Source organism: Equus quagga, chromosome 12, assembly GCF_021613505.1.
Source record: "Equus quagga isolate Etosha38 chromosome 12, UCLA_HA_Equagga_1.0, whole genome shotgun sequence".
Classification (NCBI taxonomy): Eukaryota; Metazoa; Chordata; class Mammalia; order Perissodactyla; family Equidae; genus Equus; species Equus quagga.
The window spans coordinates 46,024,258-46,138,829 of NC_060278.1; the positions used below are offsets into that span (position 1 = coordinate 46,024,258).

At 42.0% G+C, this 114,572-nt stretch overlaps 1 protein-coding gene across 3 annotated transcripts; it reads right to left on the bottom strand.

Moving 5' to 3' along the window:
* Positions 1-26,127: 26,127 nt before the first annotated feature.
* TGFB2 (transforming growth factor beta 2) lies at positions 26,128-109,164 on the bottom strand. 3 transcript variants are annotated; one of them, XM_046679602.1, is made up of 8 exons: positions 107,502-109,160; positions 93,332-93,415; positions 56,959-57,122; positions 33,670-33,802; positions 33,437-33,547; positions 31,725-31,902; positions 30,370-30,523; positions 26,128-27,329 (listed from the first exon to the last, which is right to left on the bottom strand). In XM_046679602.1, the coding sequence occupies exons 1-8, from the start codon at positions 107,845-107,847 to the stop codon at positions 27,171-27,173; spliced, it is 1,329 nt and encodes a 442-aa protein (XP_046535558.1). In that variant the 5' UTR covers positions 107,848-109,160; the 3' UTR covers positions 26,128-27,170. The 3 variants fall into 3 exon arrangements, with proteins under 3 accessions (XP_046535558.1, XP_046535559.1, XP_046535560.1); XM_046679604.1 differs by having other exon boundaries at positions 27,169-27,329; positions 31,725-31,787; positions 107,502-109,164; XM_046679603.1 differs by lacking the exon at positions 93,332-93,415 and having other exon boundaries at positions 107,502-109,157.
* Positions 109,165-114,572: the final 5,408 nt, after the last annotated feature.

Here is a 114,572-nt window from a genome sequence, read left to right on the forward strand (position 1 = left end):
AGATGGCAGTATTGGCAGAAGCACAGCAGAAAGTTAAAGCAAATACGCGTCTGCAATAAACATCTATTCCAATGAGAATAAAGTGCTGATGCTATCCCTTACATGAGTGAATTGAACCAATGCAATCAATCAGCCACCAGGTGACTAGTTAAACCCCCTGAGAAGTGGTGCCATAATGGAGAGTCAGTGTCACTCTCTGCTGTTGGTATGACAGATCTTTAGCAGTGACTGAAACCAAATCAGCCTGAGTGAATAGAAGTCTATGTTGCTGAGCCCACGCATGCCCTCCACCCCTACTCTGTGTCCACTTTGTTCGTAGCCCATTGGGCAAGGACAGGGCTAGCTGGGGAGAGAAACTGACTGGTGTCCATAAGACAAGTCATCTTGTACATCTGATCACTAAGATCCATCTCTGTTTAGCTTGCTCTTTGATACACGTTCACAGAGGTCCATCCACATACTTCTTCCTAGACCTCTTTGAAGTAATTTCCAATTGGCTCTTTCCAAGTTTCTCCCCATCTAGGTAAAATAATAGCCACAGTCCATGAATCATATATCCACATCTCTTAACTTCTCTCCTTCTAAGCAAAATGGACAACCAAGTACACTGCTTGAAGTTCTGCACACTGGTAGGTTTTTCCTTTCCACTGTCTTTAGGGTCACCCCAGAGTGGGGCTATACAACTGTCTACTTTGACAACATGCTCGTACCAGGATATCATCAAGAACAATCTGTAAATGAGGCCTAAACGATTCCTTCCTCCATCAACTGATTGTAGGAAGCCCCCTTGGGGCCATATGTTTGTGTTGAGAGGGAAGAAGCAAAGTAGCAGGAGGATGTCCCATGAGCTTCTGTGCCTTTGCGCATGCAACTTATTTTTGCCATCAGGACCTGCTTTAACCTGATCTCATTTATACCTCTTCCATTTAATAATGGAGTGCTTCTAGGCACATGCAACTTTTATAGCCCAAATCTGTGTGTCTCCATAACCCATGCTCTTCACTATTGTGCTGCACTGCTGTTGGAGTTCCTAACAAACAAGAATCATTATATTTGGTATAGAAGGAAATATGAGGTAACCAACATTCTTTTCCACATCGCTGCAGACATTTATTGTGTTAACAGTGCTGATTTAAAATACAAAGCAGATTTAACGGAAGAGCTATAACCCAAGCAACTTCTGAGAAAATGATAATGGAAGATGCCTGATTTACACTCTTGGAGATAATGACCTGTGACCGGTAACTATACAGGAGAAAAGATACCCCAAATTACATATAATTTAAATCCTAAATATCTTTTTTAAGTAAATAGGTGCTTCCCCATCTTTTTCTGTTAATGATGCATTCCCCTTGCAAAAGAACAAAATATGCAACCTCTTCTTCACTCTCTAATTTTCTTCTCAGGCTTTCTAAAATAAAACATTGTACAAACGATGGTAATTGCTCAAAAATATAACATTATTTCGCCATCAGCCTTAAAACATTCTGCATCGTATTTTGACAAATGTTATAAAGTATAACTATCTGATATGCTTGGTTGCTCCTTAGAGAGGTTCTAATTTGAGTCAAGCAGATTTGATTTCTGAATCTACAAAGGAGAAAGTAAAAAGAAAGAGAAGCATTTTCTTTATAAAGCATGAGGGAAAAAAAGAATTTATGTCAGGAGGCAGAGTGCAAATATGACATTTTGACATTATAAAAGCACAGTTTGCATGTTAATATTGCTACTTCACCCATCATGGACCAAAGGAAGATTCTATATAAGCTGAAAGATCGTGCACCTGTGAATAAAGAGACCTTAGGCATGTCAACATTCTACAAATAATAACAAGATGAAGTGATTTTCTTCCAAAGAGCTCTCCAAGTATTGCATTTACAAAGATCACAATATTAAAAGCAGAGTGAGACACCCCTAGAATTTTGAGCAAGAATTTTCCTTCTAGTCTTTGGGTGACTTTTATTCTCTGGGCTTCACAATGGGCCTGCAAATCTTGGCACTACTATCTAAGCTTTTGGCATCCTGGGAATTTCTCTAGTTTTTTCTGTGGTGATTGTCCCACTCTGGCTACTATTTGACATAAATGAGAAATGAAGTTGAAAATGCAATCACTGTCCAGGCTTTAAAAAAGGGGGAGAAGTGGTGACAAGGATAATCCGAGAACTGCAGTTACTGTCAAATGCAAGGATAATCTAAGAATTGCAGTCAAGCCAAAGAGCGTTAATGCTTGGCTTTGAAATGGATCGTCAAATTTAGGAAGCCTTCTTGTTGAACTCTAACAAATACTAAAATGAGTCTATACCCTGGGGGTATCCACCAACTCATAGTTCTGGGAGGCCAGCCTGCAGTTAACATTTTTCTTCAGTTGAGGTACAAAGTGGACAATCCTCATAGATTAACAGAGAATTGATTTTATATGTTGAGTGGTGAGGGTGCCAGTGGGGTGAGGAAAGGGAAGATGAGATGGAGCAAGAAGGAGGCACACTCCACATGTATCCAGGCTCACATTGCCTCCAATCAGATCCGTAATACTATCCCCCATACCAGAGAAGATGCTTACAATAGTCGTGGGTCACCACATGAAATCCTTTATTCCCACGGCAAATAGCATTTGAAAATGATGCTCCGTGCAATTAAGGTTCATTGGGAATTTTTTTTCCTCTTCACATATGGCAATATTTATCTTCAAAGTTTTCCTCCTTGGCTCACGGGCTCCTTTGTAAAGCAGCTGGTCTTGTGTGGCCTAATTGTGAGACAATTTGTTGTGTGATTCAGTAGCTTTGTTTATTTGTACAGTGGTTCAATGGAATTTATAAACTGCATAATATTGTTCTAGACTGTTTTCTTTTTATTAAGGAGCCACATTTTCTCCAGCATTCATGAGTGGGATTATAATTAGGTGGAGCATTCGAGATATTTTCATCCCAACTTCCTCTGTTAATTAGTGACATTAAACAAGAAACTCTTGAATTTAAATGAAAAGATGGAAGCAGAACATGGAAAGAGAACTGGAGTGATGAATCAAGTTGAAGTCAATCTTTGTTTTGCATACAAGAGCTTGTTAACAAATACTCAGATGTAACTAATACAAGCTGTAAGTTATTTCTAATTAGTCCTAGCTGTTCTCAGGAAAATCGAGTCAAATCATGGAGTCTTTTAGAAAAGATCCCTTTTGCTATTCTTGGTCTGTCCCTGAGAAACCCTCAGTAAATGGTCCCAGTAACTTGTCACACGTTCTTTAATGATGAAATGTTTCCAGTGCTGCCAGGCCTATAAAAAGTTCTAAGAGCAATTTGACCTTCCCATTTAGTTTCCTTTATTAAAAAGAAGTGGCATGTAGGTTTTTTGTTTTATTTCCAATGAGAATATTTCTAAATAAAGTATGAATGGAATTTTCAAGGGACTTTGGGGGCAAAAACGTGATAATTCTTGGTTCTAGGATGGGACTTGAAATCTTAGAATGTTAAGATATGTCGAAGCTGGAAAGAAAGGTTTGAGACAAAATAGGGATGTCACAGGGGAAAAGCCAGTTAGCTATTGAACAAGCATTTTCCAACATGGCATTGCTTTGGTGAATGAGTCACAGACCAGAGCCTGGCCCTCTGCCTGTTCAGTCCTACAAGTGGACCTTATCAATAATCCCAGACATGGTTAGAATCTTGGGGAGAGACCCACCCACTAAGTTCAGAGGAGATTAATGTGTAAAACAAAAGGTCAATTTATTAATTTATTATGGGGCATATCTATGTCCAGTGTCTTGAATGCTTGCCCCTCCCATCTAAGACATCCCTTTTCATGTACTAAGTAGCTAGGAAGCTGGGCTATTAATCTGAATGTTACTTGGTTGGCGTGGAACTGAAACAAATGGGTGGAAAATGTCTTGAGGATCATGTCATCTAAGCAAAGATAAGGTTCAATGAAATTCCCATCATCTCACAGGGAACAACACTATACAGATATCTGTGTCTCCTAAATTCAGTCATTTCAATCCTCTGACTAAGACTCAACATAAATCATTAATTCTGCTATTCCTTTTTTTTTTTTTTTTGGTGCTGCATGGCTTTATTTAGAAGTGTTAAGATTACTGTTAACCAGTTATCAAATGGCTATGTCTGTGGACCCCAGATGATATGCTTTTGGCTCCCACTGTGTGTTTATTTAATGTATTTAAATCTCCAAGAACATCCTTTTTTACCCCATCTCTAAGTTTCTTGGGGAACCCTTGCTGTCACCCAATGAATCACCTTCAAACTTCAGGATTTAATCATTCACTGCAGATATGCACATTTATCTGGAATGCGTTCAGTAGGTACTAAGTGCAGAGCTGCGTTGGGTACAGTTAAAGATACAAAAGGAAGAGGAGATGAGCCCTGCTGTCAGAAAACCTCAATTCCAATTAGAGAGATGAGCTACACACACACAAATGCAAGAGAACAATGCAGGGCAGCACGTGACTCAGTGCCAACACATAGTGGCGTTCAGAGGAAGGAGAAAATACGACTGTTCAGAGAATATTTAATAGAAGAAGCAGAACTGACGAGAAAACTGTGTAAGTTCCAATTTAGGTCAACGCAGGGTTTCTCAGCCTAGGCACTAGCAACACTGTGGGTCAGATACTTCTTTGGGCGGTGGGGGGGAGCCTTCCCCATGCACTGTAGGATGTCTAGCAGCATCCCTGGCCTCTACCCAACACACCAGTAGCACTCCCCTCTCCCAATTTGTGACAACCAAACACCTTCAGACGTTGTCAAATACCCTCCAAGGGGCAAAGTCACCCCTGTTGAGAACCACTGGGTTAAGGTGGCTGAATTATTGAATTGAATTGAATTATTCCAGTGACCCTTAGAGATGGATGATGAGTGCCCAGGAGAGAGGTTAGAGCTGAAGATTCAGAGTGGAGAGCCAGCAACACAAGGATGTGAACAGATAATGTCAGCGAGGAAGGGATAGAAGAGAGAATCTAAGAGAAAAGGTGGTCTTGGGGCTGGATATAGCCTAATACATAACTATAGCTATGAAATTTATTCTTTGTATTTAAACTGAGGTTCTCACATTGAGCCTGAATTGGCGATTTTTTTTTTAATGTGTTGTCTCCTTTGAAAATACTACTAAATAAAGGGAGGGAGTGACTACATGCAACTAATTATCTCAGGAGACATCTGAATAGCCTACAGGATTATAGGCATCACACTAGAACAAGAGGTTTTGGGAGCAGAGAGTTCCCTCCTTACTGTATACAATTTTGCTTGAGAACTTGAAATCTAAACTAAGTGCCAATATATATTATTATTACAGGACGCATTTCAAAATAACAATCGCCATAAGCAATGTCAGCATAATCCATTCTGTAGTCCCTTTCCAGGGTGCATTTTTCCATTTGGGTTACACAAGAGCAAAGTCTCAATCACTATCAATAGACACTCGTCTTCCTGAAATGCCTATTGTAACAAGCCAGCTTGGAGGAAGAAATTTTTACATACACACAGTTTTTGACTTTGCTGGTGACCCTGGAGGGGGACCAAGGAAAAGCCCAGTGGCAAAGGGGCACCTGATACTATAATAGGCCTGTCCATATTCCATGAAGTCTTCAGCAGGCTCATTGTCTCCAGGATTCATTTTGTAATAATTCTAGCAGGAAGTGAGAAGGCTCAGGGAGTCATGCAAAAAAACATCCTTTAAAAAAAAAAAAAAAAAAAAAGACGTAGCTGACCTTTCCAACTCGTTCAGATGCACACCGTTTTAAAATTTTGCTTGTGTTTAACTCGCCAAAACACAGGTACTGCAAGGAAATATGGTCAGGGTGTTGGTCAGACGTGCTCTGTTAGCCTAGAAGGTGGCGTCCGGGAGTGTAGAGGGGCATAGAGGAGGGCAATCAATTCAGAGAGGAAACTGGGATTTATGTGAAACCTTTACCAGCCTTGTTGGGTTCGTTTCAACTCTTTTTATTTTACTCTTTGCCTGGATCTAGCGTGTCGGGAGCAGCAGAGCAGAAACAGCGCTGATTCAGAGTCTGGCTGCCAGACATTCTGTCGGAAACAGAAAGACGAAAAGGATTGTTTGTTGAGAGGGCAAGCTGGACGTAGCAAGGGCCTGCTACCTTTGCAAGCAGAGGAAATAATCAGAATCTCTTGAGTCATTAAAATCAGAATGGAAAGCAGCCTTAAAATTTTTTTCAGAAGTGTTCACTTTCCTCTGATTTCCAGAGTTTCCTGTCAGGATTCAACTGGAAGTGCCACGGGGGGAATGTGTTCTTAGACAAGTTCATTTTCCCCCAGTCTCAGATAAAACCATTTCTATGCAATGATTTTTTTTTAAGCTATAAAGAAATGTTAGGGATAATTTTTATTTTGTCCAAACTCTTCTTCATCCCTCCCTTTTATTCCTGTCTTTCCTCATCCATTACCATCTGCTTCCTTTAAAAAAAGAAGAAATCACTCACATTATGACATACACTAGAAAGGCTCCAAGACCTATTCTTAGATGGATATATAAGGAATTTACTCACCACTCCCTTCAGGATTAAGGAGCGTTAACCTTTGGATGGAACACAGTCTTTATATGCATGTCAGGGTATTTTTAAGAATGGGAAAACCCAGGATACGGATAAACAACAAGGATTCCAAATGGGGATTATTTTTAGACCTGAGATTCCAAAGTATATAAAGCTACAGATGCCAGAATGGTTCTCATCCTAATGGATGTGCCCTTCCTCTTACCTTCAAAGACTGCTCTCTCCTTGGTCTGGTGTATTTGTGCACATACACACGTTCACGCATCTCAGACCTCTGCATAAAATCTCACTGCCATAATGTCTAGTTTTGATCATAACCCAAACCCTGATGAGCGGTAGAAATACTGACCTGTTTCCCACAGATAAAAGACCATTCTTGCTAAGGTTTCCTCCCAAAATTTTTCTAAAAGTTGCTGGGGTGGTTGCAAGTTTTTCTGTAAGTATTTCAATGATCGTTATTTCTCCAAACCAGTCTTGAACTCTTGAGGATGCAATGGGAAAATGCTGGGATAAGAGAACATCCTTCCTGCAGCTACTACCAATAACCAGGCTCTGAAAAATGGACAGAGAGTCCATTGAAATGAATGAAAAAGCTCCCTTCCATGATACGGAATATAAAATCGACAATGGAAAAGAAGGTAACAACGCTTGAAAGTTGAGCTCATTTGTGCTGATCTAGAGCACTCTTTTGAGGTTCCGCAGGGAACAAGCACAATTGCATGCTTATTCCCAAACTGTGAATCTATCTAAAATATGGAGTACACTTAATGGATCTTTTATTTTCCACTAATCTAGGACATATGTTATCCCCTAGAGCAGATGGGATCTGAGGATCATATGAACTGTTTTGCCCTATTCTTTTGGAAAAAAACAGCAGCCGTATGGTTTGGGCACCTGGAGGGAATCAATTTCTCCAGTTGGTTTTACCCAAATTATGTGAATTTGTTTATGTTCCAGAGAAGGAGTATCGTAATGCTAATGATTTTTAAAATCTTACTCAACTGATACAATATCTGGGATTTGTTTCAAAACCATCCAATGGGAGGAAGAGGAAAGTGAGTAAAATGTAAATAAAACAGATATAGTGACATAAAAGGTACATGAGGATTTATTGTACTATTCTTCCTACTTTTGTGTATGTTTGAAATTTTCTGTAAGGAAAAGCTTTTTAAAATTTTATGTCACCATTCACTGATTTTCAGTATCGACTCTTTGAGTGGCTCTTTCAAAAAAGCACATTTTCCCAGTTTAACTCACATAGTTAAAGCATACACATAGCTAGCAAGGTAGTTTGGAGGCATTGTGAAGCAGTGTAAACAGTAAGACACCCAGGAGCCCAAATCCTGGTTTCACTGCTTACTAACAGAGAGATCTCAGGCAAAATTACTTAACCTCCCTGAAATCGGTAATTTCAGATTTAAATTGGAGATAATAATACCTACTTTATCATAGAATTGTTGTGAAGGTTAAGGAAGTTAATATATCAAAAAGGATCTTGACACAATAGGTGATTAATAAATGTTAGTTGTATTTTTCAACAAAATGCTGAGTTTACTTCAAACTCCAAAGAAACAGAACAGTGATCGTTTAGGCATGAATTAAACCTACATATATTAAGCATCTTTTGTGTGATTTGAACTGTGCTGGGCACAACACAGAACATATATAATCATTGCTTTAGAGGATTTCATAGCCTAGTGGTAGGCAGATATATGAATTTATAAAGCTAGTTGGGGAAAAGCCAAAATAGGAGTATGTATGCAGAATTCCCAGAGCCCTGGAGGGACACTGTGAGCTCAGTCCAGAAGGGGTCATTGAGTGGTTAATCAAGCACTCAATTAAGGCATCCTACTGACCACTAAGCCCTGCTCCACAGCCTCCTAGGGAATCCATCCAAGCTCCCAGCCAATCCATTGCCTCCCCTGGCCATATCCTAGGTAACCAACAGACAGCCACGGAAACGGAGCATACACAGTGGAAGGAAACCAGAACAAATAACCTCTGGCATTTCCACTCATTTCAGGACAGTACATCTGAATTGTTAATAAACACAGAACAGAATTGTTGGAAGGAACATAGCAGATTGGAGGGTCCAGCTGGAGGGGCTGGGGAGGATTTCGTAGGGGGAGATATAATGGGAGCTCTTGAAAACTTGAGACTCAGAGGAGGTCAGTTGCAGAGCTATTAGGGCATCAGAAGGCAGTTTCCTGCAGGCTCTGCCTTTGGTCAGGGCACAAAGAAGACTTGAAAATTGAAAAGGGAGAAATAGCTGGGATGTCGGTGGACAGAAAGAGGCAATGTCCTAAGAACTTGCCCCTCCTATTTTCTATTGCCACTATAAATATCATTCTAAAATGTTACCGTAACTTAATGAGTCTCTTTTAGGAAGCATTTGGTAGTGAGTCATCTCAAAACTATGTATGAAGCTGAACACCCTGCTCTGATTCTGTGAAGCTCCTCAACTGGCTTTTACTGGGTCTGGTTTGGAATCCCATTTCTGTGGCCAGGAAGGACCTGTGCAATGTGCAGGCAAGGCCACCTTTGCTGCCGTGGTCTCACAAACAGCATTTACTTCTGTCTTGACCAGGAGAGTTCCAGGAGAAGAGGGGGAAAGAGTCAGAAACCCGGATGACACTGATCCACTTTCAGGAAGAGAAGGCAGAGGCTAATTTCTGTTTTCAGAACAAGACCCTTTTCAGATGACAGGCAACAGACAAAAGTGAAATAGGCCAATGGCTCAATGCAAGGGACTTGGGCTGATTGAACCTTTTCCCCAAATATCCTAGATCCACTTTCCTCTGGTGTCATTGCTGCAGTACCAGCCAAGCCGCCATTTTGGCCATCTGCCTAAGTCAGCTCCACACACTTTCCTTTCAGGCCTCAACCCCTCTGCCTCACGGCTCTCCTGAAAGTCAGCAGCAAAAGTCAAGGGCCCATACTGGACAACAATCCTAGCAAGATTGCTACATTACCTTACAAACTGAAGGCCTTTCAGTTTATATTTAATCCATACCAAACTCTGTGAAATAGGCAGTGCTTACGAGCCTTAGGTTTTTGATGTTGTTTAATGATTTTTGGCTTTTGAATAAAAATTATTTGTTGGTATAATAGTAAAATGATATTCACTACATGAAGATTATAAGGCAAAAAAAGAAAAAAAACACAAAGAGACAAGAACTATTATCCCACTCTCGGACATCAGAACTATCAGCATTTTGGTATATTTCTTTGTGCATAGACTTGGAGAAAGTTACCTGACTCATATTAGCTCCTCCACTTGAGACCTGTGTGACTTTAGCCAACCTATTCAACTTCTCATTGTCACACGGTCCTCATCTGAAATGATGCAATCTCATAGGCTCATTGTAAAGACTAATCTCCAGAAAGGATGCATTGCAGCCAAAAGAGAGATAACAGTGGCTCATTTACAGAGGGCAGAGGAGCAGAAGGTGGGGAAAATTTTACCTGGCAACCTAAGCTAAGGAAACTCCTGTGATTGATTATAAAATTTAGCTCTGAGCTCACTGGCAGCCAGAATAAAAATAGATAATTGATGCATTGTATACTCTCATAATCTCATTAAGGAAAGCTTCCTATTACATCAGGAAAGACATATAACCTATTAGTAGTTGACTATAAGAGGAATTATTGTATAGTCTTATGTATGGGACCATAAAAAACAGAGTAGTGGTTATATTTTAAATATTTACCAAAAACACAGATGTTCCTCTGGCAGCCACCTCTCATCTTCTCTTGATGCTCTCCAAGTGTGTAATCATTTGCTTTTAAAATTGAATCATATTTGTAAAAACAAATTTAAATCACCCCACATGCAACAGATTGCCCTCAGTCTAATAGATTTGACTTGCTTTATCCTAAGTCTGTGTGGTTTAATGCAGTATTTTATGTTACTGTGATATATAATTCCCACTTACACTGTTTCTTGATAGAGATGTTAAGGAACAAAATTCAACTGAGCAAATTTTAAAGATCTCATTGGCTTTATTCAGTGACTCATGAATCCGGCAACATTCAATCTCGTAGCAAATAGAAAGGAGCTCCAAAGAGTTACACAATTTGAGATGGTTCTATAGACCGAAGTGAGCAGGAATGAGGAAGTTATACTGGGTAAGAGCTGACTGTTTATTACAAGGTTGCTTTCCTTATATGGAAAGTCTTGGAGCCCTGACAGGTAACTTGTGCTGGTCAGGCGGGCACTGATTGGTTGACCTGAGACTTCCTTTTCTGGGAGAATTGAGTATAGAAACTTAATTCTGTTTTGGTTTGCTAATATGGGACTTAGCATGAGGGAGTCGATCTTGGGCCCCAATCTGGTTACTTTAAGAGAGACAATGCATGAATTCATTCCCTTTGAGACAAGAACATGAATTAAAAAAATAGTGGCAACATGGTATGTTGATCATGGTATCAGAAGTCATTTTTTAGAAGGCTTGAAAAAAATGAATGAGAAAGACAAGATTGCACTGAGTTTATTAAACATACATGAGAACAATTTAAAGCTCTTCGTAAACTGTTTACATACCAAAAACTGACAACAATTAAAAATAGCTCTTCTGTGTCTTATTTGTATCATCCTAGTATTGTTCCCCAAAGCCTCTATTATCTTTCTTTATCCTAAAGTCACTGCACTTTGAATATTTGAAAACATTAATGTTGCATTTTGAAATGATATCTCACATTTAGATTTTCTATGAATTCAAGTGGTTCAATTAATACCTTCCTATAATTAAAGCTGTGTAGATACTGAAAGGCTAAAACGAGGTCAGTGATCAGAACCAGGCCCCTAGAACCATAGAAATTTCCAAAACCATCCACGGAACAGTCTTCCCTTTTGAACAGCTGGTTCATGTTTCAAAAGATCACAGAAACCTCAAGATAGCATTTTTTTGTATGTGGGACTTGTTGAGTAAGAGTTAACAGGATTCATAGTTAGGAAATGACGTCACAGCTTTTCCAAGTGTGTTTTTGGTTGTCTCTGTGATTTATGCAGGGCCAAGGTTTGTCTTGGTGATTGTCTGGTCATGGAGGTGGGAGCAAGGTGATACTTTTTATACCACCTGCAGTGCACTTCCGTGGCATGAGGGCAGCTTTCAGGCTGACTGTGACAGCATTGGAGCCGACTTAGTTTTAACCTGCTCCACCTTTCAGAAATGGTCACTGAGCTTGGCACATTCAGCCTCAAGTGGGCCATGTCCATGTATTGCCCACCACTGTCTGTCACATTGCACAGAACCCAATACACCCAGCCTTGGGGGGATGTAGACAGGAAAAATGGCGAGATGGTAGAAAAGCCCAGTGCACAAGTTGAGGAAGAAATTTCTGCCCTAGCGCTTGCCTGACTGCAATTGGTTCCCTTTATTGGTAAAGTTTTTCTTTGTGGGTTTTCTTTCTGGTCTATTGAGGACTTGACCAATAGCCCGTGGAATGTGTCAGCTCTAATTGCCTGTGTGGATTGGCACAAGTCATGCCTCAAAATTGGAATGTTGTCACATATAACATAGTCCTGCAGTGGGATAAATGTGGCCTGGAAAATGTTTTATCCAAACATTCCTTAAAAGCAATTGTGTTCTGCCATGGTAAGGGGCAGACAACCTTTACAGAACCAGCTGAGCAAATTCCCAGGATACCGGAGTTTCAGCACGTGGAGGGGCACTGCTGCCTCCCCCAGCCCCGAAAGAAGTAGAGTTTCTCTTCCCTCCAAGGACATCAGACAAGGGCCAATTGCACTCTAGGGGTACTCTGGCACAGTTGTAGCTGGGACAGCTTTCCAAAAGAAGTGGGTAATTGGAGAGCTGTGAAGACAGAGCAGGGATCCAAAGACCTGGCCTCGCTTTGGGATGAGCCTCCTAATTGATGAGCAACTTACACAAGTGTTGCTTGATGGGTAAGTAATAGCTGTCAAGCAAGCCTCTTTGGAACAGGTTTGAAGAAAACATGGAAGCTGTCTTCAGGGGGCGATTCACCACTAAGAAAGATGCCGTGAGGTAAGGATATAATGTGATTAGGGAGATGGAGAAAGGACAGCGAAATCTTGACACCTATCATGTGCCAGGCACTGTGAGTCGGCATTTTCATCAATTTTATCTCTGGACTCTAAAGGTCAAACATTCACATTCTCATGCATGGTCTGTTTTCTATAGAAATAAATTGTGGCAACCTGGTTCCTGTGAACCAATTAAGTAGTAAATACTGTGCCTCATAGACAACTCAGGTCTTTGCTTATTTCTTCCATTTCCCTCTGCACCTGGCAGACAGGTGCTGGGGGAGGAAAACAGACGCTTGAACCAAACACTAAACATAGTCAGGAAAACATTCATTTCATATGTCATAAGCCCAGCTAATCTTCCTCTTGCCTCAGAAACATTTCTCATCAGAGGAACTTATGCAGACACCAAAGCATTGTTGGGGAAAAAAAAAAAAGAAAGAAAATCTAGTTATTTTGGCTACCTAAGACTACTCAAGTAGTTGACTGATTTAATTTGTGGAAAAATTAGCGAAATTGAATTACTCTTGTTATCATGAGAGATTGAGTTGATTGGAGACTAATAGCAAAGCCAGAACTCTGTATGAGTTGGAGAGAGACAATCAAGAGTTGCCATCAGGGAAGGACTCTACCAGAGACACTCTCGAGAAAGTTCCCATAGAATAACTCAGCCCCACAGGAAATGTCTAGTTGAGATGATGGATCACAGACCATTCCACTTGCCAAACTTCCATTTCAGCCTCCTGGAGCCACCATCGTGGTGGCTCCTTTTTGTCCTGGGATACAACTTTTTTGGGAAATAAACTGTGGTCTTCTAAACATTTCATGCTTGATATTTGACATTTTCCCAAGAGACCCAATCTTACCTCACCATGCAATGGAATGGAGATAAAGATGTTTCTTTTTTTAGAGACGGGTAACATTTCTTTTGGAGAGTTAGAGATGCAAGCGTCTCCTAGCAGAGAATGGAGCCAAGACAACTGAGATCCCTAGAGAAGTGAATGTGAGTCTGTTTCCACATGATATTATTGATATTCATCTTCCTAATGATAGTCTTTCAAATATGCGTAGTGTCTGGAAACCATCTCTCATTGAAATGATCCCATTTTTATGAACATTTTCTCATAAATTTATATCCATTGGTTTAGACAGTAATTGACAAATGCTGGTGTTGGACTGCATCAGATTTACCTAGAAGAGATTTTCTTTTTTGCTATAAAATCTCCTCCCCATATCCAAAAATGATCTCATTCGGTAGGTCTGGGATGGACATAGTAATCTGTAACTTTAAAAGCTCTCCAGGTGACTCTGTTGTGTGCCCTGGTTTGGGATTGCTGAGGCCCATGGAGTGCCCATCCATCTGGGGATGTGAGAGTTTTTCTCCACCCTACAAATCTTTATTATTGGCAGAAATATCTAGCCATTAGCAGATTGGTAAAGCCTATTTTGAATACAGTTCATTATTCCCTGAACTTCCCTGCAATAATTATCCCTTCTCCTGTTATGGGTTGAATTGTGTTCCCCCCAAAAAGATGCGTTGGAGTCCTAACTCCCAGTACCTCAGAATGTGACCTCATTTTGAGACAGAGTCTTCACAGAAGTAATTAAGTTAAAATGAGGTCATTAGGGTGGAACCTAATCCAATATGACTCGTGTCCTTGTTAAAAGGGAAATTTGGACTCAGAGATAGACATGCACAGAGGGAAGATGATGTGAAGACACACAAGGAGGAGACAACCATCTCCAAACCAAGGAGAGAGGCCTGGAGCAGATCCTCCCCTCAAAGCTGTCAGAGGGAGCCAACCCTGCCAACACCTTAGTTTGAATTTCTCACCTCTAGAACTGTGAGACAATTTATGTTGTTCAGCCATCCAGCTTGTGGTACTTTGTTACAGTAGCTGTAGCAAACTAATACATAAACATTAGTCAATATTTGGTGGCCCAGCCTCCATCTACCCTCCTAATAAAGCTAACTTTTCTTCTGTGTAATTATGTTTGCCCAGTGTAAGCAATCTTGCCAAGGGAGCCAGACTCTTCCTCTATAATCCCGTGTTCTAGATGTAAGATGGACATGTAGGCTGGGATACATTGTGGCAGCCCTCTTTGAAAAATATAATCTGCCAGAGTCTATCCTCTGATTACCATAATTCACATCCCTTTGAAATGCCACAAACACTTAAATCCTCCTTCAAGACCTCCACGTCCCATGCCAGAAACTTGAAGTCCAGTATCTTGTAATCTAAATAAGATCCAGGTATGGACGAGGCTCAGGTGAAATTCCTCAGGTACATTGCCCTGAGTACTGTTTCTTTCAATCTGAAGACAAATGAACTAAGTTGTTGCCCCCCACATGCCCAATATAGGACAGGAAGAATGTTTTCTTTCCCCAAAGGATACAACAGTTTCACAAGTGAGTAGGAAAAAGGAGATCGGAGGCAACTTGATCAGGTTTAGAAGACAAGAAGGGGACCAAGGTCGCACAACCTTGGACAGGTTTGAGGAGCATCTATGTCCCCACTTTCCCAGATAGCAAGCCTCATTGGGCAGTCACTCATGGGACCGGAGCCAGGGAAAACAATGACTAAAGGAGATGTTTGAAAGGATGAATCCAAGGCAGCATCAGAGAGTTTTATGAACTCAGCCTGAATCAAGAAAAACAGACAAAAGTACCCAACGCTGTGAAAAAGGCACAGGGGTATGAGAGGGTCAGTCAACCAGAGGAGACGTGGGGATTGGGATGAGAAGAATGTAAAGCTCATCTTCCTGACAGTGAGGAGGCTACAGCGAGTCCTCTGACATTAACAGCCCGTGAAGCAATCACATAGGGTGTTGGGTCTGGGCCTGGTTGCCATGAGATCCATTCCTCGCTGTTCCTCTGCTCCATCCTCTAACATAGGGACGCTAACCCCCGCATGTTGCATTTCCTAGGCCCTCATCTCACCTGGCTTCCTACTGGGTTTAACCAGGGGAGACATAACATGACATGGGAGGGCAAGAGGAAGAAAGAAGCTGGGGAATTTCTCCTATCCTTCTTTGCCTCAGACAAGATTTCCAGCAAAGGTTGCCTGTGCTTCAAGATGCCAGCTCCCAACAGACAGGCCCATTCTGACACTGATCCCCAGGCTCTAAAAACACTGCTTCCTCTTTTGTCCCTCTGGCTTAGGGGTGGTGCTAGCTTCCTGTTGTTGCTAATCTGCAGGTTGCCTCAAAGTCCCCTATTTGGTTTCTCAGCTCTTCCATCACCTGGGTAATGAGTTACATACATCAACTTCCTCTTTCAAACGCTAGTGGATATTATTTTCCTGTTTGGATCCTTTCTGATACAGGAGGCAATAGCCAGGATCTGATGGGCTATGACATATCCCACAGGCCAGTGAAGAGAGAAGACCAAATATGTACTTCCTTGTAGGCCCCATAGGGTAAGGATGCCTCTCCTAGGACTCATATGCTACTCAGGGAACAGGAGAAGGGAAAGGAGTGGGCCGAGCAAATCCAAAATTGACTGAGTGGCTAGCCAAAAGAGACCGCTTTTCAAACTGAAGCGACATAGTTATCTTGGCTTGGCAGGATTAAACGTTCTGTTACCCAAACAAAATGAGAGGCTCATAAGTTAAGTGGATCTGGTCATAGAAACATAAAATGCCTTTTTTCATATCTGAATGCACAGTCTTAAAATGCATATCTACCATGCTAAGGGTTTTTAATTGGCGCTATAGGCAATGGGATTGCACTGACAGGTTTTAAGCAGGAACTGACATATTTGATTATTGCTTGAGAAAGATCCTCTTGCTGAACTGTGAAAAATGTATTGGAAGGGACAAGGTAAGAGGCTTTTCAGAACAGCATAAATTGAGGAATCCAGAAGTGGCCTTCCTTAAAGTTTTGAGCAGTATCCAGTATAGAGAAGGACAGCTTTATATATCATCCAATAAATTTTCCTATTAATAAAGATGGCCCTTGAAGCCTACTTTCCCCAGAGACCTAAGACTTCTGAACACATTGGGACTGACATTACATTCCGATGTATGCATTGTAATTGGAGCCTTATAATAGATACAAATTAATGCAGAACTTGCTTTAAGAGACCCTCAGTTTGAGCTAAATGCTTTTGGAAATATTCTCACTTTTGGTATTGTGCGACTAGAGAGTTATTTCAGAAACTCATCACAGTCACTCTATTTCTACAAATGTGTTCATAATTCTTTACTACATCATGAAATATTTGATAACCGCCAAATGTTGAAGAAGTTTTTGTATAGATCAGAGTTTCTCAATCTCAGCAATATTGATGTTTTGGGGCCAGATAATTCTTTATCGAGGGAGGCTATCCTGTGCGTGGCAGGATGTTTAGCAGTATCCCTGGCCTCTGTCCACTAGATGCCAATAGTGCTTGCTGAGTTGTGACAACCAAAAATATCTCCAGACCTTGCCAAATGTCCAGTGAGCAAGCGAGGATGGGTGGGCAAAATTGCTCCTGGTTCAGAATGACTGGTTTAGATGGAACAAGTTAGTCATGGGATATAAATCAAGATACACACACTTAGTAAGCTATAGTAACGATTTTGTGGATGATGATGTTGCTCGCAACAAAACTAATGATGATGATAATTTGTTTCATTGCTTCTTTTGCTCTAAGCTATGAGCTCCTGGGGTGCACAACTAGTTATTACTGATTGTCAAGAAGGATTATAGGTAGTGGAATGAGATCAGAGGCCCTATTTGCTGATCCTCCATCTGCAGAGACAACATTGTTCCAGTATTCCTTCATTATGAAGAGCAGTTTATCAAATCTTTTGTACGAACTGGCAGAGTTGGATTCTTTCTCACACAGTGGTTTATATTCCAGCCTCTTCTCTGATTGGCAAATGAAAGCCTTTGCCTTTGCATAGGCTCTATTGGAGAAGCATTTTGGGAAGTAGAGGATCTTCCTTCTCCAACACTTCTAAAATCATGCCAAAGAAGAGGCTGGGATTCTGCCTCCACTGGAGATGGTAAACCAAGTCTCAGTGCCTGCAACAAAGAAGGTACAGCATGAGAGCAGATTACAGCATCTTCTTTCATGTTTTCACTGGGGTGAAATCCTCGCTCGAACATAATCTACTGGAGGCAGAGACTTACTCAATACTTATTTGTTGAATGGATGAATTAATGAATAGATGCTTCCTGTTCGCTGGTACAACCATAGAAAAATACATGCAGACAACCTACAAATCAGAAAAACAATTACAAAGGACTTTATTGATCACCTAATGCAAAGCTTTTGTTTTACTGAAGAAGACACTGAGAACTTTAAGTGATGTTATTACCGAACCAAAGTGGGTCCGCTTCTTAGTGAGTTGAAACTAAAGCATTCACCAGAAGTAGTTGTGACATAAGTTAAAATTTATTTGCAGCAAATAAGGAGACCACGGGGAATCTCTTCCAAAGCCATGGGTCCCTGAGCAAGGAAAAGCAGAGGCCTTTCATTTCAGATGGGGAATAAATATTCAGAAGGGAGAGATGGGTATTCATTTGTGCAGGCTCAGTTGGATAACATGCTTCTACATACATGGAACATGTCACATGTTATGGTAATAAGGCCTAAGCTCCTCCTAGGAGGGAGATCCTAACATTAAAATGAAGTAATTGTCATCTCTTGGGCACTTCTCGACCCATCTGGCAGGCGCTGCTCTTGTGGTGGGGTTTGGACTGGTTCAGGGTGGTTGGTGATTGCATCTCTTCACATAGCTAAAAAAACAATTTGGAGACAGTTAAGTGCTTCTGAAACCTCCTTTGAGTTACTTGGGGCAGTTAGTCGGTGACACTTTCTCTGGGGTCCAGATAATATGTCAGTGGCAGACTTGGGGCTATAATCCCATCCCATGCCTCTCCTCAACTTAGCAAACATTGGTTAAGTTGCCATGAGATAAACTGTATATGAAGTGCTAGGAACACAAGATAAATAAGGACTAGTCCAGAATAGGAAACATAGGATCGTGATAGCTCACGTTCTGAGGGAGACCCCTGGGGGTGGGATGTGACCATTCCCAAAGCCCAGCACAGCAGGGCAGAGACAGAGAACAAAGAGCCACTTCTTCCAGTCGCATCATTTATGCAACCAGCACGTTGGCTTTTAAAGACTCCTATTGAAAGTCAATGGCACGGTGGGATTCCTCCTTTGAGTCTTTTACTCAAAGTTAAGCCCAGTTGACCAATTTGTTCTGTACTTCTCACTAAATTTGTTTAGTTGCTTTGCTGTTATATACAGATATCAAACTTGACTAAATGTGCTGGGCACATAAAGTCGGTGTTCAGTGTCCCCAACTTCTGTTCCTGCCCACTTCCCTGTGTCCCCTCCTCCCTTCCACTTCCATTGTGCCCTGAAGTGTTCACTGGTTTCACTATAGAGATCCCGGATCAAGAGCAAATAAATCAAAATCAATCTTAGCACCTTTGGTTGGAATTGTTTCCTGTGCTACACCACTGAGGATATTGAAATTAAATATATATCTGTATCTCCTTGGGGAAAATCCTACAGGAATAACTCCCCACAGCTGACTATAAGAGCCTATAACAAGTAGGCAGAGTGTTCAGGGGGTTTCCAGGCCCACCACACCTGCTTCTCTCCATATTTCACCTTTGTAGGAATCTGAATATTAGCCAGTGGTTTCTTGGAACACCAGGATATGAGCAACGGGAAGATGTACACAGGTGCTGATGTGAAATTTGCTATTTCAATAAATGAACAACCAGTACTTGATTTAAAGTTCTCCTTGGTTTTCTGTACTGTTTAATTTAATTTTGTTTCAAATGAAGAAATTAGTGTTACACCCATTTTTGAGGACAAGCCAAGCTGCATGACTTCACATCGCCTTTCGAACAGTATTCGATTACATAACTTCTTAGCTTGTTTGCTCCCAACATCCTGAGATTTGGAATTTTATATATGATTCAGAATGGAGATTTGGACCTGAGGAAAGGGTTTCCATCTCCAGGGCTGGCCAGACCTTTATGATGTCACCTGAGTAACACATCTGTGTTCTTTCACTTGGATTGGCATCTATAGGAGAGAAAATCCCACTTTGGGGGAAAAGCCCGAGAGATTCTATTGGGCCTCTTTCTTTACCACCAATTTTTTGCCTTGCTGTTTAATTATGTCTGTTCTCTTAGGCTGAGTGATTTTCCTAGTTTTGATCACACAGCACAGTCTCCCTCAGTACATTCTGTTCCTTTTACTCGGTCTCTGCCCAATTACAGGAACACACTCATCTCTTCTCCAAACAGCCATTACTTGCTGAAATAAAGAAACCAACTACAAAGTATTTCAGGGAAATAAAGACACAGTCAGGGAAAAACCTAGAGCAATTCTTTCATTTAAAACAGGTAATTGAAAATCATTCCTTTTGCAATTTCTGGTAAAGTTATTTATATCTAGTGATTCAATTACCTGGTATTGATATTAATGATTTCTCCAATCTAATAGGAGCTAGCTATGATATTTCAAAAAAGGTATAAAAATAACATTTCCTCTATTGCCTTTGACCTGGAATGTTAGTAAAACCAGTCTTTTTCTTTTTACTGTGATCAGCACTTAAGCTGTGGTTGCAGAGACAAGAGGAGGGCAGAGAAGACAGCAACCAATTGAGTAGATTAGCAATAAAGAATGGGATCTAGATTTTGCTAGAATTACAAGGTAACAGTGTTTGATAGAAACAAAGGCATGTGTTAGCTTAAAGGTCAAAGGCGGGTTTGTAGGGAAGCTCTTGAAGTTTATAATGTCCTGGCTTTTCACTTTGATGGGCCCTTTCTAAGGCTCTGAAACTAATTTTGTATTTGTAATTTCGATTCTTTAAAAAAGAAAAAACAAACACCCCTCCCTCCTTATATAAGCTTCCGGAACACAAAGCCTGGATCCACCCTTCTAAGGCTTGTTAGCAAAAAGTGCAGCATAGCTTATTTCCAGATAGAAAAAGCAATGTCGTCTCAAGACCAGTGACTCAATGAGTGTTTTGGGGTTTTTTTTCCCCCTTAAAGACAGCGAAAAAAGGTTGTCATTATGTCAAAGTACATTGATGAAGATTTCTATGGACTGGAAGCATTTGATACTGTAGTCCAACTACCTGGAAGTAGGTTGTACTGTCCCCCTTAGGAGCCCTTTGCTGGTATGTAAACATCAATTTTATCAAGAGCTTCACCAGTGGGGCTTGTATAATATTTGTGTTTTCATTACCACACTTGCCAATCTGTGCCAACTGTTAGGTTGAACCCTAAAAGATTGGCAACGTTCGTCAAATCATGACCTACAAAAACAGGTCCATAGGGTTTGACCTAATATTGTTCAATTCTATGTCAATTACAAAAACAAAAACTGGTAATATAGCTAATGGGAACAGGTTAGCCTTTGTTTCTAAACAGAGCTGCTCTAAGATTCTACACCAGAGATGTCTAATAGAAATAGAACTTCCGGTTTCTGGCTCCACATGTAACAAGCTTGGAAGTCGCCACTCCATTCTAACAACTAGTAAAGAGTTAAACAGACTGAAAAATCAACAACTCTTCTTGGATCCATAAGAGAGGGGAGGACACAGGGCAGACCACTGCCTCCAGGGTTGGAGAGACAGATGGGCAAATACAGGTTATCAGGAATTACCAGAGCAGAGACTCAAAAGCAGAAACCACCATGGGAACCAGTGCTGGGGTAGGAAAACCTGAATGATAATTGACAAATCGCTGGAGGCTCAATGTGGATAACTCTGAGAGTTAAAAGCTTTAAGGTGGACCCACTCATAAGGGGGCCCCCACAATATTATGAGATTTACCTCTAGGAGCTCAACCAGATTCCTATAGTAAATACTGCAGAAAAATCTCCTAGTGCTTCCTGCAGCTGGAGGGGAAAAGGAACCATTTTGAAATACGGTAGTTTCCCCTTATCTGCGGTTTCTGTGGTTTCAGTTACCCCCGGCCAACCGCAGTCCAAAAATATTAAACGGAAAATTCCAGAAATACAAAAGTCATAAGTTTTAAATTGCACACTGTTTTGAGTATCGTGATGAAATCTCACGTTGTCCCACTCTGTCCCGCCCAGGATGTGAATCATCCCTTTGTTGGATCCCCAACCATCAACATCCTCTGCTTCTGACACCCAACCGTCAACATCGTCATACTCAATGATCCTCTTTCTGAGGTGTCAGCAGGTCAATAGTAGACTAATGTTACATCACAATGCCTATGTCATTCATCTCATTTCATCTCACCATGTGGGCATTATCTCCTATCACCACAAGAAGAGTGAGTACGGTACAATAACATATTTTGAGGGAGACCACGTTCATGTAACTTTTATTAGAGTATATTATTATAATTGTTCTATTTTAGTATTAGTTATTGTTGTTAATCCCTTACTTGTGCATAATTTATAAACTTTAGCGTAAGTGTATATGTATAGGAAAAAATATACTATATATAAGGTTTGGTACTGTCCACGGTTTCAGGCATCCACTGGGGAGCTTGGAATATATCCCCCATGGATAAGGGGGGACTACTATACACCACTGCATTCTGTCTTTATTAGCAAGGTCTGCCCTGGGGGGAAAAAATTAGCCAGAGGCTAACCTACTAGGGTTATTATCAGAGCCTAACTGGCTCAGGGAAGGGAAATAGCCAACTCCAGCCCATTCTAACCATTCTGTGCCACGTAAGAGGGGAGAAAAATACTGAGAAACTCTTGTGAAATTCATGGTCCAGAGTCGTAGGCTGACTAAAAGACTGAGACCTAATCATAGACTATAGATCGCTTCCCCTTGGGAAGCAATTACTAAAGGCCTAATCACAGCAGTTCCTTTGACCCAGTACATCATGTCCGGCTATCAAGAAAAAATTACGAGGCATACCAAAAGGCAAAAAACACATTTGAAGAGACAGAGCAAGCATCAGAATCAGATATGGCAGGGATGCTGGAATTATCAGACCAGGAGTTTAAAACTACTATGATTCATATGCTAAAGGCTCTAATGGATGAAGTATACAGCATGTAAGAACAGATGGGCAATGTAAGCAGAGAGAAGGAAGTCCTGAGAAAGAACCAAAAAGAAATGGTAGAGAAATAGAATGCAAGGTATGAATGTGAGCCACATATGTAATCTTAAATTTTCTAGTAATTGTATTAAAAAAGTGAAAAAGAAACAGGTGATAGTAATTTTAATAATATACTTTATTTAACCACATATATCCAATATAGTATTATTTAGACACATAATCAATATAAAAAATTGATGAGCATTTTACATTCTTATTTTCTTTTTTGTACTGTCTTCAGAATCTGATATGTATTTTCCACTTATGGCATAGCTTAACTCAAATTAGCCATAGTTTGATTCCTTGAAAGTCACATATGGCTAGCAGCTAATGAATTGGATAATGAAATTCTAGACTGCCCTCTTATGAATTAGATGATCTTGGACAAGTAATTTAACTATTCTGAGTCTTCTCACCTCCCTCTAAAATGGAGTTCTATAACAAAACACCCACATCACAGGGTGAAACGTGAAGTTAAAAAGGTTAACAGAGACCAGTACCTGGCAGGTGCTCAGCCAACTGTGGTCCTCCTTACCATCATCTCAGCAAATGGATCAACTGGCCACTTTATCTCTTTTATTTTGAATTTTAGTTGGTGGACTTAGGCAAAGCTTAACATGAACATTTCTCCTCTATTTTAAACAATTTCTGGTCAGTCATGTAACCAAAAGGTTAACAAATAGAATTACAGAATATGCTCAGGAATAATTGATGGCTTGATCTATTTATGAGACTAGAGTCTGGAGCACTTATCCATTCAGGAGCAGGAGGAAGTATGGGCTTAGGTTACAGTCTGAATATAAAAAAGCTTATTACAATAGCATTGCCAAGAAGCCAAAAACTGAACAGGTTGGGAGATATTGTTAAGACTACCATTTACTGATCATCAGCTGTAGACCAAACACCAAGCAAAGTACTCTTCATATGTCCATTCACTTAACAACAGCAGGGGCAAAAAAACAAACATGCAAAACCCTGTAAAGCAGTGGTAGTCTCATCCTCCTTTTAAAGATAAAAAACAGAGGTTCAGTGTGGCTGACAAATTGCCAAAGTTGATACAGCTGTTGGGTGATTCTTCATTACCCTATGATACCCTCCTGTTCTCACTCATCACATCAAGGGGATGTGGGCTGGGGTGATAGGTCTGATGCTAGCCCTTTGCAGAAAAGCATGAACTAGTTGTTTTAACGTGAGACATTTCCTCTATCTATGAGTTGAGTATAAAAGATGAAACAGATTGTAAAAAGGGAACCATTTTCTATTCTACCTAAACACTTAAATTGATGGTTTATATGCGATATTTAGACAACACGATAGCACAAACTAGTTCTTTCATTAGATAAAGCAAGACAACCAGATTGAGCCACAACTACTTTTTTATTAGTTCTATTTATTAAGAGACTGGCAACTCACTTGCTAAGTCTGGTCTTGTAGGGAACAGCCAAGGAAATTTGCAGAAATAGGGGTTTTTTGGTGCAGCGGTACTGGTGAAACGGAGAGAGGAGTAGCTGCTCCCAAAGACAAACCCAAATGAGCACGTGGCTCTTGTTATATCTGGCTGGCTCAGCAACTATTCGAGTTATGGGGCTACAGGGGATACTGTCTAGACCAGTTCTTTTGGCCCTGGGGTTGGCAGAACATAGAACCAGAAAGCCAAAGCATGGTCCAAATATCTCTCTGCATTTTTTCTAGGAGACAGTCAAATTGAATGAAAACTAAATTTCCAACAATTACCAAATAGCAATAGACAAGAGAATAAAAAGACTGAACAGGGCTTTCTTCTCAATAGATATGTCCTGGCTCCTGAGATACAAAGCATGACATTTCTGGAGTGAATACCCTTGAGAAAAAAGTCCAACCTTAAAGATGGTGTGACTTTTCCAGCTTGATCACATTCTCATTGCATCAGAGGTGTTCTCTGGCCTCAGTGATGACACCATGATAGGAAAAAACACATCCACTTATAATTGAAATAATTTATTTACCACTAGAGCACCACAAAAACAGACATACATTGTGTTAAAATACAGCGTAATCAATCATCAAAATACAAAACAACTATTCTTATATTCCATTTTTTTTAAACCTTGCCAACCATGACATTGTACTGCTGCTTAACACATAAAAACTGCTGCCCCACCCCCCCCCGCATACTACCATCTCCCCCCCCCCCCCCCCCCCCCCCCCCCCCCCCCGGCAATATTTACTTATGGGAAAAAAAAACCCCATATAACCCCCCCAAACTAAAAAAAAAAAAGATTCAAGAGATCTTAAAATAGAGCATTTAAAATATTATCAGTGCATTCATGAGGAAAGACAAAATAATACAAACAAAATGTCATTCTATCTGAGAGGAAAAAATACCTGCAGAAATAAAAGTGATTTACATAGAATTAATAGAAAAGTGGAAGAGAAAAGAATCAACACACTCAAATCTGGGATTGGGTTACATCCAACACAAGGGTTGTTCGCTATGGTGGCATCCCATCGCTTGCTTTTCCAGTTTTCAAACTTGCAAACCCAATCCGCCATTTTAATTAAGGGTCCGGAAATTCCAAAAAAGAAGTGTCAATATCAAACAATTTCACTTTGGATCCACACCTCACTGTGCTGCTCTTTAGGTGAAACTGCAAATATTCCATTTTTACCTATTCATTTTTATGTTAAAATGAAATAAGAGACAACTGACAAACTGACATGTTCTACAAACCCTGACATAAGGTTACCTTCTCTGCAATGGTGTGGGAATAATTCATTAACACAAGGTAAATTGTGGCCTCAGATGCAGATTTTAACTCTCATTCAGAGGAATGGAAGAATGTTTTGATGATGGGAGAATTTGGCTTGTGCCTTTTCAACCTTCCAAGAACATCTATAAAAATCTTAACCTCAGTGAAATAAACTAATGACTTATGCTGACCTGGGGTTTTCGTCTCCCTTAAAAAAAAATCAACTGAAATGTGAATCTTTCCATCTCCCCTTGAACACTAAAAACTAGATTAAAGGAAAAAAATGATCCCTATGAATTGTCTGCTTTTTAATAACAAGAGAATTCTGGGAAAATACTCATTAACCAAGTTAGAGAAACTTTTCTTCACTCAGTCACCAAGATTCTGAGTTTCAGGCAGATCCTTAAGCCCTCGCTAAAACTAAAATATTTCACCGCAATTATCTATGTATCTATTCCCCCCAATTTTCCTAAAGTCGAAGATTTTTAATGTCTGATTTGATTAGTAATGATGCTTCGAAGATGAAGGAAGACTACTGAACTTAAATCTATCCTTTTTATAAAAGGAACAAAAGGACAAGTGAACTCAGGTAGCTTATGTCTTAATAATAAAGTAGGCACAAAGCACAGGTGGAGCAAATACTATAACACATGTCTCTGTAGTGCAAGTCAAAATGCGGGGTCTTTACTCAAAAGTACTGGCCAGCTACAGGAAACACACAATTCTGAGTGATCGTTAAAAAGAGCCCAATTTGAAGTCCAATCTAAATCAGAGTTGACATTATTACAGAACATTAAAAATACGGTAAAAATTTACACATTACACATAAAGTAGTTAATGTTTTGATTTAATAGTTTGCAAAAGAGATCTCCAGATGTGTTTCCAATTACACCGGCTTCTCTACCCAACTATGGTAATAACATAGGTATGGTTACATATACCAGAACGAAGGAGAACCCGATAGCAGAGAGATACAGCAATACTTTAAGGTCCGAAGTCTGACCAGTACATATCAAAACATTTCCACGTTTCACTGGTTTACTAAGCTGACAAAGAACCATTTACAATTAAAAAGAAAAAAAAAAATCTTACAGACTTATTCTGACTGAAAGTTTTCTTTATTAACAGGCTTTTCAGTTTTGAACCTTACAAGAAGCTTCCTTAGGCAGCTGGTACAAAGCATGTGTTTCTAGGGTCTTTATCTCAATGCAGACTTGCTTGGTCATATAATCACTCACTTGGGTTTGCATCCCGTGAATATGACCTTTTTTTTTCTGGCTCGTTTGAGTTCAAGTTCCTTAAGCCATCCATGAGTTTCTGGCAAAGCATTTGGTCTCCACTTTATACACCTGTTTTATTTTCCAAGGGCAATGAAATGTTCATTATATAGTAACACACAATAAATAACTCACTGTTAACTCTAGGAGTAAGACTGGAAAGGGCGCCTATTGCATAGCAATACAGAAAAATCAGGTGAGGCACGGGATAGAAACAGTATGTACAGCAACTCCACTTAATGGGATTTTCCTGTTTTTTTTTTTTTCTTTCACATAATTAACACTAACAAATTCTTCCAGTGTTTATTTTTTTTTCTTAAAAAAAAAAAAGGTTTTGCTTCTTGTCTCTCTCACTTACAGAGTAGGTGAAACGTAGAATAAAGCCTTCAACTTTTTTTGTTTCAGATGCCAGTTTTAACAAACGGAACACAAACTTCCAAAGTGTTTGAACTAGTACCGCTTTTTCAAATTTTTTTTTTTTTAACACTGATGAAGCAAGGCTCTCTTATGTTTTCTTGTTACAAACATTGTCATTGTCGTCGTCGTTATCATCATCAACACCGTGTGATTATCATCTGGCCACTTTTCCAAGAATCTTAGCTGCATTTGCAAGACTTGACGATCATATTAGAAAGCTGTTCGATCTTGGGTGTTTTGCCTATGTAGTAGAGAATGGTCAGCGGTTCTAAATCCTGCGACACACAGCAAGGAGAAGCAGATGCTTCTGGGTTTATGGTATTATATAAGCTGAGAACCTAAAAGGACACAGAAGAGGAAAGACAACATAGGAAAAGACTAAAAAAACAAGAAAAAGGGCAATTGTTTTTTAACGAACCATTCCAACTTGTCACCTTATCAGTCAGAGCACAGAGTAGGCAATTTAAATTAGTTTTGCTTTGCTATTTCCTTTTCTTAACTCCCACTTATGGTCAAATTGGTATGTGTCCCTAGCAATCGCCGCATCCCCCATTTTCCCATAGAATCCTTTTCCTGTACATGGTAAACAAATGATTCTGTGAAAGTCAGACTGGACAAAATTGCTCACTCAACAGATTTTCCAGATTTTCCAATATGTCTTTACTTTGATCGCTGCTTTGCTGCACGTACGAATGAGGCCCTCAAAAATTTGGGTCCTCTTAGTATTAGGTGTTTTTTCTACACTTCTTTGTAATTTAAGCTGTTTCGTAAGCGCGTATTTTCAATTCCCACCTAGATGAGTCCCCTTAAGACCAGGGATTCTGCAGACTTTGTTTTTACTTCACAGCCCTGGTAAGTGTCCTCTGGACAAAATAAGACTCACGTGCTAGGTGAAGAAACGAATACATGCATACATAGAAACACAAATTTTTTAATTAAAATTCCCAACAGAGCTTTAATCTACCCTTAGATAGAGAAAAAGACATTTGTCTGCAAGGTGAAATCGTTCTATGCTAAGTGTCTTTTCAGTCTAATTTAATGCCACCTAAATTTTCATTTAAAAGATAAAAGTCTCTTCACTTATCATTGCTTCATAAATACAATCATGCTAAGAATGACATCAAAGGCAATCTATATTCTTAACTATTCACTTTCTTACATTTTGCTTAAAACAATAATAAAAATAATAATAATAATCGTCACTCCATTTAGCTTTCCATGTGGTAAATGGTAGTGGCTAAGCTGGAGGAGGGGATAGCTGTCCCTAAAACAAAATGAAGAGAAAGTTCTACAGCTAGTCCCATTCCTTTCACCCCACTCTGTATCAATGGGTATGTGACGTTCCCCAATGGAAGTATGTAGGTTCCCCAGTGATGATAAAGAGACATTTCCAAAGATGCCATTAATGTGTTAGTCAAACAGCAAGTGACCTTTTCCTCGAGATTCACTGCAATTTTTTCAGCCTAAGACAGAAGATCTGTTCAGCGCAGCAACACTGACTACTTTATTAAGCTACCTCTGGCTTCTTGGGTAACTGTCCAAACCACATATTTGTGACCATGACAGTTATTCTTCCTCTCTCCTTGAAAAACAAGCATGGGCTCAGCCTTCACACACTCCCTCTGTGTATCAGGGAGGAGAATTATGTTTCTACTTGGCAACTGGGCCTTGCCCACATTACAGCTACTGTTGCCACAGCCCAGATGAAGCAGCCTGGCCAGAGAGCTCAGACAAAGGGACAGGCATGAGCAAGCTTCGCTCACATGGCCAAGCACATGGTCAGCCCAGAGTGCCAAAATCTACAGGGGAGCTGGGAAAACAGCTGAAGGAAGGGGAGCTATATCTGTCAACTTAAAGTCTAGCATATGTAGGCATTTATAAATAAATAGACTTCATGTTCCAATAACACATGATTTTTCATACGAATTAAAGAGGGAACTTTATAATACAGATTGTCTACAATAATTGATAACCCTGAAACTCTTGAATTCAGCTGAACGCATTATGTGATCTTCTTGGCAGCAGATTCATTTTCCTATCCTGCAGTGAAGGCAATTTTTTGAATGCCTCTTTAATAAGGTGATTTACGGAGGCACAACCCCAATGTGTAGCCACATTTCAGGAATTAAACTCAGGCAGACAGAGCAATCGGAGGTCTGGTTCTAAAACAAGGAGGCCTGAGTTCCAAGCTTTGGTTTGTCACCAACCATTTGATCTTGGGCAAGTCATCTACATGATCTAGACTCCAATTTCTTTAGAAAAGTGAAAGGTTTGGACAAGATAACTTATGAAGTCCTTGCCATCTCTAAAATCCTACATGATGAGGCACCAGGAAGAAGTATTTGCACAAATATCATTGTTACATAGAAAACGTCTTTGCAAATCTGGGCCGGGAACCCATGGATTCTGAATTAGGACCTGTCTTCTGAATTAGCCTTCCATCCTCATTGAAGTAACTTGATAAAATATGCAGATTCTTGTTTACTTTGGGTTATATTCAAAAAGACTTAGAGATGCCAATTTTCAAATCGTTTTCACATATATCATCTTTTTGTTCCTATCAACTCTCAAGTTTGGCATTATTATTTTAAACATTTTTTTTTAAAGATTTTATTTTTTTTTTCCTTTTTCTCCCCAAAGTCCCCCTGTACATAGTTGTACATTTTTCGTTGTGGGTCCTTCTAGTTGTGGCATGTGGGCCGCTGCCTCAGCGTGGTTTGATGAGCGGTGCCATGTCCGCACCCTGGATTCGAACCAACGAAACACTGGGCCGCCTGCAGAGGAGCGCGCAAACTTAACCACTCGGCCTCGGGGCCAGCCCCTAAACATATTTTTTTTAATGTAGACATTCCTTTTTACTGATAATAAGTTGAGGGTCAGAGGAGTTAACCAACTTTCTACCTGTCATACACTAGTGAATCTCTATGCCAAAGCATCTGCTCAAGTCCTAATGTTCTTTCTAATATGACAGTCCCTGATACGGGTGACAGATCCTTTCTTTAGATGGGGACGTGAGTCCCTTCACAGCTGTACTTGACACTATGTGATAGATTCATCCCAAACAGTTTCTTTTCTCGCTATCTATTTATGCTTACAGCTGTTAAGAACATAAAACAAAGAAAAAATTAAAGAAAATTGTCCTCGAGTTGCTTATAATCTAATTGGGAAGGCAAGACCTACTGTTCTAACTGATCAGTGTTACTTTCTGAGTTCACTACCTCCTACACTCTTCCTCATCATTCAAAAGGATTTCTCCAGCGCCCATTTATGTGTGATGATGAAAAGGAACCAGGTTAATTAGAATTCATTTAGAAATACTATCAGCAGGTACACATTAGCAACCCAAGAATAGAAGAGACAAGTTAGCCAAATATTTACCCTACTGTGCTGAGTGTCTGAACTCCATAAATATGGGCATGCTCCAGCACAGAAGTTGGCATTGTACCCTTTAGGTTCATGTATCCATTTCCACCCAAGATCCCTCTTGAAATCAATGTAAAGTGGACGTAGGCAGCAATTATCCTGCACATTTCTGTTAAAAGAAAGAACAATGGAGATCGTAAAGCTGATCTCCCCCCGCCCCTCATCCCAAACCAGAAAAACAACTCATTCATTTATTCAACAAATATCTATGAGCAAATGTCACAGGCCAGGTTTTAATGGTTTTACTGTGATCTCAGTTGACTTTCATGATGGGATGTTATGGCGATTCGCTGGACTACCTTCCCTTATGAGTTCTATACCCTGACCCCCTTATCTGTGACCTCAAAAACCAAACCTTTTCCTTGAAAGACTAGATATAAGCGGAGAGGCAGCAGATGGAGACCAAGCCCTTTCTAACCAGCACTAAGCAGTTACGCCATCCAGCCTCTACTGCCCTTTCAAATACAAAATGGATGAAGTACAGTAGCTATTTTCAAAGAACCACCTGGGCATTTTCCTTCGAGAATAAATTCTTTATTTCATTTCACGTTCCTTGATATAGGAATGAACCACAGATCAAGAAACATGGAGTCTCGCTTAGTGCAACTGCTGGTTCCGGCACCTAAAACATGCCACTTTACTCATGAATTCGGACACTTTGGGCACTTTATCAGTGAGGACCCCTCACTGCCCCATAACCCTTGAAATGAAGAAACAGCCTTCCTCTTATCAGGCTTGACAGGAAGCCACAGAAGAACATTCACACTCTGCCTCCATGAACTCGCATGGGAATGGGAAATAAATTTGCGTTGCCCTCACTTCTCTCATTCTGCAGCTAAAGACATGACAAACAGCATTCTTCTCCAGTCTCTCTCATCTCTGTTACTGTGAAAGAGGTATGACCATGGGCACTCTGCAGCAAGGGTGAAGTCTTCATACGGATGGTGGGTCTTCCTAATTAGGAAGCTACCATCATGCACTTGAAATAAACATGCATCTGCTCTGGGGAACAGAGGGCTCATTTTCTTCTTCGGCCCCAGAGTGCTTCAGAGGGATTTTGGGGAAAAACTCAGGGGGCTAGTTTATCCCTTCACACTTGGTTCATTGCTAAAATGCTGATGAATACAACACAGAAATAATTGTTTTAAGCCTCTGGGAAGAATGATGTTACCAGATACGATGGCTATACTGTACTATACCTGGCCTGCAGCAAGGAATGGAGTTCAAGTTAACTTGTATGGAAAGAGAGGGAAAAGGCAGCACAAGACGTAACACACACAGTTGCTTAGTTTTATTTGTATCTCCTTTACCTAAAGCAATAGGCTGCGTCCAGAGCACGCTTCTTCCGCCGGTTGGACTGTTGTGACTCAAGTCTGTAGGAGGGCAACAACATTAGCAGGAGATGTGGGGTCTTCCCACTGTTTTTTTTCCTAGTGGACTTTATAGTTTTCTGATCACCACTGGTATATGTGGAGGTGCCATCAATACCTTGAAAAAATGCATTTGAGTAATAAACATTTAGCTTTACTTTCATCAAATATAATCAGCCATATTTTTTTTTCTTTGCATATTGTCACAAATAGCAGTGATGACCACAACAGCAGCGGCAGCTGGCTATAGTCATTCCCCGCGGATATAGATATGGCACAAGAGGACTGCTGCACGTGACAATGAACACTTCTAAATGAGACTCTTGTCAGAGGAGGAGGACAGTTCAGTGTCCAAGACAGGGCTTGCTAGTTACGAAAGTCACTACAGAAGAAGTCTTTGACCTATAGTCCAAGGGCGATCTCAGCAGTTTCTTTTAGTCAATGCTCAGTTTAGGCTGTGTTCAACCCCTCAACAACCAAACCCACAGCAATAGAAGATGCCTTGTCACCCAGTGGCTCCCTCTCTTCCTAGGACTACCAAACTCAAAAGACTTGCTTAATGGACATGAACTGAGACTTACACCAAATTGCAGCGAATGAGGTTCAGTGAAACAGAAGTCACCTTTACCCAATGCTATTTTGGGACGTTGTGAAGAAAGAGCTTTTTCATTTATTTTATGGCATCCTCAACACTTTCCTGATTCCATCTGAGATTTAGAAACTTGAGCTGCCCAAAGCATGCTCAAGAGACTGCCAGTTAAGCATTTAATCTCCACACTCTAGAGAATCACGGCTATGCTAGAGTCTGAAATAAATCTCTAGACCTCTGGGAGTATTTTTCCATGAGCAAGAGCCACTGTAGCCTTCTGCAAGTGGACGGAGGTCCCGGGTGGTGTTCATTAGGGAAGGGACATTAGTTCCCAGGCCTGGTGGTGTGGCGCTGATGTTGCTGCCCCAGCACGTGTACTGACTCCCTCTCACTTCTCATCATCAATGACTTGATATCTAATACATGAAGTGACTCAAACCTTTTGGCATCGCCTCATTCTCCCTGACTTTTGGCTAATTCACCATAAGGTGAGCAAAAATATGAGATCACTTGTTTTGTGTTTATAAACTGTTATAAAAGTCTGACAAGGAAGCCACTTGAAATATCAGGCACGAGCTACAAAAGGTGGGGTGTTCTGATACATGTAAGGTTGAAAAAGCCGTAGTGTGAGAGGACTCCCTTCTTCTGTGAAATACAGTTGTGGGTTCCTGACATCGGGTTTGGGGCATTATCAATGGATTTCCTTGAATGCATGCTATCTTCTTCTTCTACAATATTAGCATGGATAGAAAGTTGGTTTGCTTAAATGAAGAAAATAAGGGCTTAACTGACTATTTAATAGTTTGGAGGGTTGATAAGTCAGTCAGTTAGTATTGACCGAATCATCACTGGGCATGAAGCAGTGTAAACTGGGAACCAATTCCTTTCTTTAATCCTTTCTGCCTTCATCTATCTTTCTCCAACCATATCGTTACCCAAACAAATGAAACCCCCCAGGCCTCACCAAACAATCCCATTTTCACATGCAAGCTGACTTCATCCCCATGAGATTCTCAACACAGGCCCTTCCCTCCCCCACCTCATAGGACCAAGTTTCAGTTACCTGCGAATCTTGCTTCTAGTTCTTCGCTTTTGTTGGGGATGATGTAATTATTAGACGGTACAAAGGTGCAGCAAGGACAGTGTAAACTTATTTTAAATCCCAGGTTCCTGTCTGGAAAACATTAAGTCAAGGAGGTCATTTGTACGTGTGTCTACACCCTTAAATCTGCAAGCAACTTGCCATACTTTAGGGTCACTGAACATCTAGGGAGGAAAAGAGAGGGTGGTGGTAACCTTTATGGTGGAGCCATTCATGAACAGCGTCAGTGACGTCAAAGGAGAGCCATTCGCCTTCTGCTCTTGTTTTCACCACTTTGCTGTCGATGTAGCGCTGGGTTGGAGATGTTAAATCTTTGGATTTGAGAATCTGGAGAAGAAAAGAGCAAGAGGAAAAACTCAGTTGGCATACTGACAGCATGACTAAACCAAAACCATTAACAGTATTCCAATTCATTATCTAAATTTAGCTCCACTCTAGTATATCCATGTATTGTCATCTCAACAGCATGGCCACATGCATAAAAACATAACACCAGGCCATTTGCCATGAAAAATAGAGCTACTAAATCAGCTGTGTGTTATGATAAAGGTGACAGGAACCATAAAGCCAAGTGTCTAAAAGAAAGTGACAGTAATTATTTTACTTTGCTGACATAAGCTTTGCAAGATTTCAGCCATAAATTCTATGCTATTAAGTTAATGGTTTTGTTGTTCAGCCTCCCTATTTATTTAGTTTGGGGAGCTGGGATGCGGGGAGGGGCCGGAGGAGGGGTCCACTTCAGAGGACCCTTGCTCACCCTCTGAACGTCCTCACCTTGGTTCCTAAATCCACCGACATTAAAATAGGTGGCATGCCTCAGCTTTTGAGGTAAGTCTCTGGCTGGCACTTTTACTCCCAATGCGACTTTTTGTGATTTATAAAGATATTCCATATCCTGCAGACTAAGACTGTATCGGGACGTAGTGAGACACACTATGTTGTACATTCGTACAACAGGGTGTAGTGAGAGTCAGAAAGCAAATGAGCCTGAACAATGAGACTTTAGAAGCATGTATTCACCTCAAATACATAAAGAGCAAGTGCATTATGTTCTTGAGTTTCTACAGGAAGTGAGCATTTCAGTGGTTTTTAAAAAATTCTGTCTGTCTTTAAATGATAGTGTTCTGTGAACCAGTCACATGATGATCCTAAAACTCCCAGAACTATAGTGAATTCCTCCCCAAGCCCTATATCCTGCCTTCCTCGGTACTCAGGGGCTCAAGCCCTATCGCTTTATGCTGCCCTTCCTGATACTGAGTCTAATTGTTCTGTGGTCATTTCCTATATATGAGTTTGATCTCTCCAGTAAGTTCATAAGCTTCCCCAGGGCAGGGATCATGTCTTCAATGTGATATCATTTCAAAGCATAGTACTGGATGTAATCAATGACCATTAAATGACTATCTGTATATCTAGAAGATTTATTTACTCTCTTTAAACCTTGTAAATCAAAAATGCATAATCGTCCTGCTGATTTTAAAATGGACTTTCCTTCCAAGTGCATATATGATTGGTTTCAAGTAATTTGGCCACAAATGCTTCCTAGAATATTTGGCATTAGAATAGACTTTTTTCTGACTTAAGTGTAGAAAAAGAAAAAGATTCATACCACCGGACTCGGGTGCCCTCACGAATTTTAGACAAACCCTACTCTACAGACTTCTCCTTAAAGTCCAACAAACCCCACTAAGTGAAGAGAATCTAGAGGTAACCATGATTCCATCACGGGCAAGAAAAGCTCTTTGTGAATTAAAGGAAGCAAACTAACACAACTTGAGGGCTGGGCACACATTATTCCATTTAATTTAATCCCCAAAACACTTCTATGAGGTCGATTAGGAAACTGAAACTCAGGGAGGTTAAGTAACTCACCCAATGCCTCACAGTGAACAAGCGTGGAGAGGATTTAAAGCAATCCCAAGTCATTTCCCCACCTCAGTGCTGCAGCTTTGAAGGCCAACAGAGTTGTAGGAGTCAGGGTGGCACCGTGATTCACCCTTCCCCCTTTCCAGATGACAAAAAACATTCAATGATAGAGGCAAAGATGTTTAATAAGATTATAATAAAGGTTGGTGCAAGATGAAAATATAACATGTGGCCTGTATGCACAGTTAATGCCGACGTAAACCTATGACTTTAAAGATACAACTTAACAGCAGCCAGTCCTCTGGAAATCAAACTTTGCCTTGAAAACACCCCCAGTTGGGTAAATAAGACGCCACTTAGCCAATTCAGAATAAATGGTATAATTAACCTAAGATAGAATAACAATGATAAAGCAATGGTTGAGAAGTTTTCAGCATTTCCATCTGCCTCATTGACTATAGTAATAGCAATTTAATAACTAGTAATATACCCAGAACTCATTTTTCTGTCTTTAAATTTCTTCCCCTAGTTGACCTCCTATAATGATGCACTATTTCAGAAGGCTTTGTATATTTGCTTTGCTCTAGATTAGCACAGTGTATATCTTATTCATCTTTATATCCCTAACACTTAGACATACTATCTAGAACAAAACATTGCTTTCATTGTTGAACTAATTACATGCAAGATATATATATCATATACCAAATGTCTGTGTTATCTATCTACGAGATATATGTGTATATGTATAAGACACCATATATATATGGTGTGTATATGGTACACACACACACACACACCCCATATATATATACATTAAGTGAAGACAGAATTTTTTTTTAAAAAATCATGACCACATTGACCAAATGGGCAGAAAAAAACACATACTGGCAAATCTACAGAAATTCTTCACCTCATAGAGAAGGAGTAATCTAGATTATCTTATTTAAAATCAGACTAAAGGGGAGAAAAGAGATTCTGAAACTTTTTTCTTTTTTAAATCTCCTTGGAAGTTATGTGCTTGCTCAGTCCTGGAACACCGGCAGGTTCTGACAATGGACCGCTTCAAATTCTCCCGCAAGTGAAACGTTCTCCATTATCTTTTTACCAGTTCAAGAACAGGTCAAGAAAGCCAGCTAGTTAGCTACATAATCCTGAAACGGAGACATGACTTTGGTCTTGTGGGTTTGTCGTCTCGAACTGTATGGCCAAGCAGTTCTTAAACCCACTTGTTGCAATTTAACTCCATTCTTTCTTATTCAGTCCTCAGTGGAAACAGGAAACAGCTGCCTTCCATCACTCATAGAACATCCCTCATATTCCTGGAGACTGTTATTAAGTCCCCTCAGCATGCTCGCGCTCGCTCTCTAAGCTAAATAAACCGAGTTCCTTGAGCCCATATTTAGAGGGGCAATTTCCCAAACCTTTAATCACTTGGGTCGCTAACAAGGGTGAATGATGCTCTGTAAAGGTACTCCTCCCACAGCTCGGTGATTTCGTTTCAGAACTGGCTAGAAAACCTTCTAATCACATCTCAAAGTCTTGAGTCTTAACTGGAAAGGTATCTTCTTTCCAAGAATAGGCACAACCTCCCTGCCCATTTATCACCCACGCTAAATTCAACTGTGAAGGAAGAAAATCAACCTGTTGCAATTATCAATTAGTACTTTCTTCAATTTAAGAGTTTATACAAAAATGACCAGTTTGGTCAACTCTCCGTTCTATTCTAGCCTTTGCTGTCTGCCTTTCTCCAATCTCCCCACAACAAGTGTATTGAATGTTAATAGTCGTGGATATGCAGCTGTTGTTTTTTTTCTGGAGCCAAGGTCACTCCTGAATTCCTTTGTACATCTTATTGTGACAAAGATAATTTAGTTGAATAAGAGAAGCTCTCTTAACTGGCCTCCATTTAACTAGCCAGATTAACCAGTATTCTCCATTTGTTCTGTGATATATATCGGCAGATACCCACAGTATGCTGGGGCTCATTGCTGGAAAGCTACTTTCTAGTGTGTTCCAAACACTTCTGGTTTTGCCAGTTGAGTTATACGCTTAGCAAGTATCACTTGTATATGGTTCTAAACCTGTTCATGGTAGTTGAACTCGATATTGTAATTATTCAAGTTAATTAGAAACTGATGAAATACAGGACCAAAAGTAAAGCGAACTGTTGCTTCTGTGAAAACCAGGTTGAATGCCTTGCAAAGTCTTCATAAAGACAAGTTGTTTTAAAAAAGCTTTTCTTTGGAAAACAGTTTAGTGGCTCCCCAAAAATGTAAACATAGAACTACCATATTATCTAGCAATTCCACTCCTAGGTATATACCCAGAAGAATTGAAAGCAGGGACTCAAACATATACTTGCACACCAATGTCCAGAGCAGCACTATGCACAACAGCTGAAAGGTGAAAAGAACCCAAGTGTCCATCAACACATACATGGATAAACAAAATGTAGTGTATCCATACAACAGAGTATTACTCGGCTGTAAAAAAGAATGGAATTCTAACACATATTACAACATGGGTGAATCTTAAAAACATTATGCTAAGTGAAATAAGCCAGACACAAAAGGACAAACACTGTATGATTTCACTTACGTGAGGTACCTAGAATAGGCAAATTCATAGAGCTAGAAAGTAGAATAGACATTACCAGAGACTGGGGGGAGGGGGAATGGGGAGGTATTGTTTCATGGGTACAGAATTTCTGTTTAGGATGATGAAAAAGTTCTGGAAATGGATTGTGGTGATGGTTGTACAACATTGTGTATGTACTTCATGCCACTGAATTGTGTACTTAAAAAATGGCTAAAAGGTAAATTTTACATCATGTATATTTTACCACAATGAATTTTTTTTAATAATTTTAAATGTGGGAGAGACAGCTATGAAAGAAAGAAATAAGATAATAAAAAACTGGAAGGATCCTGTACTCTGGTTGCTCAGCAATTGTCCTGAAACTTCTCTTTCTTTTTCAAAGAAATTAAAAACTAGAAATCATAGATGATGCACTATGGATGTGGTTTATGCAAGAAATAAGACACAGATTGGCAATAAATGGAGCCACAGTCAAAGAAAAGTCCTTGGTCTTTTATAAAAAACTCAGCATGTAAATTACGTATTTGTGTGTGCGTGCATTATACATACGTGGGTACACATATATACGTTTTAAGTTAAAATATAAGGTTTGCATCTCTCTCTTGTGTTTGAATAATCCCCTGCTATAACTGACATTTTTTCTCTAAGTAACAGACCAATAATTGTTCCTGATTGAACAAGAAAAGACGGCTTCTAATATATTGAAAATGAGATCTAGCTGTCTCTCGCTTGGCTACCACCCACAGTGATGTTTGAATGCTATCTTCATTACGTTATTGATATATACACATTATCCATAATATGTGCAAAATACCCATATATCACCTCTGGCAACGCTCTAAGCTCTTCACTGAATTCCCAAACTCCCTACACAAAAGGATCCATTCATCTCTCTGCCACTGGAAAGCAGCCAATCAGGGAGTGGGTAGAGGTGAAAGTCACTGATGTTACCCAACAGTTTGGGAGCAAAAAGAAAGAAAAGAAGTCTAGATGCAAAATTATAGCCAGAGGAAATCTAAGTCTTAAAGGAATAATGCTGTAACTCAACTCAGGATTTGGCTTAGACACCAAGGGCAACACCTCTTCCACTCCTATGAGACATGGCAGAGTTACAAGAAAGCTCAGGGAATTCTTCCCATATTCAGACATCAACGGACCTATAGGAGAACCAAGGGGCCAATTCAACCAGACTTCTATTGGAAGGGGAAATTTAAGAACAGGGCTGTAGAGAAAAACTGACGCCAGGTTAACCAGTATGGGCCCATCTTGTTGTTGTTTTTAAATGCATTTCAAGCTTTTAATGTTTAAATGTATTTAACTATTTTAAGTGAATTGCAGAGTGATTAATAAATGCTGAATTAAACATTCACCTTGCTGGCTATGAGCACCCTCTCTCAGATCTGTCCGACCTCGAGTCATTAACTTCAGTCTCATGAAATACTCACCAGAAAGGCACTCTGAGGCCATTTGCTCCAACCTACTACAATTCATTCTCTAACATCTCTTTGGCTGAAGACGTTTCATGACAGTAAACTCACTGCATTTTGAGAAAGGCCATCCTGCTTTTGGACAATTTGTATGTTGAGAATTCTTTATCTTGGACTTAAAATTTCCATCAACCAGTCTTTGTGAATCGTAGTACCATTGCCTCATATGTATACAATCATTTAAGTGTTTCAAATATTTGAATATTTTCATGTTTTTCAGTTTTCACAAAAACCTTGTGAGGTAGACATCATAACCCTACATTATCTATATTCTGCAGCTGAAGGAAAAGAAGCCTGAAGGACTAACCTGGGTTACTGAAGTCCTGCTGGAAGAGCCTACACTAAGATCTTGCTCTCTTAATACCAGGGGAGAGGGCTTTCCAATATTGTATTTTGTTCTCTAGAACGAGAAGTAAAATTCTCTTTCTTCTCTATGTCAGGCCATAATCACAAGAGGTGACTTCCGTCAGCTGCTTCCTTCAGGTCAAGGTCTGAGGTGCTTCACCATCCTTGTCAAGCCCCTTTTCAATGTCCCTTTTAAAATCAGTTCCTCAACGAACTCCAGATACAGTCTAGCAGAATACGGAGAATATACAGGATATGCCAAATGCGAAAGGAATGGCTATTACTTCTCTTGTTCTGGTTATTATTTTTAATGCAACCTATTTACTATTTACCATCAAATCACAGTAAACTTTTTATAAAATAAAACCTTTGTTCTTACACAAACTGTTAAATCAGAGTTTTCACCTCAAATTCTTTCTAGAATGACATGGAATAAAGAGATAGAAAAGAAGGAAGGCAAAGAGGGAGGGAAGGCTGGTTTTTATAGCCCAGTGGTTCTCCAACTTTAGCCTGCATTAGAAACATCTGGAGGGTTTATTAAAACACAGATTGCTGAGCCCAATCCCCAGAGTTTCTGATTTAATAGAGGTGAACTTGAATTTGCATTTCTAACAAGTTCCTCGGAGATGCACAAGCTGCCGGTCCACTCTGAGAATCCCGACTCTGGTCTATACTTATGCAATTCATTTTTTAAACTAAACGCAAGTTACTCATATGTCTCTGTTAATTGTGAGCTTATTTGATCTTGGTGTTTAGCCTTTTGGAAGCTCTCTGAATCTTAAGTTTGCTATTCAACATAGAACCTATCCATTCTAGCTACCTAGTACCAGCAACTGCGCATCCAATGTCTTCATGAGGTCGATGACAACACTGTGAAATTACATAAGGCCAAAACTACAACTTGTTGCTGGGTACTCAGGTACTTTCCTGCAAGACCTTGTTTCTTTAATCAATACTTTGTGGTACATTGTATACAGCAGAAAAAAGTAGAATTTCATTAGTTTAATTGAGGCATGAGGCCCTGTTTAGGCCAGGAGTCCAGCCCATCTTCACCAACTGACAATCCATTCCATTTCTTCTGTGGCCCCTTAGGTTTCTTTGAAGAACCCATAGGGCTTGCCAAGGGCCTTTGGAAATCACCAGTGAGTGAAAAGAGTCAGAGGCTTTGAAGTCAGACAAACATAAACTGTTACTTACTGGATCTGTGATCTTCTTACTTATGAGAGGGGTCAATAAAACCCACCTTATATGTTTGTTGAGAGAATTAAATGACACAGAGTAAGCAAAGCCCCTACCATATTGCCCTGTATTCAATAAATATGAATTATTATTATAATCACACTCCTTACCTGGTCAAAATCTTCCAGAGGTTTCTACTGTCTAGTGAATAAAGCCCAGATTCCTTAGGTTAGTATTTAAGATGCAACTTGCCACCAAGTTTACTATCCTAGACCCACCGCTTATCCCTGGAAGCTAACCTAAACATGACCCCTAAAAGCTATATTCCACGTCTCAAACTCTGTTCAGCCAAGTATCCCTACCGGAATGCCCTACCCCGCCTCTGATTTTTACCTAGAGACAAAACAAAGCAAACAACAAAAAAACCCCTCTATTCTTTAGTCCAGCTTTTCAATGAAATGGTTACATTCACTCTAAAGTCAGTTTTCTTTTCCTTGCTCCCCAAGCAATTACTGGGTGTGTGAGCAACTAGCCCCTTGCACACAGTGACTTCCAAGGTAATCCTGTATGTGCGTACATTTCAATTTCTTCCAATGAGATCTCAAGCTCCTAAAAGATAGTGGGAATAAATTTATTTAAATCTCCACAAATGCTCTATTCTAGTTTGCTGACAAGAGCAGCTTAAGGAATATATAGTCACTGATTTAATTTTACTGGAATCTGACTCTCTGGGTTGAAATCTCGATATATCAACATTTAATCTCACACAGACAGACAAACAGAACACACTCATGAAGGAATTTCTTGGCTTATTCACAGGAAGAACAAATGATCCTCCAACATACCACTTCAGCATTCATACTCTGAGGAGCCTTTCGACCTGCATGACAAAAAACAATGATGATATCTACTTGTAATAGAATACTTAATATAATCAGTAAATTTGTCCAGTGGTTCATTCATTCATTGAATAATTTCTGTTTCACCCACTGTGTGGCTTCTGTCTCTTCAACGGACTCAGACTTCTCACTACTATGGTCCTGCCCAAAAGCCCCACTGAAGTTATATAACTGAAGTCATTCTCTGCCCAGAGAAGGCCACTGATTGGCCATGAGCTGAAGAACTGACCCTGTGTGGGGAGCATCTCAGATGTGCCTGAGTGCTTATTTATTCATTTGCTTGAATTTATTTATAGTCCATTTTCTCCAGTTTAGTTCAACAAGTATTAAGCACTGGCTATAAGCAAGCCGTTACACTTTTATCCCATGCTCACAAGATGATCCCTGTGCTTAAAGGAGTTCACGCTACAGTGAGAGAATACAGACATCTCAACAAAAATTAAAGGAATGTGCCCACAGGGCACAATGAGGTCACTGAGACAGGGCATCTGCCATAGCCTAGTGAGGTCTGGGAAGGATTCCTAGAGCAAGGAGAGGATTAAAAGGTAACTCCCAACATCTGAAAAACTGGCAAGGATGCTGGGTACCAAGAGAACACAGTCCAGGTAATAGGGATGTGCTGGCTCATAGAGAAGAGAACGAATAATTGCATGTTCCTTTCTTTTCAGGGCCTTTCGTCCTTTCCATGCACTGTGCACTTGAACTGATGGACAGTTTGCTACATAGGCATTTTGCACTCCCAGCACTGCCCTAACAAAGCACCACAAACGGGATGGCTTAAAACCACAGAAATGTACTCTCTCACAGTTCTGGAGGCCAGAAGTCAAAACTCAAGGTGTTGGCAGGCCACGCTCTCGCTCCCCGAAGCCTCCAGAGGATCCGTCCTTGCATTCTCTAGCATCTGATGGTTTGCCTGCAACCTTTGGCGTTTCTTGGTTTACAGCCACATACCTTCAATCTCTGCCTTTGTCTTCACCTGGTGTTCTCCCTGTGTGTCTCTGTGTCTTCACACGGCCATCTTCTTATAAGGACACTGATCCTACAAGATTAGAGGCCTACCCTACTCCAAGATGACCTCATTGTAACGTAACTAATTATATCGGCAATGACCCTATTTCCAAATAAGGTCACATTCTGAGGTGCTGGGGATTAGGCCTTCAGCATATCTTTTTTGAGGGGAGAGAATTCAACCTATAGCAGTAGGCGTTCAGACACTGTGCTGGATTGAATATGTTCTCACGTTCAACCTGACTGTGAAGTTTTTCAAAGCAAAGAACATTCTCTTTCTTATTCTCCCACAGTGTTTTCCACTGCAATTTTCACAGTCCCTCATTGGTAAATTCTTACTGACTAGCAGGCTTCATTAGAAAGACATAGATGATCATGCAACAAGCCCCTGAACAGTCAGACATACATTAATATATACAGGCAGGTGCCACATAACAATGTCTCAGTCAATGCGTATACAATGGTGGTCCCATAAGTCTAGTACCATACAGCCTAGGTGTGTAGTAGGCTCTACCATTTAGGTTTGTGTAAGTGCACTCTATGATGTTTGCACAACAATGAAACTGCCTAACGATGCATTTCTCAGAGTGTGCCCCTGTCATTAAGCAACTGATAAGTGTACACATATATGTACAAATATATATATATATATACACACACACATACATACATACATATATATGTGTCAAGGAGGACAGAAAGAATCATCACACAGAGTAAGCAATTTTATACTGTATTTTACCTTTTCTACTTAATATATTTCATTAGGGGAAGGAAAATAAGGGAGAAAAAGCAATAAAGTGAATTTCCAAGTAACAGAAAGTGGGGCCTTATAGAGAATCAGAGCTGGGTGAATGGCTTTTCTTCCACTGAGGCGTAAACATGGCTCTCTGTTCCTGTTCAACTGCAGCTTCCTTGAACAATGCTGGGTCACTTTGGGGGTGCTTAACAAACCGACACACTGCATGATTACCCTTCAGAAGTGGCTTCACAGAGCCAGCATTCGTCTTGCTTCTCCCATCACCGTGTCCCGTAACTGCCCCGGGTCCTTTGTAACTGCACCCCTTTAAGAGGTCGTAAGTAATGTATACCTCACCAGGGGTTTGTGAGAGCCCATAGAGCAGACTCCTATGGAATACACATCAGCTTCAAAAGAAAGACTCACATAAAAGTAGTCTCTTTGGAGCTTAGATATTTACAGCATTATGTCACTATATTAACTCTTTATCTTTATAGTACATAGTAATGAACATTGATATGTTCCTATATTACACATATCCATGTGCAATTATGATAAAATATGGCATACATAGATCTTTAATGATCTTTATGGAAATGGCACCAGATATATCTTCAAGCTACACACACACACACACACACACACACACACAGGAAAGCCTCTCCTCTGTGATGAAAACACCTAACTCTCTATTGTTTCCTTCCTTTTTTTATATTCTCTACAGATGGGCCTTTGTGCTGACTGCACATGTACATAAACAAGTAAATTCATTTCTACAGGCATGAGGGATGAAGGAGTCCTTTGTGTAAATGAAAAGTCTCTGAGATGCTGCAACTCAACAGCACTCAGGAGACCATCCTATATAAATCACCCAGCAGAGATAAGACTGAATTGGAATAAGGTCACATCAGCACAGGCAAGGAAAGAGAAATGTACAAAAAACATTCGATGATAGAATCTGAAGGGAAACTAAGTCAAGACCATAAAAGCAAGTCAGTCCTTGGGGCTGAACCACACTGCCTAGTACCATGGATTTTGATAATTATCCAGTTGTTTCTTTTGATAAATATTCAGTTTTTCTTGCCATGGGAGGAATGAGTCTCCCCAACAAAACTTTGAGCTCTCTGGGGCCATATCTTCTGATTTCTTATTTGACTTCCCCTTTCAGTTCCACTCTGACCTGACACTAAAACACACATACTTGGGGAACACACTTCCAACACCCTTTTCCTTCTTCCTGGCTACCAATAATACATGTGGCCTGCACGATGATTTAAGTCCCTGCTTGTCTCAGCTGAGCACTTTAATTTAGGGGGTGTGACTATAAAGTAACGAGTCTAAAAAAAAAAAATAATGGGCCTGGTTTTTCTACAAATATACAGAGTTTATGGGTTATGCAAGAATATCTATTTCATTAATTTATTAACTAATTTTCTTTTTTTTCCCCACTTGGTTATTATCCAGAATTTGCTCTGAAGAAATAATAGAAAATGAGTATGTGTGTGTTTCTTTCTTCATAAATAGTTAGATAGATATCTTTAAAACAAATGTAGCAGAAATTCCAAATCCAAATAAATGAATGATGTTTCTCAAAAGAGTCCCTTCGTGACATTACACATTTATTTCCACAACATTCCTTGCACTGGAATCTTATTTTGAAATTTTTCTTAAATTCATTTGAAAACATTTCTTGGGCACCCTCTATGCACCAGACACTGTTCCAGGAATTTATCCCTAGAGGGGCAGATAAGACCATAACCAAGTTCAAGATGGAGTAGAGAATAAAGTATAGCAAATGATGAAGAGTCTGAGGAGAAACATATAGCAGAGAAGGGGGGTAGGAAGTGTTGGAAAGAGGAAACCTGAGGATTAGACAGAGTGGCCAAGAAGACCTCTCTGAGCAGATGACATCCTGGGAAAGACCTAAACGAATCAAGAGGGCAGAGCGAACCTTCTGGACAGTGGGAAAGACTGCTGTAGATGGAGGGAATAGCTACCAGAAGGCCTTGGGAGGGAGCAAGCGCGGAGCGTTTGAGGAACAGCCAAAAGGCCAGTATGGGGAGCCACGAGTGAGTGAAAGTCACAGCTAGGGGGGTGAGTAACAGCTCAGGGACAGCCTCATAATGCACAATAAGGACTTTGGCTCCTACGCAGAGTGACGTAAGACGCCGCTGCAGGGCTCTGAACAGGGCATTTTGATCTGACCAACGTCTTAGCAGGGATCACTCTAACCGCTATGTTGCAAACACCTCTAACGGGGCCAGGGCAGAAACAGTGAGACCAGCTCAGAGGCCATTGATTGTAAAGGCCCAAGCAAGAGACAAGAACCGCCTGGACAAGGATAGTAGTGGCCGAGATGTGAGAAAAAGATGGATTTTGGATCTATCTTTTTTTTTAATGGAGATAACTGATTTATAATATTTTATAAATTTCAGGTGTACATCATTATATTTCACTTTCTGTATAGACTACATCCAACTGAACAGAACTGAGAGCTCAGAAATAAACCTACACATCTACGGAAAGCTAATTTTCAACAAGGGAGCCAAGAACATACAATGGAGAAAGGAAAGTCTCTTCAATAAATGGTGCTGGGAAAACTGGACAGCCACATGCAAAAGAATGAAAGTAGACCACTATTTTACACCATACACAAAAATTAACTCAAAATGGATTTAAGACTTGAATATAAGAAGACCTGAAACCACAAAAGTCCTAGAAGAAAACATAGGCAGTACGCTCTTTCACATCTGTCTTAGCAGTATCTTTTTCAATGTCTCCCCAGGCAAGGGAAACAAAAGAGAAAATAAACAAATGAGACTACATCAAACTAAAAAGCTTCTGCACAGCAAAGGAAAACAACAACAAAACGAAAAGACAACCTACCAATTGGGAGAAGATATTTTCTGATCATATATCTGATCAGGGGTTAATATCCAAACATATAAAGAACTCATATATCTCAACAAGAAAAAAACAAGCAACCCAATTAAAAAATGGGCAGAGGATCTGAACAGAATTTTTCAGACTTATCTTTTAAAAACTGCCATCACATAGAAAATCAACTTAATTACTTTTCATCTTCCTCTTCCCAAGAACTTTGGCAGACTTCAAAAATCAACACTACCTTTTAAAAATTCAGATTTGTCCAAATTGAAGAAATTCGCAACTATATACTTATAGGTTCTATGCACAGCTCTAGAACAGAAGCTCCAAAAAATATTCCGGTCATTGCTGCTATCGGGAAATAAACATATATCCTCCTTTGGAACAATTTCCGCTCTGTGGAAGTTATAGAAAAGTTAGCATATAGTTACAATATGAGAAAAATGAAACTTTATTAAAGTCAATCCAGGAAGCATGGATCAAGCCTGTTTGTGTGGTGGTGAATCAGGGAGAGGTAGCAATGGGGCAAAGAATGAGGTAAAAAGACACCCTCACTGGGGTTAGTCACTCTATAATCATTCTTCCAGAAAAAGCGAGACACATCACAGTCCCCAGCCCGCCATGGCCACCCTTCGAGTTTTGATAAAGCAAACACACAGAGGCTAAAACCATAGCAGCTCCGCATCACTCTGCTCTGCTCCACTGATAAGAGGAAATGGGTCAGACGAGACCTCGTCCAACCAGAGGTGACTGACGTCATCACAGAGTAGTTTTATAATCACAAGCCAACTCTAGGGGAAATATAAACCATGTTCTAGATGACAAGCGAAACCTGATAATAATCCACTCCTTACGCATCCAACGTGCCAGACACTTTACATATGTGTTCTCCTCACAGTAACTCATTAGACAAGAACTGTTATCTCCATTTTATCATGAAAAACTGAGGCTCAGCAAGATGAGTGATTTGTGAGATCAGAAAGCTAATAAATAAAGAAGATGGAAGGTGAACCCAGGGCCAACTGGCTGCAAAGTTTCTCTTCTTTCCTGCTCTGAGCTGCTCATCAGCAACTGAATGAGACCACCGCAAGCAGAGTAAGTTGACACTATTACTTAAGGAGGCCCCAAAGCAAACTCCTGGGACGGCCTCTGAGAACCCAGACCCTAGCAACAGGAGCTAGGGTGAGTTTTCATTTTTTAAGAGATTTTGAGCAGATCTTAAATTTAAGAGACTGTTTCTTATAAAAATTCAAACTCAATCCTTTGGAAACTGTAACAATAATAATAGCAACCATCGAGTAGAGTAATATTGTGCTAGGAATTTCCATGCACCCTCTCTACGCCTCACAAAATCTTTGCCAAATAGGTATTTTTATCCCCATTCTCCTGATGCAGAAATTGTCTCAGTGATCTGACTTCTTCAGACTCCCCAAAGGGGAAAAGCCACACCTTGAACCCATACTGGCCCAACTCCAAACCCTGCGTTCCTCCTACTAGTCTCGTCAAGTGGTCAAGAGCAGGGCCTCGGAGGGTAGACTGCCTGGGTTCAAATCCTGGCTCTGCCTCTTGCTAGCTGCATGGCCTGCGCAAGTTCCTTAACTTCTCCGTGCCTCAGTTTCCTCATTGGTATAACAAAGATAATGAAAGTATCTACCTCATAGGGTTATTAGAAGGATTAAATGAATCTATCTAAAGCACTTCAAATGGTGCCCAGCACACAGTAAGCACCATCTGTGTGAGCAATAATTATCAACACTGTTACTGAGTCATGTTGCAAAAAGGAACCTAGAGTTCTTAGTTACTATTGCACGATTGTTAACATTCTTTGCCTACAGTGAGGAAGGACTACCGTTCACACTGCTTTTGGGGTCCCGTCTGCTCACAAAGTTAACAGACTCTGGAGAACGCCAGAGCCTGATGCAAATGATCACGATCCGATGTCCTTAGGAGGTAAGCACGTCATTCGATCAGTTTGAAAAAAACCTGAGATATTAATAGCCTTGTGCAAACAAAGTGTTTATTATACCTCACGGCTTTTTTCTAAAGTGGGTTACTATACTGTGCGTGTCTCCTTCGTGGCGCCAGAGTTAGGATCAGTATTAAGGGGATTGTATGCTGTAAAATTCTGTACAACAGGGGCACAGTATAACTTTTTTTTTCAGTAGCACTTTTTGCAAGTCTAATTTAATAGACAGTCAGTTTTTTTGGCTGACCTCTTTATTTTACACACCCTTGGGCAACATGAGAATTGAAAGCTGAACTCTGTGTGTGTGTGTGTGTGCGCGTGTGTACATGTGCACACAGGCACATGCAGGTTTTGGGGTTAGGAAAAGGGGCAATTTCATTAACCCTCTTAGTGCTGTGCTCCCCACAATGATGGGAACCTCACTCTTCACTCTGAGTATTACTGTCCCTTAAGAAGCAGGCCTCGGCCATCGACCTTGAATTTTCACTGTAGGCCTTATGGGTGTGCACAGTTGAAAATCTTTTGCAGAGCTCATATATGTATATAAAATGGCCATTAAAAGTGGCTGGTGATTCACTCCTCCCTACGAAAATCGTAGTTTACTTATTTTTCTCCATAAGCATCAATTCACCCTTTCATCCTAAAATCTAAAAAATCATTTAATATTTACTATACAGCTTGAAGCCAAAACTAAAAGGATATCACTGACTTAGGATTTAGCCACTGTTTTGCATATCCTTGCAACTGATCTCTGAGATTTCATCACCTTTGACAAACTGGTTGTTGTCTAAATGCAAATTCAATGAGGCGTTCAAACCCAAATATTAAAGAAAGAGGTCAGAGAAAGCAGGAGGACAGATTTTATTTTACTCTCCTTCATCAAAGTTCTGAGAGAGTATTCTCTAGAGGTGGGAGCTCCCTTGTCAAGGCAGAGGTGACTTCAACTGAAGCCAGAGGCTCTCTCTACAAAAATGAATAGTGCCATCGATCCTCTTAAGGCCACAATCAGGAAATCAAAGGTTCCTTTGAAATCCACTGAGCTTATTTCACCTCAGCACATTCATCCTCTACTGATCAACAGGGACCCATCGGCAGACTGTATTCTACCAAGCTACCTGGTACCAACATTTGTGGCCTCACACCAGCCCCAGGTAAGAATTTCACATCTTTCTCCTGATGCTTCATGATGTATGAACTGAGTGCATCACACTGCCTCTCAGTGAATTATTTTTGCATAATTTTCTTAGTGGTCTGAAGCTAATAAATTAATCTTAAAAGTAACCTGGCATCTGCTTTCTCAGGTAACTCAGTACTGGGCTCTTCCTTTTGGAGGAATCAAAGGCTTTAGAAGTCAAACTAAGAGATGACAAGGAAGGAAGGGAACTACGAGATGTTGATGGCCCATTCTCCTTCTGTCAGTTACATACGTTGTTTCATTTTACCCTCATAATAAACACCAAGTGAGTCAGAATTATTAAGAAAACGTAGGTCACGATGCCCACATCACTGAACACTACACCATGCTGTCTCATAAAAATTGTGAACACAGATGTCATCATCAAATCCCAGGATATTAGTGCACACACTGAAACACAAGGAAGGTAGTTCTAACATAAATAAAAGAAAACTTTGTGCATACTAATTAACCAAACTTGCTCCTATCTCAATCTGATGGATTCAGATATCCCTGCATAAATATTGTTGGGTTCAAAGGAATCTCTCTCTCTCTTTTGTTTTTTTTTTTGGTGAGGAAGATTGGCCCTGAGCTAATATCTGCTGCCAATCTTCCTGTTTTTTGCTTGAGGCAGATTGTCCCTTAGCTAACAGCCATGCCAATCTTCCTCTATTTTTCGTATGTGGGATGCCACCACAACATGGTTTGATGAGGGGTGTATTGGTCTGCATCTGGGGTCCAAACCCACGAACGCTGGGCTGCCAAAGCAGAGTACATGAACTTAACCACTACACCACCAGGCTGGCCTGAAAGAAATCTCTTGATTCTTGATTCAAGTAGATAGCCCTACCCCTTGGAATTATGTGCCTGCCCATGCAAGGAGTCCAATCAAGATGGCAGGCTGCCCCCAAAGTCTCACAACTCCCTTTCTGGAAGGAATGAATTCTGGGGCGTTTCTCTGGATTCTCCAGATTTCGCTCTAAGAGTACCTTGCATATATCTCTATGAGTAGAAAGATTGTTCTGTTGAGATGCCACTTACACGTCTGTTTCTCTACCAGACACTGAGCAGCTAGAAGGTGGAGGCTGAGTCTGATTTATATGTTTGGCTGGCACTAATTATGGTGCTGACACCAGGAGGTGCTCACTCAGAGTTTGCTGTCTTCTACTCTACACAGAGGGTTTAATGTAGTGGATTAAAAAGAGCTGCAACTTCTTTAACATTCCTCCCATCAAGAGATGGGGTCTACTTCCCTTCCCTTTGAATCTGGGCTAGCCTACAGCTGATTTGATCAATAGAATAAGGTGCAACTGATAGTCTGCCAGTTCTGGGCTTAGTCTTTAAGAGGAATGGCAGCCTCTGCCTTGGACACTTGGCCCCTGAGTGTTATGTAAGAAGCTTGACTACTCTTCTGGGAAGACCACAGGGAAACACCCTGAGACTCCCTGGAGTGGACAAGGAGCTCAATGAATCCAGCCTACTACTCATCCCACCCAAGCCCCAGGCAGATGAGCAGTCATCAAAGATCCTCCAGACCAGCCCAGTTGCCACCTGAATACCACCAAGTGACCCCAGTCAAAGCTACATGGAGTAGGAGAGCAACCCAGCCCTGCCCAAGTCTCTGATTCCCCAAATCATGACATGTAATAAAATGGTTATTTAAGGCCACAAAACTTTGGAGTAGGTTGTTATTCAGTGAATCAATCATCGAAACAGTTACAAAGGTACAAATCTTATTATCCTAGAGATGGTAAAGTTTCAAATGAGCAATAAGTATGAAAAGGGTGTGAGCTGGTAAGAGGAAGTCAGAAATATCTGAGAGCTCCAAGGTCCTCTGAGGTTAGCACATTCTAAACATAAGTATTCTTTGGTGGTCCTATGGGGCCGTGAGGTCATGGGTGCCCTTAATAAGTTATTAATTTCTCGGGCTTCATTTCCTCACTGTAAAATTGAGGATTTACCCCACTCCAAGACGGTGGGTGTCCTTGCTCATGTTGGTGATATTTAGTTTGAAGATGATTCTCCTTTCCTCTTTTCTCCCTCTGATAACTCTGAGCATGATTTTAATCATAAACACAAGAGCAACTCAATCAAAGAAAGATGTATTCAACTTTGCAAATAGGCTGAGAGCTACACTAAATATTGTAGGTTCAGAGGCACTTCCAGAGCCCTGGAGCTGGTCTGAGCAGATTCCATAAAATCTGCCTTTGGCATAAGCATTAAAAACATGGTGAGGGTCATTCCTATTTGGAAAAAGCTCAAGTTTCATCTCTTTTTCCTCCTTTTTCCTTTCATCTATCAGAGGGCGTTATCCCTCTCATATTTCCTCCAATATTGATGTACATTTGAAGTCATACTGTGATCACACCAGTATACACTATACAGAGTCTGTTAACATAACAAAAGTCAGAGATAGCAGGAGAGCAGTAAGGTTTTGTTTTACTACCATTCATCAAAGTTCTGACAGTCTATTCTGTAGAAAGGGGAGGGTAGCAAGAACTCTGAGTTCTCTTGCCAAGCTAAACGCGACTTCCACAGAAGCTCGGGTGTCCTGACTCTCCCAGGCAGGGAAAATCAACAGATGCACTGCCCTGGACAAGACAAACTTGAACTCACTCACAGAAATGCTACCTTAGGTCCTTATAGCCTGGTATTCTGACTCTAGAAAGAGTATCTATATACATTTTAAAGGACAAAATGACCCCAAAAGCCTCAGATGCCTTAAATCTGTGATTCTCAATGAAGAATGGAGAATGATCACATATGAATCATGAGGAGAACTTTTTCAAACCACATCTGTGCAGAGGCAGTATTTTTCCTCTCCAGAGAGAATCAGAATCTCCAGGAAGGGGACCATGGTCAGTGCTTGTCAAAGCTCCCCCAGGCCTTTCATACTTAAGGGAATGTCTACACTCACATGTGAGCTTGCATACACATACACACACTCCCTACTTAAAATCAATGGCCTGGGGAATCCTAATAAATCATCCATACAACCACCTAAACATCCTGAGAACTTAGTCATAGTCATCCTACCTCCTCCAGGGAGTTGAAAGTCAACTGTGTGCCAAGTAATACAGTAATCAAACGGCATCCAGAGCCACCCCTGATGGCCTAGCTGTTAAAGTTCAGTGTGTTCCTCTTCAGTGGCCCAGGTTTGGTTCCCGGGCGCAGAACCATAGCACTCATCTGTGAGTAGCCATGCTGTGGTGGCGGCTCACACAGAAGACTAGAAGGACTTACAACTAGAATATAAAATTATGTACTGGGGCTTTGGGGAGGGGAAAAAAAAAGAGAGAGAGGGAGATTGGCAACAGATGTTAGCTCAGAGCAAATCTTTCTGAGAAAAAATAAATAAATGAAAACAAATTAAAAATTTAAAAAAAGAAAAGGGCATCCAAAACTCCAGAGGCAGTGTTCTTCTGAAGAGCTGAGATTTCCAAATAGCTGAAGAGCTGCCCATTTAAGTACCAAGCCTTTTTTCTTTTCCCAGCAATTTTGCATATAAAACTTCTAAAATTCATTGCATGGGTTCAGCTTCCTAAATATAATTTAGCCTCGCCTTCACAATTCAAGGCTGTTGTCACAAGCATCAATTTCTGTACTGAGGCTAGAAGAGGGAGTTTATTACTGAAGACTACAAGGACCTACAAATGGCAGCTGAAGGCAAGTGGAAAGTTGGGGAACCACAAGTCAACATGGGACTCCAAATAAAGAGGCCACAAGCAGATGTCAGAAGGGTAGTAAGGAGAAAAAGAGTGACTTGACTATAAACAGGCTAAGATTTAGGAGAATGGTCCCTAATACGCATTGCATTCTGTGACTTGGTTTTCGGGGCTAGCACCACTGTGGTGCAGGGGCCAAAATCTCAAGTCTAACAGGCCATCTGCTGCTCTCAGACTGTCTTCCTCCAACCCTCCTCTTTCAATTCAGTGCTTCTAATTTCTTGTGGCCCTGGAGATAACCAAGCTAGTCAGAAGTGGATAAAGGGCCAAAGGCTGCCTTTCTGGTAAGTCAGCTGTGTGTGTGTGTTGTGTGTTCTGTTAGGGTGGTGAGGGATCTCTTTGACTTACTTCCTGGACCTTGGCTGGGTTTCAGGAGGTTAGATTGCTGCCTAGCTGAGCTCCAGATAGATAAGGAGTTGTTAGTCTTCCTTATTTTCCCTCTAAAACTACCTCCTTCCGGATTCCTGTGTTCAGTGACAGTGAACAAGCCCAAGCTCATTTTCTTCATACTTTAAGCTTCTATCTTGGGCAGTGTCTTTTCCAACGTGAGGACTCTAATCTGTGTAGATCTTGTTTCTCCTGTCATGGGGCAGCTGGCGCTGCAGTAACCTCGGAGAAGGGACACACCCACTAAGAACTCACTACGGTCCTCTAAATTACCAGCCTTCAGGAACACATCCTTCCCCCAGAAATGACACAGCCTCTGGGAGAAGGCAAGTCATCAGTAGTCCTGCTATCAGAGGCCACTCCTCAGAGCATAAGGTCAGGCCAAAGAACAACAGTGATGTGGTGGCTGACATTACAGGCAACAAAAACTAAGAGACTTTGCCTTCCGTGTGCTGAAGTCATAGAATTGAAACAGGGCCAAGAAGGACAATCAGTGATGCTGTCATCTGTACAGAGAGACAGGTAAGAGTGATTTAATTGAAAAAGAAGTAAAGAGGGGAGATGTAATCATGTTTTTGCTTTTGCTTTTTTAAAATCATCTTGCAATCTATCTGGTTACCTTCAATCCAACTTCTTTTTCAAAGAAACCAGTCTTTGCTTTCCCTCCAAGTAACACTCCACCCTCTGGACGGCCTAGTTTCTCTTATTTTTCTTCAATTCTGGCTGATACTGAGGCAAAGAGCAAGAGATTGATTGGCTATGAACAGCATGGTACATGATGAGGAAAGGGTGCTTGGGAGTGAGAGCTGGAGTGGTGTTCCAGCCCTGCCACCTCCTAGCTGTGTGACCCTGGCCAAGTGCCTTAATTTCTGTATGATTCAGCATCTTTCTCTGCAAAATGGAGAAAGAATACAGTAGTGGAAAGAATATTTCAAATCGGTGACAGTGGTCCAAAGGTATAAACTGCCAGTTGTACGGTGAATAAGCCCTAGGGATGTCATGTACGGCATCGTGACTATAGCTAACAACAGTGTATTGTAGATTTGAAAGCTGCTGGGAGAGTAGATCTTAAAAGTTCTCATCACAAGAAAAAAAACTGTAGGGGCCAGTCCAGTGCATAGTGCTTAAGTTTGTATGCTCCGCTTCAGCGGCCAGGGATTCACAGGGTTAGGATCCCGGGCGCAGACCTGCACACCACTCATCAAGATATGCCGTGGCAGCATCCCACAGAGAAGAACTAGAAGGACTTACAACTAGGATGGACAACTCTGTACTAGGGCTTTGGGGAGAAAAAAAAAAAAGAGGAAGATTGGCAACAGATGTTAGCTCAGGGCCAATCTTCCTCGCTAAAAAAAGCATATCTTTAAAAAAACAAGTGTAACTATGTGAGGTGATGGATGTTAATTAAACTTGTGGTAATCATTTCACAATATAAATATACATCAAATCTTTATATTGTACATCTTAAACTAATACAATGTTATGTGCCAATTATATCTCAATAAATATGAGGAAGAAAAGGATACCTCAGCATACAAACTTCACAATACAGCTGTGAGTATTAACTGAAATAATACTTAGGAAGTGCTGAACAGAAGGTCTCCACACAGGAAGCCAACTGTCTGACGCTCTCCTGGATGACGGAGAGCAATGGCCAGCCTGTCAGCCTCTGCACTGCCCTCAGGGTGCTCCCAAAACGCACTTTAAGATTTGAAGGTCCCTCAGGAGAGGTCATTGAGGACTCGTTTTAATAAGTAAGAATTATTTTTCACAAATACACATATAAACTAGTCTTTGCAAATTGTTTTAAAAACGTTAAACGTATTCTCTGAGCTCTCACATACAACAGTTATTTGTATAGTAATTCTCCATTTTCATAATAAGAGGTTCCTGTATACAGAGGTTAATTGATTTCTTTCCCTCCAGTAAGTCCACTCTTTAGTTGTATTGTCATACACACCTACTTAACACTGTGGCTCTTGGGGTCTGTTCTTAATCTTCTTTTGTCTCCCTCTACACACTCTCCCCAGGGGCCAACCTTCTCCTCAATCTCTCCTCACCTCCAGGCACTGAGCGCCATCCATCTGGTGCCCTCAACAGGCCCCTTCAATACTCTGTCTTTGCATAGGCTGCTCCTTCTGCCAAGAGTGACCATCCCTCATCCTGCTTTAACAGACACTTCTCAAGGCCCCATTCAAATGTCAACCCTTTAGGGAAATCTTTCCAGCTCTGCCCTCTATGCTTGCACACACTGTTCATACGACACTACAATGCATGTACAGGTCCGCCTCCCTCCCCACACTCAGGGCTTTTAGAGCAGTACTTGACTGTGCGTAAGAATCACTAGAGATCGCGTTCCACATAAGACGTTCAAAGACGCATGAAGATCCTGGAGATCTTGAAGGCGCATAAGAATCACCTGGAGATCGTCTGATGGAGACACCTGATGCGTCTGGGATGGGGCCTAAGATTCTGCATTTCTCACAGCTCTTAGGTGATGCTGATGCTACTGCCCTTAGACTCCACTTCAGTAACAGGCTTTTAAGAACATCTTTGAAATCTCAATAACTTGGGACTTCATCATCATCATCACCATTCACACGGCAGCCCAGCAACTGTACTTAGGATGATGAGAGAGATGTCAGTGCTGCCTGAAATAATGGAGGACAGAGGTGGACAGAGGATGTGGGTGTGTGTGTGAAGTAAGGGATGTGGCCTGGAGAGAGCAGGTAGACTCAGACAGGAAAAGAAGACAGGTTCGTGAAGAGGCGGGAGGTAGCAAATAGAGAAAGAAAAAACAGTGAAAGGGAGAGAAGACAATAGGAAGAAAGAAAAGGAGAAAAGGTGGGCCACAAGATGAGAAAAGCGAGGTCAGCTGACTTCTCTTCTTAGCATGGAATTGGGCCTACATCATCTGACTTTCCAGAATCGGGGGTGGATTTCAGGACTAAAGCCCTCCCGAGGGTGTGTACTCCAGCCATTGATGCCACTTAAGAAGTGTGCTCAGAGCTTCACAATTTCATTCTAAAGGTTCTTCCTTCCTTCCTGAGTGAGTGAGAAATGAGTGGTCATTGTAGGAGTAATAACAAATGAGGGCCTATATCATGATCATGAACATACAGAATGCTTTCTATCAGTTTAGGAAATCTAAGACAGTAGAAAGTCTTTTATCCTAAGATTTCAAACTGATTTCCTGTTAAAACAACCCAAACAAAAGTTACCTGATACAATTCAATCCGTTGTTCGGGCACTCTGGCTTTGGGGTTCTGTAAACGAAAGACTCTGAACTCTGCTTTCACCAAATTGGAAGCATTCTTCTCCATCGCTGAGACGTCAAATCGGACAATTCTGAAGTAGGGTCTGTAGAAAGTAGGCGGGATGGCATCTGTAAAAAGTTAGGGCAATCATTGAAAATGATAAAATCCATTGTTCTCTCAAAAAAGACCATGCAGCATGACATAGTCTCAAGAAACCATAAGGGAAATGTCTACAGAATGATTTCATTTCCAATGCCCAATTTAACACCATTATCAATTTAACCAGAAAAAGAAACAAACATGTGCATTTGGTTACAGAGGTAGCAGATTAAGAGAGATTAACAAACCACTTCCAACTCCATTTGAGGGCAAGCAGTTAACTCTATCCTTTGAAAAGTTGACAAGGGGGTGGAAAACTCTAGATGGTTATGAATTGGAACAAGCTCATGAGGATCGATGGCTGAAGAGAGCTGATGGGCTTGCACACACTTTAATCAGATGTGCCAAGAAAACAGCTCCTAATGGCAAGCAGTGTGCCCATGATTTTTTTTCCTTGAAACGTTGGCATCCAAATACTCTACTCTATCCAGGTTCATGTATTGCAGCTTTTTTGGCCTTGACATTTTGGATTTTCACACACATATGACCAAACACACCCTGTAATCAAGTTAGGGTGAGGGGATTTGAATAAAAAAAACTATAGCCACATACAAACTACACCAGGTCCAGTCTTAAGATTCTATTCAGGATAATGTCCGTTGGTAGAAGGAAATCCTGGCTAATGAAGAGAAAGAATCAGCCCAAATTCCTTCAGTTCTGAGCCATGTAAAATGCAGAGATGCAGACAGTACACAACAATTTCACGCTCACGGGTTGTTAGAGTTTATAATCTGCCATTGCCTTTCAATATGCAATTTATTCTACACCAAAACCAAAGCAGGTCCTAATTCTACCCCCGGGCTTCATATACAACCCCCATTTATTGAGCACCTACACCCGGCAGGCCACTTGTTACAGGTATATTTCTACAATTCTCTTCCACAGTCTCCTGCAAGCTTACTTTCATAATTCCAGAATGCTCCCTCCAACCCTGGTGGCACCATTACTTTCTACCCTCTCCTCAATTATGTAGCTTCATTACCACATAATCATTGTTTATGGCTCTTTGCAAATGTTTTTATTACTTCTGAATTATGTTTGTTTATTTTGTTTGCCCCCAGGAAATTTTAAGATTTTTGAGGGTGGAGACCATACTTGCCAGGTCTTTCTTTTTCCCCACATCCCTAGGACAGGGCTCTGCGCACATGGAGTTCACCAAATATCCACTGTTTGCATAGCTGGTCATCAATGGGAGTCTTGAAAGACTCAGGCATCTGGCTATTGGCAAGACTAACTTATTAAATAAATGAGCCATCTTGCCGATCTTAAAATAGAAATAAATACCTTTCATGATTTCTTGGGAAATCCACGCCCTGACGATTGCACTGAAAAAAAGGCTAGGAACACACCAAGATTTCCTCATCATCAGAGTTCTGCACTTTCATCCCCCATAAGGACGTTCCCCGGTCCCTTTTTCCACGTCCTGTGACTCTCTGAAAGCAGCTCATGGGGACACGGTGAATTCCAAGCCACGCTCTGCCCCATGACCGCTCATAAACCACCGTTATGAATTGAGGCCTTGTAGCTCGTGACCCAGAAGCCTCAGAAACAAACAAACAAACAAACAAAAAACCCCCAAAAATCTAAAGCATCCAGGGTTCAGAGAAAAGAAAGTATTTATGCAGATACGGTGATGGCCCGCTCCGTGGCTACTTGAAGGAGCTGGTGGACAGTTTTCAGGCGAGCCAACCTTCATACAAGCAGAAAGGTTTTTGGAGCCCCCTAGCACGGCAATTTAAAACCGTAGCTGCTGAGAAAAAAATCGATCTTTCTCTCCTCCGGAACATGCCCACCCCAGGTGACTGGACGGGCTGGTACTAGCCTGATCAGCTCAGCTGAAATCAGGCTGGATGCCCAGGCAGAGAAGCCTGGGCAAAGCTGGGGCCAGACTCGCTGGCTCTGAACCCTCTAGTTTGGCCAGAACCTTCCACAGGCCTAGTGGCTGCATTCATCTTTGCATGGCCTCCCCCTCAGACAGCAGAAGCTTCAAACACGCTTTGAAAGAGCATCCTGAGAGGGCAAAGCTAATTCAGTGTGTTTCCTGTCATTAGGAAGAGTAAACATCTCGTTGATTTTCCCCCTTCCCCTCCAGTGGAACCGCCATAGGCCTGTTCTACATCCACAAACACCCATCTTTCACACCCACCCGCCCCAATCTTATCGTTCCATCAAGTTTGTAAATAAGTGCTCTTGAGATTTATTTTTATTCTCTTTTGTGTTTATTAAACTTAGAACAATTTTTTTCCCTTTCTGGTCTTCTGCCCATACACACTCTTTCTTTTTATGGCCGCTTCGGACCACGAGGTCAATTTTGTTTCCACTTCTTCTAAGGAAATCGTCCAATGATCCTGTCCTAGGCTTTCGAGCTTTGAAGGGGCGCTTGCAAATATTTACAGGAGTAGCTCGATAGTTAAGTGCAGTTCTGCTCTGCTCCCTATACGTTGGCAAACAGCCCTCCTCCCCTCTGGCCATTATAACCATTTCAGCTGTTTATATTTCAACTGTCTGATAACACAAATCCACATTTTTGGTTCTTGTTTTATAAGTAGAAGCAGTTAATGCATGAGCAGCCCCCATCAGCAGCTCTGCTTTGGTCTTCTAACCGCAGTGAAGTGGCCAGGCCAGGAGGAACAGCAGCCTTCCCCAACCCCCTGCTCCAGCCCACAGCAGCGGGAGCTTGCTCCATAAAGACCATTGACCAAGAACTGACTACAACTTCCAAGGGTTGGTCCCAGCTGTCCTCTGCTGTCATCTGCTATGGGTCACCAGCCCCCTGCCTGGCTGAGGAACTTGAGCAACTTGCCAAATGTTTCTGCATTTGGGAAAAAAAAAATCACAGCAAATTGCTCTGGCCTAGTCTGTGATCCTGCCCTTACCTCATAAAAGCTTTTGGATGAACCATGTAGGAAGATCTGAGAGTGGCCCATCTATACCCAGCTGGACACGGCGGGCTGGCGCCCTGGGCTCAGGGTACCAGGGAGCCAGGGTAGGTCTTTAATGGCTTGTGTAGTACTGATCCACCCACTTAGCTTTGGAGGGATGGAGCTTTTTCCTCTGCCCTCTCCAAGAACCCGTTTTCCCCTTTGGAATGGGAGTTCTCTCTAAAGTCCTCTGTAATTCCAACCCCAGTTCCTATCCCATCGCCAGGTGGTCAGGTTCTTGTGCTTGACCTTTGCCAACTTACCCACACTCACACCCTGGCTGGCTCCTTCCTCTCCATTTCTGACCCAGTTTTTTCGGTTCAACCCGATCGATTTTCCCTGAACCCTTTGGACATCTGACTACCAGGCCGGTTCTGCTCCTCCTCCCATGCTCTCTCATGTGCCTTCCTCTCAGGCAAAATGCTGCACACAGGAGATTCCAGAACATCAAGTGAGTGCTATTCCTCTCACTTCAACCGTGGCCACATGTCCCTGCTGAATCAAACTTTGGGGAATGGACAGATGGAAAAAAATGAGGAAATCTAACTAGTTTTTAATTTACCAAGTAACAGTGTACAGAAAGCCTAGTTACAGCACTTACTCACAAGCTATTTTATTAGCATTATATGTTGACTTGGTATCTGTTCCAAATAATTTATTAGCTCATTGCCTATTGTCTTCTCCCTCTGTAAATACCTTGAGCTCAGGAATCTTTACTTACAGTTGTGTAGTTCTCCGCAGCCCAGGGCTGGCTTCACGGGCCTGTGACCAGTGCAGATGCACAGGGTCCCCATGCTCAGATAAGCCTTACACTTGAGTTTCATGCTCTACCGTCACCATTTTGAAATCCTTAATCATTTCATTTTTGAATGTAGGCTCTGTAAGTGAAGTCTGATGAGACAATGGAGCATGCCCAGGGGGCGTGGAGATTTGGGGCATGTGCTGTCCTATTTCCATGAGCTATTGGCCTCCCTAGGATTGGTTCTCACGCCCTACCCCTTGCCCTCTGGTGCCCCCAGCCTCACCTGGCAGAGTCAGATCAGACACACACACCTGAACCATCTCAGAGCAGGGCATAGCTGTTCCCACCTGCAGCTGGCAGTGCCACAGTGCATTCAGAGGGCAACTCAGTAGGAGCATGCCTCTCACCCACTCTTGATCCAGGTACCAGGCACATCCTAGTGCAGAGGGTGCAATCCTATGGGTTGGAGTGACGGTCCTATGGGAAGAGAGATGCCAGGTTCAACATGACATCAGTCCAGTCGCTGGTGGCAGGGGGAACCCAGGACCTAGTGGACTGCACACTTCAAGTTATAGGGCAGGGCCCTAGATGTCTGTGAGAGTCTGCTCCTACTCTGGGAGTATCCCCATACCCAGAGGAACGCGACATCAAAGAGCACATCAAAAACAGCATGACAGGTCGAGAGAGAGACAGAAACCACGGAACAAAGGGAAAAGCTTTATATTTTAGAATCTTCAACAGTACATTTTTCTTGCTTTTTGAACAAGAAGCCCCACATTTTCATTTTGGAAAAGGGTCCCACAAATTCTGTAGTTAGCAGTCACATACAGCTATAGGATTTTAAGGCTATCTGAATTTTAATCCCAAATCAACCAGTCCTAGCTATGTGGCAAGAGGAACATTATTATGGTCTTCTGAGGTTGTTTCTTCATCTATACAATGAGGTTAATAATTTCCTACCTCATATGTATTGAATTGTGTTGTCAGGACTACATACGCAAGCAGACGGAAAGCTCGAGCACTGGGTCCAGCACAAATTTCCCCTGAGAAAGGTCCCTTCCTTGTCTCCCTTCCCATCCTGCAACAATGCTGCCAAGTGGTCCTTGGACCCTCCTCGAGTGTCCCCAGGGAGAGAGAACTCTCTTATTGCCTAACTTAATTAGAAGAGGAGAGGAAAAGGTGCAGGAACAGCTAAGTGTACTGGGGCAGTTTAGAAAGGACTCTATATACTTGGATTCCTCCCCCTGCAGAGAGGAATTACAGTCACCAACGTTCTCACAGACTCCCCACCACCATCCTGTAATATTACACCTGTTTTACTAAATTCTGGCCACCAGAAAGGGCGATAAGAGAATCCTATCTTCCCACCAAATATCTCTGCATCAAGCAATTCCACCTTCCGCTACGATGCTCCTAGTAGGACAACTTAAAAAAAACGAAAACGAAGGAAAGGTCTTATAACACCACCAATATGAGAGGAGCCCTAACAGAGAGTGTGGACTTGGAGCCTGGAAGAAATCCTGCGAGGATGTCCAGAGCTCAGCCTTTAGGAAGGCAATGCGCCGACCATCTACTTGTTGTTTATTCCCTCCCAGGTTGCTTACACCGCAAAACTGGCAGAAAAAATGGTGCAGGACCGACACTGGAATTTTGGGTCAAGGATCTCCGGGTATTTGTTGTCTTTGCTAAAGCAGTGGTTCTCAAGGTGTGGTCCTAGACCCACAACATCTGCCTCACCTGGGAACCTGTGACAGCCACGAACTAGCCAGTGGAAGCTGATGCCCCATTGAAGGATGAGAACCACTGTGCTAAAAGGTACTAGTTGACTCCTAGCTGGTGAGACTAGCGCTATTTAACAGAACAAGCAGATTAGCAGAAGCCAGGGAATAAGAAGAAAGAGACCTTAGCTTCTAACAGCAGTTTTCTTGGAGGCAGCACTGACCAGAACCACCAAGGGAAACCGGGCTCTGGTCTCAGTGTTCTTGAGGGATTTCCAGGATAAGCCAGGTCAGCAGTTGAAAGTGAAAGGCAGAAGGTGTGGGTAGGAAAGGGCTGGTTAGAGGCCAGGGGGTTGTGTTTGTCTTCCTGCCTGAGGCACTCACCCTGTACCTGAACTTTGAGTCCAAGCTAGTCTCCCTTCTAGGGGAAAAGTTGCAAGAGGCTCACAGGGCAGTCCAGACTCCCATAGATGAGCACGGATGTATGGATCCTATACAGCAGGGTTTCTCAAAGGGTGGGCATGGGGTAGGGCCCCATGGTCTGCATTTTAACAAACTCTCCTTGGGTGAGTCTTATGTGCCCCAAGTTTTAGAACCACTGACATAAACCGTGGAAGAAAAGAAATCCGCAAGGATGGAAAGACAAAGAGCATCTATGATAGACTTTTTAATTAATTAATTAATTAATTTTTATTTATTTATTTATTTATTGGTGATGACAATCAGCCCTGAGCTAATATCTGTTGCCAATCTTCCTCTTTTTTTGCTGAGGAAAATCAGACCTGAGCTAGCATCTGTGCCCATCTTCCTCCACTTTGTATATGGGATGCCACCAGAGCACAGTTGATAAGTGGTGCATAGGTCCACGCCCAGGATCCAAAGCCACAACCCTGGGTTGCCCAAGCAGAGCACGTGAAATTAACCACTATGCCACCAGGCCGGCCCCAGACTTTTCCATTTTTTGAAAGCACTCGTCACCTTATAACATACTATACAACTGACTTATTTACTTAGTCTACTGTTTATTATTATCTGTCTTTTACTGCTAGAATGTCAACTCCATAAAGGGATCTATGTCTGTCTTGTTCAATAAAGTATCCAAAGGATCTAGGAAAGGACACAAACATAGTAGCAGCTCAATAAATATTTTTGAATAATTAATAAAAAAAAGAGAAGCATCTAAACTTTTGATCAGGCATTACACACAGAAAAAAGTGTAAGATGAAGAAATCGCAGCAACATGAGAGCTCTGAGGCTCTTACAATGGAAAAATAAAATTCCTCTGTGATTTGCACTAATTATCTACCTTGATTGTACATTTCAAACTCACAAACTTTGAAAATACTGATGCCTGGGAACCAGCCCCTGCAAGTCGGTTTAACTGGACTGAGGTGGACTTTCCTAAGCTCCTCAGATGATTCTCATGCACAGGCAGGACGGAGAACCCCTCACGGAAAGAAAGCTTGAAGAAGAGACAACTTAGAGGCATCAAACCCCTTAAGAGATTCCAAATATTTCAGGGGCTTGCATAAGGAAAGTCCTTACTTTCCATAGAGTCAGGGAGTCATATTTTGGCTCAATATATAAAGAATTTTCCAATAATTTAGAAGAGTTAAAAAAAAAGAAGGAATGCACTGTCCTTCAAGGTGGGGGTTGGGAGTTGTCACCTCATTGCAAGAATTCATGTAGTTGGGAGATGCACCTTGTCCCAAAAGATGCAGCGGGGTGTCCTGAATCTGGTGGCGGGTTGAGTTAGATGGCCACTCACATCACTTGCAGCTCTGCCATTACATCAATGTCATTTTGATGCTCTCCACGGATGGAGCCTCCCAAAATTGCTTTTCTCCCCTAAATCCTAGGTTAGATGATTGTCACTCACCAGCCACATCAGAATCACCTGGGGGACTTACTAATATTCTTATTAACCGGCTCCATTCCACACCTACTGGGCGACTTCCCAGGAGATTCTGTTTTACACTCAGGTTTACTCACTTCTGCCCTAGACTAGGGTGTAACCACAATAACCTTGGCTAGGCTTCCCTTCCCACTACTCAGAGTCATGAACTAGCTAGGGATGATATAAAATATGTCCATCCCACCATGCCCACCCCAAAAAGAACAGCCTGGTCTCACTGTAGACTCAGAATTCTACTTCATGACCCCTCCCGTTTTATAAGCACTTTCTATACTTCCTTTCTGCAAAAGTGTTTTTTATCCTCCTTTCAAAGATCAAGAAGTTAAGAGCAAAGGAAGTGAAATAGTTTTTAGCTAAGGTCAAGGTGAGGCTGGCCCAGCAATCAAAAGCTCTGGCTTATCTCTAATGTCCTGCCTTCTGCAGGAGCCCCCAGAATCAGAGGCATTAACACCACTCCAGACAGAAGAACCAACATCTACCCTGGAGCATTGTTGCAAAAATGGGCACAAAGAAGTGGCCGTTCCTCAACTGGAGATCTGCTTGACCTTGCAATAAAGCTCAAGAACGTTAACACAAGGCCCAGTATCTTCACTGATGCTCCTTAAAAGAACAGACCTGATTTGGAAATCTGGGGGGTTGCTCAGTGTGAAACTTCCCCCATAAGAGGCATCTTGCTAATACCAATATTGCCCAGGATCCTTTGGACCCCCTTCTGACATACCTAGTGCCCCCAACTCCAGTGGCATCCACTGGCTCTTATCCGCAAGCTCCTCGAATGAACAGAACAAACTCTTCATCCCCCTTCCAAAAATGACTGCACATTTCCTGTAGCTCTATAGTAACTGGCGTGAACTTTTGACAGGCTTAATGAGAGCAGTGGTCCCTCATTCTTGACATCCCCAGCTTTAAGGGAAGTAGTTTGGGGTTCATTAGACATCCCTCAGTGTGCAGCAAGACAAGTAACCCACCAAATGGTTGGAGGGCAGTCAACTAGCTTCTATTTGTGTGTGCGCAGATACCGCCAGCAAGAAACCAAGACAATTGTGTTTTGGGGTTTTCTGAAATTTGTCTTGGCACACTGGATATGGATTTTATTTCACTACCACATCCCAAACACTGCTGACATTCAAGTCACAGCAATTTAACACAAAATGACTGAGGAATAAACAGCGCATCAGCAGTGGGTTCTGATTTTCTCTCCGGCCATCCCTTCTATTAAATGTAACCCAGCACCAGAGCATCTGCAATTTTAAGTGGGAGTCTCCAAGAGGGGGATGGTGTCAAACTTGACATGCTGTTGGCAAGTGTGAGTCTAATTGTGTCAGCATCAGCTTATGTGACTTGGCCTTCGTCTAACTGCTATTTGAGACTGTGCATACTGTCAGCATGAGTGTTTGGGCCTCTTCTTACACAGGGCAAAAAAAAGTAAAATAACAGTGGTGCTGGCCCAAGGTGGTTGGTTTTCTTGAACTGTGACACACGAGATTTCTAGTTTCTACTCCAAAGTTTCCATCACGCTCATAAAACCCCACCTACAGGGAGATACCTATTTCATTTCAATTCCGCTACGTTTCTCACCATGCTCTGGACTGTGCAGGAGAATTGTGTAGGGTGTACTGGATTTTAGCAGTAAAATCTTTGTTTGCAGAAAGAGGCAGGCCGACTATTGCTGCTAAGAGGCCAATGGCTAACCTAGAGGAGGGTCAGAGACAACAAGCATGGAGGAGAGCGCCTGGACCCACTTTCATGGGCAAGTGGACAACGAATGTGACATATCCCTTTGAACAGTCTCACAGTGGCAGGCTATCTTCATGGTTGGAACAGACAATTGAAGCTCTCTTCTCTGCCATCATCTCATTCTTTAAAGCACATAAAACTCTCTTGATTTTTTTTTCTTTTTCTTTCTCCCTTCTTATCCTCTCTCCTTTTTCTCCATTTTCTTTCTCTCCTCTTTTTCTTTTTTCACTTCAGTCTGTGCTTTTTTTCTCTATAATATCCAGGGGGCAAAGTAGTTATGATTTTGGTCCACTAATGATGTTTAAAGAGGTCAATGATCCCACGACACTGATATCCATACAATTATTCTAGAATTCAGCAATGGCTCCCAACAAGGTCAACAGAAAGAAGGCAATATGCATTGATTCCATTAACGAATTAAACTTGGAAATTTAGGATCTCATCCTTAATCTCTTAACAGATTGGAAGCACACTTTATTTTTAGTGTCTCTTTACAGATTGAGAAACTGAGGAGTAAAATCTTTCCAGGATTACACCAAACATTGCCAAAATAAGGATTAAAATGCACAACCTTGGACATTCTTGCTCATCCCTGCAAAGAGAGCACTCTTATCCCAGAACAAACAAACCTCAGCATTCTCCTTTCCAGAAACTACTGCATTTGCCCTGCAGCTCTGTAATGATTGGGGTGGACTTCTGACATGCTTAATGGGTGGAGTGGCTCCTTACTAGCTTGAAAATCTTTCTCTAATCTTTCTAAAATTATAGCAGTGATGCATACAACGACCAATGCGTGTCTTGTATTGCGAGCTTTTCTCTATAGTTTTTGTAAGCTTCTTGCTTGTGGCCTAATTTCTTTGCAAGGCAATCGCCTAATTACTTGAAGGCACTGTGCTGAGTTATTGCTCTGCCATAAAGCTAAGCTAATAAGCAGCAGGGCACACCCTGCTGGGATTGCAAGCTACTTACCAACTTAACCAAGTGGCATGGGCTATTATTACTAACGTTATTAAATTCATGACTTGAGAGTGAGTAGATATGAAAAGGAATACATGGTCTGGATTATCCAGTTTGAGAGAAGGAATGCACATACAGTCAATGAAACTCTTCATTGCACTTAGAAATGAGATCCCAGACAGGGATTGCCTGGTACCTATTAGGTGCTCTCTCAGTGTTATTCGTATTTAATTCCTTTTACTGAAGTTCTCTCTGCAACAAGACAAGACAGGACAGTCTCTCCCAGAAGTCTCTCAGTGACAGGGAACTCAGAGCTTAAGTAGATGGCCCACTCCACTCCCTGACAGTTCCAACTGGACAAGAGTTTGTCCCTATCTTGGACTCAGATCTGCTTATCTATCCAATGGGTCCAGTTAGGCCACACAAGATGATTTGTTCCCTTTCCACTTGACCCTACTTAGAAAAATTTGAGCCAGTTCTCATGTCCCCCACCCCCAGCTCTTCTCTTTTCTAAGCAAACATTCCTAGTTCCTTTCATTATTTTTCATGAAAGCAATTTAGATTTTGTGGATGTTCTCCTCTTTGCTCCAATCTCAAAATCGGACTCTTCGATCTGAACATAATTCCCAAGGTGCAGTAGAATAGAACTGTAACTTTCCTTATTGTGGAATTTACACTTTTATTAATATATCCCAACAGGGAATTGTTCTCCCTCTCTTTTTTAACTTTTGCAATCATATCATATTTTCCATGTGTTTTGAATGCATAATAAATTACAAGTCTTCGGTCTTTTCCACACAAACTGTTTTAAAGATATTATTATCCAATGTTTTATAGCCTGAGGCTTTTTTTGTATAAATTTTATAATATATCCTTATCCAATGTGTACATATTTGACTTAATTCCTCATTTCAAATATGCTGAGATGGATTTGAATTCCAATTTGGTAAACTTGTGCATTCATTTATAAATGATATTGCAGAGGACAAAGTCAGAAAGATCCCTAGTGTCTATTTCATTCAATGCCTTAGATTTACAGATCATGAACAAAGTTTCTATGATTTGTTTAGGTGAATACAGACCTGAATCCATACTAGAACTTCTTCCTTCTGAGGTGCCTTCACTACACCAGGCACCACCACTGTGCTGCTGGTCTCCAGGGGGGCACAGCCAAGACTACAGGAAGGGGGCCCCTGGAGCTGGACACTCACACACTACTGCCACAATGAGGTTTCTGTTTGCCCAGTGGCACATCTTCTTCAAGGTGGGCCAGCACGCTACTGTTTCCTATTGAGAATCACCAAGAAAAATGGCCAAAGGGACAGGGCTGAGGAAGATTCCAGAACCCACCTCACCTCACCTCAGAATGCTCAATCTCTATTAATCAACACTCTGAGGGTTAGTTTCCAAATATGCTTCCTTTAAGAGCTGAATGGAAGGTCTAATTTTTCTTCGTGGTGAACACTAGCCCCGAATCTTGAATATAAAGATGGTAGAGAGTAAGAACTGCTTGGAAGGAATTTTTAGTTATCAGATATCCTTATGAGCACTTCAGTAGATGGCCATTCAGTACCTCACAAAGAATATTCGAGTTTCAAAGGATGGTGCTTTCTTAGGGTTGGTAGATGTAGTTATTAAGGGCGTGTACTCTTCCCCATCCTGTTTGTACTGGCAACACAGCTATGGGCAATTAAGATATGGGAACATAAAGGAATTATAGGAATCCAGATGAACCATGGCATGAATGAGTTCTGGAATGGAGCCGCGGGTGTTATGCTTGTTTTAAGAAATTGTGTTTGGGTGCTAAGCAGCTTTCTGTTCAAGACTGGGCCTCCATTTGTGAGAGGAAAAAACCCAACACTCTTTAAAGTAAGAATCTCCACTGCAGAACTAGATCACAGCTAAGTACTTTTTTAAATGTTTGAGTATGTGTTATTTTTATTTAATTATCTGAGAGCAAGTCATACAGTTCTGCTTCAATCTTGTGATTTTGGTGTAGAGTATAAAATGTGCAAATGTACAAATTTTAATCTGCTCTTAGGGACACTGGGAGCAAAAACTGACTAACCAATAGCAGCTAGGACATCCAAAGGGTGACTCCCACCAGTTCTAATTTACTGTATAGCCCAGCAAAGATGGAAGGCACTGTAATTTTGAGAATGGAAGGAAAATTCTAAGAAAAATGAGTTCCTACTCTTTAGGGAAGCTTACGCTCTCTTACAGCTCTCTCTATTTTCCTTAGAAGAAGTCAGAAGTCTTTCTGACAGGGGTCAAAACTCAGGTGGTTTCTGAAGCTTTCCCTGCTCTCTTTTCTCACAGTTGGTTGTGTGGATGGGAGGGAACAAGTGCCTTTATTTAGGCCCAAGTCAACAGCTTTCCTCCACTTTTTGCTTTTTTTTTTTTTTGAGGAAGATTAGCTCTGAGCTAACATCTGCTGCCAATCCTCCTCTTTTTGCTGAGGAAGACTGGCCCTGAGCTAACATTCACGCCCATCTTCTTCTACTTTATATGTGGGACGCCTGCCACAGCATGGCTTGACAAGCGGTGCACAGGTCCGCACCCGGGATCCGAACTGGCGAACCCTGGGCCATCAAAGCGGACCATGTGAACTTAACCGCTGCACCACCAGGCCAGCCTCACTCTTCCACTTCTTAAAAAGCATTTACTAAATCCCCTTTAAAGAGGAGCTCTTTGAATAAAGCCAGGGCTTCTTAGACGTGTGATGGTTAGAGCAAATAGAATCCCCAGGCACCAGAGTGGCATATACACACACTTAACCAGAATAAAAGAAGGAGAAAACTATGCTACAGAGATGGAAATTGACTCAAAGCCGGCACAGGTCATCCTTACCTATCATCCCAAAGTCAGAGGAATAACTTTTACCACGTCAGGGCTGTGCACTATGTCATTGAAGACATCCATTTCTTGTCATATTACATTGGTTTCATTAGACTATTATTTTCATTGAGATATAATTGACATATAATATTAGTTTCAAGCGTCTCTCTTTTTAAAGGATAGACAACATAGCTGAAAGATTTCCCTGTGTCAGAAAAGTGAGAAGATAGTCAGCTCCATAATCTCATCTGAGTAAATTAATTTCACTTTTGAGTGTGTGAGTGAATGAAAGGCCACCATGGAAAGATACACACATAGTACAACAGAGCACCTCACGATGTGGTCTGGGTACACTCCTGTCAGAGTAGCTCTGACCAGGGACACTTGGTGACTCCTCTCAGTTCTGTCCAGTGCCCTTCAACACCCCGAGGATTCACTCTAGCAGGAGCGATTGTGTCACTGCGCAGCTGTAGCGCTGAATGAGGGATCGCTGAGGGTCAGGAAGACGTCAGCTCACACCTACTTCACCTCATTGGCGAGCTCCCCTGTAGACTCTCCTAACCACACTGCACATTGGACCAGCACTGGGAGCACTGGCACTGGGAGAATCTGCAGTGGGAGGACCGGCACTGGGAGCATTGACTCTGACAGCACTGGCACTGGCACTGGAAGGATCTGTACTGCGAGGATTGGCACTGGGAGGATTGGCATTGGGACAATTGGCACTGAGAGAACTGGCACTGGGAGCACAGACACTGGGAGGACTGGCACTGGGAGCACTGACCCTGGGAGCGCCAGCTCTATATGGGGGAGGCTTTGTAAGTTTCACAAGGACAGCAGCTAAATCTGTCATCTTCCCACTCTTGTGTCCTGGCTCCAGACCCAGGACAGGGCCTCCTAGCACATAATAGGTGCCCAATAAATATCACAAAACAAAAGGAAATAAATGCTTTGCTCAACAGCTAAGTCACATGATAACGATGAATCTTAGTCACAGCCCCTTACACCTTCATAGGACTTCATGCTTCACAACACACGTTCACACATTATTTCATCTGAACCTGATGATAACCCGGTAAACTAGGTACTGTTATCCTCATTACACTGTTGAGGAAACCACAATTCCCAGGCCAAATGGTGTTGTTTCAGTGATTCTCAGGGCTTTTAGGGCTAATCCAAGGCCGATCTTCTGACGTCAGGCTCAGGAATCACCTCTCCTGTAAGATATAAATCGGCCATGGAACAGCACAATCCCCATCGGGCACACTCTAAGGTGAAGGCAAAGTGGGCCGAGATGGCTTTTGAGACCGTCGTGGCATTCCAACTTGAAGAGATGCAGCAACATTAAAATAAACACTCTTGTCTTTCAACTGGCTCTGACGCTCTGGTGAGAGCAGTTTTCTCTTCCTTGTTATTGTGAACAGCTATTTCTAGTGCCAAGAACAGAAGCATTTTCCTAAAATGCACAGCAGCCTGAGGGTGACAGTACCTACAAGGGACCAGGAAGGATGGAGAAAGTGATTTATGTGTAGGCAGCCACCTCAGGGATCATGACTTACAGTGACCTTTTCTGTAACTGTACTTTGGGAATGACTTAAAGATAAGAGAGAGAAGCAGGGAGAGTGCCAGGTTCTTCGCAGTTCAGCAGGAGGGGTAAGACGTCTTTGGAACAATCTGCTCCTTCTCCCTTGGTGGGTGGGAGGAGACTGGACCATAGACAGTGGCAGCAGTGGGCATAGCAAAGACTCAGAGATGCTTCTGACCATCAGCCTCAATGACAAAATCATTTTTTGGTGTTCAAAGAGAGTCTGCAATTGCCCAGGAGTTTCTAGCACTTTAAAAATTTCCCTCTGGAGTGGGGAACCAGCTGTGACCCCTCTTCCCCCATGATGGCCTCACAGAGGCCATTATGCCTTGGACAGTCAATAGATGCAGCCCAAACACAGATGGACTTTTACAAACTCCAGCTGATCCCTTTGCTTCCTTTTTTTGAAACCAACTGACTGTACATTACTCTTTTTTATTGTAGGAAGGAAGCTGGAGGGTTCAAAGAAGGAAATATGCCTTTACCAAAGTTCTACTATAATTATGCACTATATCTAACCTCATGCCCATTGCTCTGTGAGGGCACAGGGTCCTCTACCTACAGCTTCTAGTCTTGCAAAGGACACAGATGCAAGCTTTCGCTATTGGTGGACCTTCCAGGCTGCATTCATTTCTGTGAAGAATAACACTGATGGGGAGGGTAATAAGGCTGGTGGACACAGAGACAAGAACCTCATGGCATGTTCAGCACCTTAAAATATCTCAGAGAAGGATCCCAGAGTCCTAAAAGCACTTTCTGAGTCTAATATATATATAAAGACAGTCACCACAGCATCAGTCCTATTTCTCCAGCTTTCAATCCGATGATCTTTCCTGGCAAGTCTAGTGTGAGTAAAAGCAAGTGAGAAGGTCAAGTGGGAATGGGTCTTGGACAGTGGCCATTTAGGCTGTGAAGGGATGTAAACTGCACAATAGGGAAGGGCTTCTCAGAAGCGAGCATGAAGAGGATGGTGAGGTACGATTTGTCTGTAGATCTCAGGACGGGGCATCAGCAGCCTCTCCAGGCCTCAGTTCCCTTACGTCTAAAAGAATGCCAGGCTTGGACTAGACTCTTCCATCTAAGGTTGGGAGGTCACTGCCTACCCTTGCGCTTCTGGGGAAGGTTAGAAAGGTTTCAAGGTTAGAAAGGTTTCAAGGTTAGAAAGCACTAACTGCTATAGCTTGGTGCACCTTCTCCACCAATATTGGCATCATGGTATTACACAAGCCCACCTCCATTCTCAGCCAGCCTTTCCTCTCTCTTAACCTCTAACCAGTGAAAAGTCTTGAAAACTTCCAAATATCTCAAAGAGACCACTTCGTGGCATGTGTTGCTTTGTACCCTGTGACTCCAACCTACCCTTCCAGCTTCATAGGCACACTGCCACCTCCCTTTCCCACCCGTCCCTGCTACACGGGACTCTGCCCCACCCCCTAAGTGCACCATATTACTTCCAATCTCCAACCTTGCCAAGCCCTGACACACCACCATGTCCTTCACCTAGAAACCCTTTACATTTGACAAATTCTAGTCATCCTTGAAGGTCTAGCCTAGTGTCCCTCTTTTCAGAAGAATTTCTAGCTCTTCCAGAGCAGAATCAATTTCTCCCTTCTCTGTGCCCCAACAACCTTTATCATATTGTGTATTATAGTTACATTTTTAGATTTTTACCTGATAGACGTGAGAAGCATGGCAGCAAGGACTCAGACTCACTTCTGCAACTTTAAAATGTGACAATACCGGGGCCAGCCTGGTGGTGCAGCTGTTAAGTTCGTGCATTCCACTTCAGCAGCCCAGGGTTCGCCAGTTTGGATCCCGGGCGCAGACCTACATACCACTTATCAAGCCATGCTGTGGCAGGTGTCCAACATATAAAATAGAGGAAGATGGGCATGGATGTAAGCTCATAGCCAATCTTTCTCAGCAAAAAAAATGAGGAGGATTGGCAGCAGATGTTAGTTCAGAGCTAATCTTTCTCAAAAAAAAAAAAAGTGACAATACTAACTCTTGCCTCTAAGAATTGCTATTATGGGTTAAATAGGTAATGAATATGAACATAGTGAGTACTCAATAAAAGTAAGCTTAAATAATTAACAGACCACTGCGAAGAGAAGAGAAAGGCTGCATCTACTCTCACAGTCTGATGCCAACAAGACTCTCCTAACTAGTGGAAATTAATAAAAGAAACCTTAATTAAATTGGAGTCGGGAAGGACTGTATTGGGAGGTCTCATGCCCTACCACACATTGTCAATTACACCAAACAGGAGAGAAGGATGCTTACATCTCAGATAGGGGAGTAAAACTACTTTCCTAGTGAAGGAAGATTTCTCTGCCAACCCAGAAATAGCCCCGGCAAGGAGAAACACCACAGCTCAGCCAATGAGAAGCCATTGCCGCCCTGAACTGTTACCTTCCCCCAATGGACTTTCATCTAGAACAGGCCCTCCCTACTCCCCGTTTTTCTCTATAAAGGCAGCTCCCCAACTTTGTTTTCCGGATTTGCCTATGGTTTGCCATAGCATGCACACCCCAAATTGTGATTCTTTTGGCTATTCCCAAATAAACTCATTTCGAGGATAAAATAACTGGTGGATTTGTCTTGTAAGTCAACACCAGGAATAAAGAAAAGGTCACATATGTCGAGACCATAGCAGTTTCTGAATCCCTGTGGATGGGAGCCATCCTTTTCTCTACCTTACAGAATCAAACAAACCAGCACAGTTCTTGGATCTGCCTCTGCTCCTCAGTTTATAACTATTAGTATCAGGAACCTGTGGGCACACGTGAGCCTGATTCAGTCAGGCATGTGTCTGAAAACCTAGACTTATTGACACACTGGATTACTCGCACATAAAGCAGGTGTAAAAGGAGACTTCTAGTGATTTTACTGTAAAAAGTACCCACATTAACATGCAATTTACAAAGCGCTTTCTTGGCTATAATCTCATTTTTAACCTTAGTGACATCTATATAAGTGCTGTCTTGTTGACAGTGCCTACTATGTGCTAGATAATTCCCGCTCCCCATCATTCCCAGTGTACAAATGAAGAGAGTGAAGTTTAGAGCAGGCAAGTCACTTGTGCATACAGCCAGAACAAAGAAGTGTCTGGAAATTGCAAACCAGGTCTATCTGACCCCATGTCCACACTCTTTCCATGGTTCCATGTCCCCTCCCCTTCCAATAAAGGTTTGTTCTATAGTACTTCAAGGACCTGGGTTGGAAAGTCCCAGAAGACTCGCCCAAGCTCAGTAAATGATGAGCCTTCTAAGGGTCAGAGCTATCCACAGAAGGAGCTAGTGACTTCCCTGGAGCAGCCAGGGTCTTATGCAAGATTCAAGGAGACATGAACCAGATGACCTTTAAAATGCAACCGCCCTGATGACCTGTGATGCTGTACTGAGGCTTCTTAGGCAAGACTGGTTCTAGCAGTTTGAATCTCCAATTTTCCTCAAAGGGGGATGACGGGGAAGGAGCCAGACAACACTGAGAGCTCAGGGACTGAGCTTATGAACAGCCTAATTTAGGTTTTGAAGACGCCAACATGAGGTCCATGTTACTGCTCCTCACCAGCCAAGGACATGTCTTGTGTGTGATTTTCTAACTCCTGGCCCAATACTGTCTGTTGCAGCTATGTAAGGAGACTTTGTGGTCATGTTAAACTTATTCAGTAAAAAAACTCCCAAACCTCATGATTAAAGGGATGCAGAGTTTATGCCAAGGACTACCACTCTTTAGTGAGAATTCTCCTTTGCCCCTGAAGTTGTGCTGCATTGGGGAAGACCCTGTAACCTCTCCATACCTTGTGAACTGGTGACCCCTGTACAGGACTCTAATCAGGCTCAAATATGATGATGTATGTGAAAGTTCTTTGTTAAATGCAAAGTGATAAACAAGGAAATGTGGCACGACTGTATTAAACTCATTCTTAATTGTCACTGAAGAATATGCTAGCCACACATCCCCAGAGGACATTCAAAGATAACAAACAGTTGCTTACATTTTCTCATCTAATCCTCTGGAAACAACTTTTGAGGTAGCTCTCCCATTTTGCAGATAAGGAAACTGAGAGCTTGTAACCAGAAAGTACCAGTAAGCGATTATCAAACCAAGATCCTGACTCCCAGCAGGGGTTCTTCCCGCTCACTACATCACCTCAAACTTGGGAAGTGTTCATTCAGATTTCAACGCATAGAACCCAAGTCACTCTCAGAGTGGTGACGTGAGATCAGTGCGTCATCGGTCCTGTGCATAATACCTGCACAGGGCCTCAGCGTGCACTTGGCCAGCCTCCGAAGCACCTGCAGCCAACTCTCACTTGTTCTCCTGGCTTCACTGAACGCCCCCTACAGGTTATCCTCCAAGTTTCATTTTAACCACCCATTCTCAACAGATTTGAGTTTCACCTTCTGTCCTTGTTGGCCAGACTCTAGGGATATGAATGGACTGGATATGCCCCCTGAGCTTAAGGAAGAAGGAGGTGAGGCAAATGCATGGAAAATCCACTGTCTGGAAAGTCAGGCTGCCAGTACGTAAGGCGCCAATAACAAAAACAGTAGCTAAGAGCCTTACCTGCATCGTCTCTATCAAGCCTCGCAAGGGCTCTATGAGGTACATATTATTTTCATTTCCAATTTGCAGACAAGGAGACTAAGGCTTAAGGAAGATTAAATAATTTCTCTCTGGTCACACAGCTAATAACATGGTGCGCCAGAGTGGAAGGGACTTACAATGGACTACTTTTAGTCCTTCACTTCAAAAGGTAGGATAGACCCCTATTATACATGATCTTGTTTATAGCACGTGGTAGAGCATTTAACATACGGGTTTTTCTCAGTTTTTCAAAGAGCTCACATACCTGCAATGCTTTTTCCATCTCAAGTTATTCTAATTCTATTCCAACATACATAGCTATTTTAATTACCTACGTGAAAAATATTATATCTTCTAATCCTATAAAATAATGAATGACAAGATACAGCACTAAAAATAAGACAAGCACCCCATGCACTCAAATCACTTACATTACTTAATTCTTTTTTTCTCCCTTTTTTAAAAAAAATAAACCAAGATGTTCTGGAATAGGAGCAGGAAAAAAACCTGAATTACTTCATATTATTTAAGAAAACTTTCTCTCTATCTCACTTCTACAGAACTGTCACACCACCACAAAATTGCCATGCATGACAAACTGTGATGCTGAAATGAAGGAGAATGGTGGAGGGAAGGCATTCTTGGACCATTTCACAATTTGGGGGAGGCTCCAGAAGGTGGTACTTTTTTGTCAGTATGTGTTTACTCTCTATCTACCTTTTTAGGTAGGGAAATCCAAAGGCAACATTTCTCACTCAAAAATGTCCTTCAGGGAAAGTTCTTCAGAAGCTTGTAGTTAATTTTGTTGCAACTTCTAACTTCTTGAAACCTGACCCATGGGACATATACCAAATCTCGCAAGTCCTCTGACATGTTAGCTGTGTTCCATTCTTCAGTAAAAAACTCCCAAACATCACTGTCAAGGGGATGAATGGGTTATACAAGGATTGCCACTTCTCAGTAAGGATGAAGTCAACAGGAGCCTGTGTGACACTGAAGGCCTGTGACTCCCCTCCCCCCATGCCACCTGCTTTCCCATCAAAAAGAAAAGGGATTTGTGAAGGGCAAATTAGCAGTCTTGTCATTGCATTTCAAAACGTTCTTGCTATTTCTTAATGTAGATTCATATTTACAATAGATGTTACATCTTTAGAAAAGACACACTCTTTCCTGCCTTGCATTTTGGACCCTCCTAAGGATCACTTACACATCCCAGGAGGATTATATATGGACGAAACCGGGTTTCAGATCCTGTGTAAACCTGACTTCATTTATGCTCTTAGGCTGCCAGTTAAACGTCTGTTTACATCATAAATTCAGCTCTACAGCTTTGCTGTAATATCCCAGGGCAGAATCCAAAAGTTAAGGCTTTATCACATAGTTTTCTTTCCTCCTGGTTGGGATCTGTCTTTCCTTTCGCTTTTTATTCTTCCTAGAAACCTTTCTTTATCATCTTGGGTTTAATTCCCAAACCTAATTATTCCCAAGAAGACTGTAAAAACAATTCACAGCAGGCTTGTGTCCATTAACAACCTCCTCATGCCCATAAACATTTATTTTCAAAAAGCGAGATGAGTGACCAAAACAGAAACAGCACATCCTACCTCCTCATACCACCAGCGCTCGAGAAGGAATGCCCATTTAAGATGGGAGCTCCTGGGGGCCAGCCCCGTGGCCGAGTGGTTAAGTTCGCGTGCTCCGCTGTGGGGGCCCAGGGTTTCGCCTGTTTGAATCCTGGGCACGGACAGGGCACCACTCATCAAGCCACGCTGAGGCAGCATCCCACATGCCACAACTAGAAGGACCCGCAACTAAAAGTATACAACTATGTACCGGGGGGCTTTGGGGAGAAAAAGGAAAAAATAAAATCTTTAACCAAAAAAAAAAAAGATCGGAGCTCCTCAGGACAGCAGAGGCGGCATTTGAAGATGGTCTTAGCATCGTGTTGGGAGCAAGAGTTGGTAACTTTAGTTCCTTTTCCTAATCCTGACCCTTTTCCCTAAACACCTGCTGTTTTGTTCCAAGTAAGTACTCGACTGTCTTCTACTTTAAGATTTTGTTGAAGATATAGGTATATTTTTGTCAAAACTCACCAAGCTGCACACTTAAGATCTGTGTATTTCCTAGTATGTAAATCATACTTCAGTTAAGAATGGGGGAGAAAAGGAGTTAGAAGGATGAATACTCATATAAATATTTTTAAAATAACATCATAATGAAATGTTCTACAAAGAAATACTAGTCCCAGGCAGTTGTACAAAGGAATCTCACTAGACTTTTAGGAAATATATCATTCCAATCTAGGCAGACATTTCCAGAGAAAGCAATGGGGAAATATTCCCCAACTCACTTTAGCAGGCTAGTGTAACCTTATACCAAAACCAAATTAGAAGAGGGAATTTATAGACCAAAGCCACTCACGAATCAAAACCAACTCAACAAAATAGTAGCATAACTAAAGTATTTAGTATATACAGAAAGAAAAAAAAGATTTGAAATGACGGAAAAATCATTCTTTGGATTCAGTTCCTCTGCCCAAATGTCCAACAGGCACAGCGGTGCTGCAAAGCCAGTAGAGAAAAAAATTTGAATTTCCACAGAGAAAAAACCTGCCTACCTACTTTAATTTGGCAGCAAAACCAAGTGCTTAAGACAAGTCACTTTATCAGTCTCGCCTCCGCGGGCACCTCGATGAATCAGGGGCCCTGCTCGGGTCGGAATGTGTATCTTGGAGAACACTTTCTCCATGCTAGGGGGATGGCTCTTCCACTGACAACACTAACCAAAGAGCTTCATTTCACACCTTTGCTTTTATAATTTTCCAGCTTTGGCTAAAAATACTGCTTTTTGGGTGAGATTCAACCAAAGCATAAACCCCCAAACCAAAGGGCACAGTAAGAGAATAAAGGTTCTCGCAAGGGGCTTGGAGCAAGAAGGATTTTCTGTTTCTGTTTCCAGCCTCATTGGAAGATGGCCCTGGGAGCTTCCAGGTGGGGGATGGGCATCTGTTTCCAATGCTATGGCTTAATCTTCACACAAACACTCCTCTCCCTCCAAAAATTACAGCTCTCTTGAGAGTCCTAATGGCAGCCTCCATTTGGTAGGGGCTGAAAGAACTAGAACTAGCTTTAATTGTCTCCTTTTATTGACCTAGGCGATCTTGTCACTGTTTACTCATCAGATGAAGTGACAATGAAGGTAAAATGAAGGACATTATACATGTGCTTCTCTGGTAACTGCTGATCTCTGCAATTTGAAAATAATTCTCCCTCGCTCCAGCCTACAACTGCCCCACTGCGTGCACACGTACACACACACACACTCACACCCTCCTAATAACATTAACTCATTTACTAGCCCTGTTTATTGACATACGGGTTCAGTACAGACTGTCTGGAACTCCGCCGTAAGCCCCTTCTCTTTCAGGAACATCACAGATTGCTGGGCTTGTCCAGTTTTAGGGTTTGGTTTTGTTTGCAATCTTGGCACTGGTGCCTAAGGAAGACATCGTGCTGTAACACAAAGAGGTTTAAGGTTGGGATTCAGCAGACCCAGATTCTACTCCCAGCTTTGCCACTGAAAAGCTGGCCTTGGGTAAACCTCTTAACTTCTTTAGGCCTCAGTTTCCTCATTTGTAAGATGTGAATAACACCTGTGGTGCAGGGAGGTTGGCAAGGTTGGAGGAAGGGGGAATCAGCAGAGGTTACAGGGACTGCCTCCGCTCAGTTTGGCCTCTCTTGGCCGTTCTCATCTCTTGCTCTAGACCAGTTTTAAAGTAAAAATAAAGACAGATCTTGGAACAGAACCTTGGGCAATCCACCTAACTCTTGAAACTACCCTTTCCGCATCTATAAAAAGGGAACAATACAGCATCTACCTCATACAACTGTGAGGATAAAATAGAATCGTGAAAGCAAAAACACTTAGCACTGTGCCTGGCACATGCTAAGCACCCTAACGCGTTAGCCTCTATTATTTTTTCCTAGATTCCAAGTTCCCAGCAAAAGGGCTGTTTCTGGCAATCTTTGTTCCCCTTCCCAGCTACCTAGTCATTCAGGGATTCCTCTGAACACTGAGCTCCCTTCCCAGCAGCCTGACCCACCCCCACTCTGTTCAGCTCTGCTCCTCATCTCCAGATGAAGCAAAAATCTGGTAAATATTACACTTACAAGGTAACAGGTCTGGAATGCTTGGCATCCCAGGCGGAGCACAGTTGCTTCTTGGCATCCAGACGCATATACGCTGCAGCCCAGGGCCAAACTACATTTGGCTGCTTTGTGCAATTCAAATAAAGATATTAAAAATCCTCCAACTCTATAAACATTTGTACTGTTTGCTAATCAAAGGGGTTCGCTCAAAAAAAACCTATCTGAAGAGAACTTGGCATGCCGATTGTTCTTTACAATTTAGACCCCAAGGAGCATCGCCTACATGAGTATCACATAGGTTTCTAATATATCAATGATTTCTCTATTTTAGGCCAGGTGAACTTTACTTCCAGAGTGGACTGCTTCTCTCCAAACATACAGACCTAAGCAATCTCCATTCTAGAGTTTTGTGCCCTTAACCATTACACCATCCTGTGGCTTTAGTGTCACATGATCTGTGATTGACTTGAGCTTCCAATTAATGGGAGTGAGTAATGGTGACAGCGGCAGTTATGGTGGGTGTGCACCCTGGTACTACCACTTAATAGCTATTTTCTTGGGCAAGTTATTCAATTTCTTTCTGTGCCTTGGTTTCCCCATGTGTGAAATGGAGAAAATAATAAAACCTATCTATTATTGCCAAGATTGAATGAATCAAGATCTCTAAAATGCCTGGAAAACTACCTGGAATATAAGAAGCACTACATTATTAGACGGAATAAATATTATTATTACTGTTGTTGTTATTGTTATTATTGACCAAATGTCAAGTGTGAAAAAAAGAAACTAGATCTAGGTCCTTAGCGAAGGGTAGCTTCTTGCTTAAGGAAGTAAAAGAAGTTAAACGCATTGCACTTCTTTAGGCCCACCTTTCTCCGTTAACTAAAAGGAAGTAAAGTGGTAAAATTAGACTCTATCACAGCCAGTCACTTAAATGTTGGCTTTCACTGAGTCAGATGTTGTCAGGGCTCAACTGCTCTTGGTCACAAGAACAGAAAAAGGATACTGTTTTCAACCGGCTTCATCTTATCCTTCAGATATCTAACTTCAGAGCTTTTAAGTAAAACCTCCTCCCAAATGACAACTTTGATTAAAAATACGAAAGCATCAGGGAGGAGCAAAGAAAGGTGCTAAATTTCCCCAAGAACAAAGAAAATATAGCACATTCTCTTGGTCTGCTTTTACAATTAAAGGTAAGAGTGAGGCCAGATTTCCTCTGTGGGTGACAGAAGGTCATGTTTCAAGGACCACTAGGATGACAAGTAGAGTTTGGCTGGCGGACGCCCTTCTGGCTTCACCGGCCTGGGAAGGTGCTGCTCAAGAGGGCCCACCCAGCCAGCAGGTGAAGACTCTATGCCCTTTCCACACCTCTTTCTCTATTACCCTCCTTTCCTCTCCTTCCCCACTCCTCTCTGTGCATTCCCAACTCATGCTGTTGCCTCAGGTCCCTTCTGTGTAGGAACAAGAAGGAAAAAGTGCTACAACATATGTAATGAATGAAAAATAAGGAGGTGGTGGCTAGTGGGGAGCCCCATCTCGGGATTCATTTTACAGAGGATACAGGAAGAAGCCAGAGTTAGAGGAGTGAGAGAGAGGGCAAGATTTTTGTACTCAGTAAGGCCTTCTGGGACCTCAGACTGCATCCTTTGGAAGCATCTGTCCTGCGTACCCATGACATTGAGCAGAGTTTCTCCCCAGCCACAGTCACCCAAGGTACAGGACAGGACTGGGCTTCCCAGGTGTCAAGAGCGGGGCAAGCTATACAACACAGGGGCAGGCTACCAGCACAAGAGTGGGACGTCTGTTCTTTATACTTGAAGAAGCATCAGTCTCTCTCAATATGAAGTATATTAGGGGGAGGCACACTAAATCGAATGAATCACAGTGCTGATTTGGGGGTGGGGTTGGTGGGGAGGGATGTCCCTGTGGTTAACCACCTTTTACTGGGCTTTTTTATTGATTGCAGTTGTATTCAAAGAGACGTGACTCAGACAGACCATATCCGAAGCCACGTAAAGCACTGGGTTCTAATGGGATTTCAATGTACGAGAATGTCATGAACCGTACTGTGAAATGGGAAAAGCTTTGCTATCAACATAGACACCATTTGCTTCTGTCCTTTAACAGTTAAAGAAGAGGCTGATTTTCCTATTTCTCTTTTACTTGGAGGCTGTGGCTATTCACTGCTTAGGTACAAACATTGTTTTATGTACGTTAGGGATCAGTTCTCTTAAAAGTTGCTTTCATTAACCAACCACCCCCTGCCATTGTGTTCCCATGGCTCTTTGTTTGTAAAGATCATTCAGCATTTTTTAATTATTCTGCTTTGTGTAGGGGAGTTAGTTTACAAATCTGTCTCCATAAATAGGCTATAATTTACTTGAGGGCAGGGATAATATAATGATAACTATAAAAAAGAGTAAGAATGACAATAGCAAAAGCCACATTACTAGTTTTGAGGGCCATGCCATGTATCATGTACTCAATGGCATTATCCCATGTTGGTGGAAAACAAGAAATGAGGCTTAAAGAGGGAATGTGCCCAATCTGATGTCATGTAACTAGAAAGAGTGGTGCCTCCACTGCCACCTAGGTTGTGTCACCCCAGTGCTTTGCTCTGGGCTGACTGTGCTCCCTGTTCCGGGAGAGAGCCATCCCTCCTTATCTCATTTTCTTATCTACCTGGATGATTCAGGCACCAAACCCATGAGGCAATATACGCTCAGTGAATATTTACTGAATTAAATCAAACAAAATATTCCACATCACTGTTTTCAGGGACAATCCAAGTAGGAATTAAAGTGAAATAACAGAGGAGAGAGATGTACCACTTTGTTGAAGAAACAGTTACCAACACACATAGTCCTTTTAGGCAATTTCTGAGTTTCAAGCCCTCTTGCTAAGAACAAGGATGTCCTTCTGCCTTAATTACTTCTACCAAATTTTAAACAATCTCCCCAATACGATTTTCCTCTTACAGAAATTGGTACTACTTTTTATTTTTTCCTAGACTTTTAAAAAAATATCACTTGCTTTTCTCCATGTACGGCAACTTGCTATTAAAAACCTGGGCTGGAATTTCTAGTTTTCCTATAGTTCTCAGAATACAAAAACAAGAAAGTTCGAGGCTTCTCTGATCACCTTGAAATGAATGAGTGAATGGATGACAATATTTTCAGTCCCCACCGCATGCAAGGCATTTTTATGTGTTAATTTCCTTTTCTGAAGTACCATGAAGGAGTAGATTTCCAAACATTAATTCTCATTTTAGAGAAGAGAAAAATGTGGTTCAGAGAGGGTAACTGACTTGCCCCATAGTACACAGCTGGGAATTTGCCCAGGTCTGCTCTGCACAAAGCGAGTATTTTCTTTCTATTACATCACAGACTAATTTTCACACTCGAGAGTCATCTTTGGCTCACACATGAGTCGCTTTCTTGGCTTATCAACAGTAGGATGGGATCAAAAAACCAAAGGTTGACATCTTCACAACGTTTAAAGGAAGGGACCACCGTCTGTTATAACAAAGCAAAAAGAAACAGAGAGGCCCATTATATGAACTCGTCTGTCTAGACAGATGACTAAACAGGGGTCCCTCCAGGGTTAGACTCGAATTTCCTCCATTCAGCCTGTTGGATATTTAGCAATAAAAAAAAAAAAAAAAAAAAACCCTGCTTAAAGGCTGTAGTACTAATCTGATCCCTCCTTCGCTACCCAGAGAGTAGTTCAAACGTCGTGTCGGTGCAGCCTGCATGTATTAAAGTTTCAAGCAGAAATCAGATTGAAACAAGAAGAGCCCTAAAAATACTTGTGTTGTCTGGCTAAGGCCCCAAGAACACAGGCCTAACTGTCCCTTTATAACTCCAGTGACAGCAGTTTGAACTCACAGAGGGAGTAGGGTCTAATCCAGGTGTCCCCACAGGACTATCCGTGGCAGGAATGCAGCAGAATTGGGCTTCTCCTCTTTCATGTGGGCTGGCAAGGAGCTTCTCTCCTTCTCTCCTCTGTGCCCCGGGGACTCTGAACTTTTTCTAACTTATTATATGAAAAATGCTACTGAGAGCAAAGAAAAAGTCAGTGTCATTTCATCAAGGCTGAGAGATGTGAGTAGAAGCTGGTGATAAGATTAAAAGAAAAATGGCCTATTAATATTTTCTATGCTTAGTATATAAAAAGGTCTCTCAGTTAGGCAATTGGGAGTTGGCAAACAGACCACGTGGCCCCATGGAGAAACTGGGAGCATACCAATTGTCTAAGCCCTCTCCCATTTCCCGAGAACATGCAAGGCACTCTTTCTAGTATGGTCCATATTTGCAAAATTCATTCACTCCCTAATTTAACAAATATTTATTGGGTGCCTGAATCTGCAACATTCCTTCATATGTATGGGGATAGAGAGGACTGCCAGGAACTGGCGATGGAATTTCTAGGGCCCTGGCCTAGTACCATTCTGATCTTTTAACAGGCATTAAAGGATTAATGCAGTAGTTTAAGCAAGTATTCAGATTACCAGCCTGCAAAAAAAAACGTTGTTCCTATCCAGGGAACAAAACGTAAAACACCAGGATTTTATGTTGCATACTACAGTGATTGCCCAGTCTGGACAGGAGATATCTGTAAGGATGCACCATACTTTGTATATGTTCATATAAGAAGAAACCGTTTCCATTCCTCAAATGGGGATCCCAGAGAACAAACAGGCACTAAGCTCAGAAGCCACTGCCTAATTTGAATACCAGCAGTCAAGCCCTTGAGTCCTGCTGCCTGCCTTGAACTTTCATAGGTTTTTAGGAGAGAAATACTGGATTTAGAAGAAAAAAAGAAAGATATCCAAACATATCTTGTTTTCCTTTTTCAGAAAAGAATGGTTTCCTGATACATAGATACATATTACTCTCACTCAATGGATCCTCCTTTTTGACATCTCATTCGTTCATCCAAAATCTCCTTATTTCTATTTAAGTTTATCACCTTATGGGAGTAACTGATAGGATGAACTCTGGAATCAGACAGGCCAAGTTCAAGGTCTGGTTCTGCCGCTTATTAGCTGTGTGGCTGTGGGGCAGTCACATGTTGTCTGTAAGCCTTGGTTTCCCCATCGATAAAGCTGAGAATAATAATACTGCTTATCTTATAGGGCTAATAAGGAGGTTAGCACAGTGCCTAATAGAAGTAGTCAGTAACTGCTGGCTATCAGTATCATTATTATTCGTTTTATTGTTATTAAACTCTCTTCACCTATTCAACACTCCTACCCAAATAGATGCCTTTTCCTCATGCAGAAATTCACTCATATTATAACACAGAGAGCTAGATCAAAACTCGGTTTTAGCAAAAGCTATGTAAACTCCCAAAACAGAGGTTCTTAACTCTAGTTGCAGGTCAGAATCACCTGGGGACCTTTCGAAAACAAAAGATGTCAGGTCCCACCCCAGATCAATTTGTGAGTCAGAATTTCAGGAGGGGGACCCAGCATGAGGATGTATTAAATGCTCCCCAGGTGATTGTGATGCTTAGTGAAATCGAGAATCTCTGCACTAGAGCTACAAAACAGACACCACAGACTTGACAGTCAAAGCTTCCAGTAAAGGACCTGAGTATTTTGACATCTGAGGCCCTAGTCCACGTTTCTGCCATGGTACCCGCACACCTAGGAGGTTAGCTGATCTTGGTGCTTCACCTGTTTAGTTTCTGAAAAACAGTCAGCTCTCTCCCTACCAGTAAGCCTTGGGTAAACAATCCTTGAAGCCACAGGGAGCTGCCGGCCTGCTCTCCTGAATACAGACAATGGGAGAGGTAAGGAGCAGCCTTGGGAAAACAAGAACACAGACCAGGAAAGCAGAACAGCAACCCCTGCTGCGGACAAGAATCCACTTGCAGCTCCACTTCCGAGCAAAGATACAACCCAATCACTTAGAAAAATAGGGTCTGACCATTAAGATTTCAGAAGGATCCAAAACCAATTTAGACTCCAGTCGGTGCACAAAGTTCACATTCAGCAAAACAGCTCCAGCAGTTGCATCATACACACAACAGGGCAATTCAGAAATACAGATGTCCAGCCATGTGCAAAACAATGCTTTCATTTTTTTCTGCTCTTTCCCACCACTGACCCCAAGAGCAGGATGGAAAAGCTCAGCATCTGCTGCTACTAAGAATAGGCTGTGGAGGTGATCATAAACTTGCAAGCACCAAGCTACGTAGCATGCTCAGGGGAGGTCAGTGCGGACGGATGGCTGCCACTGTGTTGAGGGTCACAGAGAAGATGCCCCAGGCCAGGCAAGGTTACACGCCAGTTTGCTCACTGGACACAGTAAGAAGGAGCATGAGTTGACCAATCTATCTGACAGGTCACTGTCAGGAGATAAAGGTTCAAGTTAGACAGTCTTCTAGGGAACCACATCATACACAATGTTTAAGAAATCGTCAAACTGGCATGGAACTCATACAAGAGAGATAAGAAATAGGAAAGTTATGCTCCCTCTAGCAAACAGTTAAGCCTCTACAGACACTCTCATGGAAACTTAGCCTGGATCCTTACAGTGGACAACATCTACCCAGTATTGTTGGGTGTGTCAGGACCATGGTGGCAACCTGAGACCCTAAGGCTAAGGGATGTCACTACATGTTTTGGAGGTAAGCCTGAGATTCAGAGCTTCCCTGACATACCTACACTTCACATAACACATCAGGACTTGCTTCAGAAACCTGGTACTCCCATCTGTGCCTTTTACACCAGATAAACTTGTGTCAGTTGGAGGAGCAAATTATATATAAAAAGGGAAGAGGATGACATTTATGTCTGTCTCATAAAGTCAACCTACTAATTAGTCAGTAGATATCCATTACAAAGCTCCTCATAATTCTACAGATAAAGCAACAGTGCAGATCCAATCATGTCATACCCACAATATGGAAAGTTTTTAACATGGGTGAAATCTTTCTCTCTTCCCCAACCCATCTTCCCCCACCTACAGTGTAGTACAGTGTATCATTTGTTCAAAATGTTGTCTGTCCCTCTCCCCTGGGCCCATCCTCACATGGCCCCTCCCTTGTGCCCTGTTCCTACCCTATTAAAATCAGGCTTGGCCAATGGAATACAGGTAGGCGTAGCTGCCACATCTCATGGTCTCACCATGAAGTCAGCACACCCATGTTAGAGGCTGCTCCCTCAGCTTGGGTCCCAGAAAGAAGATGTCATGGAGCAGAGCCACAGCCAACCCACAAGTCCATATAATATCAGTGAGAGATCCATCTTTGTGTTATGCCATTGAGATGAAGAAGAAAGCTCTAGTGATCTTGAGTTTGTAAAATAATGCCCTATTCCACAGAGTTCCATTATACCACAGCACATTGTTACATGGATTTTTTATGCAATAGGGCAATTATGTCTTCTGAATGTATCAACTTGGGATAACTAATACTTGATATAACAATCCCGCCCTATTCTCTAGCCTTAGTATTTCAAAGCGAGTCTCCTGTAGGAACACATCAATGTTTTCAAAGCACACTAAGCACTTCCGCTGTTCCATGATTCATCAAGATGGTAGTCATGCCAGCTCACAAAAGAAGAAAACATGAAAGGGCAAATCTTCTCCTTCCAGAAAACATAAGCAGCTTCCTATTACCGCCTGATGACTGCCAAATTATAATCCCAAAGGTCAACTTTCAAGCAGTAAACATCACCTCCCCCAAGAAGACTTCCTTCACCTCTCTAGACCAAGGTAAGCAATTCTTCTTCTGACCTCTCAGAGCCCTTCCTTATAATCAACCACATGATGTTGGCTTCTTGTCTTTGTTTGGTTGGTTCGGTCTGCTTCATTTCCTCAGTAAGTTGTAGGCTCCCTGAAGTCAGAGTCTACACTATATTCCTCCATCTACCGGCAGACCTCGCACTGCGCCTGGCACACGGTAGACTCAATAGATAGTTCTTGTACAGAAGGATGAAGGAATATAGTCAACATCCCAGGGCAAAGTTTCACTGTTCAAAACTTAAAAATTAGAAAGCAAACTCTAGTCCAACAGAAACGCTTTTTGACTGATAAGAGACATAGTTTTATAAATTCCCTGGCTCATGACCTCATTTCAAAGTTTAGGCAAATGCACTAGGCACAGCTGGAAAGATCCAGAGATCCTTCTAAGCCTGACTTTCTACTTCACGCAGGGCAAGAGAGTTGGTCATTCTCCTAGGCCAATGCATGGTCATCTCTGCGTTTAGTGCTACTGTCTCTGCACACCAAGTGGGAGATGGTTGTGAGTAGGTGTTAATAGCAAGTATGAACCTCAACAGCTGTCATTCCACACTTGGCAGCACAAGATGGGAGGTCCAAGGGGTTATTTTCATACATAGAAAGGTGCAAAGATAGCTTCTTTCCAGAAAGGAAGGGGGTGAGTTGCCAATAACTCAGGAGTATTAATTAAAAACAATGAAAAAAACCAAAATACACATTCTACATACAGAACCCATTGTAGCCTGCCTATCAAGTTATTTACTAAAGAAAGAACTCAGCACAAGGGAAATTCTTGGTATAGAGCAATTGCACCTAGAAATGCAGCTGCAAAGAGTCCTTCTAATGCATTACAAAGAGCTCCTCACTGGATTTCCTGTTCCTACCCTGGTCTCTCTGGACACTATTCTCAACTTAACAGCCATGGGAACCCCTTGGCTAAATCCACTCTTCTCCCCATTTTAGTCAGAGGAAAAGCTTCAGACTTTACAATGGCCTACAAGGCCCTGCATGACCTGTCCATCATTATCTCTCTAATCTCGTCTTCTAGGACACTTCTGATAGTCCCTAAACATGTCAGGAACAGCAGCAGCTGTTCCCTCTGCCAGAAATGCTCTTCCCCAGATAGCCCCAGGCTATTCTCTGACCTCCCTCAAGTTTCTGCTTAAATGCCACCCTCTCAATGAGCCCTTACACGCCCAGCTCATCTAAAATTGCAACTCGCCTCCCCATCCCTCAACCCTGTTCTACTTCTCTCCCCTACAACATTTATCAAATTCTACCATTCTTATGTAATCTTTTTAATTACTTGCCTATCTTCCTCATCCAGAATGCAAAACTCCCCAAGGGCAAAATTTTTGCTGTTTTATTCACTGATAGTATCACTAATGCCAACATTGGTGCCTAACACATGGATGCTTGATAAACAATACATCCTAAGAATGTCTTGTCTTTACCTTAGTCTTCCCACGATCTCTGCTTGCATTTGACATTGATCTTAAAGCCATACCCATATTTGTAGTTAATGCAGAGATTTTCCATTGAAGGCTTGTTGGGAAGTAGAATTAATACTATCAGTCATTTTTTTCATACTTCAGTGATGCAGACCACGTGGGCTGTTTAGTGATAAAGACCAGATATGAGAACTGGATATTTCTGTCTTAGTTTGATGGCCAAAAACACTACAGTAGTTATAGACTATCCATTTGGTGTGGGTGGATAGAAAATGCTGAATGGTTCCAAAATAACATCAGAATAACAAGAGGCACAGGGTTGCACAAAGACAATAACAAGTAATTTATCATTAACTTTTCTTTTTAATAGCTGGCTCAGATTTTCACCTGCTCTGATAGCTCTGGTTGAGAAAAACACTATTCGGAAAGAGAACATTGCAGTTACTCAAAGCTGAGTTTGGCTGAGATAGTGGAGTTTACATTCCACTGTTGGCTAGATCCTTACCCCGTGGAATGTTTCAGAACAGGATTCAGGCCATGAAGAGGCTGGCAGTGCTTTGACCAAACGCGACCTCCGGGAATTCAACATTAGACATTGACTTACACATTATACAATATATGTCATGTATACATTAGTTTTGAAATCCCCTTTCCACTCCACAGTTGCCCAGTTGAAGGCACCTGAGTGGAGGCAATCACTCTCATCCATAACTTCCAAACTATGCATCCACCCCTCAATGTGGTTAAATGACTTCCTTGCCACTCACTGTCCCCCTCACTGTGGTGAATGGTGAGCTGGAGATAAGTGTGATATGTGCGATTAACCACAGAGCTATCTTGGTATCTGTATGTGTTTGGGCAAATGGAGAGTCCAGGGTGAAAACTCAGCCGTGTTGTGCATTCAGGGTCCCAGAACTGCAGGACCAGCTGATCAAACAGAGGCTCCACTGCATCTGATCCTTCTGTGCTGGAGGACGGGAGCAAACAGACCTGCATAATCCAAGCATCCAGTGCCTCCTGCTCGAGCGAGGTCCAAGTCACCTGCAGTGCTTTTAAATGTGCAGATTCCTCGGGTCCCCCAACCCCAGCAATTCTGACTCTGCAGGTAGGTCTGAGATAGGCCAGGGAATCTCCTTTTTATGTCACCTCGGGAGACACAAACACAGGCTACACTTTGGCAGCACCATCTTTAAATCTTAACCAAGCCACTTAAAAGCCTCTTGCTCAGTAAATACATGAAAATAAAAAATGAATTCGCCTTCATGACTTTTAATCCATTTGTTCAAAAAGAGACCGTCTCTATTGCTTATCTTCTGGGTTCTTTTATCTTATTGGGAAAACTTTGGGGCAGGATAACCTCATCTTAACCAATATTTTTAGGGATGATGAATTTAAAAAGAGAAAAATGATTTAGGAGCCACATGGGCTGTGAACAGCAAGGACTATTCTGTCCTCCAGGGGATTTTATTTAAAGCTGATGAAGCATCAGAGCTGCCAGTCCAATCCTCAGTGTCAGAACACAAAGTTATCAACTACACCCAGGTTAGACAGTGAGTGGAAGAGCAGGAGGCGCCACAGGCCCTGCGCTCCCTCCAGCCGCTCCCAGCATCTCCTTGGAATGGAGAAGCGGTTCACCCAAGGTGACAGGGATGGCCCTCGAGCTGCTTGGCACAGGCAGGCCTTCACTTAACGAGTGTTCAGAATCACACTCAGCATGGAGAAATTCACCCTGACCCTGGACGCCTGCCCCCTGGCATCCGCTCACTTACATTTTTACTCAATTACTATTTCTAAGAACAGAGACAAAAAAAAAATGCAGAGCCCCACTGCTCAGCAGCCTTGCATGGAAGATCGGAAAGGGGTCCGCAGGGCTTTCCTGGAGGCCTGGAAGCCGGGTGGGGTGGAGGCACCTCCCACTGTATGGGAATCTACTGGAGCCTGCGCCTATCTCCTCTCCACGCCCTCGGAGACACTCCTGATTTTCCCAGACTTGCTGAGGAGCAGGGTGGGTTTCCAATGTTTTTTCACCAAAGAAAGAGGGAAGCTTGACGCAATTCTATGACCAAAAGTAACCCCAAGTGAGAGGAGTGTCCGAGAAGGAAAACCATGCAAAGAACCAGGGTAGGCTGCTCAACTGGCTTACTATGGGAGGAAAAGATGAAAAGGAAATTAATTTAAAGTAGTAGGTAAGAAAATTATAAAATTAACGGGACAGGATTCCAAAGGTAAAGCAAAAGGAAGGCAAAAAAGTTTGGGGTCTCTGCGGACAGGTGGAGAGCATCAGGCCAGACCTGAGTTCAGATTTTGGCTCTGCCAGTAGCGAGTGCTTTGACCGAGGACAAGGGATTTACTGCTCCAAGCACAGCTTCCTGAAAAATGGGGATCGTCATCCTGGCCCTGCCCAACTGACCAACATGGGGAGGACCAGGATGGTGTGAACTAAGTACCAGAGAGCTGGGGGGTATTCAACAAATATTTTCCTTCTCTCCTTTCCTTTCTTTCCCAAAAAGCTAATGGGGGAAAAAAAAAGTCAGACAATTAACTCCTTGGTTTAGATAGTGAAATAAAACACAAATTTAGAGATTAAAAACAATATAATCTGTCTTATGAAAGGGAACTTTAAAAACATGGATCAAGCCTTTCACTCCTTTTATTCAAACCTTTCCCTCTTTTCATTCACATGGCAGCTTCTAGCCACTGTGAGGCTTTCTGTACTGAAAAACATGCATATTCTCAATAGATCAGTTCTTTTTGAGGAAACCCTAGCTTAGGCCACTGTAAATAAACTATTTTATTCTTTTATTCCTAACAAGCAAGGTTAAGCATGATAAATGGCAGACTAGGATATACCAGTGAATCAGACATCTACCAGGGTAATAAAAACATTTATTTTGTTCCTATCCAGGACCTCCACCCACTTAGAATCAAAATAATCCAAATCTTCTCAGGGCCTCAAAAATGCAGAGTGAACCCACGCCAGGATTGTGAGTCCATTTCCTCTCTTCCTGAGAATGGATCAGAGACAACTTGGGCCACTGAGTTCCTGAGTGCCAGGATCATCTGAGACATCTTTGCTGTGGTCTCACACTGCCCATCATGCAGTAGGCGCTCAATAAAACCTGGTTGAATTGATTAATGTTCCAAATCAGAAAAGGGTGAGACCTCTGGCTTTGGTGTCCCCCAGACTAACTCATGGCACTGGCTCTGAGGAGTCTGTACTTGTTTGGAGGGTCAGGAGCAAGTGGCAAGCTGCCAGGTCCAGTCAGCAGAAGGCTTGACCCATGGAAGTCCATTTTCTCATGCAACCCAGGAATGACAATATGAAGGTCACAAATAATGGCTTCAGCATAACTCTTCCTCAGGCCTCCCTCTAGAATGTCAAAGGAGAGAAAATCTCCTTCTTCCCCTTCAGTTCAGTAAAGAAACATTAATTGAGCGACTTTTAAGTGTCAGGAATAAGAACAGATACAAATATGATACACAAAAAGGACCCTGGACATTCTGGCCACTCTGTTCAACCCTCCAGAAAGTGTCTTCCATTAGGGTCAGGTGATCAATGTTTCAAATCTATTTGGAACCCCTGGAACACATATCTCATACACCCACAATCCACTCTTTCACATATTGCTATCAAGTCATCATATTACTTCAAAGCTATTCATAGGTTTTTTTTCTCATATACACTGACTAAAATATTGGGGGCACCTTTGTGATGGTTCAGCTCCAAAGCTGCATTTCAGAATTCTATTTTGCCTCTGACAAGTTCCCCGCAGGAGACAAACACTCAAGATGGGCTTGCTATCACTATGTCAAATGAGGTATAAAGCAGACAAGTGTACTCACCAAGGTACCCACAGAGCACCTGGGACTGTCTGGAGCACAAGCTGCCCACTGAGCCAGAAGGTGTTGTAACAACTGGGCAGACAGCTAGGAGTTTTAAAAAGCACAGTCATTAGCTATTTTACTGAGGAGATGCCTTGCACAGAGCTATACAAAGACTCAAAGTAGGAGAGGGACTCGCTGAATGTACTTATCATTCCCCCAGAAATACAAGGTCCCTGCTACTCAGGGCCAGAAGATTAGACACTAAGCATCTACAGGGGTTTCTGGATTCTAGTCCCAGATCTTTTGGCATCCCTTAACCAGCGGTCAGGCTCCTGAATTCAGTTTTCCCTTTAACACGCTCTAGTGTTAAAATAACAATGTACAATTTATATACTGAAATGGTAAAATAAATACCTTTACTTATAATAAAGATGAATAAGAAAGGCCTTGACCTCCTTTGACAAAAGACAGCCTACCTATTAAGCATAAAACTCTGTTTTTCATTTGGTTGGCCTAGATTTCAGTTTTCTTAAAACCACCTGTCATCATTTCTAACCCGCCCATGAAAAGTCCTTCTCCAATGAGTCAAAAATACAAATGGATCTTGGTTTGGGGCTGCTTAGCTACAGTTTTAAAATCTAGGGCTCCTTGGAATGGATTAAACATGTCTTCCGTGATGGTTACTACATCCTGAAATTTTGAACTTCTCTTTCTTGAAATTCACAGCAACCAGATCTGGTATATTGCCCACTATAGTCTTATAAAAGAAAATACCCCTCAAAATACCTCCAGTTGAAGAGAAAACATTGCTGAGCATTCAAAGGCTATCCTATCTGTGGTGGAGACAATAATAAATATAGGATTTTTGCGCGAGAAGATGTAGGTTGAAAGCCCTGCTCTGTCAGAGGTTTCCCGTGAATCTTTGGACAAATCCCTTGATTTTCCCAAGCCTCTGTTTCTATAAGATGAAGTAGACATAATGCCACCCGTGAGGGTTTTTAGAAGATTGAAATGAGATGACATATTTCAAAGAGACTGACAAATAAACGGTGATCAAGGGATGTAACATTATTAGTGATCTAATTTATTTGATAGATGAAGCTCTGATTGCCTTGTATGCCTGGCAGGAATATACTTCTCCCCTAGCTCCTTACACAGATTTAAAATCCACACACCTTCCATTCACCCAAAGCCTGTCTTTTAGAAGTAGCATTGCCACTATTCAGACCTGACTTGTAAATTTCTTTTGACAAAAGACAAAGGCCTTGTGGATTCCTCTCTTTCCCTCTTTTTTTTTTTTCTTTTGCCAGATTTGTGCCTTTTATCTCTCAATTTTCAAATAGATAAGACTTTTCCCATCCCCTGTAACTTACCGTCTCCAACATCCAGCCCACTAACAAGATCCCAGTGATATATTTTCACCCTTGTGTGGATTACACCCTCTAGTCAAAACCCTTTTTAACTGAGATGCGGGACTCTGAATGGCCTGCATGAAAGATGAAGGCCCACCACTCAGGTTTCTGCAACATGCTGCTATCATGTTGCCACCATATGCTGTTACCAGCTGACATCTGCTCACATATGTTCTCACCAATAAGCAACCATGTTGTTTATTTTTAGAGCCTTCTTCACAGTCTTACAGGGAGAAAATGCCCTCAAATAACCAGTCAGCAAAGACAGGAAGCTACACTGGGGATAAACTGTTTGTCACAAGATTAGCAAGTCAAACAAATTCTTCTCATTCACATCTGACCTCTAAAAGGAGATGCTGAAAGTTATCTTAAATAAAAATCTCAAAGCGTATAATCCGAGAAAGGCAGAGCATAAGTCGCTTGGTGAGCAACACTTTTTCTTCAAACTATGGCCCTCTGCGTTTCTTGGGGGGATTTAACTCCTTTTCCTGGGAAACAGCACCTTCTTCAGGCCAGTGGATGTTGTGATGCAGAAGAGGGACAATTCTATTAATTGAATCCTGATCCCTGAGATTGCCCCAGGTCACCCAGGTCGAAGGAGCTCTGGGTGGGGACAAGGCAAGGTTACTAGTTTTATTTGCAATTTCCAACAAGCAGGTCTCAAGTATGCACCATTGGCTTACTTTCACTCTGCTGTACAGCTGCAGTATGAAAATCTTTTCTTTCCTTTTTTTTTCTTTTTTTGGTTGTTTTTGTTTGTTTGTTTTTTATTTAATTGCTTGTCTTTAAGCAGGGTCAACAGGGCGCTCTGGTGCCTCAGAAATTAGGACCATGAATTGGATGGAGATATAAGTGATGCTAATAGTGATTATTTAGGCCAAAGAAAGCAATTCTTAGTTTTCAAAAAAACAATTTTCAGCAATCTATATGATTGATGTGGCACTGTGGTACGGATACACTTTTTCAGAGCAATGAGGCTTTGGGTAAATGAGAAATGCTTTGTAAAATGTGAAATCCTATGAAAAATCTGAGACATTAACAGTCTTAGAGAAATAAAGTTTTTAGAAGTACTTGGACACTCACTAATTGATAATGGGAGACCATGGCTCATAGAAGTCACAAGATAGAAACAGTCCCGGAATTAAAATTTTGCATTTAAATTAAAATAACTAAAAGAAGATGAAGTTAACCATAAAAGTGTTGGGCTTCATTTTTGCCTGTGATGACACAGCTAAGAAATAAACCAGCAAAACAAAAAATACGCAGTGTTTCCAGAGTATTTTTGAACTACCTGCCTGAGAATCAGCTGGCCTTCTTGTCAAGGTGCAGGATTCTGGAGCCGACCTTAAAACTACTGATAAATAATCTGGATGGAGGGTAGGGGACAGAGGTTTGGAAATTTGCGTTTATAATAAGCACTGCAGGTGATTCTTTTGCACGGGAAAATTCGAGAACCACTGGTGTAGACCTTTGTGACTTATAGGTTAGAAAGGCCTTTTCCAAAATCTCATTTGACCTGAAAACAACCCAACCAGGTGGATCAAGAAAAAATTATCCCCTCATAAGAGCTGTTTGTTCTGAGTAAGTAGTGGTTTTGTGTAGTGTTAAAGTGTCTATAAGAGAGATAAAGATAAAGCCATTCTTCCTGCATTGATATCTTAAGCAGGATGAAATGTTATTAAAAATGCTCAGGCAAACTTTGTGTCAAATTAGCCCCTGCCTCAATTCCTCCCAAGACTGCCACACGGACATCTCTCTCGTGATGGTACAATTCCATAAGCGGGTGCTATCATTTCCCCCCGACACTATGCTATGAGTTTTTCTACTCTACTTAAAGAATTCCCACAAATGTTACTGCGAAAGGGCAAACTGCTGATCCCAAATGTATAATGACTTGGGGTCAGCTTGGCTCAAGACCCTCTTTCTAGGATCCAGGTACTAGTGCCAAAAAATTAATGAAATAAGACATGACTCTGTACACATAGTTTCGTTATTGATGGTGATATTTTCCGACAGTGGAATTCTTCTGAAAGATAGCTCTCTCCAAGACAAACTAGTACCCTAGCCACCTCATTTCTTGGAGGAGAAAAGTACGAGTTTAGTAGGTGAAACAGTGGCTGTTCAGGACTTAGTTCACAGATCTGACCAGTAACTTCCATTAACATCCAACAACCTAAGGCTTAACAGTATGAGGAGGTACAGATGAATGCTAAATCACTATTCAAATCAACATGATTTTTAACAGACATATTTAAGGACAGGAACTGCTGCTTCAGAACCAGAGGTGAAATCCATAATTTAGCTTGGGTTCTGCCTGGCTACTTCAGGGTAAAAGCCAGGAGTCTGGTACCCGCCTCCCTGTTTCCCTCTCCTGAACTTCCAGAGCCCCAAATGCCAAGGTATGAGCTTGCATGTGGAAACGTTTCCCCACGGAAACCCCTGACAGACCTCCAAGGGGACAGTTCCTTTACCAAATCATCCATCTTCTGCAAAGAAATGTCCTGAGTCTGTGATATTTTTTTTCTCCTTCTAAAGCAGAATCAGAATAAGTCATCTACCTTTTTTGGTCTTAATTTAGCAACTTAATTATAAGAGTTTATTACAAAGCAAGTAGAAACAACTTCAATGGTACTGTCATTAACACATCGAAGCAGAAGTGACAATGAGATTAAGTCAAAGGATAGGGAAATAAATGACAAAATAAGAATAAAGTCTCCAAATAGAAGGAATGGAAAATTTACTGCTATGTATGGTATAGAGAGAATAATCCCTGATGACTTTGGTCTAAGAAACATCAAATTACCCACACTGAAATGAATCCAAAAATTAAAAAATTAAGTCATATTTCCTAGAAAATTCCCATTTCTGTTTTGGCAACAATAAATATTTTAGTGCTCTTCAAATGCATTAAAAAAATGACTGTATTCTCTTTAGATAGTGCTTCCTCATAGGTTTGCAAAGACCAGTGGACTTGTGGTCATTTCAGTATCTTCCTCAAAGCCAAACTGTGCCTTCTCGTTCACAAGATGCAGTTACAAATAACGATTCTTACAGCAGCCTGAAGTTATGAATGAGTCGTTACTTACGAACTAGCCTGTCAAGACAGATGTGGTATTTGTCAGTGTAGTGTGGGTCACATAGGAAAAGCCAAGCGAACAGAGCCAAGGTCTAAGTCACAACATTTTTCTTTTGCTTTCATGAGACTGGAAAGATGCTACAGTATTTCCAGAAACAAACATCTCCAAAAAAGCAGTCTTATTTTCAAATAGCTACTCCATGACTCTTCTTTCAGAAACACAATGTCTCTTCTTCAGGGCTAGCCTGCTTCATCATTATCAATGTGTAGGCAGCTAGGAAGGCCCAGAGGAAGAGTGACACTGTGTCCGCGAACAGAGACATGTGGAACACGCTCATGTGAGAGCAAACAGCTGGCCGGGGAAGTTAGAAATGCATTTGAACTACTTTCAGATGTCTGGGCTTCCCAACATCCAGAAAGCGTTTTCCATTTGCCTGAAGTTCTTCAAGTTGTTGTGGTGGAAGGAACACCTAAGCCCCACATTTCTGACTTATCAGGCAGCAACAAATCCAAGTGCTCATTTGAGAGGATGAAAGGATGGTCCTGGTCCACAAAGATAGCTTTCTCAGCACCATGAGGCTTTCCTTCCTTCTAACAGATGCTGAACCCAGTAAACTCAACTCCTCTTGGACAGCACTGGTTTCTCTCATCCCTGAAGTGGATTTACTCGGTTGCCCCGGGGAAAGCCAGGATGCTACCTCACGCACAGAACATCTTGCTCTGTTAACAACGACCCAAGGCCACATGTGGCCTTTCCTTTCTGATATCACCTCCCAAGTTTTCATTTCTTCCTAGCCTCTTTGCAGTGACTCCTAACCACCCTCTCCTCTCCTCTCATCCATCTTCTTGCGACTTCTACTCCCTAATGTCATTTCGTTGCTAATGTCCTTTTTTAAATGAATCACCTGACAGCTAAGAAACTTCTGTGGCTGGTGCTGGCTTATGGAGGTGGCATGAGGTGTACCGGAGTCCAACTGCAGCTGCCTGACCCGGCTAAGCCTTGACTCCAAATGTCCTGGCTTCTTTCTCAGCAGAGACTCTCACCAGGGGAGGTGATGAGAGACAGGGGACCTGCGAGGAGGAGCCAAACCAGGCCCAGAAACACATTATACAGAAGCCCCCTCTGCATGTTAGCCTTTTAGGAACAACATTCCCTTCGTCTTTTGTTGGATTTCAGACTTTATGGCCCAGAAAGATAAAGAGGTGAGTGCTATGTGACTCATATGCCTATTCAGAGAGATCTGTTAAAATAATTTAAACATTTCTCCCTAAAAATTGATATACCCTTCGAAACAACTGGAAACATTTTGAGATGTCAAAAAAATCAGAACTGAAAATTAATACACTGAGCATGCATAGGAAGACATGCTGGCTGGGAGGAACACATACGTGGGCCTCGTGCTCTTGATTCCAGAGGAGGATATTATGAGTTGGCGACTCTTAAAGTTTACTACAAAGGAAAGTTTTCTGAGGGCAGATATCACACCTACACTTAGTTTTATTTTCTATGTGCTTCTAGTATAGCACTCTGTGCTCTGCGCACATGGACTGCTGCTACTCTTTCATTCCACAAACATTTACGGGATTTCACCTATTTTTCATATTTTAATACCTCTAAAATCCCTGTTCTCTCCTATAGTCAATGGTATGTTATAATTAATTGGCAATGATACTTCTCTCTTAGTGGCACATAAAATAATGGTGCATCTTAAAATTAATGGGATTTGAGATTCGATGAGGCTCAGTGAATGAATAGCTGCCGTGCAAAGCTGGCTTACTAAGCAGCCTGAAGCAGCTGTACTGGGTGTTTCTTTGTACATGCCATTGTCCATCCTTTACAACCCCAGGGAGAAGGTAATACCTTCTTTATCTTTACAAGTGAAGAAACTGAGGTCAGGTTAAGTGAAGGGGTTTCAACCTGGCCAAAAAGCCACTAAGGGCAGATCTGAATTCAGCAGGAAGCAACTTAAATGTCAATGAGGCAGTTTTACTAAATTACACTGAGACAGCCAAGTTGCCAACCGAACAAGACCACATTATAACAACTGCCACAGGCCTGGAGTAGGACTCCTTGTCTTTGATGCCACCTCCCCTTTTCAGCCTCTGAGCTTCCTACTGTGCAATTCCCTGCTATTTATGCTCCTTCTTTTACTTATTGGGTCGGTCTGGCTCCAAAGTCCATGCTCATTGTATGACACTATCCTGCCTTCCCAAATAAATGAATTCTCTGAAAGAGATAAGATGAATGCCCTATCAATCAAATTTACCAAAACTTTTGGGGAGAAAATGGTTGCAGTTAAAGACCAAGACCAAGAGACTTGATAAATCACAATTTTTATGTCAACCAAGTGCAGAGACAAAAGCTGAATGAGCTGAATGTGTGAGAGGCAAGAAAGAAGACCCAGGGTTGTATGCAAGTCTTCACAGGTCTATTTCCTTTTTTAGGGAAAAAATCCAGAGCCTATGAATGTGATTTCCGGTAGGAGAAGGAAAGCCACCACTCTCTCACGGTTATGTTACATCATTTTGCAAGAGGGCCAGAAAAGTCATGCTCTTCATGTCCTGGTCTCTATGATTTGTGGTAACTAAAAGCCTTACTTCCAATAAGACATCACTGATAGAAATAGCTGTGTCCATGTCCTCATAAGTCACAGGGAAAATACTCCTAAGGACCTTATAGGGTTGCTCGTAAGGATTAAATAAGTATATACGTGTAAAATATTTAAAACTATGCTTGGCACACAGTATGTACCCAGTGAAAGTTAGCTTTCATCATCATCATTATCACCATCATTTTCATTATTATCTGTGAAACTGGAAAGAGGAAATGTATGGTTATGAGAAGCCTCTATCACCTTTAGCAAAGTGATGTGATGCATCAGGCACATTTTCCCTGAAAACAAAGGTGAGTAGATTTCATCTCTCCACATTTCCTGATCCTAATGCTTTGAACTCATACATCCTTCTTCCGGTGGTTCAATCTAATTCTCTAAAGGGAAATGCTCATTCATTTATGAAGCATTCATTGAGCAAATACAATGTGCCAGTTTCTGTAAGAACAGAGATAAGTCAGAGTCAGTTCCTGTTCTGAGGCAGTTTACGAACCAATGAAGAAGACAGGTCAGAACACAGCCAGATTTTACCTACAGCGAAAGAACAGAAGTCGAGTTAGAGATGAATATCAGGATTGTGAGAGGGCAAGGGAAGAGCTAATTAAATATGACTAGGAAAATCAAAGACGGTTTCAAAAGGAGGCAGCAACTGAGTAAAACTCGAAGGATGTTTAAAGGAGTTAAAAGATGGATCTCCCAGTGGAAGAAATAGCAAAAACAAAGGCCCAGAGGCACGAAAATAAATGGCTCATTTGGGTAAAGGCAAAGAGGATAATGTAGCTGGAGTGTAGTTTTCATGCAGGTATTTAAAGAGAGGTGGGGCCGAGCAAGGAGGAGGGGCCAGATCCTGAAAGCTCTTGGCTGTTATCTAAGAAATCTGAAATCTTACCTAAGAAGCCTAAACCTTCAAGGCCTTCATATACGAGGAATAGACAGTGCTAGACATGGTAGCTTACCAGCCCTGCCAGTCTCTGTTCCCAGCCCCTTAAGTGGTAAAGGTCATGGAAGGAATAATCCCAGGGAGCAAGGGAAATAGATCCATTGAGTGAAAGTTACAAAGAAGAGAATGAGAGGGAAGTTCCAAGACACCTCAGGCTAGTGGAAGTGGCTCCCAGGGCATCACTTTCAATCAAATTTTAATATCTCTAAAATATCTCTTTTTCATATCTCTTGTAAGCAATGGCACGTTACAGTTGTCAGTAATACTTCTGTCTTAGTGGTACATAAAATAATGGTGCATCTGAAAACTAAGGATTTGAGATTCAGTGATTAATAGCTGCCATGCAAAGAAGTCCTACTAAGTGCCAGAAGCAGAGCTAGGTGCTTCTTTACAGACGTCCTCCTCAGTCCTTCTTCATCCTTCTAAGTGAAGAAACTGAGGCCTGGTTAAGTGAAGTTAACCTCCATACATGCAGATATTCCAGTATAGTGCAGAACAGGAAGACAATTCAGACATTGTGGGGAAGAGGTCAAGGGGAGTTTTATGCCCAAGCCACCCCCGGAAGTGAGGGGGTGGTCACAGTGCAGCGCACTTCAACACCCACTTTCAGATAGAGGTTAGAGAAGAAACAAAAAGAGGGACAACACCCCAAATCCACTTCTGGTGGCGGCATGATGCGAATTTCTCCTAAACAAATGACGGAAGCAAGCTTTTCAGTCTAAACAAACCCACCAGGAAGAATCCCTAGCATGTTATTAAATTTAAAATACCTGGAGAAAGTTGAATCCCTAGGTTAAAAACCATCTTTGTTTAAAGAATATTAAGAAACAAAAGCACACCATCTGGTTTCAAAATGACAATGGAAACATTTGTTTATCTCGGCCAGAGGCACATTTCATCAAGCTGTTCAGAATCTGCAAAGTGGAATACACCCTTCTGCCTGAGCAGAGCAAGAACATCTGGCCAAACCAAATTCTCTCTCCAGGATCCCTCAGTACCGGAAATGCTACATGGGGACAGCTGAAAGGGCTGGTCCAGAGCACTTCCATGCAGTCCCCTTGCTTGCTGCTCACCTTACTATTGAACCTATAAAGCAGGTGGCAGTGGTGCCAGGGGAGGGAGGAGTCAGACCACAGTCAAACCCTCAGTGGTGGGTGGTCAGCCTGCACATCTCTCCCAGGGCCAGGCTGCTCCACTCTATTTTCCCCAGTCTTTAAAAATGCAGCCTGAAGTGTGTTGTAATCTCTGGACGAAGGCCTAGGAGTTGGTGACCTCCTCAGTTCTAACCCAGATTTGATGTGGGATCAGCAGTGAGTCATTAGCCCTTTTTTCACATCTCAGTTTTCTCTAGGAAAAATGATCTGTCATTCTTTCATATCTTTATATGAAAGATGCTGTGACGAGGTTACATCAGCATCTTTTCACCAGAGACACGTCCTAATTCAAAAGTGCAGTTCCTGGAGGAGCCCCCAGGGGTCGCTGTGGAGACAAAGAGGGCTCTAGGTCCCTCTGCCAGGTCAAGCGGTTCCCACCTGCCCCTCCAGCTTTGCAAAGCCCAGCCCCTATGGGATGGAGACTCCTCAGGAGAGGCTTGAAGCTGGCTGGCCTCACTTGGCAACAAAGACTGCCCAACTGCTTCGGTTATAAACAGTATATTTCTTCGAGGGTTTTTCCTAGTCTATGAAAAGAAAAAGAAAGAAAAGAGGAAATCCTGAAAGAGAATGTGGCCTAAGTGAAATGTAACCACAATTAGGCACTAGAGTTAGTACAAGCAATGATGCAATAAAAATGCAGGAATAAAGTTTGGTCTGCTGTGTATTAATAACTCAGTCATTGTAGAAGTCAAGAGGTTCAAGTCTGTCTGCCTTCCTTTGATCTCTCTCTCTCCTTCTCTCTCTCTCTCTCTTTCTGTCTCTCTTTTTCTCACACAGAGAATCTTAAAAAGTAAAATCCCTGAACAGAAAGCAAAAATATCACTATGTTCTAGCAGTTGCTAATATTTTCCTTCATTGGGCAATTGGTCAAGAGTCCAGCAGTTCGTATACAGAAAGACATATCCATGACCAGAATCCTCAGTTGCATTCCCCCCAGCCATAGCGCTATTGGTATTCACTCTACATTCCAGGATTTCACTTGGAAAACTACAGGGGAAATAGAAAAGGAGATTGCTTGGTACTAAATGTTTAACATGCTCGTGAAACAATTACAAAGGAAACCTATTGTGATGTTTCAGGCTGTATATCTTAGTTTATCTAATTCAACATGATAGAATAAACCAACATGATTATTTACTGTCTTCGGTTGCCTACCTTGAAGATTCTACTCTCCATCAACATGAATTGCTTATTTTCCTTGCAAGGAACACCCGAGGTAATTCCTCATTTCTTTTTTCTCTGCTCTGACTAACATCACGTTGGTGCTGACTGAAGTTACTGCTGGGTGGGGCAACACCATTACTTAGGTTAAATGAATGGGAAATTTTGATGTCTCTAAGTTAGGAGCTTCAAGATCTTCATAATAAAGTATATGCCATAAAAAATGGTCCAATTCATATTCCCATTTAATTAAGATAACTTTTTGTTTCTCTTTCTAGTCAATGCTTTCATTTTAATGTCCTTTTGATCATAAAGATATTTTATTTTTAGGTTACTACTTTTAAAAAGGTACTACTAGCAGAATTCAAGTAACCCCAAACAAATACCTGGATTACCAGGGCTGCTTAACATGGGCATTATTGACTCTCGGGCTGGATAATTCTTTGATGTGTTAGGGGAATGGGGGAAACCTGTCCTGTGCATTCTAGGATGGTCAGCAACATCCTTGGCCTCCACCCACTAAATGCCAGGAGCAGCCCTTTACTCCCAGTCTTGACAATGAAAAATGTCTCTGGACATGGTCAAATGTTCCCTGAGGGTGTGGGAGGGGGGCAAAATCACCACATTAAAACCACACCGTGTGCCTGAATTGTTACAATGAAAAAGGAAAAGGAAAGAAAGAAAATGAAACGTTTGTCTCTTCCTTTTTTTGATTGTCCAAGCCTCTACAGATTTGAATCATCAATCATTTGGATCCTTACTCTAGTTAATGGAGTCACCTTTAGTAAATTTCTAAAGCCTTGTGCACAGTCTTTTGAATAGATGTGCCTTGAACTTCAAATGGATTGTCAAAGGACTAGACGTCCACTAACTCCCACTGGGTAAACGATCGGTAAACCTTAGCATAACTACACATTGAGCCTTAAACTAACAGCCTATGAAAAGATCAATATGAATAAATTCAAAACTAATCAGACTCCTTCTTTAAATGTTGACACAGTATTATTTATATCCCATAAATACCTTCTTGACTAAAATTCATCCTAGGAGATTGGCACCTGGCCAGTTCTATTCATATTTACTGTATTTATATAGTATCCTGGGCCAAGGATAATATTTAAGACAAAATATGCCTGAGGGCATATACAATATCTTTTATATTTTTACTTTTAAGTCTCAACATTGCTAAAAATATTTAGTCTGAACTATATAAAATGTCCCACAAAGGGCTATCAGCAATCTGTAATGATATACAGCTCATTGAGTATAATTAGAGCATATTTGTAATATTTGAGCTGAAGTCACTCCCTGAACGCTAATAAGTTGGTGGTAAAAAATGAACCAGTGATCTTTCCCATGCCTTCATCTCTGGGGCTTATGACCCTCGCCGATTCACTGCAAGAAATGACAGGCACACTCCCTCCTCACAGCCACTTCAGTGCCGGCCCAGTTAAAAATCAGGCGGAAAAATCTTAAAGAGGCAAAGTTGGTATAGAAGCCAATGCTGTACTTTCAGTTTGCTCTTTAAAAATACGGTGGAGTGATTTCTTCTTTTCTTCCTTTCTTTTGGAAGGGTTCACTATATTCCAGTATACCTAGAAAGTGCTGGAAAATCAGTTAACCTACTTTCTATAAAATTATGCACAGTCCTCGCACAGTAGTATCAAACCTGCTATTAATATGGCTTTCTGCTCCTAAACTTTCATACAGAGAATACAGGCTTTAAGGAGGCTTTTAAGGAGTATATTTTTCATACTGAACTTATCAGACGTTTAATTTATTTGGTGGCTGGGGGTAGGATGGAGAAGAGAATCTACACACTGATCTTTGATGCCATCCTTTGAAATCCTAATAACCTGAGAACTTTTCTAATTTGGTGATACCATGATTCTGGGTTGGATCATGTCAGCTCTTTGGATTGAAGTGTGTTTGAAAGAACAAAGAATGAACATCCTCTCTCCACTTGCTCTTGCTCTTTCCACACACCTATCTAATGATGCGATCAGACCTCCTCTGTTATAAAAGTGCTGGCTGTTCATTAGAGCTTTTGCAGGTAAACATTGAAGCGATGACTGGGTCAGGTTCTGTACTTGCCTGTCTGCCCAAACACCAGTAGAACTGATGCACGTGGAAGAGAAAGCAAACTGACTCAACCCTCTGTTCGGTCTCAATGGTTTTGGACTAATTACAATGAACTTTCTTGCCTAATATCTCCTTGGCTCTGCCCCAGGTAGAAAGCTTTACTTCCCGAGGGGAATAAGCAGGGTGGAGCGGATTTATCACCACTGTTGTGGATGGTGCCATAATTACAACAATAAAATCATCCTGCTTGCCAGGATCTCCTGCATCTGCTCTGCTCTTGAAAAAGCACAGGAGAAGCTGCAGCAGAGGAAAGGTTGCCAGGAAGACAGGGGTTAGATCCATCCGCTGACATTCTGAGACCATCAAGTACAAGACATGGCAAGTCACACAGCTAGGACTTGTCAAACTAAAAATAAATATTAAAAAAGAAAAGCACCACCCTGCAATTAGAACCTCTAGGATGAAATTACCAAGATGGCCATATTATCTATTTAGGCAAGACACAGAGACTTTGTGAAGGCAGCCAGTGAGTATATAGGACATGGAAAGGGGAGGAGAGAAATGGACGGCCAATGAAAAGTTTACGACTTGGGATTTGGAATACGCAAACGTCGAAGCGGATTTTTTTTTTTTTCTTTTTCTTCTTCTTCCTGGTATTTAACCCTCTCAGGTATCACTGGATGCTTCTTCTTTTCTTTCTTTTTTTAAGAACTTGGGAAAAATTCTAATCTAACTGTCCTCTTCCCTTCCTCCCAAGGAACTCCACAATAAATCATTTCACTCCCATTGCTACTGTATGCCAGCTGGTTTTGAGGACACTGCCCTCAGAGAAGTCAGTAAAAAAAAAAAAAAAATCGGCTGTCTTCTACTCTGAGATTCAGGAATGCATCGAAGTAACTGCAGGAAGCCTATGAAAGGGCAGGGAGCAAGGGGCTCAAGGGTGAGAAAGATAAACGACAAACGCGTCAGAAAAGTGATCTGCTATCTTAAGAAGGCAGATTTGGGCGAATTATAAAATTAACATGATGAAACACCTTTTAAATATAGTCAGAAACGAAGTTTTTCTTTCCACCCCTCCAGGTGAAATCAAAAGGGGACTTGGTTACAGGACCTCGCCTTCGGGGAATGTAAACACCTAGCTATGGCAATCGGTTCAAGAGTTGAGGTTTTGGGGTAGGTTTCCCGAGGAGTCTCCAAATCAGGTTTTGTCTTGGCGATCTGACATTTTTCGGGGAGTTACAGACAATAGAGGAGGCTTGGGGAACCAGCTGATAGGTCGGCAGGAAAGGGGCGCCTTCCGGAGAGGCTAGTTTTGAGCCACTTTTTTTAACCCTTCGTGCACCGGTTCGCCGGGCTCCACGCCAATCGGAGCAAAGAAAACAAACCTACCAGGATTTCCCAGTTTAACTCTGCCCCAGGGAGCGCCTCCAGTTTGACAGAGGAGGCTGACTCCTAGCTGGTGGCCTGGTAAAGAATTTCGGGGAAGAGTCAAAGAGAATAACGCCTTAGAAAGGACTGAGGCGTTGGGGGCAGGGAGAAATGGAGAAAATAAAGTAGAAAGTCAAGATTTTAAAGCCTACCTTTCTCAAGCAGAGAACTGGAAAGGGGGTGGGTGGGACGAAGTACAGCAGAAGGGGAAAAGAGCGAGCGGGGACCCAGAGAGGGAAGGGCGATCCCTGGAGTTGTTGCGCTTTTGAGAGCTCCGCGCAGCGCTTAAACCTCTGGGAGTGGAAGCGAAAAACAGTACTTACTTTCCGAGGGGAAGAAGGGCGGCATGTCTATTTTGTAAACCTCCTTGGCGTAGTACTCCTCGTCGCTCCTCTCGCGCTCGCAGGCGGCCGCCCTCCGGCTCGCCTTCTCCTGGAGCAAGTCCCTGGTGCTGTTGTAGATGGAAATCACCTCCGGGGGGACTTCCTCCGGTTCGGGATAGTCTTCTGGGGGGCTGGTGAGCTTCAGCTTGCTCAGGATCTGCCCGCGGATGGCCTCGATCCTCTTGCGCATGAACTGGTCCATATCGAGCGTGCTGCAGGTAGACAGGCTGAGCGCCACCGCGACCAAATGCAGGAGCAGAAAAGCGCTCAGCACACAGTAGTGCATTTTTTTTTAAAGGTGGAAAAAGTTAAAAAAAAACAAAAAAAATTTAAAAAGTAGGAAAAAAAGAAACCAATAACTCTCAAAGTTCAGATCAGGTAGGTTTTTTTTTTTTTTAATGCGAAACTTTTGCAAACAGTCGAGAGTCAATGTCCAATAGAAAAGCTATCTTGCTTGAATTCCTTTAAAAAGAAAATACAAGTCGTTCCAAAAGGGGAAATATTAATACACGATGGCCAGGGGTAACCCTAACTTTGGGGAGTAAGAAAAAGTTTTCTTGGAGCGACGAGATGGGGGGGAAAAAAGAGACGAGTGGCTATTAGGCAGAAATAAATTTAAGAGGAAGAAACGGAGTTCAGTGTGTCAGTTTCGGGTGCGGAGTGGCGGATCTGAACTCGGCTCCTCCAGCCAAAAGGGAAGAGATGAAAAGGTCCCGGGGCTGGCAGCTGGCGAACTGACGGGAGGGGCGCCGGGAGCGCTGGAAGGGGGGCCGCCGAGGCTGGCCCAGGCTGTAATTTATATATTTAAAGAAGGAGCGGTTCAGCCCTGCCTTCCACTGCGGCGCTGAGCGCAGCAGCAGCAGCAGCAGCTCCGGAGCGGAGGAGCGCACACGTGTGTGAGTGTGTGTGTGTGTGAGTGTGTGTGCGCGCGCGCTGGCGTGCGCGCGCGCTGCGGGCGAGCCCGGCGCGCCGCCGGGAGGCGGGTGCGCTTCGCACGGCGCTGGGGACTCGGTCGGGTCGTGTAGCGGCCGCAAGGGCTGCCGAGGCGGCGAGGATCCTGCTCCCGGAGCGGCGCGCCGGGGCCTACCCCCGGGCGGGCGCACGCCGAGCCTCTCGGTTACTCCACGTTGCCGCCGCCGCCGCTCGCAAACGCGTCCAGCCTCCAGCTCCCTCCTGCTTCTGCTCCTCCTTCTTCTCGCGCTCCAAACGCCAACCCGGCAACAGACGAGCAGCTGCCGCCGCCGTGGCTCTCACCCCCTGCGGACCGCAACGGCAGCCCCGGAGACCGCGGACCGGGGGGTTTTATTCCTAAGGGGATGCGAAGGGGTTCCCTTGGAGTCCCACCCTCTCCTGTCTCTCCCACTTGGACTTTCTCGCTTCGGGTAGGTAGGCAGGCACTTGGCACCCTGAAATAGACCCTCTTCTGCTTTCTCCTGTCTGCAGCCAGGCAGCCCGTTTGTTCCCAAATGGCTCCCTAGACCGTTACACTGTGTTCTCCATCCCTTTCCCCATGCCCCTCCACTTGCGCTCTCGCTCTACGCTCTCTCTGCCTTTCTCTGGGTCTCTCTGTATCTGTCTGCCTGCTCCGCCCTCCCGCCCTCCCTCCCTCTCTCTTCTCTCTCGTCGGAAGCTTCTGAAGCTCCCCTCGGAGCAACCTTCTGCTGCCAGCAGATAACATCACGATCTTGCCTGGGAGGAGAGATTTATAAGTTCCCTCTGAACCACGTGTTTGCCTTCAACAAAGTGACGTGCTAGGATTACAGTCAGAAGTCCTCTCGTTTACTTAGACCACGGGCTCTCCCCGAACCGTTGAGGGGGTGTGGAAATGAGGATGGCTGTGGGCGAGGGCGGGAGGAGGTGGAGTGTGCGCCCTGACAACAGTGATTTACGGTATTTACTTTATATAGTCATTTTGGACCGGTCTGTTGAAGGACAAGCTATCAAGCCTCCCGTTTTCACTTGGTGTGGCTCACCCACAGCCTCCCAAATTGAATCACTTGCTGTAGAATGGAAGTCTTCCCCCCTGTACTGTACACACACAGAGACACACACGTGAAAGGGCATCAAACGGTTCACTCAGGGCCAGGCCAGCCCTGAGACATGGCTTCCAATTTAAAATTCACCTCCTGTGTTTCTAGTGGAATCCTTTTCTGAGATGCCAGAACACTGTGCTAGTACCTCTATTCTAAGTTTATTTCATTATGGTTTGTTGTTTACAGTGTAGTCCTCCATTTGACTGTGGACTGCTGAAAAAAGAGCGCTCCATCTTTTTTTTTACCTGGAGAATGAAGTACATTTATTTGTTTCACTGTTTGAGTGAATGACTGGCTATCTTCCTCATTTGCTGCCTAAGCCACTTCTTGATATGGCTTTCTTTTCACCCTCTTCCCCAGCTAGACATTAGCCACCAACTTCATTCTTTCTGTAGCATCCATCCAGGAAACTGCCATTTTAAGTGTTTGGTGTCTACTGTTACACACTACACACAACTTGACATTTTCTATTTCAACCAAGTCCAAATTAGATGAATATAAAAATAATTCTTGCCACTGTTCACTTTCCCCTTTTTCTTTTATTTTACCTTGAGTTACTCAAAGTCAACATTTTCATTTCATCATGACTGTGGCCATACTGACTAGACAGATGATTTAAACTGGAAACTCTGTTGAGTGTCCCCCCAAACTCAAAGCCTCTATATTATTCCCTAGTTCAGATGTTCCTTTTATTGTAGAAAGGTCACAAGGAAGTTCCTCTAACTTTTGGAGTTTATACTTGACATGCGCATGGGGCCTATATCATTAGTAAATAGAGTGCTGAATAAATAGCTATAACAATAGCTAACACATATTACACTTAGTAATGTGAGATACATATATAGATGTATATAGATGGTCATTTAATCTTCACAACCTGTACCTATACAATAGGTATTATCATCTCTACTTTGCAGATGAGGAACCGAGGTACAGAGGTTAAGCACCTTGCTCAGGACCACATTAAGTGGTGGGGCTGGATTTGTAGTCAGGATCCTTGTCTGTGTTCTTACCCCCTAGGTACTCCTAAGAAACACTGGTACCCAGAATATGTCTTTCAAACGGATGCTGTGGTGAAGTAAGTTTGGGAGATACTGGGTACTGTATTTGCCTTCTTGTAGATTCACAGTTCCCACCATCATGTTCAAGGCTCTGAGAATCTTGCAGAAAAGAAAACTGTTCAGCTCTTTTTAACACAGCATATTCTGAACTCCCTTGAACATGGAATTTTTTCCGTATTAATACACATCAGAAAATTCTGGAATAAAAGAATTGTTCCAACTCACTTCTGAATAATTCTGAAAATTATGTATACATCAGCATTAGCAGACTCCTTTCTTTGAGGCCAGTTTCACATGGAAGCAACTGGAAGGGAGTTAGATAACCAGCTACCATTCCAACAGCCAAAGCAAAATATAGTCAAGAGCAGCTAATGTGGGGCCAGCCGTTTCATCAGGCTGTCAGCCCTGTGAGTTCAGGTTGAGAACTGCAGGAATCTAGCTATGCACAAAGGGGAAAACGAGAATATCCTCACACCTGGGGTAATTAGAGAACACAGACAAGGAGTGGCGACCTAGAGCCACCCAGTGAAGATGTCGCTTGGAATATGGCTGGTTACCTCGGTCCCCATCCTCCGCTGGGGACGTCAGTTCCACCTCCCCTCAAACCAGGGAGACCACCTTCTTGGTATAGACACAAAGGCCCCTGATGGTGAGCGGATTCAGATTAGTGTGAAGAGAGCAGCAAAAGCCCACCTACATCACTTCTAGGAAAACAACTAAGCCATAAATTCTTCTGACAACCATCTCCCTTCCCAACATAAACCCACACTTTTGTCCACAATACTTGGTGGGACACTTATTGCTAACTTAACAACTCCTTAAGCTACTTTTAATTTTCCCACTGCCCAGGAAGGTAGGACAGGGCAGGGGTTGGTGAAATCTTCTGGAATGGGTGAGTATAATAGCTTGAGCACCAGAGGAGGACCCCCTTTCTACCTCTCAGGTGAGCAATCCTTTGAAGATGTAACAGGTAAGACTGTAAGAGCTGTCTCCCTGGTAACCATAAATGGATCCTTTCTTCTACTAAATAACTCTCTGGAGTCTTTTCACTTTTATATTCAAGATGTAAACATTCACCAAATGTATTGAGATCTTATGTGCTAAGGACTTTATACAGGGTAACAGGGTATTGAACCCATACAGATCGTCATGATTACCTCAAGGAGGCAGGAGGGCACAGTGCTTAAAACGGCAGGCTCCAAGGTCAAGTTTTCTCGGGTTCAAATTTCTGTCACTTTTCAGCTTTGTGATCCTGGCCAAGTTACTCAGACATTTTGGGTTAGTTTCTTCATCTGCAAAATGGGGTTAACATATCATACCAACAACATAAGATTATTGTGCGGATTAAATTCTACAAGGCACAGAAAGCACTTCTAACGCAACCTGGCATTCAGTTTGTGCTTAGTAAATGCTACCTACCATGTTCTTATCCTCTGACTTCTTCATTTTGTCGGAGAATGTACGATAACACACGTGTGGCTTCCACTCTTTCTCAGATATAAATAGAAAGAAACAGCCAGGGAAGACACTAATGAGAATTGCTTCATGGTTTATGTCTCCTAGCAGTTTCTAGAAGGACATGCTCATTAAGTTACTTTACATAGTATGGTATCTTGCCCCTGGTAATTGTAGGAAGAAAGGACGAGATAATACACTTTTGGTGACTACGACTCTAAATGACTATCAAAGTCCAGTTAAGCCCAAATTCAAGATGAAAGTCGCTCATTATTTAACATCCTAAAATAGAATTCTTTGTTTTCCAGATCAGAGAGGTAGAGGGTGCAGCTGTTCTGACCACCAGCCCTCCTCTGCTCATTAACAGGTCTATTCACTTAATTAATGTGGAATTCCTGCAAGAGGCGAAACAAATGTTTGATACCAAGACAACTACTCATCTCTGTCCAGGAGTCTTACCCCTACGGGTCACAGGCAAGAGTTTATGATCTAATAGGTCCTTCCTAACTCTGATGAAAGAATAACTTCATTTGTAACAATTTTGAAAGCTTTCCACTATGGTTTCAAGCATTAAAAACCAGGAGGTGGAGAAAAGAAAGATATGGAACTACTGTTATTGATTACATTTTACTCTAATAGTGACACCTGATAAATGCAAAATAACCCTTGAATGTGATAATACGTTAAAAAGCCTTTTGAGTTCTTACAGTTTTTTCCTTTGATGCTGCAATTCAAAAGCAATGTTTGGTCTATAGCAATTTTTGTCTCATGTTCTGTGTGCATTTCTATGGATAAACAAGTGTCTGCTCTCAGAATAAGGAAATGGAAAGGTTAGCGGTTTCCCCATGAAAAGTAATACAATCATCATTTCCGTTTTGTATCTTGAGGTTAATCTAAGAAAGAGGTGATACAGAGAAAGGAGGGAACAATGGGTAGGGAGGAGAAGGGCCTAAAGAGAAGTTCAGAGGTGGTACAAGATAAAGAGATAAACTCCAGAGACAGGGACTAGAAAAAGCCGAGCCTATCAGTAGGCTGTGAGGTTTGAGAGAGATAAACTCCTCACCCTTTACTGATACGCTCACTGGAACATTTATCTTACCCTTTGGAATTATGATTAGCGGATGGATTATTGCTTGTTGCTTTTGGGCCCGTCTATCTGTACATTTTCAGCTCTGTGAGAGGTCCAGCAGGAGGGAAGTCTTTCTTTGGCAGGCAGTATCTTAGTGGCCTGGGCTTTGTCATCCCCTGGGTCTACTGAAGTCAGTTGCAGCTCTGGTTTCTTGCCCCTGGTGAAATTTATCCACTAAAATAGCATTTAGTGGCTGATATAAATAAACAGCATTTAGGGAGTGATATAAATAAATGAACATATGGGGACAGTTGTCATACAGTATAGTATGGATACGAGCTTAATAAAATGCTAATATTGATAAAAAGAAGCCAGCAGCATAGTTCTCCATACTTTTTAGGATAGTGTTTGACACTCGCCCTTCCAGAATCTCTACTACTTCACTGACCCCACCGCCCCAGCAGTCCACAGACACGCTTCACTGAGCAAGAAGCCGGAATTAGGTTGCTGGGGGTAAAGGAAGAGAAATATTAACGAAGGGAAAATAAAAATAAAAATAAAAAATGAGGAACAAAAAGAAAAGGCAAATGATAGAGAAAAACATGATTATGTTCTCATAATTAAAATGAGTATGATAACAAAGTAGAATTTTTATTTTTTAAGATACATGGTCTTTAAATGAATTTGTCATCATTTCTGTGGGCTTCACAGATTCTGTTAGATTCTGAATGTGTAAATCTCCGTTAGCGAAGTTACCAACCTATATTTCAAACAACCTGCCTTTCTGCTGTCTCAATTGTCCTGCAATTAAAAAATGAGAATGAAATAAAAACCAACAGGCAATAGTAATTGTACATAACCTGGATATAGTTTTTTTTTTAAGTTAGAAGGAAAAACTAGTAAATAAGTATTTTAAAAAGCAAAGTGTAAGTATACTTTAATAAACATTTTAAAAAGCAAAGCTGGATGGGTAGTTATAATTTGTAAAACTGGATATTAATGGCCACAAACTTTTCTTGATGTTTGTTTCAAGTCTTAGAAAAGAAAGTTCTTGTAACTAGGGTGACCATATAATTTATCACACACTCCCGAACACTTTCAAGAGCGAAGAGGATGCTATTCATCAATACATTAGGAGAGGTAAACCAGGATGGCTACACAGTCACCCGATTTAAAATGAAGCCACTTTACATCTGAATCTGTAAAACACACCAGTTAGACTTTTCCCTCTTCTTGGTTACAATAGTGATATATTTTGCATATTTCCAAGCCTTTTTTTCTTTGCCTGTGCTACAGATTCTAATAGTATCAGCTATAATTTGAAAATACTCATATAATTTTAGCAGTTCTATAAACATGCACCATCCAGAAACTGAGGTCCCTGAGAGGTGCT

What these genes read in the sequence shown, in the direction of transcription:
- TGFB2 (XM_046679602.1), bottom strand. Translation starts at nt 107,847, where the DNA reads ATGCACTACTGTGTGCTGAGCGCTTTTCTGCTCCTGCATTTGGTCGCG. An exon ending in AACGGATTGAATTGTATCAG is followed by an intron (nt 33,803 to 56,958) that starts GTAACTTTTGTT and finishes TTTCTTCTCCAG; the next exon opens with ATTCTCAAATCCAAAGATTT. An exon ending in GACGCAGCCTATTGCTTTAG is followed by an intron (nt 30,524 to 31,724) that starts GTAAAGGAGATA and finishes TTCTTTTAACAG; the next exon opens with AAATGTGCAGGATAATTGCT.